Source organism: Heteronotia binoei, chromosome 21, assembly GCF_032191835.1.
Source record: "Heteronotia binoei isolate CCM8104 ecotype False Entrance Well chromosome 21, APGP_CSIRO_Hbin_v1, whole genome shotgun sequence".
NCBI lineage: Eukaryota > Metazoa > Chordata > Lepidosauria > Squamata > Gekkonidae > Heteronotia > Heteronotia binoei.
Window position 1 is genome coordinate 26,680,789 of NC_083243.1, and position 144,179 is coordinate 26,824,967.

The 144,179-nt window shown below is 47.2% G+C and overlaps 1 protein-coding gene across 1 annotated transcript; it reads right to left on the bottom strand.

Annotated features, from left to right (window-relative positions):
* Positions 1–48,416: 48,416 nt before the first annotated feature.
* EXOC3L4 (exocyst complex component 3 like 4) lies at positions 48,417–117,539 on the bottom strand. Its single transcript, XM_060262837.1, has 13 exons — positions 117,330–117,539; positions 103,471–103,875; positions 99,546–99,893; positions 96,571–97,216; positions 91,101–91,218; positions 89,788–89,913; positions 86,621–86,721; positions 80,229–80,324; positions 65,696–65,810; positions 54,109–54,243; positions 52,022–52,174; positions 50,842–50,963; positions 48,417–48,676 (listed from the first exon to the last, which is right to left on the bottom strand). The coding sequence occupies exons 2-13, from the start codon at positions 103,844–103,846 to the stop codon at positions 48,514–48,516; spliced, it is 2,499 nt and encodes an 832-aa protein (XP_060118820.1). The 5' UTR covers positions 103,847–103,875; positions 117,330–117,539; the 3' UTR covers positions 48,417–48,513.
* Between the last annotated feature and the right edge of the window lie 26,640 nt (positions 117,540–144,179).

Consider the following 144,179-nt stretch of genomic DNA (forward strand, 5'->3'; position numbering starts at 1 on the left):
ACGTTGGTCCACCGCCCAGGGAAAGCAATGGGGCACGCCGATGCCCTCAGCCGCCTGCCGCTGCCCGCCACAGACCCAGATCCCGCCCCGGCCCACGGGGTGATGCTTATAGAGTCCCTCCCCGAGCGCCCACTACACGCCGAAGAGGTGGCTCGAGCTACGGGCAGAGACCGCATCCTAGCGCGGGTCAGGGACTGGGTGGGAAGGGGGTGGCCAGCGGGCAAGGTGGAAGATGCATTCAGGCCATTCACGTCCAGGAAGGACGAGCTATCGACCCACAAGGGGTGCATACTCTGGGGGAGCCGGGTGGTGGTTCCCCCCCCCTTGCGCAGACAGGTGTTGGAAGATCTCCACGAGACCCACCCGGGCATCGTGAGGATGAAAGCCCTGGCCCGGAGTTACGTGTGGTGGCCAGGCATGGACGAGGAAATAGAGGGGTGGGTTAGGAGGTGCCAACCCTGCCAGGAGTCCAGGCCCAATCCGCCGTCCGCCCCGGTCCACAGGTGGGAGTCAAACGGGCGGCCGTGGTCCCGCCTCCATTTAGACTTCGCGGGGCCGCATCAGGGGCAACTCTTCTTTATACTGGTAGATGCTCACACAAAATGGTTGGAGGTGATCCCGGTCACCTCGACCTCCACCGCAGCAGCCGTCCGGGCGCTCAGAAGGGTTCTCTGCACACACGGGATCCCTGACACCCTAGTGACGGACAACGGCACGGCCTTCACCTCCCGGGAATTCCGAGAGTTCACCGAGAGGTACCTGATAAGGCACATAAGGTCCGCTCCCTTCCATCCAGCCACCAACGGCCAGGCGGAGCGGATGGTGCGGACCACCAAGGAAGCCCTAGGGCGCATTGTCCAGGGGGATTGGGACCACCGCCTCTCCGCGTTCCTGTTCCACAACAGGATCACCCCAAACCCCACAACTGGTTTCAGCCCCGCCGAGCTGCTCATGGGGAGGAAACTGACCACCCGGTTAGATAGGCTCCACCCGGACAGGGCGCCGGAGGTCCGCGGGTCCCCCGAGGTTCGCGAGGCAGTAAGGGGATTCTTTCCGGGCGACCCGGTGTACGCGAAAAACTTCGCAAGCGGCCCGGAGTGGGTAGCCGGGAGGGTCCTGAGAGTAACCGGCTCCCGATCCTACGAAGTGACCACAGCAGGGGGCCAAGTACTGCGGCGACACATCGATCAGCTGCGCCGCCGCACCCTGCCCGAAGAGCCGGAGGCAGCCGGGATCAGGGAACTGCCGGAAACGGAGTCCCCAGAAGGGGCCCCGCCGACTCAAGAACAGCCCATATACGAGGTCCCCGGGGCCGCGGAACCCGTACCAGAGCCGCTACCCGACCCGGACCATCCACCGCCAGAAACGGAGCCACCCGCAGCGGGGTCGGGCTCCACACCAATAGCAACCCCGAGGAGATCAACCCGGGAACGCAGGGCACCAACGTACCTACAGGATTATGTAGTTTAAACTAGGAGGGGAGGAGTGTAGAGTATTGGAATCAGCACAGCGCCGCGCAACCCGAGCCGCCCGCGGGTCGCCTTGCGCAGCGCGGGAAAGCCACCCCAATCAGCTCCAAGGGCGGGAAGTTCAACTGGCCAGGATTGGGCTGGCCAGCAAAGGGGATGTTCCGGGATGCTTGTATATATTAGCGGACCCGACCGCGTGTTAACCAGTTCGGTAGTGTGCTAGCTATTAAATACTTATGCCTTCACCACGACTCGTCTCTCAGTACACTACAATGGTGATCATATCACCTCTCACCAGCTGCCTCTCCAGGCCAAACATGCCCCACTCCTTCAACCTTTCCTCATAGGACTTGGTCTCCAGACCCCTCACCATCTTCGTCGCCCTCCTCTGGACCCGTTCCAGCTTGTCTATATCCTTCTTAAAATGTGGTGCCCAAAACTGAACACAATACTCCAGGTGAGGTCTTACCAGAGCAGAGTAAAGCGATACCATCACATCACGTGATCTGGACACTATACTTCTGTTGATACAGCCCAAAATTGCATTTGCCTTTTTAGCCACCGCATCACACTGTTGACTCATGTTCAGCGTATGATCCACTAAGACACCTAGATCCTTTTTGCACATACTACTGCTAAGACAAGTCTCCCCCATCCTATAACCATGCATTGGATTTTTCCTACCTAAATGCAGAACTTTACGTTTATCCCTGTTAAAATTCTTTTTATTGATTTTAGCCCAGTTTTCCAGCCTGTCAAGGCCATCCTGTATCCTGTTTCTGTCTTTTTCTGTGTTTGCAACCCCTCCCAATTTAGTATCATCTGCAAATTTAATAAGCATTCCCTCTATTCCTTCATCCAAATCATTGATAAAGATGTTGAACAAAAGAGAACATAAGAACATAAGAGAAGCCATGTTAGATCAGGCCAATGGCCCATCCAGTCCAACACTCTGTATCACACACTGGCAAAAAATTTTTATATCTACACACACACTGTGGCTAATAGCCACTGATGGACCTCTGCTCCATATTTTTATCTAAACCCCTCTTGAAGCTGGCTATGCTTGTGGCCGCCACCACCTCCTGTGGCAGTGAATTCCACATATTAATCACCCTTTAGGTGAAGAAGTACTTCCTTTTATCCGTTTTAGCCTGTCTGCTCAGCAAAGAGATCCCAGGACAGATCCTTGAGGCACTCCACTTGTCACTTTTTCCTTCACATGCAGCAGCTGTGTGACCTTGGGTTAGTCACAGTTCTCTCAGAGCTGTTCTCTCAAGAGCAATTCTCTCAGACCTCTCTCAGCCCCGCCTACCTCACAGGATGCCTGTTGTGGGGAGAGGAAAGGAAGGAGGATATCAGCCTCTCTGAGAATCTGAGTGAAGGGCAGGGTGTACATCCAACTCTCCTCTTCCTCCTCCAGCAGCTATAATGGGGTGGCACTTTACACTCCTGAAAATTCAGGGGAAGGCTGGTAAGAGTGGTTAGAAAATAAGGTGAGGTGGGTTAGAGTGCCCGACTGGCATCTGGGAGACACAAATTTGAATCTCCAATCTGCCACAGAAGCTTGCTGGAGGGCCTTGGCCCAGTCACATGGTTATAGCCTAACCTACCTCACAGGGTTGTTGTGAGGATAAAATAGAGAAGAACGATGTAAGTCGCTTCGGCACCTCACAGGGAGAAAGGCAGTAAGTAAAGAACAACCAGCAAATTCCACAGAACAATCAGCACAGTCAACAAGCATCTTCTTTTTCTTCACACCCCTTCCAACCCTCCCAGCAATTAACACAGAACAATGGTCACATTCAACAGCCAGTTTCCTTATCACTACCCTTCCCGGAAGCCCCACCAAACAATGGGCACATCCACAAACCTATTGTCCTTTCACCACACCCCCTCCAGCCTAGAAATAGCAGCTCTCCAGCAGCCCTGGCCTCACTCAATGCACAGCAGCCAAGAAGGTCAGAGCGCCTGCTCCGGCTGCAACGCCACTGAGGATGTTCTCCGCAGCTGAGAACGAAACGTCTGGAAGAAAAACTTTCTCCAGTAGAACACGGCACTTGAGCCCGAAAGACTCTACAAACCCTAATAAATAGTTTTTACCAACAAGTCTCAGCTGACTTATGGTGACCATGTGGGTTTTTCAAGGCAAGAGACATTCAGAAGTGGTTTGCCTTTGCCTGCTGACCTTGCTATCCAAATACTGACCAGGGCTGAGACCCTACTTAGCTTCATGAGATCTGATGAGATCAGGCTAGCCTGAGGGCAGGAAAACATAATATACTGACTATACATGCCCCTTCTACTACGCTACATTTCTTTCAACAACTGAGATTCTTATTTAAAAAACAAACAAACATAAGTTTGCTGGAATATGTATTATTTATTTGTTTGGTTAACTTGATTTTTATCCCACCCTCTCCTTCAAGCAAGGCTCACTGGAGGTTACAACATAGGCTGGGTCCAGACCGGCAGCTTTGGGTGCACCGGAAGCAGGGATGGAATTCTAGCAGGAGCTCCTTTGCATATTAGGCCACACACCCCTGATGCAGCCAATCCTCCAAAAGCTTACAAGGCTCTTTTTTGTAAGCTCTCGGGGGATTGGCTACATCAGGGGTGTGTGGCCTAATATGCAAAGGAGTTCCCGCTAGAATTCCACCCCTGACCAGAAGCATCTCAAATTGGGCTGGTTCAAAATGGAGTGGGAAGAGGAGGCAATTGGCCAAACCCTGATCTGAAGCTCCCGTGTGGGGAGAGGAATGGAAGGTGATTGTAAGCCACTTAGAGGCTCCTTAAGGTAGAGAAAAATGGGGTATAAAAACAACTTCTTCTCCTCCTCCTCCTTCTACAGTGTTCCTGCTCTTCTTCCATTTGGAGAGGGCCTGTGGCTCCGTGCTAGAGCACCTGCTTTGCATGCAGAAAGTCCCCAGCATCTCCCATTCAAAGGGATCATGTCGTAGGTGATGTGAAAGACCTCTGCCCAGGACGTCGAAAGTTGCTGCTGGTCTGAATAGACAGAAATGGCCATGATGGACCGATGGTTCACATGTGTTCATTCAAATTTCGGACTGGGGTTCATCTTTGGTTCATTTAAAAAGCCACGAGAAAGACGCACACAGGTGCAGGTCATGCCTTGCTGACTCTAGAAAGCATTTCTGTTGCATGACAAGAGGTAGTGACTCCGATGACTTCCTCTGTATGCTCGTAAGTAAAAAGCAGATGTGGTCGTTTCATATTTGATGAGGAAAGGGTGTGCCCATAGAATGTGGTTCAACATAGGTCCTTTTTTCAGTTCATTGCCATTGTGGTACAAATATAAACCCCAGAGATAACAAAGTCCAGGGGTCATTTTGCAGAAAAATAGGTGGCAGAGCTTATTAGCATATGCCACCCCCCCCCCAGCCAAAAGCAGCCCAATGCAACAAAGGAGAGCCCCGAGTGAGCGAGGCCTGCTAGGCTAGCTAGAGATTCAGCCAGCCCAAGCAGGCCTCGCTCGCCTGGGGCTCTCCTTGGCTGCCCCCCCCCCAATCAAAAGGCCAGCAAGTCACCCGCTGTCTAAAATCACATAAGAAGTGGAAGGGGTGGTGCTGGCTTCTCCAGGGGCTAATGAGGACTGCTGGGGGCATGGCAAAGCTTCTGGTGGCTGGCTGGCTGCCCACTCTCCTAATCCTGGGGTGGTTATGCAGTTACACCTACTATTCAATGGACAAGGTAGGTGGGGAGGAATAAGGGGAATCTTCAGAAAGGTTCAGGAGCTGTGCTACTGTGAACTCCTGCTGAATCTGAGGTCTGAAAAAGTCTATCAGCCAAATTCATTTTTGCCATTGGATTTTAACTTTCTACCATTTTGCATTCTAAACCACTGCCCACCAGCTGTACGTGGCTCTACTCACTGTACCTCATTCCTTGTCTGAAGAAGTATGCATGCATATGAAAGCTTACATTCTGAATAAAACTTGGTTGGTTTTAAATGTGCTACTGGACTCCTACTTTGTTATATTGCTTCAGACCAACACAGCTGCCCACCTGGATCTAGGCCAATTCAGTGCAAGGATTTGTCTGCAGGGGTGGATCGGCCATTAGGGTTATCAAGAAATGTCCCAGGGTGGGGTGGGTGGGTGCCCTCCTGCCAGGACCACTCATGTGTGAGGTTAGCATGAACTGCCTCCAAGTAGTGGCCCCAGATTATTCAAGGTGGTGGGCACTATGAGCTAGGCCCCTTTTAAAAAACTGCTTTCATCTCCCAATCCACCTGTGCTCATCAGGGGCCTTTTCTCACCCTGCACTCAAAATCCATGGATTTCTCAGGCAAGTCATTTCTGCATAACGTTCTCCTCTTTCCTCTGTTTAGAGAACTTGAGTTGTTTAGAGGACTTGAGTTGTGGCCAGCCTGGAGGCTGCAAAGAGCGAGAGCTGGGGATGGAACCCCTGAAAAAGCAGTGTTGTGTGTGTTACCTTATCACTTCCAATGAAAGCTTGGAAATAAAGACCATAGAGAGTTGGGGAATTCCTAGAGTGGAGTCCTCAGTGTTGTGCCTGTGGGTGCCATGGTCCCCAATGGTATCTTTCCTGGTGCCCATTAAGTGTCTTTAGAAAGTGGGCAGGGCCAAGTGGGACTTTTCCCAGCAAAGCTTCTGATGGGACACAGGAGATTCAATAGGCTAGGCAGATTTCTTAAAATGTTGCTTTGGCAGCAGCTGCCACCATAGCCCGTGGATCTTCACTGGGTGACTGAGAGAGAGCTTCATCAGCCATTATTTATTTATTTATTACATCACATTTATATCCTGCCCTCTTCACAAATGGACTCGAGGTGGCTAATAGGGGTGTGCATGGAAAATTTTTTTGTTAAAAATTGGTTTTGGGTTGATTAAACAAAAAAAAAATAGTTATTTCCTTGGAAAGCCAAATCTCATATTAGGCAAAGGGAAAAAAACGATTAAGGTCAAATAAGAGAATCTCTTACCTAAAAAACTGTTTTTTCAGTCAACAGCAGAACCAGTGCATGTGCCCAGCAGAGGCAATCTACTATGGCATTGCCAAAAAAAACCCCCAAAACAAAACCCAACAGGACAAATTGGGTAGGAGAGATTTCCTGGGGAACCATTGTTGCCAATCTCCAGGGGAGGGCTGGTGTGCTCTCCAGATGGCAGAGATCAGTTCCCCTGGAAAAAACAGCTGCTTAAATTAGGGTTGCCAGCCTCCAGGTGGGGCCTGGAGATCTCATGCTTTTAAGATCTTATCTGGCCTATTTACAGGGGAAGTGCTAAAGCTCTATGCCAACGTTACTCCAAGAATTTCCTGTCTCAGACCCTAATTATTTTTAAAAGCCTACTAATAGCCCCAACTAAGTTGTAAAAACTCAGAAGCACCCACTGAACAACTCTCAGACCAACCAGCTTGCTCCTGAAAAACAACGTTCTGGAAGTCAAAACTATGCCCCCCAACAAAGCAATTAAACTTTTAAAAAGATGCCTAGGCAAGAGCAGCCTTCCCCCCAACCCAAAGTAGCCCTCCTCTTAACAGCCCTCCCTTTAACCCACTAGGCAAATTTAAAAAGACCTAACAGGAAAATATTTTTAAGCATTGCCAGGCAAACCAGGAGATGTCTTCTTGCTGCAGCCAGGGACAGGACAGGAGTCCTTCAGAAATATTCAAGGGATTCAGCAGCAGGGTAATGCTCTCTGGCCATGCACAGAAGATTTTCAAAATGTGAAAAATCCCCTGTGACTGATATGCACTTCTTTGGCCCTAATTGGCCAGATTGTCCATCTCTCTCTCCCCACCCCCACCCCTTCAAGCTGGCCACTAGGCCTTACAAAAGAAAGCAATTTAACTATACTGTATAATTAAAGGAAACACAAAGGCATGATAAATTAGATAAATTACATACTAGCCTTGTTTTTAGCTATTGGTTTATTTCAGAAGTCCATTCCTTTGCTAATCCATTCCTGAGTATGTGTGAAATTATAAATATTAACCATTCTAGAGCCTTTATTCTTATTTGCAGTAAAATAACTTGCTGCAACAAATCCCTCCCCTCCCTCCACTGCCCTGATTGAGTTTACACTGATAAAAAAAAGTTGTTAACTTGATGGCTGAGTGATTGAGAAGAATCTTCACCTCTTAATGGTTCTAATTGTAGAGACAAAAGAAGATGAAAGATTCCCCTGAAGAATGCAAGGAAGGCATATTCTTCTCCCTTTCCCCTCCCTCCCCCCTGCCCCCCCCCGCCATTGTCCTGATTCTTGAAGGAAAAAAGGCCGATTTTTTTTTTTTTTTGGCTTTTCTCTGGTATGCTTCATTCAGCTTCCAGGTCAGAGCAGAGAATCAGACTCAGCTTTGTGAAAGCCTAAAATTACCGAAAAGGACATTTTCCGGGTCCCCCCCCCCCCACACATTTTATCTTTACTGAATGCACACCCCTAGTGGCTAACAGACCAAATAACATCTAAAAACAGGTACAACATTATAAACAAGTTACAAAACATTGAACGTTAAAAACGTTGTGGTGCTATACTTCAGTAAATACTATATGTTTAAAGCCTTATACGACTAGGGACCAGCATACCTACAGGACCACCTCTCCCTGTATGTAGGTCTTTATGATCAGCAACCCAACAACGTCTGGTGATTCCTGGCCCCAAAGACATCCATCTGGCCTCAACAAGGGCCAGGGCCTTTTCGGCCCTGGCCCCTGCCTGGTGGAATGAGTTCCCCCTGGAGATCCAGGCCCTGTGGGATCTGCTTAAATTCCGCAGGGCCTGTAAAACAGAGCTTTTTGTTAGGCTTTTAATTGAGGCAGTGGACGTCACTTGTTATCAACTTCCCCCCTTCATTCCATCCCAGTTCTATAAAACCTGCTGGACCTGAACTATAGGCCATGTCTGTTAGGCAGAATTTGCCATTTTAGTAGCTATTGTTCTCTGTAATTTTAGATTTTATATATTTTAAATTGGGTTTTTTTTTACTGTTGATTGTTTTATGATGTAACCTGCCCTGAGCCTGTTCTACGGGAGGGGCAGGCTAAAAATTGAATAAAATAAATAAAACAGGTGGTTTTTCAAGAATTCCATTGGCATTTCACAATAACTGTCAGTGGTCCTCGGTAATGTTACTACTGTCGCTAGTAACACCAATCGGTCCAAGTGGAGCAGCAGCCCTCTCCCGACTTAGATGTTGTATGAAAGCCGAAACTGTTCGGTTTTGCAGGCCCTGCAGAATTGAGAAAGGTCCCCCAGGGCTCTGATAGCCTCCAGGAGGGTGTTCCATAAAACTGGTGCTGCCACCGAGAAGACCCTGGCCTTATATAGCTGGCTCCACCTCCCATAGCAGCCATTTTGTGGTTGGGCCTACAACAGTGTGTCAGAATTCTAAAGGTACCCACACGAACATGAAATTTCAGATTTTTTTTTTTAAAGCATTCAGCCTGGTAAAGAGTTGTGGAGAACTCTCAAGATTGCACACTGTATTGTGGTTATTTTGGTTGTTCCTAACAAAAGAAATTGCATGCATTTGCATTTTTGTTTGCTTATTTATATCCTGCTTTTCTCCCCAGCAGCTTAGAACATCATTCACCTCTCTCCATTTGCTCACAACAACATTCTGAAGTAGGTCAGGCTGAGAGTTTGTGATGAGCCCAAGGTCAACTAGTGAGCTTCCAAGTGGGGATTCAAACCCATGGCTTCCCAGGACCGTAGTGTACCACTCTGTCCACTATGCCACACTGGCATGACTTTCCTTCTCATCTTACTTTGGACCAGCACAACTACCTCCGTCCTCCATGCATATATTTGTGTGTGTGTAAGGAGCCATCCAATCGCAGCCATCTTATGATGACCCCTTAAGACAAGGGTGTCAAACATGCAGCCCAGGGACTGAATCAGGCCCCCAGAGGGCTCCTATCAGGCCCTCGAGCAACTGGCTGTAATCTGCTTCCTTCTCCATCTCTCTTGCTTCCTTCTGCACCACAGCTTGCTTTGCAAGGCTTGCTCAATCACACAGGAGCTACAGAGCAAAACCTCTATTTTCTCCATTGGCTGAGGCTCCTCCCTTGAGGAGGATTGGGGTGGGTGGGAGGCAGAGCTTGCTTTTCCAGGCTCTCTCAATTGCACAGCAGAGGTACTCAACCAAGCCTCTCTTCCTTCTGTTGACTGAAGCTCCTCTCCCTCCTGGTCCCCTGGAAAAGGAAGGAAAGAGCCCGAGCTTCCTCTGCCCAGTTTCCTGGATCCAATGGGAGAAACACAAAGAAAGCACCTTTAAGTTCAATGAGTGTTAATTTTAAGCATGTTTTAAGATTCTTTTTTTTAAAAAAACCATTAATTGTGTTTGTGTCCCTTATAAAGTTTATATCTCTGCTACCTAATCTTAAATAGGTACACACATGGTCCAGCCCAACAAGGCCCGCCCAACAAGGTCTCATTTATGTCAGATCCAGCCCTCATAACAAATGAGTTTGACACCCCTGCCCTAGGATTTTCAAGGCAACTAATGAAGCAGAAGTGGTTTGCCATTGCCTACCTCTGCAAATTCTTCCTTGGTGATCTCCCATCTAAGACCATTTCCGCAGTGGTGAGATTCCCCACATAGATGTTTTTTAAAACTTCGAATGATGTCAAACTTTCCGCAGCAGATTTTTCCTCACCAGGCACAAAACTTGAAGTTTTATCCTTACCCCACATTCTTGGAACTTGCTAAAACTGGGGATTCTGAAAACACAGGGTAAGAAGGATAAAACTTTGGGTTTGCACCTGGTGAGGAAAAATCTACCGAGAAAAATTTCACATAATGTGCAGTTTAAAAAATGTCAATGCAAGGAATTTTACTACTGTGGAAATGGTCTAAATGCCGACACTGTTTAGCTTCTGAGTTCTTTTGAAATCGGGCTATATTACACCATTCCACATTCCCACATGTATATTTAGCAAGCACTTAACTAAATTAAATTTTTTTGTATTAATTGTCCTTCACTTGCATAGCAAACACTTGACAAACTGCCCCACTGGAGAGGTTAGCATATTTTTAAAAACATCAAACCATTATCAACATGGACAAAACAGACATGAGTAACAATAGCAAGAGGAAGTCAGTCTTCATCCATCATGTGCAAGAACGGGGTCTAAGATAAGCGAGTGATCAGTGCTCACCTCTGTTCTCTCAATAGTGCCAAGAATCTGATGGCTTTGCCCTGTATCTCGTGCATAAACAATACTTGCACAAACAACAAAATTAATTTGCTCTGTACTATATCGCATCTGACGAAAGAACAAAGCCATTTGCTTTTGAGAACAGGATGACCGGCTGTTTAACCTATTTTGTGTTTCTAATGCATCTAATCAGCTTTCATCTGCATTCACTGAAAGCGCACTAGAGGGAATTCAAAAGAGATGGTGTTAAGAGCATTTTCAGCAGGAGGATTAAACACAAATACATGAAGCAGGTCTATGCTGAGTCAGATCATTGATTTTTCAAGGTCAATGATGTCTATTCTGACTACCAGCAGCTCTCCAGGGTCTCAGGCTGAAATCTTTCACATCACCTCCTGTTTGATCCTTTTAACTGGAGATGTTGGGGACTGAACCAGGGATCTACTGCATGCCAAGCAGATGCTCTACTGCTGAGTTGGAACCAGTGGCTGCGGCAAATTACAATTTTTCCTTTTCCTGGGATGGGTCGAGCCCAAACCATTTCATGCCAAATGACATTCTTGTAATTAACTTGTTGAGGATGAAACACATTTTATGTCACTCCTTGTCAGGGGCAGGTTGGGATGTCCACCAGACCACTCTGGAACAAGCTGAGTGATGTGGTGATCATAACAATGGGTGTAGGCATGCCTAAGCCTCAGTCCAGGATAGGAATGGGCATGACTGCATTTTTGTAGTTCAGTTTGTGGTTTGCAGCTAAACCATTAACACCTTGAGCCACAAACTGAACCAGTTTGCATTGGTTCATGACAGCTTTTTGCTCCCCACTGCTTTAAATTACTTGAATTTAAACGATTTAACTTGCTTTCTGTTCTTCACAAACCGCAATGAACAGTCTTAAAATTCATGGATGTTTGTGGTGGCCCCTCAGTTTGCAAACATCACTTAATGAACTACAAACCGGTCAAAATCCGAATTTTTGTTTGTGAGCCAATTCAGGTCCATCCCAGCTTCAGGGAGCCCCAACCTTTTTGAGCCTGTGGTCACTTTGGGAATTCTGGCACAGCAGAGTGGGCGCAGCCACAAAATGGCTGCCAGAGAATATCATACCCAGTCTTTCTCCTCAGTGGGGACCCAAAGCTGCACTGTTCTCCTGTCCTCCCTTTTATCCTCACGACAGCCTTGCCCTTGTGAAGTGGTTCTGGTTGAGATTGTGTGGCTGGCTCAAGGTCAGAAAACAAGCTTCTATGGCGGGTTGGGAGTCTGAATATTAGAGACACATGACAGATTGCTTAAAAGCCCTCTTATTATATGTTGTCTGTCAAGAAGATAATCTGGTTCCGGGTGTCCCAGTTCCCTTCATTGTTGACACTGTAACTTCTGCAATCCTTCCAGGGTTAGTGGCCTGTTTTCAGATACATAGGATTAATTTCTGAGTTATGCTTGCCAAAGAGACCCTTGTCTTTAGTTGCAAATAGCATGATGTGGTGGTGGTTTATCTCATCTGGGCCACGATTTTCCCAAGCTTTTCTGTTTTGGCCATGGAACACCCACAATAATCCTGACGCTGGTGGCCAAATTTGAGTTGCCTAGCTTTATTCTTTGATGAGTTAAACCTGCCAATGTGGTTTAATGGTTAAAGTGTCAAACTAGGATCTGGGAGATCCAGGTTCAAATTCCCACTCGTGCCAAGGAAGCTTGCTCTCACACTGGTTCTCATGATGGGATAGCGTGTTGGAATTTGAATTTTGTTTTAACTGGCATGATTAAGAACATAAGAAAAGCCATGTTGGATGAGCCAAGGGCCCATCCAGTCCAACACTCCATGTCACACAGTGGCAAAAAAACAACAACAGGCGCCATCAGGAGGTCCATCAGTGGGACCAGGACACTAGAAGCCCTACCACTGTAGCTCCCCAAGCATCAAGAATACAGAGCATCACTGCTTCAGACAGAGTTCCATCAATATCCTGTAGCTAATAGCCACCGATGGACGTCTGCTCCATATGTTTATCCAATTCCCTCTTGAAAATGTCAAGACAGTGTGCGATTGCCATAAAAAAGGCCAACGCCATGCTGGGAATTATTAGGAAGGAAACTGAGAATAAAACAGCCAGTATGATAATGCCCCTGTATAAATCAATGATGCGGTCTCATTTGGAATACTGTGTGCAATTCTAGTCACCGCACCTCAAAAAAGGATATTATAGCATTGGAAAAAGTCCAGAAAAGGGCAACTAGAATGATTAAAGGGTTGGAACAATTTCCCTATGAAGAAAGGTTAAAACGCTTGGGACTCTTTAGCTTGGAGAAATGTCGACTGCAGGGTGATATGATAGAGGTTTACAAGATTATGCATGGGATGGAGAAAGTAGAGAAAGAAGTCCTTTTCTCCCTTTCTCACAATACAAGAACTCGTGGGCATTCGATGAAATTGCTGAGCAGTCAGGTTAAAACAGATAAAAGGAAGTACTTCTTCACCCATAGGGTGATTAACATATGGAATTCACTGCCGCAGGAGGTGGCGGCGGCTACAAGCATAGACAGCTTCAAGAGGGGGTTAGATAAAAATATGGAGCAGAGGTCCATCAGTGGCTATTAGCCACAGTGTGTATATATATGTGTGTGTGTGTGTATGTATATATATAATTTTTTTGGCCACTGTGTGACACAGTGTTGGACTGGATGGGCCATTGGCCTGATCCAACATGGCTTCTCTTATGAGGTTGTCTAAGCTTGCAGCCACCACCACTTCCTGTGGCAGTGAATTCCATGTGTTAATCACCCTTTGGGTGAAGAATTACTTCCTTTTATCCATTTTAACCCAACTGCACAGCAATTTCATTGAGTGCCCAAGAGTTCTTATATTGTGAGAAAGGGAGAAAAGTACTTCTTTCTCTGCTTTCTCTGTCCCACGCATAATCTTGAAAACCTCTGTCATGTCACCCCTCAGTTGATATTTCTCCAAGCTAAAAAGCTTCAAGCATTTTTTTAAACAAAACTTCTTTATTTACACTTCAAATTTAGTTACATCAATAGGATATACATATCCATACTACACAATCAGGAATACAAAAATATAAACTAGCACACAGATAATTTTAGTGGTAATATCACATACAGCATATATGAGAGACGTACAGGTCCCTAATCTGGCAGGCCTGGTGAAGAAAAGGAGGGGATGGGGAGGGCCCATTCTGATGACTGCATAAGGGCTTCTGTGACCTCACTCCCAGTTGCCACTCAGCCATGGAGGCCACATTGCCTGGGTGGCTGCAAGGCAGCTTCAGAGAGAGGCAACCCCAGGGTCATTCGGGCGAGCTGGATGGGCAGGAAGAAGAGAGAGGAGGAAGAAACTGGTTCTGGTGTGTTGACTTCTTCCTTATGGCCAAACTACCCTGAGAGAGGAATTGGAGTCTCACACTGTGGAGCTCTGGGTTCATACCTTGGCTTGAGCTCTAGGCTCTGGACATTCTTTCACTCAGCTTCCAGCACCCTACCATCAAGGTTCGTAAACTGTGTTGAAAGCTCCCAGACTGCACAATGTTGTGTGGTTTGTTGTTCTGACTACTGCTCTCGAATCTAATCGACATTTTTGTGGTGATGATGTTTTGAAGTGATTTAGTTTAATGTTAACTGTGAATGTTTTTGAATTGATTGTCAGCTGCCCTGAGTCCGCTTGCAGAGAGGGTGGGATAGAAGATTAAAGTAATAAATAAATAAATAAGTTATCTTAATGTTGTAAACCACTCTGAGCCCGCTTGCGGGATAGGATGGGGTATAAATTGGAAAATTAAATTAAATTAAATTCCTGAGGGGATCCAAATGTGGGGGCAAGAAGCACAGAACCATCCCAAACTGCGTAGAAGAAGGGGGCAATGACCTTGTAACCCAAAACTCAGGAATTGATGTTTTTTTATATGCCATATATAGTATCTGAACTGGTCCAGAGAGTCAGAAGGGGAGCAGAAGGGTCACCCACCCCCAAGGGAGAGGTAAAGTGTGTGTATGGCTGGAGAGTGAATGGAATGGGCTGAATGGTTGTGTAAATGGGGGTGTTCCATTGCTGGCATGCTTACAGCGGTCAGCGGGGCGCACTGGCATGTATGTGTATGTTTGGAGAGTGAATGTGATAGGCTGAATGGTTGTGTGAATGGTTGTATGAATGGGGGTGTTCCATTGTTGGCATGCTTACAGCGGCCAGCGTGGTTCACTGGTGATGAATGATGACGGATGAGTGGGAACCGGTGGACATTCATGGATTGAAGCCTGTGGCTGTGGGCTGATAGACACTGGTTGATGTTGGCTAACTGAAGGTTGCTGAGGGCCCTCGATGAAGCCGGTGGAGGGCTTTTCAGGAGCCATCCTGCTTACACTGCTTTTTCCTTGCAGGCATGTCCCAAGGTGGTGTTTTGGTAAGGCCAGCCCGCAAGCCCTCAAGAAAGTCCTGGCAAGTAAGGCAGGTGAGCAAAGTTTCCGATTTCTTCCCCATCCTTCTTCCCCTCCTCATTGAAGAGGTTGCTGTTTTTAATTGCTCATTTCAATTTGGGAGATGAAAGCAACATACGTGCTAGGAAGATTGCAATACTCATATATCTTTCCCCCATGCTCTATGTCTCCCTATTTTGAAGTGTTGCATTCCTATGATGTATGCTTCTTTTTAATAACTTCTAGTGTAGGGGTGTAAAAGATTAGGGTGACCATAATGTCTGAAGGCCAGCCAGGGACACCTTGGGGGGGGGGGGAAGGTAGGGGTGTGCGCGCGCTGTCGGAAACAGGAAGTGACGTCACTTCCGGTGACGTCACTTCCGGTGATGTCATGCCACCGCCGGAAACAGGAAGTGACACCACTTCCTGTGACATCATTTCCCCGCGTCACCTGCCGGAAATGGGAAGTGACATCACTTCCTGTGACATCACTTCCCCCAAATGACATCATTTTCCCCAAATGCCACTGCCGGAAACAGGAAGTGACTTCACAGCACTTCCTGTGACGTCCCCAAAAATCCCCCATATATCACCGCCGGAAACAATTTTGTTCTCAAATCCTGTATATACTTCATCAGTATATGGGATAAGGCACTTTCTCAACTGTGCTGCATAATGCAGCCTATTTATTTTGTCCTGTTTGCTCTGTTGGCTCTATCTGCGCCACCTTCATCACTTTCGGGGTGTGGATCCCCCAGTGGGGTGGTCTCCCGACTCCCTCCGCCGGCTGTTTCTGATAGCCCTGTGCCCCCTCTTTCATTTGATATGTGTCCCGTGCGGGTGCCACCCTCCCACCAGGAGATGCCGCAAAATGAGCCCCCTTGAGGCTTATGGCGGCAGGGCTTGGGGGAAGCGAGCTAGACTGCTGTTCTCTTGAGGGGTTATAGAGTGTTTCGAGCCCGTCCCTGTGGCATCGGTCCCATCGTTGTGGGACCCAGGGGGTCGGCGCAGCGGCACGCCGAAGCAGCCTGTCACTAATAACACAGGTCGAGATGCAGGACAGGAACCCGGAAGTGACCGACAGGCTGCTTCAGCGTGCCGCTGCGCCGGCCCCCTGGGTCCCCGCTGGGTCTCCACTGCCGGCGCTGGCCTCTGGAGGCCTCCAGGGACCAGCGCCGGCCTCTCCGCGGGCCTCTGGAGGGCCTCCAGGGACCCACGGGGGCCTTTCCACTGCCGGCGCTGGCCTCTGGAGGCCTCCAGGGACCAGCGCCGGCCTCTCCGCGGCCTCCAGGGACCCGCGGGGGCCTCTCCGCGGCCTCCGCGGGCCTCTGGAGGCCCTCCAGGGACCCGCGGGGGCCTCTCCGCTTCCGGCGCTGGCCTCTGGAGGCCTCCAGGGACCAGCGCCGGCCTCTCCACGGCCTCCAGGGACCCGCGGGGGCCTCTCCGCGGCCTCCGCGGGCCTCTGGAGGCCCTCCAGGGACCCGCGGGGGCCTCTCCGCTTCCGGCGCTGGCCTCTGGAGGCCTCCAGGGACCAGCGCCGGCCTCTCCAGCCTCCACCACCGCTGCCGGACCCCGCGCGCGGGCAGGGAAGGCGGCGAGTGAGGCAGCTGGCTGCCTCACTCCCCGCCTTCCCAGCCCACGTGCGCGGCCCGCCGGCTCCCCGCTGGCTATACCGGGACTTTGTAATGGTCCCGGTATAGGCAGCCCGGGAGCCAGGAATTGGTGCCCAGAACCGGGAAAGTCCCGGGAGACCGGGACGGTCTGGCCACCCTATAAAAGATGCATTCCGCTGGACATTTTGGGCCCTGTGAGGTCTCCGGAGAGCCAGTTTGGTGTAGTGGTTAAGTGTGCGGACTCTTATCTGGGAGAACCGGGTTTGATTCCCCACTCCTCCACTTGCACCTGCTTTCCACTTGCCTCCCCCTTTCCACTCTATTCATGCTGTTATGATCCAGTCTTTCTCAGTAGGAAAGCAGTGTGAACTATTTAGATGAAGAATAATAAGAAGTCTGTGAGGTGGATTAGGCTGAGAGTATGTGTCCACACTGGGGATTGTTAACCTAGGCTTCGCATATAAGTAGGCCGATACTGACCATTATACATTGCTGCCTCTCTATTCTTCCACTCCCTTATAGGAATTGTAGTTATTTCTCTGGAGAAGACAGTTTTGGAGACAAACACATAGCCCTCAGTCTGTGTCATGGTGCCTTAACACGTTCTTGACCAGTACACGAAGCAATTTACATACAAAAGCTTGCAATGCCCAGCCATTTCATGTTTTCCTCTGGGTCATAGGCTCAAAGCATTGACTATGAGATTTTTTAAAGAATGTCAGTAAATCCAAAGTAGGTTTGCAACTTACAAATGCACACCTGAAGAACACTTAAACCACATACTCAAGACTACTACAGCGCAGACATTGACTCCGGTTTTTTATTAATTTCTGTAAATTTATAGTCCTCCCTTTCCAATAATGGGCTCAGGGCGGATTCCAACATGGTAAAACAATTAAAACCAGCAACAAAGCAGACAATGAAACAGTTAAAACAGTTAATCTATTAGATCAGAATTAATTTAAGGCAGCATGGATGGTGTGAACACATAAATTGAGACGTAACTGTCATAGGCAACTTGGATGTCCAAAAGATGCCAACTGCATCGTCCCGATTTTTAGCAATCAAGATGTCAGCCAGTGCTGGGAGGCCAGTTAGATGGTATAATAAAATAAGGATGCCCAGCTGCCTCAACCATAGGCCTAAATTTTGATGTAATAATTCAGACCAAAAGATGTCAGTTATCAGAGGGTTAAATAAACAAAATATTGCAGAAGTGCTAATGTTTTAAGCATTTTTCATTTTAAATTTTTAAAAATATCTTTAATTGTGTTTGTCTGTGCCCTTTATAAAGTTTATATCTCCGCTACCTGGCATTACATTCTATGACACACATGTTTCTTTTCCAGCACTAGCATATATTTGTATGTTTGGAGAGTGAATGTGATAGGCTGAATGGTTGTGTGAATCGGGGTGTTCCATTGCTGGCATGCTTACAGCGGCCACACTGCCACAGGAGGTGGTGGCGGCTACAAGCATAGACAGCTTCAAGAGGGGGTTAGATAAAAATATGGAGCAGAGGTCCATCAGTGGCTATTAGCCACAGTGTGTATATATGTGTGTGTGTGTGTATGTATATATATAATTTTTTTGTCCACTGTGTGACACAGTGTTGGACTGGATGGGCCATTGTCCTGATCCAACATGGATTCTCTTATGTTCTTATGAGGTTGTCTAAGCTTGCAGCCACCACCACCTCCTGTGGCAGTGAATTCCATGTGTTAATCACCCTTTGGGTGAAGAATTACTTCCTTTTATCCATTTTAACCCAACTGCACAGCAATTTCATTGAGTGCCCAAGAGTTCTTATATTGTGAGAAAGGGAGAAAAGTACTTCTTTCTCTGCTTTCTCTGTCCCACGCATAATCTTGAAAACCTCTGTCATGTCACCCCTCAGTTGATATTTCTCCAAGTTAAAAAGCTTCAAGCATTTTTTTAAACAAAACTTCTTTATTTACACTTCAAATTTAGTTACATCAATAGGATATACATATCCATACTACACAATCAGGAATACAAAAATATAAACTAGCACACAGATAATTTTAGTGGTAATATCACATACAGCATATATGAGAGACGTACAGGTCCCTAATCTGGCAGGCCTGGTGAAGAAAAGGAGGGGATGGGGAGGGCCCATTCTGATGACTGCATAAGGGCTTCTGTGACCTCACTCCCAGTTGCCGCTCAGCCATGGAGGCCACATTGCCTTGGTGGCTGCAAGGCAGCTTCAGAGAGAGGCAACCCCAGGGTCATTCGGGCGAGCTGGATGGGCAGGAAGAAGAGAGAGGAGGAAGAAACTGGTTCTGGTGTGTTGACTTCTTCCTTATGGCCAAACTACCCTGAGAGAGGAATTGGAGTCTCACACTGTGGAGCTCTGGGTTCATACCTTGGCTTGAGCTCTAGGCTCTGGACATTCTTTCACTCAGCTTCCAGCACCCTACCATCAAGGTTCGTAAACTGTGTTGAAAGCTTCCAGACTGCACAATGTTGTGTGGTTTGTTGTTCTGACTACTGCTCTCGAATCTAATCGACATTTTTGTGGTGATGATGTTTTGAAGTGATTTATTTTAATGTTAACTGTGAATGTTTTTGAATTGATTGTCAGCTGCCCTGAGTCCACTTGCAGAGAGAGTGGGATAGAAGATTAAAGTAATAAATAAATAAATAAGTTATCTTAATGTTGTAAACCACTCTGAGCCCGCTTGCGGGATAGGATGGGGTATAAATTGGAAAATTAAATTAAATTAAATTCCTGAGGGGATCCAAATGTGGGGGCAAGAAGCACAGAACCATCCCAAACTGCGTAGAAGAAGGGGGCAATGACCTTGTAACCCATAACTCAGGAATTGATGTTTTTTTATATGCCATATATAGTATCTGTACTGGTCCAGAGAGTCAGAAGGGGAGCAGAAGGGTCACCCACCCCCAAGGGAGAGGTAAAGTGACCCTGAGTTCTCAGACTGGCCTTTAAGTCCGACTCTGTTTTTGTCCACCAGACTGAGGCAAGAGTGCAGATGGAGGCCGACAAGAAAGGAGGAGGAGAGAGGAAAGGTGGTCTCCATGGCTGAGCAGCAACCGGGAGTGAGGTCGTATGTAGTCATCGGAGTGGGCCCTCCCCATCCCCTCCTTTTCTTCACCAAGCCTGCCAGAAGAGGGCAGTTTGTGGATGACAGAGGAACAAGCAGGCAAGTTCTTCCGCGCAAGCGGAAGGGCTTGTAATGTAAGCAGGTGGTAACTGGTGCTTTGATGCCTGGCAGAGGCCGCGGCCTGAAGCTCCTGATGATGTTCGCTGACTGAAGCTGGTAGAAGTTGGCTCACAGTAGCAGGTGGATATCTGTGGATGGAAGCTGGGGAATGTGTGTGTGTATGGCTGGGGAGTGAATGGATTGGGCTGAATGGTTGTGTGAATTGGGGTGTTCCATTGTTGGCATGCTTACAGCGGTCAGCGTGGTGCACTGGCATGTATGTGTATGTTTGGAGAGTGAATGTGATAGACTGAATGGTTGTGTGAATGGTTGTGTGAATCGGGGTGTTCCATTGCTGGCGTGCTTACAGCGGTCAGCGTGGTGCACTGGCATGTAGGTGTATGTTTGGAGAGTGATTGTGATAGGCTGAATGGTTGTGTCAATGGGGGTGCTCCATTGCTGGCGTGCTTACAGCAGCCAGCGTGGTTCACTGGTGATGAATGATGACGGATGAGTGGGAACCGGTGGACATTCATGGATTGAAGCCTGTTGCTGTGGGCTGATAGACACTGGTTGATGTTGGCCAACTGAAGGCTGCTGAGGGCCCTCGATGAAGCCGGTGGAGGGCAATTCAGGAGCCATCCTGCTTACACTGCTTTTTCCTTGCAGGCATGTCCCAAGGTGGTGTTTTGGTAAGGCCAGCCCGCAAGCCCTCAGGAAAGTCCTGGCAAGTAAGGCAGGTGAGCAAAGCTCCCGATTTCTTTCCCTCTCTTCTTCCCCTCCTCATTGAAGAGGCTGCTGTTTCTAATTGCTCATTTCAAATTGGGAGATGAAAGCAACATACGTGCTAGGAAGATTGCAATATTCATATATCTTTCCCCCATGCTCTATGTCTCCCTATTTTGAAGTGTTCCATTCCATAAGAACATAAGAACATAAGAGAAGCCATGTTGGATCAGGCCAACGGCCCATCAAGTCCAACACTCTGTGTCACACAGTGGCAAAAAATTTTATATGCACACATACACTGTTACTAATAGCCACTGATGGACCTGTAATCCATATTTTTATCTAAACCCCTCTTGAAGGTGGCTATACTTGTGGCCGCCACCACCTCCTGTGGCAGTGAATTCCACATGTTAATCACCCTTTGGGTGAAGAAGTACTTCCTTTTATCCGTTTTAACCTTTCTGCTCAGCAATTTCATCGAATGCCCACGAGTTCTTGTATTGTGAGAAAGGGAGAAAAGTACTTCTTTCTCTACTTTCTCCATCCCCTGCATTATCTTGTAAACCTCTATCATGTCACCCCGCAGTCGACGTTTCTCCAAGCTAAAGAGTCCCAAGCGTTTCAACCTTTCTTCATAGGGAAAGTGCTCCAGCCCTTTAATCATTCTAGTTGCCCTTCTCTGGACTTTCTCCAATGCTATAATATCCTTTTTGAGGTGCGGTGACCAGAACTGCACACAGTACTCCAAATGAGACCGCACCATCGATTTATACAGGGGCATTATGATACTGGCTGATTTGTTTTCAATTCCCTTCCTAATAATTCCCAGCATGGCGTTGGCCTTTTTTATTGCAGACGCACACTGTCTTGACATTTTCAGTGAGTTATCTACCACGACCCCAAGATCTCTCTCTTGGTCAGTCTCTGCCAGTTCACACCCCATCAACTTGTATTTGTAGCTGGGATTCTTGGCCCCAGTGTGCATTACTTTGCACTTGGCCACATTGAACCACATCTGCCACGTTGACGCCCACTCACCCAGCCTCAACAGATCCCTTTGGAGTTCCTCACAATCCTCTCTGGTTCTCACCACCCTGAACAATTTAGTGTCATCTGCAAACTTGGCCACTTCACTGCTCACTCCCAACTCTAAATCATTTATGAACAAGTTAAAGAGCATGGGACCCAGTACCGAGCCCTGCGGCACCCCACTGCTTACCGTCCTCCACTGCGAAGACTGCCCATTTATACTGACTCTCTGCTTCCTATTACTAAGCCAGTTTTTGATCCACAAGAGGACCTGTCCTTTTACTCCATGACTCTCAAGTTTTCTAAGGAGCCTTTGATGAGGAACTTTATCAAAAGCTTTCTGGAAGTCAAGGTAAACAACATCTATCGTGTCGCCGTTTTCCACATGTTTGTTCACCCCCTCAAAGAAATGTAACAGGTTAATGAGGCAAGATCTTCCCTTGCAGAACCCATGCTGAGTCTTCTTCAATAACCCGTGTTCATCAATGTGCCTACTCATTCTGTCCTTGATAATGGTTTCTACCAACTTTCCCGGTATTGAAGTCAGACTGACTGGCCTGTAATTTCCCGGATCTCCTCTGGAACCCTTTTTAAAGATGGGGGTGACATTTGCTACCTTCCAGTCCTCAGGAACAGAGGCAGATTTCAATGAAATATTACAGATTTTTGTTAGAAGCTCCACAAGTTCAACTTTGAGTTCTTTCAGAACTCTCGGATGTATGCCATCCGGACCCGGTGACTTATTAGTTTTTAATTTGTCTATCAGTTGTAGGACCTCCTCTTTTGTCACCTCAATCTGACTCAGGTCTTTCAACACCCCTTCCAAAATTAGTGGTTCTGGGGCGGGCAAAAAGTTCTCGTCTTCCACAGTGAAGACGGAGGCAAAAAATGCATTCAGCTTCTCAGCCATTTCCCTATCCTCCTTCAGTAATCCTTTTACCCCATGGTCATCCAAGGCCCCCACTGCCTCCCTGGCTGGTTTCCTACTTCTAATATATTTGAAGAAATTTTTATTGTTGGTCTTTATGTTTTTTGCAATATGCTCCTCATAGTCCCTTTTTGCCTGCCTGATCACAGTCTTGCATTTGATTTGCCACAGCCTGTGTTCCCTTTTACTAATCTCACTTGGACTGGTTTTCCACCGCTTAAAGGAGTCCTTCTTACCTTTTACAGCTTCCATTACTTTGTTTGTTAACCACGCAGGCCTTTTCTTATGCCTGTTTGTGCCTTTCCTAACTTGTGGTATGTTCCCATCATATTCCTATGATGTATGCTTCTTTTTAATAACTTCTAGTGTAGGGGTGTAAAAGATGCATTCCGCTGGACATTTTGGGCCCTGTGAGGTCTCCGGAGAGCCAGTTTGGTGTAGTGGTTAAGTGTGCGGACTCTTATCTGGGAGAACCGGGTTTGATTCCCCACTCCTCCACTTGCACCTGCTAGCATGGTCTTGGGTCAGCCATAGCTCTGGCAGAGGTTGTCCTTGAAAGGGCAGCTGCTGTGAGAGTCCTCTCCAGCCCCACCCACCTCACAGGGTGTTTGTCGTGGGGGAGGAAGGTAAAGGAGATTGTGAGCCGCTCTGAGACTCTTCGGAGTGGAGGGCGGGGTATAAATCCAATATCTTCATCTTCTTCTTTTTCTTCCTATCGGGCCCTGAAGCAACTGGCTGTCATCTGCTTCCTTCTCCCTCTTTCTTGCTTCCTTCTGCATCACAACTTGCTTTGCCAGGCTTGCTCGAACGCACAGGAGCTACAGAGAAAGACTCTATTTTCTCCATTGGCTGAGGCTCCTCCCTTGGGGAGAACGGAGGGGAGAGGGAGAGATGGCTTTGCCAGGCTCTCTCAATTGCACAGCAGAGCTACTTAGCCAAGCCTCTCTTCCTTCTATTGGCTGAAGCTCATCCCCTTCCTCATCTCCCAGGGAAGGAGGGAAAGAGGGAGATCTTTCTTTGCCCAGTTCCCTCAGTTGCACAGGAGAAATATAAAGAAAGCACCTTTAAGACCAAGAAAGTTCAATTCAAGGTATGAGCTTTTTGCCTTGTGACACAGATAGAGCGAGAGTGAGTGTCCTGTGTGTTTTACTGGCTTGTGGGTACAACTGGGTTTGCCTCCCCCTTTCCACTGTATTCATGCTGTCATGATCCAGTCTTTCTCAGCAGGAAAGCAGTGTGAACTATTTAGATGAAGAATAATAAGAAGTCTGTGAGGTGGATTTGGCTGAGAGTATGTGTCCACACTGGGGATTGTTAACCTAGGCTTCCCAGATAAGTAGGCCGATACTGACCATTATACATTGCTGCCTCTCTATTCTTGCACTCCCTTATAGGAATTATAGTTATTTCTCTGGAGAAGACAGTTTTGGAGACAAACACATAGCCTTCAGTCTGTGTCATGGTGCCTTCACATGTTCTTGACCAGTACATGAAGCAATTTACATACAAAAGCTTGCAATGCCCAGCCATTTCATGTTTTCCTCTGGGTCATAGGCTCAAAGCATTGACTATGAGATTTTTTAAAGAATGTCAGTAAATCCAAAGTAGGTTTGCAACTTAGAAATGCACACCTGAAGAACACTTAAACAGCATACTCAAGACTACTACAGCGCAGTGAGCCGCTCTGAGACTCTTCGGAGTGGAGGGCGGGGTATAAATCCAATATCTTCATCTTCTTCTTTTTCTTCCTATCGGGCCCCGAAGCAACTGGCTGTCATCTGCTTCCTTCTCCCTCTTTCTTGCTTCCTTCTGCATTTTTGTGGTGATGATGTTTTGAAGTGATTTATTTTAATGTTAACTGTGAATGTTTTTGAATTGATTGTCAGCTGCCCCGAGTCCACTTGCAAAGAGGGTGGGATAGAAGATTAAAGTAATAAATAAATAAATAAGTTATCTTAATGTTGTAAACCACTCTGAGCCCGCTTGCGGGATAGGATGGGGTATAAATTGGAAAATTAAATTAAATTAAATTCCTGAGGGGATCCAAATGTGGGGGCAAGAAGCACAGAACCATCCCAAACTGCGTAGAAGAAGGGGGCAATGACCTTGTAACCCATAACTCAGGAATTGATGTTTTTTTATATGCCATATATAGTATCTGTACTGGTCCAGAGAGTCAGAAGGGGAGCAGAAGGGTCACCCACCCCCAAGGGAGAGGTAAAGTGACCCTGAGTTCTCAGACTGGCCTTTAAGTCCGACTCTGTTTTTGTCCACCAGACTGAGGCAAGAGTGCAGATGGAGGCCGACAAGAAAGGAGGAGGAGAGAGGAAAGGTGGTCTCCATGGCTGAGCAGCAACCGGGAGTGAGGTCGTATGTAGTCATCGGAGTGGGCCCTCCCCATCCCCTCCTTTTCTTCACCAAGCCTGCCAGAAGAGGGCAGTTTGTGGATGACAGAGGAACAAGCAGGCAAGTTCTTCCACGCAAGCGGAAGGGCTTGTAATGTAAGCAGGTGGTAACTGGTGCTTTGATGCCTGGCAGAGGCCGCGGCCTGAAGCTCCTGATGATGTTCGCTGACTGAAGCTGGTAGAAGTTGGCTCACAGTAGCAGGTGGATATCTGTGGATGGAAGCTGGGGAATGTGTGTGTGTATGGCTGGGGAGTGAATGGATTGGGCTGAATGGTTGTGTGAATTGGGGTGTTCCATTGTTGGCATGCTTACAGCGGTCAGCGTGGTGCACTGGCATGTATGTGTATGTTTGGAGAGTGAATGTGATAGGCTGAATGGTTGTGTGAATGGTTGTGTGAATCGGGGTGTTCCATTGTTGGCGTGCTTACAGCGGTCAGCGTGGTGCACTGGCATGTATGTGTATGTTTGGAGAGTGAATGTGATAGGCTGAATGGTTGTGTGAATGGTTGTGTGAATCGGGGTGTTCCATTGCTGGCGTGCTTACAGCGGTCAGCGTGGTGCACTGGCATGTATGTGTATGTTTGGAGAGTGAATGTGATAGGCTGAATGGTTGTGTGAATGGTTGTGTCAATGGGGGTGCTCCATTGCTGGCGTGCTTACAGCGGCCAGCGTGGTTCACTGGTGATGAATGATGACGGATGAGTGGGAACCGGTGGACATTCATGGATTGAAGCCTGTTGCTGTGGGCTGATAGACACTGGTTGATGTTGGCCAACTGAAGGCTGCTGAGGGCCCTCGATGAAGCCGGTGGAGGGCAATTCAGGAACCATCCTGCTTACACTGCTTTTTCCTTGCAGGCATGTCCCAAGGTGGTGTTTTGGTAAGGCCAGCCCGCAAGCCCTCAGGAAAGTCCTGGCAAGTAAGGCAGGTGAGCAAAGCTCCCGATTTCTTTCCCTCTCTTCTTCCCCTCCTCATTGAAGAGGCTGCTGTTTCTAATTGCTCATTTCAAATTGGGAGATGAAAGCAACATACGTGCTAGGAAGATTGCAATATTCATATATCTTTCCCCCATGCTCTATGTCTCCCTATTTTGAAGTGTTCCATTCCTATGATGTATGCTTCTTTTTAATAACTTCTAGTGTAGGGGTGTAAAAGATGCATTCCGCTGGACATTTTGGGCCCTGTGAGGTCTCCGGAGAGCCAGTTTGGTGTAGTGGTTAAGTGTGCGGACTCTTATCTGGGAGAACCGGGTTTGATTCCCCACTCCTCCACTTGCACCTGCTAGCATGGTCTTGGGTCAGCCATAGCTCTGGCAGAGGTTGTCCTTGAAAGGGCAGCTGCTGTGAGAGTCCTCTCCAGCCCCACCCACCTCACAGGGTGTTTGTCGTGGGGGAGGAAGGTAAAGGAGATTGTGAGCCGCTCTGAGACTCTTCGGAGTGGAGGGCGGGGTATAAATCCAATATCTTCATCTTCTTCTTTTTCTTCCTATCGGGCCCCGAAGCAACTGGCTGTCATCTGCTTCCTTTTCCCTCTTTCTTGCTTCCTTCTGCATCACAACTTGCTTTGCCAGGCTTGCTCGAACGCACAGGAGCTACAGAGAAAGACTCTATTTTCTCCATTGGCTGAGGCTCCTCCCTTGGGGAGAAAGGAGGGGAGAGGGAGAGATGGCTTTGCCAGGCTCTCTCAATTGCACAGCAGAGCTACTTAGCCAAGCCTCTCTTCCTTCTATTGGCTGAAGCTCATCCCCTTCCTCATCTCCCAGGGAAGGAAGGAAAGAGGGAGATCTTTCTTTGCCCAGTTCCCTCAGTTGCACAGGAGAAATATAAAGAAAGCACCTTTAAGACCAAGAAAGTTCAATTCAAGGTATGAGCTTTTTGCCTTGTGACACAGATAGAGCGAGAGTGAGTGTCCTGTGTGTTTTACTGGCTTGTGGGTACAACTGGGTTTGCCTCCCCCTTTCCACTGTATTCATGCTGTCATGATCCAGTCTTTCTCAGCAGGAAAGCAGTGTGAACTATTTAGATGAAGAATAATAAGAAGTCTGTGAGGTGGATTTGGCTGAGAGTATGTGTCCACACTGGGGATTGTTAACCTAGGCTTCCCAGATAAGTAGGCCGATACTGACCATTATACATTGCTGCCTCTCTATTCTTGCACTCCCTCATAGGAATTATAGTTATTTCTCTGGAGAAGACAGTTTTGGAGACAAACACATAGCCCTCAGTCTGTGTCATGGTGCCTTCACATGTTCTTGACCAGTACACGAAGCAATTTACATACAAAAGCTTGCAATGCCCAGCCATTTCATGTTTTCCTCTGGGTCATAGGCTCAAAGCATTGACTATGAGATTTTTTAAAGAATGTCAGTAAATCCAAAGTAGGTTTGCAACTTAGAAATGCACACCTGAAGAACACTTAAACAGCATACTCAAGACTACTACAGCGCAGTGAACCGCTCTGAGACTCTTTGGAGTGGAGGGCGGGGTATAAATCCAATATCTTCATCTTCTTCTTTTTCTTCCTATCGGGCCCCGAAGCAACTGGCTGTCATCTGCTTCCTTCTCCCTCTTTCTTGCTTCCTTCTGCATTTTTGTGGTGATGATGTTTTGAAGTGATTTATTTTAATGTTAACTGTGAATGTTTTTGAATTGATTGTCAGCTGCCCCGAGTCCACTTGCAAAGAGGGTGGGATAGAAGATTAAAGTAATAAATAAATAAATAAGTTATCTTAATGTTGTAAACCACTCTGAGCCCGCTTGCGGGATAGGATGGGGTATAAATTGGAAAATTAAATTAAATTAAATTCCTGAGGGGATCCAAATGTGGGGGCAAGAAGCACAGAACCATCCCAAACTGCGTAGAATAAGGGGGCAATGACCTTGTAACCCATAACTCAGGAATTGATGTTTTTTTATATGCCATATATAGTATCTGTACTGGTCCAGAGAGTCAGAAGGGGAGCAGAAGGGTCACCCACCCCCAAGGGAGAGGTAAAGTGACCCTGAGTTCTCAGACTGGCCTTTAAGTCCGACTCTGTTTTTGTCCACCAGACTGAGGCAAGAGTGCAGATGGAGGCCGACAAGAAAGGAGGAGGAGAGAGGAAAGGTGGTCTCCATGGCTGAGCAGCAACCGGGAGTGAGGTCGTATGTAGTCATCGGAGTGGGCCCTCCCCATCCCCTCCTTTTCTTCACCAAGCCTGCCAGAAGAGGGCAGTTTGTGGATGACAGAGGAACAAGCAGGCAAGTTCTTCCGCGCAAGCGGAAGGGCTTGTAATGTAAGCAGGTCGTAACTGGTGCTTTGATGCCTGGCAGAGGCCGCGGCCTGAAGCTCCTGATGATGTTCGCTGACTGAAGCTGGTAGAAGTTGGCTCACAGTAGCAGGTGGATATCTGTGGATGGAAGCTGGGGAATGTGTGTGTGTATGGCTGGAGAGTGAATGGATTGGGCTGAATGGTTGTGTGAATTGGGGTGTTCCATTGTTGGCATGCTTACAGCGGTCAGCGTGGTGCACTGGCATGTATGTGTATGTTTGGAGAGTGAATGTGATAGGCTGAATGGTTGTGTGAATGGTTGTGTGAATCGGGGTGTTCCATTGTTGGCGTGCTTACAGCGGTCAGCGTGGTGCACTGGCATGTATGTGTATGTTTGGAGAGTGAATGTGATAGACTGAATGGTTGTGTGAATGGTTGTGTGAATCGGGGTGTTCCATTGCTGGCGTGCTTACAGCGGTCAGCGTGGTTCACTGGTGATGAATGATGACGGATGAGTGGGAACCGGTGGACATTCATGGATTGAAGCCTGTTGCTGTGGGCTGATAGACACTGGTTGATGTTGGCCAACTGAAGGCTGCTGAGGGCCCTCGATGAAGCCGGTGGAGGGCAATTCAGGAGCCATCCTGCTTACACTGCTTTTTCCTTGCAGGCATGTCCCAAGGTGGTGTTTTGGTAAGGCCAGCCCGCAAGCCCTCAGGAAAGTCCTGGCAAGTAAGGCAGGTGAGCAAAGCTTCCGATTTCTTTCCCTCTCTTCTTCCCCTCCTCATTGAAGAGGCTGCTGTTTCTAATTGCTCATTTCAAATTGGGAGATGAAAGCAACATACGTGCTAGGAAGATTGCAATATTCATATATCTTTCCCCCATGCTCTATGTCTCCCTATTTTGAAGTGTTCCATTCCTATGATGTATGCTTCTTTTTAATAACTTCTAGTGTAGGGGTGTAAAAGATGCATTCCGCTGGACATTTTGGGCCCTGTGAGGTCTCCGGAGAGCCAGTTTGGTGTAGTGGTTAAGTGTGCGGACTCTTATCTGGGAGAACCACTTGCACCTGCTAGTATGGTCTTGGGTCAGCCATAGCTCTGGCAGAGGTTGTCCTTGAAAGGGCAGCTGCTGTGATAGCCCTCTCCAGCCCCACCCACCTCACAGGGTGTTTGTCGTGGGGGGAGGAAGGTAAAGGAGATTGTGAGCCGCTCTGAGACTCTTCGGAGTGGAGGGCGGGGTATAAATCCAATATCTTCATCTTCTTCTTTTTCTTCCTATCGGGCCCCGAAGCAACTGGCTGTCATCTGCTTCCTTCTCCCTCTTTCTTGCTTCCTTCTGCATCACAACTTGCTTTGCCAGGCTTGCTCGAACGCACAGGAGCTACAGAGGAAAGACTCTATTTTCTCCATTGGCTGAGGCTCCTCCCTTGGGGAGAAAGGAGGGGAGAGGGAGAGATGGCTTTGCCAGGCTCTCTCAATTGCACAGCAGAGCTACTTAGCCAAGCCTCTCTTCCTTCTATTGGCTGAAGCTCATCCCCTTCCTCATCTCCCAGGGAAGGAAGGAAAGAGGGAGATCTTTCTTTGCCCAGTTCCCTCAGTTGCACAGGAGAAATATAAAGAAAACACCTTTAAGACCAAGAAAGTTCAATTCAAGGTATGAGCTTTTTGCCTTGTGACGCAGATAGAGCGAGAGTGAGTGTCCTGTGTGTTTTACTGGCTTGTGGGTACAACTGGGTTTGCCTCCCCCTTTCCACTGTATTCATGCTGTCATGATCCAGTCTTTCTCAGCAGGAAAGCAGTGTGAACTATTTAGATGAAGAATAATAAGAAGTCTGTGAGGTGGATTTGGCTGAGAGTATGTGTCCACACTGGGGATTGTTAACCTAGGCTTCCCAGATAAGTAGGCCGATACTGACCATTATACATTGCTGCCTCTCTATTCTTGCACTCCCTTATAGGAATTATAGTTATTTCTCTGGAGAAGACAGTTTTGGAGACAAACACATAGCCCTCAGTCTGTGTCATGGTGCCTTCACATGTTCTTGACCAGTACATGAAGCAATTTACATACAAAAGCTTGCAATGCCCAGCCATTTCATGTTTTCCTCTGGGTCATAGGCTCAAAGCATTGACTATGAGATTTTTTAAAGAATGTCAGTAAATCCAAAGTAGGTTTGCAACTTAGAAATGCACACCTGAAGAACACTTAAACAGCATACTCAAGACTACTACAGCGCAGTGAGCCGCTCTGAGACTCTTCGGAGTGGAGGGCGGGGTATAAATCCAATATCTTCATCTTCTTCTTTTTCTTCCTATCGGGCCCCGAAGCAACTGGCTGTCATCTGCTTCCTTCTCCCTCTTTCTTGCTTCCTTCTGCATTTTTGTGGTGATGATGTTTTGAAGTGATTTATTTTAATGTTAACTGTGAATGTTTTTGAATTGATTGTCAGCTGCCCCGAGTCCACTTGCAAAGAGGGTGGGATAGAAGATTAAAGTAATAAATAAATAAATAAGTTATCTTAATGTTGTAAACCACTCTGAGCCCGCTTGCGGGATAGGATGGGGTATAAATTGGAAAATTAAATTAAATTAAATTCCTGAGGGGATCCAAATGTGGGGGCAAGAAGCACAGAACCATCCCAAACTGCGTAGAATAAGGGGGCAATGACCTTGTAACCCATAACTCAGGAATTGATGTTTTTTTATATGCCATATATAGTATCTGTACTGGTCCAGAGAGTCAGAAGGGGAGCAGAAGAGTCACCCACCCCCAAGGGAGAGGTAAAGTGACCCTGAGTTCTCAGACTGGCCTTTAAGTCCGACTCTGTTTTTGTCCACCAGACTGAGGCAAGAGTGCAGATGGAGGCCGACAAGAAAGGAGGAGGAGAGAGGAAAGGTGGTCTCCATGCAGCGGCGTCACTAGGGCGGGGCCAAGGGGGCCATCGGCCCTCCCCCAGAGCATTCTCATTGGCCCCAGGCACTGACCCATGACCCCCCCCAACAGGAAGGGGCTGGCCCTGGGATTAGAACGCTGCTGCTGTGTGTGGGCTGGCCGGGATTCTGAAACCGGGGCCGCGCTGCCGCCGGCTCAGCTAAAAGCGTGTGGGTGAGTGGGGGGAACTTAAATGCTGCAAAACTGGTATCTTGGATTACGGGGGCTGGTCATGTGACCAGAGGGTGGATGAGGGAGGGGCCATGTGAAGTGGGCGGGGTTGTGTGTGGAGGGGGTGACGCAGCCCTCCAAAAGGGGTGATGCCCAATGGGGGGGGGTGACTTGAATCAGTTACACCCCAGGGTGCAACCCACCCTAGTGACGCCTCTGTCTCCATGGCTGAGCAGCAACCGGGAGTGAAGTCGTATGTAGTCATCGGAGTGGGCCCTCCCCCTCCCCTCCTTTTCTTCACCAAGCCTGCCAGAAGAGGGCAGTTTGTGGATGACAGAGGAACAAGCAGGCAAGTTCTTCCGCGCAAGCGGAAGGGCTTGTAATGTAAGCAGGTCGTAACTGGTGCTTTGATGCCTGGCAGAGGCCGCGGCCTGAAGCTCCTGATGATGTTCGCTGACTGAAGCTGGTAGAAGTTGGCTCACAGTAGCAGGTGGATATCTGTGGATGGAAGCTGGGGAATGTGTGTGTGTATGGCTGGAGAGTGAATGGATTGGGCTGAATGGTTGTGTGAATTTGGGTGTTCCATTGTTGGCATGCTTACAGCGGTCAGCGTGGTGCACTGGCATGTATGTGTATGTTTGGAGAGTGAATGTGATAGGCTGAATGGTTGTGTGAATGGTTGTGTGAATCGGGGTGTTCCATTGTTGGCGTGCTTACAGCGGTCAGCGTGGTGCACTGGCATGTATGTGTATGTTTGGAGAGTGAATGTGATAGGCTGAATGGTTGTGTGAATCGGGGTGTTCCATTGCTGGCGTGCTTACAGCGGTCAGCGTGGTGCACTGGCATGTATGTGTATGTTTGGAGAGTGAATGTGATAGGCTGAATGGTTGTGTGAATGGTTGTGTCAATGGGGGTGCTCCATTGCTGGCGTGCTTACAGCGGCCAGCGTGGTTCACTGGTGATGAATGATGACGGATGAGTGGGAACCGGTGGACATTCATGGATTGAAGCCTGTTGCTGTGGGCTGATAGACACTGGTTGATGTTGGCCAACTGAAGGCTGCTGAGGGCCCTCGATGAAGCCGGTGGAGGGCAATTCAGGAGCCATCCTGCTTACACTGCTTTTTCCTTGCAGGCATGTCCCAAGGTGGTGTTTTGGTAAGGCCAGCCCGCAAGCCCTCAGGAAAGTCCTGGCAAGTAAGGCAGGTGAGCAAAGCTCCCGATTTCTTTCCCTCTCTTCTTCCCCTCCTCATTGAAGAGGCTGCTGTTTCTAATTGCTCATTTCAAATTGGGAGATGAAAGCAACATACGTGCTAGGAAGATTGCAATATTCATATATCTTTCCCCCATGCTCTATGTCTCCCTATTTTGAAGTGTTCCATTCCTATGATGTATGCTTCTTTTTAATAACTTCTAGTGTAGGGGTGTAAAAGATGCATTCCGCTGGACATTTTGGGCCCTGTGAGGTCTCCGGAGAGCCAGTTTGGTGTAGTGGTTAAGTGTGCGGACTCTTATCTGGCAGAACCACTTGCACCTGCTAGTATGGTCTTGGGTCAGCCATAGCTCTGGCAGAGGTTGTCCTTGAAAGGGCAGCTGCTGTGATAGCCCTCTCCAGCCCCACCCACCTCACAGGGTGTTTGTCGTGGGGGGAGGAAGGTAAAGGAGATTGTGAGCCGCTCTGAGACTCTTCGGAGTGGAGGGCGGGGTATAAATCCAATATCTTCATCTTCTTCTTTTTCTTCCTATCGGGCCCCGAAGCAACTGGCTGTCATCTGCTTCCTTCTCCCTCTTTCTTGCTTCCTTCTGCATCACAACTGGCTTTGTCAGGCTTGCTCGATCGCACAGCAGCTACACAGCAAAGACTCTTTTTTCTCCATTGGCTGAGGCTTCTCCCTTGGGGAGAAGGTAGGGGAGAGGGAGAGATGGCTTTGCCAGGCTCTCTCAATTGCACAGCAGAGCTACTTAGCCAAGCCTTTCTTCCTTCTATTGGCAGAAGCTCATCCCCTTCCTCATCTCCCAGGGAAGGAGGGAAAGAGGAAGATCTTTCTTTGCCCAGTTCCCTCAGTTGCACAGGAGAAATACAAAGAAAGCACCTTTAAGACCAAGAAAGTTCAATTCAAGGTATGAGCTTTTTGCCTTGTGACACAGATAGAGCGAGAGTGAGTTTCCTGTGTGTTTTACTGGCTTGTGGGTACAACTGGGTTTGCCTCCCCCTTTCCACTGTATTCATGCTGTCATGATCCAGTCTTTCTCAGTAGGAAAGCAGTGTGAACTATTTAGATGAAGAATAATAAGAAGTCTGTGAGGTGGATTAGGCTGAGAGTATGTGTCCACACTGGGGATTGTTAACCTAGGCTTCGCGTATAGTAGGCCGATACTGACCGTTATACATTGCTGCCTCTGTATTCTTCCACTCCCTTATAGGAATTGTTGTTATTTCTCTGGGGAGGACAGTTTTGGAGACAAACACATAGCCCTCAGTCTGTGTCATGGTGCCTTCAGATGTTCTTGACCAGTACATGAAGTAATTTACATACAAAAGCTAGCAATGCCCAGCCATTTCATGTTTTCCTCTGGGTCATAGGCTCAAAGCATTGACTATGAGATTTTTGTAAAGAATGTCAGTAAATCCAGTAAATCCAAAGTAGGTTTGCAACTTACAAATGCACACCTGAAGAACACTTAAACAGCATACTCAATACTACAGTGCAGACATTGACTCTGTTTTTTTATTAATTTCTGTACATTTATAGTCCTCCCTTTCCCATAATGGGCTCAGGGCGGATTCCAACATGGTAAAACAATTAAAACCAGCAACAAAACAGACAATCAAACGGTTAAAACCATTAAACTGGTAGATTAGAATTAATTTAAGGCAGCATGGATGGTGTGAACACATAAATTGAGACGTAACTGTCATAGGCAACTTGGATGTCCAAAAGATGCCAACTGCATCCGCCCGATTATTAGCAATCAAGATGGCAGCCAGTGCTGGGAGGCCAGTTAGATGGTATAATAAAATAAGGATGCCCAGCTGCCTCAACCATAGGCCTAATTTTTGATGTAATAATTCAGACCAAAAGATGTCAGTTATCAGAGGATTAAATAAACAAAATATTGCAGAAGTACTAATGTTTTAAGCATTTTTCATTTTAAATTTTTTTAAAAAAATCTTTAATTGTGTTTGTCTGTGCCCTTTATAAAGTTTATATCTCTGCTTCCTGGAATTACATTCTATGACACACATGTTTCTTTTCCAGCTATTGAAACAAATTTTGGCTCCAGTGGCGGGAGGAGCCGGCATTATCTTGACTCGATATGCTACTATCAATATTTTCAAGAATGACATCTGGTGCATGACCCCAATCTGAAGCCCAATGAAGCGATTTGTGAAATGGCTGTCCCAGGTAGCAGCCCCATTGCTGAGGAGTGGGGGGCACATCCAGGGTTTTTTTTGAGTAGGAATGCACAGGAATGCAGTTCTGGCTTGCTGGTGTCAGGTGGCCTAATATGCAAATGAGGTCCTGCTGGGCTTTTTCTACAAAAAAAGTGCTATGCAAATCAATCGTGATGTCAGAGGGTGTGGCCTAATATGTAAATGAGTAACTACTGGGCTTTTTCTGCAAAAAAAAAGCCCGGGCACATATATGGTTCATATGAGCACTGAAGAAGGGAGCAGGTCTCCACATGAAGTGTTAAAAATATTTTTGAGGTGCCAACGTATGACACTTTTGTGTAGCAACAGCCTTGTATCTGCAACTCAGAGCATTTGCGGCTTTTTTGGGTCAGGGATAGAAAGACTTTAACTCTATTAGCGTGTATGCTTATTTGGAAATTTTTGTATTATTGGATTTTTATTTGAATATTTGATATATTTTTCACAATGTTGTTCTAAGTAGGGCTTTTTTGGCAGAAAAAGCCCAGTAGGAACTCATTTGCATATTAGGCCACACCCCTGGCACCAAGCCAGCTGGAACTGCATTCCTGTACATTCCTACTCAAAAAAGGTCCTGGTTCGAAGAATACAATCACTTTTGTATAATAATTTCAGCTGTGAGCTTTTTTGCTTTGTTGTGTACCTTTTGCATGCCTTCCTCTGTTTTGGTTTGGCACAGTTTCTGAGCTGCAGCATCATAACAGAACCAAGGGAGCCTACTGTGGAGATTGCTCTATGGCACGGCAATCCGGCAACATACCTGCAGAATTTCCATTTTGCTTGATTCATGACTACACTGCCAAAGAAGTTCCAGCTGCCCTGAGCCTGCTTTGGTGGGGAGGTCGGGATATAAATGTGAAAAATAAAAAAGAAAGAAAAGAAAGAAAAGAAAGAAAGAAAGAAAGAAAGAAAAGAAAGGAAAGAAAGAAAGAAAGAAAGAAAGAGAAAGAGAAAGAAAGAGAGAAAGAAAGAGAAAGAAAGAAAGAAAGAAAGAAAGAAAGAAAGAAAGAAAGAAAGAAAGAAAGAAAGAAAGAAAGAAAGAAAGAAAGAAAGAAAGAAAGAAAGAAAGAAAGAAAGAAAGAAAGAAAGCTCCTGTTCAATGTTCCCTCTAAGCCATGGAGTCTTGTTTGATGAGAGCCAGTTTGGTGTAGTGGTTAAGTGTGCGGACTCTTATCTGGGAGAACCGGGTTTGATTCCCCACTCCTCCACTTGCACCTGCTGAAATGGCCTTGGGTCAGCCATAGCTCTGGCAGAGGTTGTCCTTGAAAGGGCAGCTGCTGTGAGAGCCCTCTCCAGCCCCACCCACCTCACAGGGTGTCTGTTGTGGGGGAGGAAGGTAAAGGAGATTGTGAGCCACTCTGAGACTCTTCGGAGTGGTGGGTGGGATATAAATCCAATATCTTCATCTTCATCTTCTTGTGAGCAAAAATTCTACTTTGTGAGCTACTGGCATTCAAGTTGTGAGCTGCTGCATAAATTATTGTGCTCTAGGGCCATCCTTCCTGAGCTAAGGCAAAAAGGTGTGAGCCAGAGGCTAAAAATCTGTGAGCTAGCTCATGCTAACTCAGTTTACAGGGAACACTGCTCCAGTTATGTTTAAGAGTTATGTAAGAGATGAATGTTGGTTCGTGCAGAGCTGAGCAAAGCTGCACTTCTGCTGCAATCCCTCTCCGAAAATTCAGATTAAGACCTGTCCTCTCTTGCATCCAGTAACCATAGTAACCTGAAGTTTTCCTCCTGAAACTCTTGGAAATCCTTCTTTGTTAATAAATGTCTCTTAGCACCATGGCGGGTCTCTTTCCTTTTAATATGGTTCTTCAGAAAAAAAGGTAGTTCCATTTATTACGACAGACTGGAGAGAATTCCCTGGTGGGTGTGTGAATCCACAAAGTTTTTCAGCACAAATTTGGAAACAGTATGAGGACATCAAGGAAAAATTGCTTCTCTCTTTTCCTTTTTCCTAAAGCAAAATGACAAGCCACAGGGAAAGCAGTTTAGCAAGATAAGACTTACTACTGAAAGGGCAGGATTGTGACTCAGGCATTTTCCTGATTGCCGTAATATTCCATTTTCATTCCTTAATGTTACCTTTTCCTCCCTGGCATCCCAACAACGTCGTTAACATCCCCATGCTGTCCTGGTTTTTCCTTGTCCCCCTTGCCTGTTCCATCCTAAACTAGGTTTCTTGTACTTTCCCCCCCCCTATTGAGGAATGAATTCACAAGATAGCCTTTTGCCCAGAAAGAGTGAGTTTGGATGGCAAATTAGATAGACGGACAGGCGGATGGACGGATGCCTTGAATTCAGCAGGAGCTCACAGGAGCATAGCTCCTGAACTTTTCTGAGGGTTCCCCCTCCTCCTCCCCGTGTTCCTACCTTGTCCACTGAATAATAGGTGCAGCTGCAGAACAATCCCTGGATTAGGAGAGCGGGCAGCCAGCCAGCCACCAGGGGCTTTGCCACACCCACAGCAGCCCTCATTAACCCCTGGAGAAGCCCGCGCCACCCTTTCTCCACTTCTTATGTGATTTTGGGTGGCGGGTGACTTGCTGGTCTTTTGACTGTGAGGAGGACGGCCAAGGAGAGCTCCAGGCGAGCGAAGCCTGCTTGGGCAGGCTGGATGTCTGCATTCCTGCTAAAAAAAAAAAAAAGCCCTGCAAGGGGGATGTTAAAAATTATCCACTCTAGGTGTCAAATATGCTAGGTACACCACTGGAGCTGTGTATCAGATGCAAGTCAGGTAAAGGAATTCAAAATTTTCAAGGGGAGCCAATCAAAGAGACTGCTCAAACATGGGAAAAGAGGCAGCCAATAAGGGGCGAGACGCATATACCAGGAACAGCCTTCAGTTGTAGTGTGATGGGTGGAGAATGTGCTTTAATGGGGGATTGCACAGCCTCTTTGAGGCTGCAAAAGTGCTGCAATTTTTCAGTGCATGCACAATGCCAACCCCCACCCCTGGAAAAAAGCAGAAAACCAGTCCTCAGCCTGAATGTAAACAGACAGAACCGTGATGGTGGTTCCAGATTACAGTTTTGATGCTCCTGCTACATGTATTGGGAAAATATACCCATTACTATATTCACACAAAATGGCACCTGTGTGCAGGGCTTTTTTTTTTTTTTAAGCAGGAACTCATTTGCATATTAGACCACTCCTCCCTGATGTAGCCAATCCTCCAAGAGCTTACAGTAGACCCTGTAATAACAGCAGGAACTCCTTTGCATATTAGGCCACTCACTCTCTGATGTAGCCAATCTTCCTAGAGCTTACCGTAGGCCCTGTACTAAGAGCCCTGTAAGCTCTGAGAGGACTGGCTACATTGGGTGTGTGTGTGTGACCTAATATGCAAGGGGTGTGTGTGTGTGTGTGTGTGTTTGTGAGAGAGACCTAATATGCAAAGGAGTTCCTGCTACAAAAAAAGCCCTGGTAAAGATGTTTCTGAATTGGAGCACCTTATAGTACAGATGGGAGATTGCTACAAAGAGTCCCTGCAAATATTAAACCAGCCTGAGTTCTAGCTTTGTTTCTCTCAGTCATATTCATTTGCTGCATGTAAATTGTTAGGTTTTCTGTGGGGAAAATTACATCATATGACTGATTCACCTGTAATGTTGAAATGGGGCAGAACAGGAATGATCTTGTCGGCTGCTTTTAAAATCACATGTTTTCCTGAAAACGCTAAAGGAACAGAGGTTCTGTCTAAAAACAAATATGCAAAACAAAACCAAAGGTCACATAATACCTTCTATTGTGTGTGTGTGTGTGTCAAGTCTTGTCATGTTGCAACAGACTTATGGAATAGGGCTGCTAAATCCCCTGTGGTCTCCAGTGGGGGACTTCTTTCACGCAACACATGCATGGCACGATGATGTCACCCGGAAGTGACATCACACTGGCGACGCTGCACGCCAGCTGCTCTAGGTGTTTCTTGGAAAACTCTATGGTTTTCTCAGATGCTCTAGCAATTTGAGAGAGAAAAACTCTATGGTACCTATTGTGCCATAGAGTTTTTCCTCCCAAATTGCTAGAGCATCCAGGAAAACCATAGCGTTTCCCCAAAAACACCTAGAGCGGCTGGTGCACAGTGTCGCCATTGTGATGACATCATTTCCAGGTGATGTCATTGTGCTGGCAATGTCGGGGGAGGTTCCCCCCACCAATTCAATGGACGGCCGGCCTGACTGCGTCCCAGAGAATTTAGACCAGGCCCTGCAGGATATGGCAACTTGGTTGAGGAGGAGCAGGCTGAAATTGTATCCAGCGAAGACAGAAGTCCTTTGTCTAGGTCGGGGCGCTCGGGGAGGGGAAATACCTCTCCCAGTCTTCGACGGGGCCGGGTCAGGAGCCTGGGAGTCTTACTGGAGCCTTCACTATCAATGGAGGCCCAGATTGCTGCCACTGCCAAGTCAGCCTTTTTCCATCTAAGACAGGCAAAGCATCTGGCTCCCTTCCTAGAGCGCCAAGATCTGGCAACGGTGATTCATGCAACGGTCACCTCGAGACTGGACTACTGTAATGCCCTCTACATGGGGCTGCCTCTGTACCGAACCTGGAAGCTGCAGCTGGTGCAGAATGCGGCGGCTAGACTGCTGTTGGGGCTTCCCAAGTGGGAGCACATACAGCCTGGGCTGCGCGAGCTGCACTGGCTGCCAGATGTATACCGGGTTCGTTACAAAGTGCTGGTCATTACCTTTAAAGCCCTATATGGTTGAGGACCTGTCTATAGGGTTGCCAAGTCCAATTCAAGAAATATCTGGGGACTTTGGGGGTGGAGCCAGGAGATATTGGGGCGGAGCCAGGAGCAAGGGTGTGACAAGCAGAATTGAACTCCAAGGGAGTTCTGGCCATCACATTTAAAGGGACAGCACACCTTTTAAAATGCCTTCCTTCCATAGAAAATAATGAAGGATAGGGTCACCTCCTTTTGGGGCTCGTAGAATTGGACCCCTTGGTCCAATCGTTTTGAAACTTGGGGGGTATTTTGGGGAGAGGCTATACTGAAAATTTGGCATCTCTACCTCAAAAAACAGCCCCCCCAGAGCCCCCAATACCCGCGGATCAATTCCCCATCATTCCTTATGGGAATTGTTCATGGAGGTGCATAATGGCTGTGGGGGTGGGGCTTCCCCTGCCGGCCAGCTGGCTGGGAGAGGGGGGAAGCCTGTAAAACCGGAGGATCCCCCGCTGGGACCTGGGGATTGGGAAGCCTACCTGTCTACCTTAGGGACCGTCTCTCCCCATATGAACCCCAGAGAGCACTGAGGTCAGCCGGGAAAAACTTGTTGACTATTCCCGGACCGAGAGAGGTGAAGATGCAAAGCACCCGTAACCGGGCCTTCTCCTCTATAGCTCCGAGCCTATGAAACCAACTTCCAGAGGAAATGCGGGCCCTGCGGGACCTTGAACAGTTCCGCAGGGCCTGCAAGACCATCCTCTTCCGATTGGCTTTCGCTGAAGAAGGAAATTGTTAAGAAAAACTGCCATCATAAAAGCAAATATAGCATTAGCACTTTTATTAATTAACTTTTAAAATTTAATCTGAATTTTAATTAAACTGCTTAAATGTAATTTTATTTATTTCTGTATGATTGATACTTGAATTGTGCTGTTAGCCGCCCTGAGCCTGCTCTGGCGGGGAGGGCGGGATACAAATAAAATTTTGTTGTTGTTGTTGTTCAATGTGGGCCGGTGGGTTGGGAGCCTCCAGGGTGGGAGAACCCCCACCCAGCCCGGGGGCTTGGGAGCCCTATTATGGAGACTCCAGCAAGGGCTTTCAAGGCACATGAGGCAGAGGTGGTTTGGCAAGGCCTTCCTTTGCAGAGTCTTCCTTGGTGGTCTCCCTTCCAAGTACCAACCCTGCTTAGCTTCCAAGATTTGACAAGATCAGCCTACATTATGCTGCCTTCCTCCCAGTATCTTTTATTTGGACAAACACAACACAGTGTGCAGGCATTCAGGTTCTCTGTAATAGTCACAGAATGGTTTAAAAAAAAAAAAAGGTGAGAAGAAAAATTAGATTTCAGACCACAGCGTTAAAGCCTTGGACTTGCATCTTGGGCAAGATGTGTTGCGACAGGTACAGAAGTGGCTAGAAGCAAACAGAATAGGCTGCGTGGGGCAGAGCTGGGTCACATTGCACCTAAGCCTTCTGGGAAGAAGAAGGGGAGGCATTCTTCATTTGACGTGAAAGCCAGAGCTTAATCAGACCTTTCCACCTGCTTCGCTTTGCTTGCAGCAGAATGAAATACTCAGGACCTTTAAAAGGCTGCGAGTGCAGGGAAAAACAAGGTCGTCGTGACATTAACAGAACTGGTAATTAATTTAGAACATGCAATAGGTAAAGTGTTAATGGAAGCCAAGTTGAAGAATATTTCCTTGCAGCTAGAAGTCAAGAAACCACCATAAGTGAAGCCAACAGTTGGCAACGCCAGGCTAGGAAATTCCTGGAGATCACTGCAGTGGGAGAAAATAGGGTGGAGGAATTGCCGCTGAATCTGTAAGCAATGGACGGGCTTTTTTTGTAGCAGGAACTCCTTTGCATATTAGGCTACACCCCCCTGATGTAGCCAGTCCTCCAAGAGCTTACAGGGCTTCTTAGTACAGGGCGGTGTAGCCTAATATGCAAAGGAGTTCCTGCTACAAAGAAAGCCCTGTCTACGGTCTTTACTTTAGAGGATGCCCAAGAGCATTGACCAGTAATCTCTTCCAGGGGAGCCTGGGGAGGCCAGGATTTGGAGAGGGGAGGGACCTCAGTGGAGTATAATACCATACACCAGGGCTGGCCAAACTTGCTTAATGCAAGAGCCACATAGACTAAATGTCAGATGTTTGAGATCTGCAAAACATGAATGTCAGGGAGGGAAGGAAGGGAGGGAGGGGAAAAGAGATTGCAGAGGAAGAGGTGGAAAGAAAGCAACTTTAACTTTAAATGTATTCTCCAAGCTGGCCAATGGGGTGGTTAGGGCTTTGAGAGCCACACAATATGTATGAAAGAGCCACATGTGGCTCCTAAGCCAGAGTTTGGCCATTCCTGCCATATACCCTCCAAAGCAGCCATTTTCTCCAGGAGAACTGATCTCTAGCCTGGAGATCAGTTGTAAATCTAGGAAATCTCCAGGTCCTGCCTGCAGACTGGCAACCCATGCAAAGACCCATTTCAGATCATTATCCTCCAGTCGAATACTTCTCTGCCATGGCTATATGTGGTATTCCTCTAACAGCTTACACATTGTTTTGTGATACCTTAATGGGGACCAGCATAGAACCCAGTCCTGATAGCTCTGGTTCATACTCATCCTCTTTAAATTCTGACAGTACTCAGAGGGCCTAAACAATGGGTTATGTTTTCCCCAGGTCTATGCAGGGTTTCTAGGGATGATGATAAGTACAGCAGAAGAAGGAAGGGGCGATTGCATGTGAACCTTGAAGAGATGTTTGGTCGATGCTCAAGGAATCCCCCAAATTAAAGATTATAGAGATGGAGGGGATTCCTAGAATATTGCCCATCACTTCTGGGTTCAGAGGCAATTCCCCAACCCCACCTTCTCCCACTGCAATTATCAGCATTGGTGAATAAGTGAGTGGATTAGAAGGCAAACGTCCACCTTCTAATCCACTTCAGGCAAATGTCAACCCTAGGTCTATGTGATAAAACATGTACTGTGAATTCTGGGCTGGGAACTTAATCCCAGAAATGTTGAGGGAATCAGTTTGGAATCATGGTTGGTGGGGAGATACCTTCAGCCTCCCCCCCTTGGTATTTTCCCACCCCAAAAGAGCTCCAGGGGCGCACTGTTTGCCCTGTTGGGAAACATAGGTGTACTCCCCATCAGTGCATATTTAATCTTGAATAGGGCAAGTGGCAATTTTAGATTAGGAAAATGGAGGTGAGGAGCTATAGCCACCTCTTTAATCTGAAATAGGCCCAGATGTGTCTGGGATTAATTTCCCAGTATAGAACATGTTTCATTGCTTGAATCTAGGAAAGTCTTGGAGGGGGGAAGAAACATAATATGTAGTTAGATCCAAAGGTCTTCTCAGTAGGCTTGCCAGTCGCCCATTGAGGCAGATAATTTTTTTTTTAAATAACAAGTGGTATCATGTATGCAATTTTATCCCTTCCAGTGAAAACCCAGTAACAGCAGGTAGCATTTAGGAATTTAGAGATTCCTAGAGCTGCTCTGTTTCACTTTCAGGATTTCACCAGAAATAATGCAATGGTGCACATGACATCACATACACCCCGTGCCATAATATGCCTTAATAAAATGAATTATTCTTTAAAGTGCCACTGGATAGTTACAACACCTGCAAAATTATTCTCATCCAAATCCATTCACTTCAATAGGCTTAAATGGCATTAAGCTGAATGTAGGATTGCACTGTTACACAACTGAAACCCCTATGGAATTTGGCAGCTGTTGCAATTCTATTGCAAATGCCACTGAAGCTCATTCAAAAGGTTTGCGTCTCCGAGTGACATGCACTAGAGCAGTCTGTTACAGCAAAAACTGCAGAGTCTTGTGGTATCCTAACGGGTGGATTTTGGCAAAAACTTATGTGAACTACAGCACATTTCATCGGGCACAAATATTGTGGCTGACCTCTGTGTCATCCAGATAAGAATTTTCAGTCTGCAAAAAGGAAGGAAAAGAAAACAATTTCCCGAATTGCAATTATCTTGTTCCTGAATTTTGAACCACAACTTTCTAATGCCAAACAGCCTTTTAGCTTTTCAGGACTTATCATAACTTCTCAGATGATTTTTGAGTTGAGGAACATCAGACCTAGAATTTAAGATTTTTAGCTTTCAAATATTATAAACAGATGTAAATTTCTACACAGAGAGAGAGAGGGATGGGCTCAAACTGGCTTCATGATGAATTTCTGGTTCGTGTTTCATAAAATCAAGTTCCTGGAAGAGTGACTGGCACTAACTTTCCACAAAGTTTCAAGCTGTTTGTGGAAGTTCATGCTGGTTTGCAAGCGAAAAAATTTCCAGTCTCCACTCAATTACAATGTTTACAAAACTTCAATGCAACTACTTGGAGGGCATGTAGAGGAGCATCTGGGGAAAGTCTGCTGAAACTTTAAAGTCTCTAGCTTGGACAACCTCTGCTCTATACACTCCTGAACCTCCTGAACCTGCACCTGTCAAAATGACCATTTCCCCAGAAAGCACTTTTCTGTGGGCACCTTCCCTGTAAATGCAATCCTCATCAAACTTCAAGGGCAGATAGAGGAGATTCAGCTAGGTCATTTTCGCACTCACCTTAATCAGCAGCGACGACCCTCTTCACCACGCAGGATCTGCGCGGATTTTGCACTAATTGCCGCGGAGCACCCAGAAGAGCCAGAAAGTCCCAGCGCTTTTGCGGTGCAAACGGAAACTGGTGTTTGGCGGTTTCCGTTTGCGCCGCAAAAGCGCCGGGACTTTCCGGCTCTTCTGGGTGCTCCGCGGCAATTAGTGCAAAATCCGCGCAGATCCTGCGCGGTGAAGAGGGTCGTCGCTGCTGATTAAGGTGAGTGCGAAAACGACCCTAGAGATTCCTTGAGAGTCTGGTGTCTTTAGCATGCTGGGGAGGCATTCTGGGTGGGGTGTCTGTTGTGAAGAGAGGAAGGAAAGGTGATTGTAAGCTGCTACAAGATTTCTTTTAGCTTTTCAGCTAAAATTGCTGAGCAGTCGGGTTAGAACTGATTAAAGGAAGTTCTTCTTCACCCAAAGGGTGGTTAACACATGGAATTCACTGCCACAGGAGGTGGTGGCATCTACAAGCACAGACAGCTTCAAGAGGGGATTTGATAAACATATGAAGCAGAGGTTCATCAGTGGCTATTAGCCACAGAGTATTGATGGAACTCTCTGTCTGGGGCAATTATGCTCTGTATTCTTGGTGCTTGGGGGGGGGGGCAACAGTGGGAGAGCTTCTGGTGTCGTGCCCCACTGTGTCAAGTCTGCTGTAATGCTTAGTTAGTTTAGTCACAAACTCTGGTTCAGGAAAAGGATCCTGGGTAAAAACCATTCTGTATTCAGATGCTGCTAGCTTAAACTCTCCTCCCCCCTCCCTTCCTTTGTTATGTAGCAATGCTTGGAAATGGGAATATGGGAACAAGATTGTGGTGCCTTCTCAGAGATAGCCGGTGCTAAGGAAGCACCCAAGGCCAGCCAAAGCTTGAGAACGATAAAGCAACAATAATGTGTGAATGTGCCCTGCATAGAGTGCCCCCCCAAGGAATCCTTTTGATGTATACCTTAAATGTTTGCTCTTTGTGTATGTTCGCCAGTCTCTCAATCTGCTTCTACAGTCTTGCAACATGTTACAATAAACTAGAAACTTTTTATCAAGAAGGTCTCGTTATTGAAACATCAGACTTGACACACTGATGGACCTCCTGATGGCACCTGGGGTTTTTGGCCACTGTGTGACACAGAGTGTTGGACTGGATGTGCCATTGGCCTGATCTGACATGGCTTCTCTTATGTTCTTATGTTCCTTTGGGTAGTGATGGGCAGGGTATAAAACCAATTCTTCTTTTTCTTTACTCATTGAGGAACTAAATTGACAGTGGTTGCAGTGATGGTCCCTAGCTAGAGAGATTTAAAAGGGATTAGACAGATCTGTAAAGGAGAGGTCCAACAACAGCTTCTAGCCATGATGGTACTAGCCAATCACAAAATGATGCTTTGGCTAGTGTTAGATAGTAACAGTTAGTACAAAGGCTCCTAGCTCCCAAACATGGCTGGCGTGTGGAATAGGCAAGGTAGGTGGTGGTGGCCTGGGGTGCTAGCCCCCTCCCCATGCCCCACTGCTCTCTGCCTCCCTGGTCACAGAACCAGGAAGCTGAGAGCAGCTGGACAGTGTATTGGTGGTGCTCTCCTCTGAGCCCAGCTTCCCTTGCAAGGGAAGCCAGGCTTGGAGGAGAACGCACCCCGCCCGGCTGCTCTTGCCTTGAAAGCCTTGAAGAGTCCTTCTTCTCCTGGTAGCTTGGCTTCCCTTACAAGGCGAGAGCAGCAAGGCAGGGCGCATTCTCCTCTGAGCCCAGTTTCCCTTGTAAGGGAAGCTGGGCTTGGAGGAGAATTCCTGCAAGTACACTCTCAGAGGCACTCTAAGAAAGTCAGTCTCGAAGTGCCTCCGAGAGTACAGGCATGGCTTGCCCAGAGCCTGACCTGCCCTCCCTTTCCATGCTGCAAGGTGTTTCCTGCCCTGGAGCTGGAAACCTTGGTCTGGAGGGTGCCCTCTATGGCACTGTAGGTCCCTCCCCTCCCCGAGCCCCAACCTCCCCAGGCTTCACCCCCAAAATATCCAAGTATTTCCCAGTCCAGAGCTGGCAGTGGCAACCCTATGCATTAGTCTTTATAATGTTCCAGGTTTGCTCCCAGATATCTCCCATTAAAGGGATCAGGGACTAGATGCAACAGGAAACTCACTTGTAATTAGATGCAATGTGTATAAACATATTTTTCAAAATCGTCACAGTCTCAGGACAAACAAGCAGAACCAATGTTGCAATAAATAAAGCTTTTAAAGGATTAAGGCAGCAATCTGAAGAACACTTTCCTGGGAGTAACATCTATTGAATAAAATTCAGAGTTACTTCTGAGTAGGCCTCCTTAAATTTGCATTGATAGAAGAGAATCATAACTTAGTGGCAGAAATGTCCCAGGTATCTCAATAGAAAGAGATCTAAACTGGAGATGAGAAGGTCTGTTCTTTTAACAAATATCAGGGCTTTTTTTTAGCAGTTCTGGCTGGCTTGGTGTCAGGAGGTGTGGCTTCATATGCAGATGTGTTCCGGTGGAGCTTTTTCTGCAAAAAAGCCCTGTGTGAAGAAGAATTGCAGACTTATACCCCGCCCTTCTCTCTGAATCAGAAACTCAGAGTGGCTTACAATCTCCTATATCTTCTCTCCCCACAGCAGACACTCTGTGAGGTGGGTGGGGCTGAGAGGGCTCTCACAGCAGCTTTCCTTTCAAGGACAACCTCTGCCAGAGCTATGGCTGACCCGAGGCCATTCCAGCAGGTGCAAGTGGAGGAGTGGGGAATCAAACCCGGTTCTCCCAGATAAGAGTCCACGCACTTAACCACTACACCAAACTGGCTCACAGTGAAACAATGGTGATGTCAGGTGATGTGGCTTAAGATGCAAATAAGTTCCTGCTGGGGTTTTTTTCTACACAAAAAGCCCTGACAAAAATGATACGTAAGAGTAAGGAGAATTGCTGTCTTGCCTCATCTCACTGTGCTCCATTGTTTTTGATGTTTTCCTACCAGACTGGAAGAAAAATGCTGAAAACAACATAATTCAAAAAGGCAATGGATTGGCAACAACAACATTTAGCTCCCCTTGCCTGCCTGCTTGTCATTAAAAATTGACCCACCCACTTTAGCTGTGAATGAACAATTATAGAAGGATACCCCCATGTGAAGAAATGCATTTTGGGGCAGAGATCTGACCTGAGAAAAACCTTTAAAAATTTTCCTCTCTGGAAGTCTGCTCAATGGCTTTCCAGCCTCACCTCAGCGACTAGCTAGAGACAATTGGATGTTCCAGTCTCCCCCCTCCCCAGCAGGGAGCAGAGATTTGGAGTTATTAAATACTAGAAGGACTTCAGGAAGAAGCTTCTGGAGACTTCAGGAAAAAACTTATTTGACCCATTTTGACCTGGTCAGTGGGTGAGGAAAATTATCAACTCTCTTTTCCTCCTGGGAGTGAGGAGGAGGGCCTCTTTTGTGCTGAGTCCATCAGAGCAGACAGAACTCTTAACTGAGGTCTGGAAGAGGTGGCCATTGCCATCTGATATCAGGGACAACTGAAGGAAGCTGTAAGGTAATTGTAACTCTTTAGAGATCTGTAACTTCCTAAGCTAAGGTGCTATATTTTAACATCTAATAGGGCATGTATAGAGAAAGGAACAGAGGAACTACATTTTACTCCTTTCTTTTAAATCCCTTGCTCTGTCCGTTGCTGTGTTACAAGTATGCTTGTGAACATTTTCTTTTTAATTAATACTTTATAACTTTTGATGCTGCTAGTGGTTCTCTGTACTACACAGACCTCCAACTGTCTCAAACACACTATTTTAAATGGAATGCCAGGGGGAAGGCAGTCAGTTGGCAAGTGGCTATTCCTCTAGGGGCACGCAAGACAGTAAGTTGTCTCCATGGTAACCAGGCACTGGGCAGCAGGAGACATAGAGGCAAGGCCTCAGAACTTGGGAGGGAAGCTGGGAGTCCTGAATGTCCTAGTGGGCAATTCCTACAGAGGTCAAGTGGTGGTGGTGGGTTACAGGAGAGAGAGAGAAAAGCTTCTCCAGGCATTGGGAAGACTTTAGAACATAAGAACGGAAGAGAAGCCATGTTAGATCAGGCCATGTATTTGGAGGGCAGGGTGGAACAGGGTCTGTAAGCTGGAGCAAGATTGTTCCACTCAGGGGTCATTTTGTAGAAAAATAGGTGGTGGAGCTCATCCAGGGATTGTTAGGCAGCTGTACCTACTATTCAATGGGCAAGGTAGGTAGATAGGGAGGAGGAGGGGGAACCCTCAGAAAGGTTCAGGAACTGCACTCCTGTGAGCTCCTGCTGAATTCAAAGCCTGGTTCCACCACACCCCATAAAAGTCTAGCTTAGCCCTTAGACGGTATGGTTAAGAGGGTTATAAATTGATCAGAAAGAAGCTGATATTTGGCTAGATGATATATGGGCCGGCAAAGGAAGCTTCTTGTAATATTCATAAACCCATGGAAACATCGAACATCCAAATACACTTCATTTCTTGCTGATTTTTCAAAAGCACTGGCTGGTGTCGGGAAGTTCAATTTCAGCAAAGAGCGTCTGGCTGGATCCAGTTTCTAAACTTTCTGATAGGCCATCAATCTGATCAGCCATTGATTGTCTGGTGTTTCGCCACCACCCTTGGAAGGAAAGAAGAGCCAGGATGTGCTCCCTCCTGTAAGACAAAAAGAAAGTGAATTCTTCGTGAATACGAAAAAACCAAATACATGATCAAAGTGAGCTGGAAACAACCCACCCTGTGCAAGCATAACAACAGGCCTACTGCCAAGCCAACGTGCCTTGGCAAACATCCCTCCCCAAATTGTTATGGGCCAAAAATCAGCAGGACTGGAAACTCCAAGTGCAGGAAAGACTGTAGGTCAATAGTCCGTAATGTGGGCAGTTGTATATAAACAATAATTTGCAACTGCAACAGCTGTAAACCCTCCCCCCCTTATCGAGGCAGAATCCAGCCAACTCTGCCTGTCTTCCCTGTATCTTCAGCCCTCCTTAGATTAGAGATTTAATAAGTATAGTCAATCGTATATCTTGAATCTTATTTATCAAGGCTTTTTTTTGTAGAAAAAGCCCAGCAGGGATCATTTGCATATTAGGCCACACCCCTGATGCCAAGCCAGTCAGAATTGCGTTCCTGTGCATTCCTGTTCAAAAAAAGCTCTGTTATTTATTATGTTATTTCATTCTATTTTTATCCTGCCACCAATGTTCCCTCTAAGCTGCAGAGTCTTGTGAGCAAAAATTCTACTTTGTGAGCTACTGCATAAATTATTGTGCTCCAGGGTCATCCTTCCTGAGCTGAGACAAAAATCTGTGAGCTGAAGGCTAAAAATCTGTGAGCTAGCTCACGCTAACTCAGCTTAGTGGGAATACTGCGTGCCACTTCCCTGGCAGTTGGGGTTTGGGGCGGTTAACAACATAGATATACAAATATCTATAAAACAAATATTCTATAAAACAATTTAATTCCACAGGGCCTGTAAAATTGAATTGTTTTGACAGGCCTTTAACATCTCAATGGGAGAGGACTGCCACTCTACACTGCTGAGCAACATCATTTATGAAGAATTATGATCACCGTAGGATCACTGTGAAAAGAAAGAAAATTATGACCCCGCCTATACTGGAATTTTGAGTAGCGCCATGAAATGTATTTTAATTGTTAATTTTACTGTCTTTAAATTGTAACCTTAAATTGTGTTTTGGTTGATTGTTAGCTGCCCTGAGTCCGCTTGTGAAGAGGGTGGAATAGAAAACTAAAGTAATAGATAAATAATAAAAATAAATAATACACATCACCCTGGCATGATGATCAGAGAAGCCGATAGCGGGCTCAGTAAGACTGTCTCAATGGAATCTCAGAGAGGATTGTGAGGAACTCCAAAGGGATCTGTTGAGGCTGGGTGAGTGGGCGTCAACGTGGCAGATGCGGTTCAATGCGGCCAAGTGCAAAGTAATGCACATTGGGGCCAAGAATCCCAGCTACAAATACAAGTTGATGGGGTGTGAACTGGCAGAGACTGACCAAGTGAGAGATCTTGGGGTTGTGGTAGATAACTCACTGAAAATGTCAAGACAGTGTGCGTTTGCAATAAAAAAGGCCAACGCCATGCTGGGAATTATTAGGAAAGGAATTGAAAACAAATCAGCCAGTATCATAATGCCCCTGTATAAATTGATGGTGCGGTCTCATTTGGAGTACTGTGTGCAGTTCTGGTCGCCGCACCTCAAAAAGGATATTATAGCATTGGAGAAAGTCCAGAGAAGGGCAACTAGAATGATTAAAGGGCTGGAGCACTTTCCCTATGAGGAAAGGTTGAAACGCTTGGGACTCTTTAGCTTGGAGAAACGTCGACTGCGGGGTGACATGATAGAGGTTTACAAGATAATGCATTGGATGGAGAAAGTAGAGAAAGAAGTACTTTTCTCCCTTTCTCACAATACAAGAACTCGTGGGCATTCGATGAAATTGCTGAGCAGACAGGTTAAAACAGATAAAAGGAAGTACTTCTTCACCCAAAGGGTGATTAACATGTGGAATTCACTGCCACAGGAGGTGGTGGCGGCCACAAGTATAGCCACCTTCAAGAAGGGTTTAGATAAAAATATGGAGCACAGGTCCATCAGTGGCTATTAGCCACAGTGTATGTGTGTATATAAAATTTTTTGCCACTGTGTGACACAGAGTGTTGGACTTGATGGGCCGTTGGCCTGATCCAACATGGCTTCTCTTATGTTCTTATGTTCTTATGAATGCCTGGAGGAATAATTCTGTCATACAGGCCTGATTACTGCGATTTGTTACAGGTAAGAATAGCATACCTAATATCTGGATAGTCCTGAGACAAGTTTTGAAGGCAGTCTTTGATTTTTTGTTTCTTCTTCTCACCAATTATGTCTGCAATGTGTAGAATGGCAGGGAAGAGCCAATCAGAACTGGAACCCTAGAGACAAGTCGAAAGATGGGGATTTTTTTTAAAAAAACTGCACACATGAAGCTACCTCCTACTTAATCAGACCCTTGGTCCATCAAAGTCAGTACAGTCTACTCTGATTGGTGACCCTCCAAGGTCTTACATCCTGGGGCATCTGGATGGGAAAGGTTAGTGGATTAGACCCCTGGATTTGATCTAGTATGCCTCTCCTTAGATTAAATTTCCCAGCAGGCTGCATATATAATATCAAAGCCAGAAGGTCAGAAGGAAAGCAAAGCTGTCCAGCAACAGAACCCCCACTGATGTGGGTATGACAGTTTACTACCAAGCTTAATTTAGGAAGTAAATTTATTTATTTCCTAAGTGAGGCTTATTGACCTTAGGGAGATTTGACTCAATACAAGCAGGGCTTTTTTTTGTAGCAGGAACTCCTTTGCATATTAGGCCACACCCCCTGATGTAGCCAGTCCTCCAAGAGCTTACAAGGCTTTTACTGCAAGCTCCAGGAGGATTGGCTATATCAGGGGTGTGTGGCCTAATATGCAGAGCGGTTCTTGTTAAAAAAATCCCCGATTACAAGAATCTCCAGTACAAACTTCACAGGACGTTTTAGAATGGGACCAATAGGGACCCACATCACAGTATGACTGGTGAAATATAACTTTGGAGACCTGCTAGATTCAAATCCAGTAGCATCTTAGAGATCAATAAAATTTTGAGGATATGAACTTTCAAGCGTCAAAGCTCCCTTTGTCAGAGAAACCATAATTGGGAAACCTGAGTTCAAACCCCCATTCCACCATTAAATATCACTTTTGAGAAGCTCCTCTCATTTTTAAAGTCTAAGTTACTTCACAGAGGATAAAATGGAAGAGAGGAGAACAATGTCCTCCCAGAGTTCCTTGGGGGAAGGGCAACATTTTTTTTAAAGTGAGAGATAGACAAGTTTAATGAGCAGAAATCTTGGAAGTGTGTCCTCTGCTGCATTTGTGATATTGAAACAGCTATGGACAGTTTCACATCACTCTACATCTGCACCTGTGACACAAACAGTAACATTTACCCACCAGGCGTTTCATGCTATTATTTATAATTAGGGCGTCTTGTTTCATCAGCTTGCTGACTTCTTCCCCTTTTCTTCTCCCCCTTTTGTTCTTTGACCGCAGGGTTTGCGTAATATATTCTTTAACCATTTGCTTGTGAATTTCATGGAGAAAATTCTGTCAAAAAGACACAAGAGGCGGAACAGGTTGTTAATTGCCACTCGAACTGCAGAAGGTTCAAAGAGCCCCTGGAGATTTTGGAGGGGCTGGAAAACTGCTTGGAAACTTTTACATTTGGAGGGCTTAGTGTGGCCTAGGCTAGTCTGATCTCATCAGATCTTGGAAGCTAAGCAGGGTTGGCTTTGGTTAATTCTTGGATGGGAAACCACCAAGGAAGTTGAGGGTTGTCAGGGCTTTTTTTGAGCAGGAACGCACAGGAATGCAGCTCCAGCTGACTTGGTGTCAGGTGGTGTGGCCTAATATGCAAATGAGTTCCTGCTGGACTGTTTCTACTAAAAAGCCCTGAGTGAAACAATGGTGATGCCAGGGGATATGGCCTAATATGCAAATGAGTTCCTGCTGGGGTTTTTACTACAAAAAAGCCCTGAGGGTCACTATGAAGTGACAGGCAATGGCAAACCACTTCAGAATGTCTCTTGCCTTGAAGAGCCTACAGGGTCGCCATAACTTGGCTGTGACTTGATGGCAGTTTCCACCATTCATGGTACAGCACCGATTTTACATGCAGAAGGTCCCATGTTCAATCTCTGGCATCTGCAGTTAAAAGGATCAGGTAGCAGATCATGCGAATGACCCTGGCAAGCTGCTGCCAGACAAAGTAGAGGGTAGTGACCCTGTCAGACCAATAGTATTGCTGTTAAATAATAAAAGTGTGCCACCAAGTTTCAGCTGACTCATGGTGACAACCCCATTCATGAGGTTTTCAAGGTGAGAGATGAGCAGAGGTCGTTTGCCATTGCCTTCCTCCGCATAGCAATTAAGGCTGCCAAGTCCCTGGTCCGGGTGGGGGTTCTCCTGCCCTGGAGGTTCCCAACCCGCTGGCCCATATTGGGCCGGCGGGGGAACCTCTCCCAGCGTTGCTGGCATGATGGTGTCACTTGTGGGTGACGTTATCACACTGGCGACATCGCATGCCAGCCGCTCTTGGCATTTCCGGGAAAACTCTATGGTTTTCCTGGATGCTCTAGCAATTTGGGAGGGAAATCTCTACGGCACAATAGGTACCATAGAGTTTTCCCCTCCCAAATCGCTACAGCGTCTGGGAAAACCATAGAGTTTTCTTGAAAAAACTTAGAGCGGCTGGTGCATGGCATCGCCGGCACGGTGATGTCACTTGTGGGGGATGTCATCATGTCGCACGCACAAAGCATACTCCCAAAAAGTCCCCATCCAGAGAACGCGGGGGACTTGACAGCCCTAATAGCAATCCCATTCTTTGTTGGTGGGTTCCTGTCCGAATGCTTACCACTGCCTATCCTGCTTTATCAAAGATTTCAGGTTTTCACGGCTGGTAACATCATTAGGGTTTGTAGAATCTTTCGGGCTCAAGTGCCGTGTTCTACTGGAGAAAGTTTTCCTTCCAGACGTTTTGTTCTCAGCTGCAGAGAACATCCTCAGTGGCGTTGCAGCTGGAGCAGGCGCTCTGACCTTCTTGGCTGCAGTGCATTGAGTGAGGCCAGGGCTGCTGGAGAGCTGCTATTTCTAGGCTGGAGGGGGTGTGATGAAAGGGCAATAGGTTTGTGGATGTGCCCATTGTTTGGTGGGGCTTCCTGGAAGGGTAGTGATAAGGAAACTGGCTGTTGAATGTGACCATTGTTCTGTGTTAATTGCTGGGAGGGTTGGAAGGGGTGTGAAGATAAGGAAGATGGTTGTTGACTGTGCTGATTGTTCTGTGGAATGTGCTGGTTGTTCTGTGACATTCTGCAATTTATAGTCTGTAGGGTGTTTTGCAGAGCTGGGTACCAAGATTGGTGGATGAAAATGCCTTCTTCCTTTCTGTTAAAATATCCTGCTTTAGCTTCCAAGCTCTGACAAGATCAGACTAGTTAGGGCTGTTCAGACTCTATATCTACTATTATAATTAATATTACCTTGTAAATGGGATCCTTCAGATGAACTAGAGGTTTAGAAAATTCTTCAGTGGCTGACACTGCTTTCTGGATGAACGAGTCAGGAGTTCCACTATATAAAATCCACTTTTTGCTCAGGATTTTCTTGAACATTGGCTGAAAAAAAACCCAGAGACACAAATACACAATTGTACTGCTAAAACACCCTTTTAAAAAATGATAATCTGTAATCTAGTCGATTCACAGCCCCGTGTAAAAGCTTGACACCACCACTTCACTGACATTGGTGCGGGGCCCTAGTTGGTATCCTGTCCCTTGCTGTGCAGATAATAATAATATGATGATGATATTGGGTTTATATCCAACCCTATACTCTGAATCAGAGTCTTAGAACGGTCATAATCTCCTTTACCTTCTCCCCCTACCCACAACAGACACCCTGTGAGATAGGTGGGGCTGAGAGAGTGTTTACTTGAAAGGGCAGGTACTGTAAGAGTTCTCTGAGCCCCACCTACCTCACAGGGTGTCTATTGTGGGTGGGGGGAGGTAAAGGAGATTGTGACCACTCTGAGACTCTGAGATTCAGAGTACAGGGCGGGATATATATCCAATATTTTCTTCTTCTAACAGTAGCTGCCCTTTCAAGGACAACTCCTACGAGAGCTATGGCTGACCCAAGGCCATTCTAGTAGCTGCAAGTGGAGGAGTGGGGAATCAAACCCGGTTCTCCCATAGAAGAGTCCGCGCACTTAACCACTACACCAAACTGGCTGTCATATAAGCAACAAATGACAGAAACATAAGTGAAGAGAGCATAGCTACTGTATCAGTCCACTGAAAATGAGCCACAGTTCACCAATCAAAGTGGTTGTTACTGTTGCCACCAATAGCAGAGAGATGGAGATCATATATATGGCTCACAGCACTAAGACAAAATTAGTAGAACACAAATGCCGTGAATTTAGGTCTCCCTTGTACTGATTTATAATAAAATATATTTTTCAAATCTTGTTGTTGCCGTAATTATGTGCACATATAATTCTGTAATATTCACATTTCTACAACATATACAATCTAAATGTATCATGTACACTTCAAATGTATAGTTTTCAATATCACCATGTAGCTTGCAACCAAGGGTTATAATAGACCCTAATGGAGCCAGGAGACTACAATTATTCCACACAGCAGAAACAGTCTGATGCGTCCTTTGCACAACCCCCCCCTTTCCTGCCTCCTCCCTCAGAGTACTGAGGTAAAATTAATCTCAAATATTAAACCATTATGGCCCTTCCTGACAGCCATCAGGAGCACATTCTCACCTTTTGTTTTAAACTGGGAATCTATTCAGAATACCCAGGACAGCCCATCAACTGTCATTAACTCGACCATATTCCACAAGGAGGGAACACCCCGCTCCAAACAGTATATAACATGAGTGCAAACTTGGCTCCTATGTGCAACCTGTGTGCACCAGGATAGGTTGCATCCCTGTTACTCTAAGTCAGGGGTGGACAAACTGTGCCTCAGGAGTCACATGTTGCGTTTTCAGACCTATTGTGTGGCTCTTAAAGCCCCCACCACCCCATTGGCTGGATTGGAGATGAGATTTCTCTTTAAATCAGTTCTCCAAACCAAGCCAGCCAGTGGCTTGGAGAATGCAGTTAAAGTTGCTTTCTTTCCACCTCTCTCATTTATTTTCCTTCCTTCCTTCCTTCGGCTCTCAAATATCTGATATTTATTCTGTGGCTCTTACATTAAGCAAGTTTAGCCACCCCTGCTCTAAGTAATGGGCCTCTTTGATGTGTCATACTGGCTGTGCATGTCCTCATCTTCAATTTTTACATGGAATTCTGCACATCTGGACCGGTAATACAATCTCTGTAACCAGGGGTTGCTTTGTAGAAAAATAGGTGGTGGGGCTCATCCAGGGATTCTTTTGCAGCTGCACCTACTATTAAATGGACAAGGTGGGGAGGAGGAGGGGGAACCCTCAGAAAGGTTCAGGAGCTGTGCTCCTGTGAGCTCCAGCTGAATCCAAGGCCTGTCTGTAACAATCCCTAATCTCTACTCCTCACTCCAAGTTTCCTAGCCTCTTGATTGTGTGCATGAGAGAACCCTGCTCCAAAATAGCTCTACCTCTGATCTGCTTTTGCTAATTCCCCCCAAAAGAGGAGACCCCAGCAATTGCAGTAACAATTTCCTGGTGATTCCTAGAGCAACCATCATCACTTCTAGATTTCCCACAGAAGTGATATCATCATGCTCAGAACACTGGTGAGGTTTTGTAGATGTTGTTGGTTTGGCAGTTCAACTCCAAACTTACAGGTGGTCCTAAGCAGGCCTGTAGCAACGGAGGGTCCAGGGCACAGCCCCCCAACCCCCATTGGACCTTTATGCCCCTTCTTTCCCCAGCTCCCGCTCTCTCTGCTGCCACTTTTCTGGCAGCCCTGATCTCTGCGCCACTCTGGTGGCCCCCACCCCACTCCATGGGCACCTCCCCCTCCCTCCCAACTGTCACGGGCTGGGGCCAGGCCAGGCAAAGTCCAGGGGCAGTCCAAGGTCTGTAGCTGGGTAGCAAGGAGGGTCCAAAGCGCCAAAACCGAATCACAGTCCAGGTATCGTAGGTCAGAGGTTCAGAAGCCAAAGTCAGGGGGTCCAGAAGTCAATGCCAGAGTCAGGGGGTCCAGAAGCCGAAGTGGATGCTAGAACGTCAGGTAAGTGACTAGTTGCTTCCACAAAGCCTTCTCTCAAAGCCCACAGCTATATAGCCCTCTGCTGTCTGTTGCCCATTTGGGCTAATTGCTGACTCAGAGGGCAGCCAGGATCCTGCTGAGACTCAAGCACCCTCACTCCTAGAAGGGCCAGAATCCTTTCAACACTCAGGGCTCAGGGAGCGTCTTGCTCGTGAGCGTGCCGCCCTCCTCTGACCCCTGAGGTCCTGACGAAGGCGGTCACGCACATGAGCCACCCGAGAGGGCGAGGCAGGGGGGCTTGGATCTTCTCCAGCAGGAGGCAGGGGCACTGGTGCAGGTGGCAGAGGCACAGTTTCTTCTGCAGGCTCAGCTTCTTCTGCAGGGCCCCCAGCACCCATGACACCAACTCACTCACCAGCCTGGCAAAACAGTGAAGAGCGAGCTCCTGAAGCTCTTTCAAGGCTCCCCCTCCGAGCACGTGATTGGCAGGAAAAGCTGCGCTGAGGCCGGCAGTTCCTATGCCAGCTTTCCAGTGCACTCAGGACGTTCAGTGCTGGGCCGGCCATCACTGAACTTACTGAGCTCACTGGAAAGCCGGTGTAGGAACCACCAGCATCAGAGCGGCTTTTTCCACTGATCACGTGGTCAGCGGGGGTGGGGGGCACCTTGAAAGAGCCCCAGAAGCCTGCTCTTCACTGTTTTGCCAGGTTGGTGAGTAGGAAGGGAGGGAGGGGGAGGTGCTGCACTGAGGGGGGTGGGGCCGCCAAAGCTGCACGGAGATCAGGGCTGCTGGAAAAGTGGTGGCAGAGAGAGCAGGGGCCCCTCCACCCAAAATTTTGTTCTGTGGGCCCCCCAACTGGAATTTTCTGGCTACGGGCCTGGTCCTAAGTGCTGAAAAGCCAGATGTTGAGGTCCTGAAGTTATATGTGAACACATGTAATAGCTGGTACTTTGAAACCACGCCCCCCCCCCCCAAAAAAAGCAGCTTTGGAGGTTAAATTTGTGGAACAGAGAAATAGAGTAGGAGAGTGTCATTTTCCTGCCTGTAGTCCCTCCACTCCAAATCAGGCCACCATTCCCCTATGGGTTTGGCCTCAGAAACCCTTTGGTTTAGAATTCTGCAGGAAATTGTAGTGGGTGAATTTGGGCTGTGAGATTCGCATTGCAGTTCAAGGCAGAGTCACAGCCTTCCACATTGACTGACCAGAGCTGGAAACGTGTTATCCTGTGGATGGCAGAGTGGAGAAATGGTCAGGAGAGAAAGGGTCAACCACCCACTTCCTGCATCAGTCTTCTCACTCTAAATCACAATCATCTGAAGCTGCTTGTCTTTAAAAGTTCTGTTGGGTGCAATATGCTTGCAATTAGTCATTAGGTCCTGTGTTATTCAGGGGTGGGTCTGGGGGCTGCCAAGGCAGCATTGCAAATTTAAAGCATACAAGGAACGCACAGTCATGGATAAGACCTGGGGTGCCGGAGGAGAAAGGTTAGGCTTCCGTAGGGAGCGCTGGAAAGATCTCTGTTAATTGTCAAAGATGGCATGCCCAGATTTGCAGCACATGCTTCACTTAATTAAGGGATTATGCACGGGTGGGTTGTCTTCCTGTATTCTGGCTCTTTCTAATCCCTAAACTGTATTTCCCAAGATAAATATAAGCCCCCAGCAGCATCTGGCAAAGGTATTAAGGAGGAAGAAACAAATTAAAATGTAAATCAAGGGGAAACCAAGTGGAATAGGAGAGCGGGTCAACGAATTGAAACCAATCCCTTGGAGATGTCGAGCGTTCTCGATGCTCCGTCCAAGAGCATCAGGTTCTGCACATTAGCAGAAGGGCGCTCGGGGGTGATGCCAATTAATAGTGACCAGGCTTCACTTGGCCCATGGTTCTGGAACTCAACAGTGAAGCAAAACATATCACAGAGGTGCAACCAGCCTGCATGATCCACATGGCAGACCAATGCCAATTTCTATGGTGAACTGGAAGGAGTGTTGGTACGAGGAGGTAAGATGCTGACCAGCCATCCTCTTGTCACTGATAAGAAGAAGAGGAGGAGGAAGAGACTGGATTTATACCCTGCCAGTTTGGTGCAGTGGTTAAGTGTGCAGACTCTGATCTGGGAGAACCGGGTTTGATTCCCCACTCCTCCACTTGCACCTGTTGGAATTGCCTTGGGTTGGCCATAGCTTTTGTGGGAGTTGTCCTTGAAAGGGCAGCTGCTGCGAGAGCCCTCTCAGCCCCACCCACCTCACAGAATGTCTGCTGTGGGGGGAGAAGATATAGGAGATTGTAAGCCACTCTGTGTCTCTGATCCAGAGAGAAGGGCAGGGTATAAATCTACAATTCTTCTTCTTCTTCTTCACTCAGAGCAGCTTACAATCTATTTCCCTTCCTCTCCCCACAACAGACACCTGTGAGGTAGGTAGGGCTGAGAGAGCTCTGAGAGAACTTCTCTTGAGAGACTACAGCTCTCAGAGAACCTGTGACTGACCTAAGGTCACCCAGCTGGCTATATGTGGAGGAGGAATGGGGAATCAAACCCGGTTCTCCCAGATTAGAATCCACTGCTCTTCACCACTATACCAAACTAGGCCAATGTCTGCTTAAAAAATTGTATAATGCCATATCTACTTCCAGTAAGAAAAGGCAGTGCATGATATGTCATAGTATACGTTGACCACATCATTTCCCCATTTGCAGGACTCGGTTAAGAGCAGCATGCTGATATAGCAGGATGGGCTGTAAACATCCTTATCTGGAGAAGCCACACTGTAGAAGAAAACCCGTCAATCCAGTCATTTATCTCCTGATCTGAAACTCAGTAGGTTTCCAGATTTCCCCCTTGTGGTCATGTTACATTTCTTAGAGGTTTTGTTAAAGCATCCTGTCTTACTTTAATGGTTGGAACGATGTAGGTGTGGGAGACCACTAAAATGATGTTAATTATTCTTTGGGAGAAGAAGTACTTCCTTTTATCTGTTTTAAGCTTACTGCTCATCAATTTCATGGAGTGCCTGTGAGTTCTTGTATTGTGAGAAAGGGGAAAAAGTTCTTCTTTCTCTGCCTTGGAGAAATGGCAGCTCTGGAGGGTGGATTCTATGTCATAACCAGGACTTTTTTTTTGAGCTGGAACGAAGTTCCGGCTGGCTTGGCATCGGGGTGTGGTCTAATACACAAATAAGCTTCTGCTGGGCTTTTTCTACACAAAAGCCCTCTGTGAAGCAATGGTGATGTCAGGGGGCGTGGTCTAATATGCAAATGAGTTTCTGCTGGGCTTTTTCTACAAAGAAATCCCTGGTTATAACACTCCTCCTGAACTCCTCATTTCCCAAACTCTGCCCAGCCTCAAATCTCCAGGAAGTCCCCAAACCCAGAGTTGGCAACCCTCCTTTTGAACATATAATGAATGCATTCACTCCACAAGACTAGCGTGTTTCATTCCCCCATCTCGGAATTGTCCTCTCCCATTGCTAAGAAAAATTCTCTCATCTTTGTCAAGAGCACTCAACCCCTTTCACTGCCCTTGAATCCCTTTCCATTGTGACTCTGAAATCCCCAGGGAGGAGAAGGGCCTCAGTGCCAGGAACTTGGAGGTGGGATTTCCTGGCTGAGCTGCAGCCCAAACAAGACAAGGGCTGCCAAGTCCAATTCAAGAAATATCTGGGGACTTTGGGGGTGGAGTCAGGAGACTTTGGGGGTGGAGTCAGGAGACTTTGGGGGTGGAGCCAGGAGCAAGATTATGAGAAGCATAAGTGAACTCCAAATGGCGTTCTGGTCATCACATTTAAAGGGACTGCACGCCTTTTGAATGCTTTCCCTTGATTGGAAATAATGGATAGGGGCAACTTCTTTGGGGGCTCACAGGATTGGACCCCCTGGGCCAATCCTTTTGAAACTTGGGGGGTATTTTGGGGAGAGGCACTGGATGCTATGCTGAAGATTTGGCACCTCTACCTAAAAAAACAGCCTCCCCAGATCTCCAGATATCCGCAGATCAATTCTCCATTATAAACTATGGGAATTGATCTCCATATGGAATAATGGAGTGCCTAGCAGGCATTTCCACCCCCAGTTTCTGATGACCCTGAAGTGGGGGGAGGGCCTCCAAAGCAAGGGATCCCCTGTCCTTACCTGGGGATTGGCAACCCTAAACAAGACCCAGAGGTTTGATCACCTTTCTGCATTCACGGTCTGCTTTGGTCTAAGTGTAGTTCTGTTCTACCCCCTCCCCTCCTGCTGTCTAGAATAAGCACGCCAGGCTGTGTTGTATACGTATCAAACAGGATTTCATTCCAGAAAGGAAGTTCAGAGGAAGCTGTGGAAATTAGCACAGGAGGTTTACCTTTGCTTGCAAAATACTTCTTGGGAGATTTATTTACTGCACTCAGTATCATGCTTCTATGACTGGACAAAACTCTGCTATAATAATCAAATATCTCAGTAAGTCCAGCCCTGCTGTGGGTGATGAAAATTTGCCCCCTCCCCTCGGGTTGTGATTGTTTTTGCAATAGGGCTGCCAGTCCTTGGTGGGGGCAGGGGATCCCCTGGTCTGGAGACCCTCCCCCCGCTTCAGGGTCATCAGAAAGGGGGGGAAGGGAAATGTCTGCTGGACACTCCATTATTCCCTATGAAGACCGATTCCCATAGGGTATAATGAAGAATTGATCCGTGGGCATCTGGGGCTCTGGGGAGGGGCTGTTTTTTTTGAGGTAAAGGCACCATGTTTTCAACATAGCACCAGTGCCTCTCCTCAAACACCTCCCAGGTTTCAAAAATATTGGACCAGAGGGTCCAATTTTATGTGCCCCAAAAAGAAAGTGCTCCAATCCTTCATTAATTCCAGGAGGAGGCAAGGCATTTAAAAGGATTTCCTGAATGACACATCTGCCCTTGACCTGTTTCAGTCTGGTATCAGGCCTGGGTTTGGTACTGAGATGGCTTAAATTCCGCTTTATTTAAAATTGGGCCGGGGGGGGGGGGTTCTGGTGGTACTGTTGGACTTCTTCAGGGCTTTTTTTTTGTAGCAAGAACTCCTTTGCATATTAGGCCACACACCCCTGATGTAGCCAATCCTCCAAGAGCTTACAGGACTCTTAGTACAGTGCCTACTGTAAGCTCCAGGAGGATTGGCTACATCAAGGGGGTGTGGCCTAATATGCAAAGGAGTTTCTGCTACAAAAAAGCCCTGTTGATACAGTTGATCACTCCATTCTTATCCAATCACGCTGAATATGGATTTGGTATTAAGGACATAGCCTTTCAGTGGTTTCAGTCTTTTCGGTCTGACTGGACATAAAAAGTCTCTGCTGGAGGTGCAGAACCAACTGGGTGGAATTTATCTTGTGTGGTGCCACAGGAAGAAGAAGAGTTGGTTTTAAACCCCACTTTTCTCTTCCTTAAGGAGTCTCCAACTGGCTTGCAATCATCTTCCCTTCCTCTCCCCTTGTGAGGCAGGTAGGGCTGAGAAAATTCTAAGAAAACGGTGACTGAACTAAGGTCACCCAGTTGGCTGCATGTGGAGGAGGAGCGGGGAATCAAAGCTGGTTTTCCACATCTGAGTCTGCCAGTCTTAACCACTCTACCAAGAGATGAGGGGTTCCTCTTTCATTACAATAGGAATGTTTTAATAAATAAATAAAATAAATACAAATCTAGTTATAGAACCCTTTGGTGGCATGTACTGCATTTCTTAGCTTGTCCCACTGAGTGCTGATTGTGGAAAGGGGAAGGCCTACGTGATTAGTAACCAGTGTTCCCTCTAAGCTGAGTTAATGTGAGCTAGCTCACAGTTTTTGGGCTCACACATCTTTCTCTCAGCTCAGTAAGGATGGTCCCAGAGCAAACTAATTTATGCAGTAGCCAAATTGCCCACTCACAGCTTTAACACCAGTCGCTCACAAAGTAGAATTTTTGATCACATGACTCCACAACTTAGAGGGAGTATTGTTAGCAACTGCGACCACTGAATATTAAGTAGATTGCCTCCTTCAGCAGGTTGGTCTCATGGATGATGTGATGTTGTCCACAGCAGGCATTCCCACCCGTTTATGTTCTTTACAACTTCACAATTCTTGTCTTGGCCTTGCTGGAAATCAGGGTCAGCAATGAGGCCATGCATGCTCAGAAATGAACACCAAGTCACTGTTTGTAAGCCGTTTCCCCAGAAGACCTTGTGGGTTTGAGCGCTATTCCTCTACTCAAGATCTCACAGCAGCTTCTGCAGCCCAGTTGGTTGAACTATGATTGAAAGTGAGAGGTCACATCTGCCCGCAGAAGGGATCTAGTACAAACTTGTGATTGAGAATGTAGGCATGAATGGAGGGATAATTTGCACGATCCGGCTAAAGTAAAAACGTTTTACTTTTCGCAGTTTAAATCTGTTTACGGTTACGGATGCAGCTGTGAAGCAGTCTCACTGTCAAAATTAATTGTGTTAACTTGGGCCGTCAGGAGTCAGACTCACAATGTGTATTCTAAGTGCTTGAACTGGCCTATAAAACAAGATTGTGAATGGAATAGAGAAGATGGAGATATAAGTACTTTTCTTCCTTTCTCACTATACAAGAACTCATGGATACTCAATGAAATTGCTGAGCAGTCAGGTTAGAATGGATAAAAGGAAGTACTTCTTCACCCAAGGGGTGATCAGCACATGGAATTCACTGCCACAGAAGATGGTGGTGGTGGCTTCAAGCATAGACAGCTTCAAGAGGGGATTGGATCACCATATGGAGCAGAGGTCCATCAGTGGCTATTAGCCATAGGGTTTTGATGGAACTCTCTGTCTGGGGCAGTGCTTCTAGTGTCCTGGCCCCACTGATGGACCTCCTGATGGCACCTGGGGGTTTTTTGGCCACTGTGTGGCACAGATGGACCATTGGCCTGATCCAACAGGCTTCTCTTATGTTCTTATGATTGGGATATTTCTTTCCATCAGTCACATTTTATCGCAGCCTTTCTCTAAGGAACTTGAGGAAGCATACATGGTTTCTTCTCCTCCACAGAGAAGGGAAAAAGAGAACTTTCTCTCTCTCTCCCAATATAACAGAACCCAGGGGCACCCAATGAAGTTGACAGGCAGCAGATTCAGGATAGGCAAAAGGAAATACTTATTTTCTCGTTGTGTAATAAAAATGTGGAATTTGTTGCTAGAGGAGGTAGCGATGACCAGTCATAGATGGCTTGAAAGAAAGGGATTGGACAGATCCACAGAGGACAGGTCTATCAGTGGCTTCTGGCTATGTGACTAAAGGGAGATGGCACATTCAGAGGCAGTTAACCTCTGATAACCAGTGCCAAATGGCAATATAAGGGGAAGACTCAGCCTCTATGCCCTGCTGCTGGCCCTCCAGAGGGACTGGCCACTATGTGAGACAGGATGCTGAACTAGATGAACCACTGGTCTGACTCAGCAAGGCCCTTTTTATATTATCCTCACAACAGCACTGAGAGATAGGTTAGGATGAGAAGAAGGGACAGGCCTAAAGGCAGCCAATGAGTTTTATGGCAGACTGGGAATTTGAGACCAGGTCTTCTAATGCTCTAGCTACTATACCATACTTTCCACCACCACCACCCCCCCGGGCACAACTAGCACCTTTGGAATGTTCAAATATCTTATTTTTTTAAAAGGGTTGTGCGACCTTTTCAACGTGCCTATCCTCAACCTCAAATATCTGTAACCTGGAAACTATGGGTAATTTTGGTCCATTCCAGAGTGATAATCTTTTAATTCTGTTGGAAGATCTTTTGATATATTAGAATCATAGAATTGGAAGGGGCCATACAGGACATCTAGTCCAACCTCCCGCTCAATGCAGGATCAGCCAAAAGCATCCCTGACAAGCATTTGTCCAGCTGCTGCTTGAAGACTGCCAGTGAGTGGGAGATCACCACCTCCCTAGGCAGCTGATTCCACTGCTGAACTACTCTTATTATTAAAAAACCCCCACCTTTCCCTTGATATACAGCCAATACCTTTCCACCCATAATTTAAACCCATTATTGTGAGTACTATTGTCCGTTGCCAACAAGAACAGTTCCCTGCCCTCCTCTAAGTGACAACCTTTCAAATATGTCAGAGAGCAATTGAGTCCCCCCTCAACCTCCTCTTCTTCAGATTGAACATTCCCAAGTCCCTCGGCCTTTTCTCATAAGGTTTGGTCTCCTGTAAAGTTAATTGTTACTAGCTAGTTGAGGGTACAACACTGAAAGGAATGTTTTAACCACAGATTAATGGAGGTTCAGTATTAAAAATCTTTTAAGGCCATGTACTTTACAGAGAGGAATTTTTGCCATAATATAAATGAGAATCAATCACTGAGTCTGTCATATGGAGCTTCGACTCTGAAAAGCTCATGCCCTGAAAATATTGCTGGTCTCTAAGGTGCAACCACACTCAAATCCAACTAATTTTCATTGCTCTCCAGTGTTTTGCCTGTTTTGTTGGAAGCCCTGGTTAAGTGGTTAAAGGATGGAACCAATCGAGTGTTCCAAGTCACTTTTCCCTATACAAACTCACAGGTGGATCCAGGTGGGCCAGCTGTGTTGGTCTGAAGCAGTAGAACAAAGCAGGAGTCAAGTATCACCTTTAAGACCAACAAACTTTTATTCAGAATGTAAGCTTTTGTGTGCATGCACACGAAATATTCAAAGGTGCTGCAGGGTTAGTGTGAAAACCTCCTGGATACCCTTAAGCAACCTGTGCTTGTTTGGTGTGTCGGTGGAGGCAAGCCTGCAGAAATTGCATAGCAGAAACAAGGTCCTTTTCACCAGACATAGATCAACAGAGAAAGTCCCTCCCACCTTCTCCCTCTCAGAGTGACGGCCCCATAACTGAGAAATCAGCACAAATCGCTGCTGTTGAATCTCAGCTGCTGAATTCTGCCCCAAACCCACAAATGCTCCTCTTACCTGGGTTTTCTGTCCTAGTTTATGTAAAAAATATTTCTGGTAATTCCACATCACATCTTGGAGGGTCTTTTCAAGTTCTTCGCAGCTGATGCTAAAAGTTCTTTCTAAGCCTGCCCTGTAGTGAAGAATACTGATTCAGTTTGAAATGATAATGGAGAGATTTAGAGAACAAACATCCCAATGGAATCTTCTGGGTTTGTCCCACTATTATGTCTAGTTCATAGTGATGCATTCCTCTGAAGGGAGGAGACTTTGTCTAAATTGGGGGGGGGAGGCATCTTGTGTTGGAGGGAGATCCAGTAAGAACATAAGAGAAGCCATGTTGGATCAGGCCAATGGCCCATCCAGTCCAATACTCTAATGGCCACTGATGGACCTCTGCGCCATATTTTTATCTAACCCCCTCTTGAAGCTGTCTAGGCTTGTAGCTGCCACCACCTCCTGTGGCAGTAAGAACTGAACTGAGCAGTAGGATATGACCCTCTATTAAATAACATTCCCATTTCCTGAGCTTTTATCTGTCATAAAATGTTGTTGTTTAATACTAAGGATGTTTGGTCTAGGAGGCCAACTGAATAATTTTATTTACTTAGATATTTATACCCTGCTTATCTTCCCGGTGAAACCCAAAGCAGCTTACAACACTGTTCTCTCCTCTTCTAATTTGTTCTCACGACAACCTACCCTGGTGAGATCGGTTAGGCTGAGAGTGACTGGTACAAGTTCACCCAATGAGCTCCCAAGGCAAAGTGCAGATCTGAAACTGTGTTTCCCAGATCTCAGTCTAATGCTCTAACCACGGCACCAAGCTTCCTGTCTAATGTTTTTTAAAAAATGACTTGCTGATCTATAACAAAAACTCACATTATAAAGACGACAACATTGGATTTATATTCAGCCCTCCACTCTGAACCTCAGAGTCTCAGAGGGGTCACAAGCTCTTTTATTGTCCTCCCTCACAACAGGCACCCTGTGAGGTGGGTAGGGCTGAGAGGGCTCTCACAGCAGCTGCCCTTTCAAGGACAACTCCTACGAGAGCTATGGCTGACCCAAGGCCATTACAGCAGCTGCAAGTGGAGGAGTGGGGAATCAAACCCAGTTCTCCCAGATAAGAGTCCGCGCACTTAACCACTACACCAAACAAGTTTAGGTTTTCTTATGGGTCAGTTGTCTGCAACATGGTTTTTTCACTGGTTATTGCATTTTTTTTCTGATCTAATGCTCCACTTTTTTTTTTTTAGCAAGACCTTCTAGATAGGTGACAGCCCCACAATACCTGAATTGTTCCTGCCACCTGTGTCAGGTTGGCAGCCTATGATGAGCGGGAGTGCAATAAAAAACTTTAAATTAAATTGTATTATCTTGGATGCTGGGAGCTTGCCAGACTGATTACAGCATGTCAGTAACAATTAGCACAAAGAAAAGGACACACATATGTCTCTAACCTTTCAGCAAGGGATGAGGAGATACATTAAAAGGAGACTAATTAAAGACTTTCCTACTTCATTAATCACTCGACTTGCAATTCATCAACCAATTAATTTATTCTGAACAAATCTACATATTCCCCAAACTTCAATTTAGGATAAGATATTTTAAGATATTGAAGGGATTTACAATGTTATAATCAAAAGGTAACACAGTGCAAGGGGAGAACCACTTAACTTACTCCCCTTTCTATTCTTGATTACAGTGAGAAGCCGAATTATCTGGCTTGAGAGACACAGAAAGGCTTCCAGTCCTTGTCTCTTCCCCTTTCCACTGTCTAATGCGTAGTTTGGCACAACTAGGGCCTTTTTTGTAGAAAAAGCCCATCAGGGACTCATTTGCATATTAGGCCACACCCACTGATGCCAAGCCAGCCCAGAACTGTGTTCCTGTGTGTTCCTGCTTAAAAAAAAAAGCCCTGGGCACAACATTGGACTGAGAGTTATTACGCTATACCCTGCTCCTCCCTTGTCACCAACTGCCAATGGCATGAGTTGGAAGGCAGGATAATACACATCATGGTGATCTAACACACCATGCTGGGATGGATTGGGAAATCAAAGCAGCCAAGGACGAAACTACGTTATAGGGCCCCTGTCTCCTTAATAACCCCACTCATATCTCAGACCTGATACTATAGGATGAGGTGATGGGCTGGGCCCAAGCCAGCACTGGCCAGGTCTGAATGAAGTACAGAGTGCCACAGGGGCTGCTCAGTTCAGACTAAGGCACCAGCAGTGAGAAACCCCAGGGCTTTTTTTTTTTGGTAGAAAAAGCCCAGTAGGAACACATTTGCATATTAGGCCACACCCCCTGACATCACCATTGTTTCACACAGGGCTTTTTTGTAGAAAAGGCCCAGCAAGAACTCACTTGCATATTAGGCCACACCCCCTAGCACCAAGCCAGCCGATCTGCGTTCCTGTGCGTTCCTGCTCAAAAAAAGCCCTGAGAAATCCCAAACCTTTCAGTGCCACTAGCTATATCTAAGGAGCGCAGCATTTGCCAGCACAGCTGGAATTCAGATTAACCTCTCCTTGTCCACCAGCATCCCAATAGGGTCCATTGTGATATTTCCCAGAAAGTTGAAGGGTCAAATCCACTCCTGACATTGTGATCAAGTGCATGTTACAAGGAACAGGGAGGGGGGAGAATGTAGTTCCTTGTCTCTTGTAATGTCTAGAGAGACCCAAACAGAGCAGAACCAAAGTAGCCCCACAATGTAATTAAGTGTGCCCTTAGCTCTGAACCCAATAGTTTAAAACCTTTTCACATTCATTAATCATACAAGCTTCAAGCTATCATTCATTAATTTCCAGATTCATAAATCATACTAGCTATCAGATTAATGTACCAATTAAAGGTTAATTTTAAGCAGCCACAGAGACAACAGGTCAAAGGAAGAGCGTACGGCATACAGCTGATAGCTTTTTTTAAAAAAAACCTGATTTGTTGCTGGAGATTTATGTAGGATGCTACCAGATTCCTGGTTTGTCAAGTGAATGGTGCTTACATGACACCCAAAAGTCCTAATTAGGGTTACCAATCATGATCTGGCAACTCGTGGAAGACAGGGGGGGGGGCATGGGGGATTTCTCTGATCACAGGGAGTGATTAAAATGTGGAATTCACTGCCAGAGAATGTAGTAATGGCCACAGAAATAAAGAGCTTCAAAAGGGGGGGGGGGTTCAGGAAAAAGGTGCAGGAGGGATCTGACCCTCCCATCCTCATTGCCACAGCCATAGCCCTGCCACCATCGCCGCAGCTGCTTTTAAAGGATAAATCACATGTCGGGAGAGATCCAATCACAGAAGTGCAAAGTACTGCATATTCTGTTCCTAAGGAAAAAGAGGAAGCAGCACTGTCTTTGTGGCAGTGTCTAGAAAAGGTAAGAGCCTCGTGGCGCAGAGTGTTAAAGCTGCAGTACTGCAGTCCAAGCTCTGCTCACAACCTGAGTTCGATCCCCAGTGGAAGCTGGGTTTTCAGGTAGCCGACTTGAGGTTGACTCAGCCTTCCAGCCTTCCGAGGTCAGTAAAATGAGTACCCAGCTTGCTGGGGGGAAAGTGTAGATGACTGCGGAAAGCAATGGCAAATTACCGCGTAAAAAGTCTGCCGTGAAAACGTTGTGAAAGCAACGTCACCCCAGAGCTGGAAACAACATGATGGCATCATGTTGACTTTTTGTTTAATGAAAATGTCAAAGATCAGCACAGCGTGGGGGGCAGAATTCTAGCAGGGGCTCCTTTGCATATTAGGCCACACACCTCTGATATAGCCAATCCTCCAAGAGCTTACAAAAAAGAGCCTTTTAAGTTCTTGGAGGATTGGCTACATCAGGGGTATATGGCCTAATAAGCAAGGCAGCTTGATGATATTGATGATGATGATATTGGATTTATATCCCGCCCTCCACTCCGAAGAGTCTCAGAGCGGCTCACAATCTCCTTTACCTTCCTCCCCCACAACAGACACCCTGTGAGGTGGGTGGGGCTGGAGAGGGCTCTCACAGCAGCTGCCCTTTTAAGGACAACCTCTGCCAGAGCTATGGCTGACCCAAGGCCATGCTAGCAGGTGCAAGTGGAGGAGTGGGGAATCAAACCCGGTTCTCCCAGATAAGAGTCCGCACACTTAACCACTACACCAAACTGGCTTCTGCTAGAATTCCACCCTGGGTTTAGTAAATGAACGAAAAATGTCATTAGTCCTTCTTTACAAATCTATTCTCCCAAACCAACAACTTGACTTAGAGTTTCTTTAAGCTATCAGCAGGATCAGCTGGTGAAACTGTGCTCTGAACTGCACACGCTAGCGTGCAGGTAAAAGTTGAGATGTTCAAACACTTGCACTCTCTTGCTCCCTCCACCCTTCTCTGATACACACATGCCAGCATGTAGACAAGAGCCTTGGGGAATCACACCAATGGCCCATCAAGTCTAGCATCCTGCTTCCCACCACTGGCCAACCAAATGCCACCATAAGACCTATAATCAGTGTGCAGAGGTTAAATCTTCACCCTTTGATTGGCTTCTCAGTAACTGACATTTAGAGACATACTATGAATATGGAAGTCCGTCCACCACACCATTACTGATTGCATCGGTCAGATGCCCATAATTATAAAGTGGATTACGCTCCCTGAGGTTTCTTCCCAGAATCTGGTACTGAGGAACTATTTGGGTTCTATTTAGGATCTGAATATTTTTGGCAGCTATCAAAAATGACTGGAGTACACCTAGGCCCTCCACCCCAGCTTGTATCCTGAAACCACAGCATTCCACATTTCCTCAGCCACACCACTGTTTCCTATATGGGACGCTGGGAAATCACAACACATGACAATGAAGTTGCCTTATGCTTTCAGAAGGTAGGCATGTAGATCTGTAGTAAAACAGCTAGATTAGAGTCCAATGGCACTTTAGCAAGCAGATTTTTGGGGTTTAAGCTTTAGTGAGTCAAAGCTCTCTTTGGTATTTGACAAAGGGAACGTTGACTCTCAATAGCCTATATCCCCAAAATCGTGTTGGTCTCTAAATTGCCAGTTTCTACTGGATTCCTCTAGCTGTTCTGCCTTAGGCTATCAAAGTTAGTATTGTCTAGTCAAACTGGGAGCTATTCTCCAAAGTCTCAGGACTTGCCAGGTTTGTGTTGGAAAATGCCTGATGTTGAGGGTGGAGCCAGGAGAGGGGGGGTTTGGGGAGGGGAGGGGAGGGGCCTCAGTAGGGTTGCCAAGTCCAATTCAAGAAATATCTGGGGACTTTGGGGGTGCAGCCAGGAAACATTGGGGGTGGAGCCATAAGCAACGTTGTGACAAGCATAATTGAACTCCAAAGGGAGTTCTGGCCATCACATTTAAAGGGACCGCACAACTTTTTAAATGCCTTCCCTACATTAGAAATAATGAAAGATAGGAGCATCTTATTTTGGGGCTCATAGAATTGGGCCCCTGGTCCAATCTTTTTGAAACTTGGAGAGCATTTTGAGGAGAGTCATCAGATGCTATGCTGAAAATTTGATGCCTCAAAGAACAGCCCCTCCAGAGCCCCAGATAACCCCAGATCAATTCTCCATATACCCTATGAGAATTGATCTCCACAGGGAATAATGAACTTTGCATATCAGGCCACACACCCCTGATGTAGCCAATCCTCCAAGAGCTTACAGGACTGTTCTTATAGGGCCTACTGTAAGCTGTTGGAGGATTGGCTACATCAGGGCTGTATGGCCTAATATGCAAATGAGTTCCGGCTACAAAAGACAAGCATACAACTTCAAGCTGTACATAATTTGATCTTTAGCTGTCATGGTTAATATCTGCTTGCAGACCAATTCCTTGATATTATTTATAAAAATTATCTAAGATTATGGCTATCACTGCATTGTGTGGCACTGAATTCCATAAATCCTGTAATGTACTGGACTCGTAGATGATTAGAACACAACATACTTTATTGGCGAGTACATCACAAGAGGAAGACGGTGGGTCCGGGTCCCCTCTTATATACATTATCCGGAACAACCCTCTTTCTGGCCAAGTCCAATCCCGACCAGTTAAACTTCCCGCCACTGATCTTCATAGGCAGCTGCGTTCGTCCCTTCTGGTTGCCACCCGCAGGTGCGCTGTGCTATACTTTCCAGGGACGGAACGCAAGACACAACAAATCAATTATGCTTTGCATACATTTTGTCACTTAGCACCATCAGCAATAATCTGTAATTGGCTCAGTTCTGGAACTTCAGCTTTCTTTCTGCATTGTTTGTAATTTTCAATGTGAGGATAGTTATAATTGTGTGGGTGTGTTTGTGTATATACGTTTTTCCTAGAACAAATTTTCTGTGCCTGCTGCTTCAGGCTGTATGGCTATAGTTAGAATTTCCTGATTCTATAAGCACAGACTAATACATAAAAAAATACATAAAGCAATCAAGAGCAGTGAGAAACAATTTGGTAATGAACATGGAAGTATAATGGAGAATGAGATTTGTGGTATGTATCTTGTCTAAATGGTAAATCTGGGAATTTTGATCTACATTTCTAACTATCAGGGGAGAAAAAGGAAGAAGATTGAGGAAATGGGTATATAAATTCTTCTGAGGTTAAGTAAACTATCCCAATCTTATATAAAAGAGGTTCTGGTAAAGTTTCCCCTTATTTCACAATTGCAGCACTGTATAATAGTCATTCTGAAAGCTGGTGATGTAATACTGAGGGCCAAACAAGTTACACTTGTCTGTGTGTGGGCTGGGGTTCCTCAGATTCAAGTTTCTTTCCCTGTGCAGAAGCTGTGGAGAAGGGCATTTTAAAAGTTCACTTTTAAAGCATTTGGATCTGCAGTGTGGGTGAACACAGGCTCCTGCCTTCTCTTCCATGCAGTTTTCCAGAGTGAAATGGCCCCAAGCAGGAAGTTATTCCCATAACTGCACATGCTGGGAAGAGTCCCTGTGGAGCGCCAAAGTTATGCAGGTAATTATCTGAAATTAACAAAAAAGGCAAAGAAGGGAAGGCAGGGGCCCCTTCTACTCCCACACCACAGTTCCGAGCAGAATCAGGCTCCTGGGGACTCTAAAAATGCCTTTCTCACGGCTGCCGTGTGACTGCAGGAAAGGTGAGTCAAGTCTGGGGAAACCTCAAAACCATGTTGTTTTGCCCTGCCCCTCAGAGCTAGGCTGTGACCTATTCTGCATCCTAAAGAAAACTCAAGGTCTGTTTGCTTGAACCAACACAGGAAGTGTAGCAAGCGGAAGGCGCTGCTTGGTTGAGCTACCTTCTGAAACTTGCACCTGTTCTTGGAACCTTTGTGATTTAAGTGGGTTAAATTGCTCCCAAATATAGCAGTGGACACAGCGAGAAGTAGCTCCCTCCATTTTTGACAGTTTTCTTGCCAGATTTATTTTAGGAAGCAAGCAGCAAGGTGTATGATATAGAATGTGGCCAGACCCCATCATGCTTGATCTAAAGGTGAAGACTGCAGATTTATACCCTGCCCTTCTCTCTGAATCAGAGACTCAGAGCGGCTTACAATCTCCTATATCTTCTCCCCCCACAACAGACACCCTGTGAGGTGGGTGGGGCAGAGAGGGCTCTCAAAGCAGCTGCCCTTTCAAGGACAACTCCTGCGATAGCTATGGCCAACCCAAGACCATTTCAGCAGCTGTAAGTGGAGGAGTGGGGAATCAAACCCGGTTCTCTCAGATAAGAGTCCACGCACTTAACTACTACACCAAACTGGCTCTCAAATGCTTGATAATGATAAACCACCTGATCATTTTAGTTGAAGAATGTAGCCTTCTGCAGACAACAACAGAGGTTCTACCAAATCATTTCTAAAGTTGCTGAACAAAACAGGCTCCGGGACAGATCCTTGAGGCACTCCACTTGTCAATCCTTTCCAAGAGGATGAGGAACAATTCACAAGCATTCTCTGGTTGCGATCTTATAATATAGTGGGTTCCATGCAATGAAGAGGTGAGGTGGTCGTGATCATAGCTCTTTTATTAGACACAGCATAGTATAGGCCTGCACTAAAAGGCTGGCTAACTGAGCACACAGGGCCAACTATATACCACTCAGGGTTCCTGCGCAAGCACGTTACTGGACCATTCAAACCAGCAAGGGGCCCATGATTGGAGCAGGGCTGCATGGATTTAGATCCTGCTGCCCATTGTTTCCGACTCCCCAAGCTTAGTCCTTCTGGCTCCAATGAGCCCGGCAGAACACCCTTATCAGTCTTCGCTTTGGTCCGCATACATAACAGATCTGTCAACCAGCTACAGATCCACATAACAGTAACAGGATCCAAACCACATTTTACCAACTTGTCAACAAGGGCAGCAGAGGCTTGCACTCAGTCAAAGTTATTGTCCCCCCCCCCAGTTGTGTTACCTTACCACCAGTGTTCTCTCTAAAATGAGTTAGTGTGAGCTAGCTCACAGTTTTTAACCTCCAGCTCAAACATTTTTGTCTTATCTCAGGACAAATGGCCGCAGAGCAAACTAATTTATGCAGTAGCTCACAACTTTAATATCAGTAGCTCACGAAATAGCATTTTTTGCTCACAGACTCCAGAGCTTAGAGGGTATATTAGTTACCACTTGTGCAAGATCTTGTGCAACCAACTTCTGGACACAATAGAGGAAAGAGGAAAGTGGGAGGAGAGAACTTGAACAAATGGAACTCCACTAAGTTCGTTTATGTTTCCACTTGTGCATCACTGGATCCAAGCCGTGGTGCCTAAATAGATACCGATTTCGCACTAGAGCTTGTTCTGGGTGAAGAGCCCTTTTGCCCCCAGCGCTTCTCTCCGTTTTTGCACAAGCTGCCACGGAGCTGCGAGTTGGTGTGTCGTTCTCCCACGGCAAGCTGTGAGTTGGTGTGACGTTCTCCCACTTGTAAGAGGATCTTGCTTGCTGCGGAAAAGCAGCACGCCAACTCGCAGCTCCACGGCAGCTTATGCGAAAATGGAGAAGCGGCGGGGACAAAAGAGCTCTCCACATGGAACAAGCCTAGTGCGGAATAGGTCTTGGTCTAGTGCAGGGGTGGCCAACGGTAGCTCTCCAGATGTTTTTTGCCAACAACTCCCATCAGCCCCAGTCATTGGCCATGCTGGCCGGGGCTGATGGGAGATGTAGGCAAAAAACATCTGGAGAGCTACCGTAGGCCACCCCTGGTCTAGTGAATCAGATTTTATTGCAGACCATTGACTGGAAGATCTGGTTTTGATTCTATATGAAGTAACTTCGCATTTTCAAGAGGGGGTTAGATAAAAATATGGAGCAGAGGTCCATCAGTGGCTATTAGCCACAGTGTGTGTGTGTGTGTGTGTGTGTGTGTGTATATATATTTGGCCGCTGTGTGACACAGAATGTTGGACTGGATGGGCCATTGGCCTGATCTAACATGGCTTCTCTTATGTTCTTATTTTATTATTATATGAAACAGAAGGCTCTATGTCTATGGCTTTGCACGGAACTGGAGAATATTTACTTAGCATTAACTTTCTGTTTTCTGGAAACCCTTCTCCCAAAGATTGCCTGTTGCATCAGACTTAGAGGCCACATGGTTCTTCCACTTCTGCTGGGACTTGTTTGCACTGATTGTTTGACCAAGAACACACCCAATGGTCTTCTGCATCTATGCATTGTAGAGAAGATGCTTAGCACTGGGGAAGATGCCTTTTGCAGAAGTTTGTCCATTACTCCCCTTCTCATTGAGGAACACTGATACGATTCCAACAATTTCCCGTTTAGAGGGGGAAGCAGACAAAGACTTCTCATTGGGCCTGAGCTAAAAATACTTCTTGTGAATATCCCCCCACTTTGGCAATTTAGCCAGTGCAGGGGCATTGTCAGAGTGCTGCTCTAGGACCTAAGAGGCCAGGTTCATATCCCAACTTTGCCATTGAAGATTCCTGGGTGACCTTAGGCCAGTCAAACACTCCCAGCCTAACCTACCTTGTGAGGATAAAATGATGGAGAAGAGTCTGAAGGAAGCGTGAATTAATAAATTTTCACTGATTGCTTCCAAACTGTTTGCCTCAGACTGAATTGTTCATTTGGCCCCAACAGCATGTACCAATGTGGATGAACTATATAGGGTCATAATGACATTCAGGGCTTTTTTTGTAGCAGAAACGTCTTTGCATATTAGGCCACACCCCCTAGATGTAGCCAATCCTCCAAGAGCTTACAGGCCTCTTAGTACAGAGCTTATTGTAAGCTCCAGGAGGGTTGGCTACATCGGGGGTGGGTTGTTGGGTGGGGCCTAATATGCAAAGAAGTTCCTGCTTCAAAAAAGGCCCTAATGACATTCATTTCACTACAAGATCTATGATTTGTTGAGATCACATACATGACTTTGTTGTTGTTCATTCGCACAGAGGAGTCCGATTCTTTGCAACCCCATGGACAAATTGGGTGCCCCCCACATGACTTGCAGAGGCCTTCCCCACTCTTGCGCCCACTTTCCCAGCCCTGACAATTGTTAGTCTTTAAGGTGCTGCTATAGACAGACTTAGAGCCCCGTGGTGCAGAGTGGTAAAGCTGCAGTACTGCAGTCGGAGCCCTCTGCTCACGACCTGAGTTTGATCCCAGCGGAAGCTGGTTCAGGTAGCTGGCTTGAGGTTGACTCAGCCTTCCATCCTTCCAAGGTCGGTAAAATGAGGACCCAGCTTGCTGGGAGGAAAGTGTAGATGACTGGGGAAGGCAATAGCAAACCATCTGGTAAAAAGTCTGCCGTGAAAACGTTGTGAAAGCAACTTCACCCCAGAGTCGGAAATGACTGGTGCTTGCATTGGGGACTACTTTTACCTTTACCTTTTTATAGACAGACTAACACAGCTACTTATCTTGACCCTATGACTGATCGAGGAAGCAGTGCCCATATTCTAATGTGGTTTTGTTTGACTTCCAAGCCAAACTGGACTGAATATCCATGTTGCAACATCACTCTGATAGCTGTTTTGATCTCTGATTGGCTGGAATTGCCTATTGAGCCACGGTGTGGTCGAGTGGTTAGAGTCAATGTTCCCTCTCATTTGTCCCACCTACTGAGAGGAGCAGTTCATATCCTGAGCAGAATGTAACTGCTGCAATCTTAAAATGCTAACCCAAACAACTGTGCTAGAAATACCATACCCTTGATTCAAAGTAGAAAAATATCACATTGTATCAAGCTGGCGATCACGTGAAGGTGAATTTTCCTTTGAAGCCGATACCTGTGGATGGACTCCATTCTGCAAATAATTTGGGAGTGATCATAACCCTTTGAAGACTGAAAATTTCTTCGTAGTCACCCAGTGAACTTGACATACTCTTTATGGGACTTTCTATTTTTAATTGTCTTTGGAACTGTTGGAAGAATTTTGGATGCGTATGCACTTATATACAATGTGATATTTTTCCTACTTTGAATCAAGTGTTTGGTATTTTTGGCACAGTTGTTTGGGTTAGTATTCTGTACTGTGCCGCCACTGTTTTTCTCCGCAATCTTAAAATGGGCAATGGACAGTGCAAGATCCTGTATGGCTCCAAACTGGGCCTCCCGTATTAATGAGTAGCCACTCAGGCACACAGCTTAGAGGGAACACTGGTTAGGGTGTCAGGCAAGGATCTGGGAAACTCCAGTTCAAACCCCAACTCTGCCATGGAAGCTTTCTGGGTGCCCTTGGAAGAGTCACACGCTCTCAGCCTAGCCTACCTCACAGGACGAAATGGAGTACAGGACAATGACACAAACCATTTTGGGTCCCCACTCGAGGTATAATTGAATAAAAATGTCATCCAGCGAGGAAAGCAACAATTTGGGGGATGGGGGAGGGACTTAAAGCAGCAGACAGCCAAAACTGTGGCAGCAAACATGGTAGGGAAAAGGATGGAAATTGTCACAATTAAGGGAGGAAATATTTCTGCCACCTCAAAGGATTCTTTTTGAAGGGAAAATCAACACGAAAAAATATTTGGCAGAGCCACAACATAAATCACTTTAAAAGCCTGTCTTACAAGCGACTGCCAATGCCCAAAGACATCGTTAAAGACAGCTGCAAAATAACGAGCAAAGCTACAAGAATTGACGGCTTGGGTTTACTTTTCAGAGTTACTGTGTTAGCAAGGGAGTTGGATTTCCCCCTTTGACCATCCCACTAATTACTGGAGGTACGATGCCATCTAGGGGAGTTATAATGTTAGTGTTCTTCTGGATCCGGAAAAATGCACCAGAAGAGCACATCTACAAACCAGAGCTATCACAGAAGAGAGTTTACTACATCAGACCCTGTGGGATGGATATGTGTGTGTATTTGGCATGTATGCTAAAAATACTGCGGGCTCAACTAGACAATGGCTTGTCACCCAACACAATGGGAGTTCGATGTGACAACAGGAAGCTAATGTTCTAGAATGATTAAATGCTCTATGATTAAAGGGTTGGAACACTTTTTAGCTTGGAGAAATGTTGACTGAGGTGACATGATAGAGGCTTACAAGATTATGCATGGATAGAGAACGTAGAGAAAGAAGTACTTTTCTCCCTTTCTCACAATATGAGAACTCATGGACACTCAATGAAATTGCTGAACAGTGAGGTTAGAACGGATAAAAGGAAGCACTTCATCACTCAAAAGGTGATTAACACATGGAATTCACTGCCACAGAAAGTGGTGGTGGCTACAAGCATAGACACCTTCAAGAGGGGATTTGATAAACATATGGAGCAGAGGTTCATCAGTGCCTATTAGCTACAGGGTATTGATGGAGCTCTCTGTCTGGGGCAATGATGCACTGCATTCTTGGTGCTTGGGGGGGCAACAGTGGGAGGGCTTCTGGTGTCCTGGCCCCACTGGTGGCTCTCCTGATGGCACCTGGGTTTTTTTTTGCTACTGTGTGACAGAGTGTTGTACTGGATTGAACACTGGCCTGATCCAACATGTTCCCTGCAGGCTGATTTGGCTCATGAGCACAAAGGGTGCGGTCACACTCACCATTAAATCCATCTGCAACGTGCCTCTATTATAATCCGCACAACCAATTTTCCGATCAGACAACAGCCAGGCTCCCGTTCTATCCCATGTGGGTCCCGTCGCTGGTCGATCAGAGTGCTCTACCAGACCTCGTTTCACGAGATGTCAATCTGCATTAGTGCAGGCACAGTGATGCCCGCTATCTGCAGCGCGTCGCTTTTAAATGGGTCGGATCACTAACAGTTTTGCTAGTCCATTGGCAATACTTTTCCAGCACGAGCACTACACGTGCAGAAAAAGCCCCAGGAATTCAAATCAGTTCACATCTAGTTTCAAAAGTGAGTTTTGTTTCCAGACATAGGGGCGGGTAAACGATTTATCGAGCCAACATTCGCTCGCTCATTCACTGGCGCAGTGATATCACTTGGAGGGGGCTTTGGGAGGGAAGCGGTGGTGCACTTCCGACAAGTCGCCAACGATGGAGCGTTCAAACAGAGAAATTCCGCTCAGGAACCGTCAGAAGAATTTTGTTCCGGATTTAAAGCAGTATCAAATTAGTCCACGCCCCAGTCATCTCAACGCGGGACTCAAACGTGCTAACCACCATTCGCAGATGCTGACGTTTGGACAACCGCTTAAAATCCAACATGCTTTCGGACTCCACTCATGCCCGTAGTGGGATTTTCTGAACGTCTGACCTCACCCAAAGTGAGGCAGGAGAAACAGCTCCAGCCTTCCCTTCCATGATGTTTTCTAGAGTTGAAAGAGCTGTGGGGGAAGTGTGTTTGCCCTGCTGTGGGCCTCCGTGAGTACTGACTTCTAACCTGACTCACATTATACAGATCACTGAATGTAGGGAGAAAATGTGGACTCTCGTTTGCTTGAACAAGAAGAGGCCCTTAGGAACCAGGATGGTTATTTGTTTAAAAAGCAGAACAAAAAACAAGCTTTGGCCTCCTGGTGCTGATATGGTGTTAGGGAATCTCTTCACCATGTCACTGATAGGATTAACCCTGGGTCTCTCCCTCCTCTTGAGAGCCAATGTGGTGTAGTGGAAAAGAGCTTCTTATCCAGAGAACCAGGTTTGATTCCCCCCTCCTACACATGAAGCCTGCTGGGTGACCTTGGGCCAGTCAACATTCTCTCACAACTCTCTCAGCCCTACCTGCCTCATAAGGTGCCTGTTTTATTATTTCCTTAAAAAAAACAAAAAAGCAAGGTGCCTGTTGTGGGGAGAGGAAGGGAAAGCTGCTCTGAGACTCCTTAAGGTAGAGAAAAGCGAGGTATAAAAACCTGCTCTTCTTCTATTATTGCTGTTCATTTGATCTCCTGGACATGGGAATGGAAATCCTCTTTGGCCAGATGCTTCTTATCTATTCCTGTCTCTTCTCTTTTTATTTAGTACATTCAGGGTAAAACTCACTGTAAATTATCATAAATCTGTCCCATACATCCTCTTTAAAAACAGGATTTAAAAAGCAGAGTTATTACTGTATTTTGAATAGTCATGTCCTGCAGTGTCAGTACATCAGTTCCTGAGACAGCAACAAATATACATAAAATAATTGGGTTTTTTTTTAAAAAAAAAACTTACAACAATTCTTGGAAGTCATTAATGCAGGTCACCATAAGTTCCACAAACTGAGGATGGTCGTTCTCTTTGTCCCATTCCAGAAATGCTTTCTCAAACCTGTAACATAATTATATATATATATATATATATATATATATATATATATATATATATATATATATATATATATATATATATATAAATTGCTTGCAACTAGGCATAAACAACAGCAACTACAACCCGCAAACAACACAGGCACTGATGCTTTGGGAAAACAGTTGCCCATTCCAAGAATCAAAGAGCAGGCAAGACACAATTGATCAGCTGTGGGACTGGAACAGATTTGTATAGTTAGTTTCTGAAAAACACATTATTTTACAGAGTGTATAAAAGGACTTGATAACTAATGCAGGACAGCTCTATCACTGGCTGCTAGGCACTGCTGCTAAAATAGGACATTGTTTCTAAATGCCATTCTGAACCTGACCCCTGTACGGCTCAAGAAACCCAGAGAATGAGGGCAGTGCCAGATATGAAGGATTTTACAGATGAGGAGGACTTTTTTGCGCAAAAAGCCCATCAGGAACTCATTTGCATATTAGGCCACACCTCCTGATGCTAAGCCAGCCGGAACTACGTTCTTGTGCGTTCCTGCTAAAAAAAAAAAAAAGCCCTGATGAGGTGGTTTGCAGAAAATACAAAAAAAATTAAAGTTTTTCAGGGGTGGTGATCTTGAGATGCTATGCCACAAGATCTCTGTTAAATAGGGAGTCCAGCCAGCTCTCATCTTGGGGGCTGTTTTTGTAGCAGAAACTGCTTTGTATATTAGGCCACACACCCCTGATGTAGCCAACCCTCCAAGAGCTTTCAGTAGGCCCTGTACTAAGAGCCCTGTAAGCTCTTGCAGAATTGGCTACATCAGGGGTGAGTGGCCTAATATGCAAAGGAGTTCCTACTTCAAAAAAAAGCCCTGCTCATCTCAACACAACTCATTTATTAGCACGAATAGTCATAGCAAACACAGGCAACACAGCAAACTAGTATATACAGTTTGGAAGGTTTTTAACACACACTCCTAGCAGGCCCCAACCAATCCCATTTTGCTCTCCAGGATCCTTCATTTGCATTTCCTGGAGAAATGCCTCATGTCCCAATTGGCTGGTTCCGAGAGAACAGCCAATCAGAATGTAGGCATCAGGATCCTGAAGAGTAATGGGTGCCTACCTGAAACTCAGACAACAACCAACTCCATAAACACTCAATACGTAACAATCTCAGTCCCCATTTTGAGGGAGGGAGACAGGAGAATGGAAGAGAAAAAGGAATGAAAGCGGCTCATGATGTGTCAACTAGGCAGATGAAGGTAACCATGCAGCAAGCAAGAAGCAGGGTTTTTTGAAAGAGTTTTTAGAGTTCTTTTAGACTTCTTTGAGGTGGTGAACAAACATGTGGATGAGGGTGACTTAGTAGGTGTTTTTCAGCTAGACTTCCAGAAAGCTTTTGATAAAGTTCCTCATCAAAGGCTTCTAAGTCAACTCAGCACTCATGTGATAAGAAGACAAGTCCTCTTGTGGATTAAGAACTAGTGAATTAACAGGAAACAGAGAGTGGGCAGTTTTCACAGTAGAAGGTGATAAGCAGTGAGTTACTGCAGGGCTCAGTTCCAGGTCCGGTGCTTTTTATCTTACTCATTAATGGGAGTAAGCAGTGAAGTGGCCAAGTCTGTGGATGACACTAAGTTGTTCAGGGTAGTAAGAGCCTAGGCACTCTAGAGGGATCTCTTGAGGCTGGACGAGTGGGCATCAACATGGCAAATGAGGTTCAACATAGGCAAGTGCTAAGTATTGCACATTGGAGCCCAAAATCCTAACTATAAATATTAGCCACAAAGTATAGATAGAATACTGTGTCTGGAGCAGTGATGCTCTGTATTCTTGGTGCTTGGGGGGCAACAGTTCTGGCCCCACTGGTGAACCTCCTGATGGTACATGGGTTTTGGCCACTGTGTGACACAGAGTGTTGGACTGGATGGGTCATTGGCCTAATCCAACATGGCTTCCCTTATTTCTTAAAGTGCCATGAAGTTACAGCTGACTTATGGTGACCCTAGCAAGCAGCTTGCACTCGCTGGAGAAGATCCTGATGCTGGGAAAGACAGAAGGCAAAAGAAGAAGGGGATGGCAAAAGATGTGATGGCTGGACAGCATTACTGATGTAACTAACACAAATTTGAGCAGACTTCGGAGGATGGTGGAAGACTGGAGGGCCTGGCATGTCTTGGTCCATGGGTTCGCAAAGAGTCAGACTTGACTGTGTAACTGAACAACAAAGAAAGCAGCTTTCAGGGCAAGTGAGGTGGTTTGCCATTGCCTTCTGCAGAATCTTCCTTGGAGGTCTCCCTTCCAAGTACCAACCCTGCTTAGCGTTTGAGATCTGATGAGATCAGGCTATGCAATGCTGTTTTCCCATATATGAGCTACAGGCCTCAATTTCTTCCCAGGGCTACCATGTTGCTTGTAGAAGTGGTCCAAAATACATTTCTTCCATCTCACAACAGTTAAATCATCTCTATGGGTCCAATATTATATTGGGATTGAGTGCAGAGCATGGAGAACTATACAATTCCAAAACTATGGTCTCTCAACAAATTTCAAAAGGAAATATTTTGCACAAGAGCTCAGGTTTTTATTATATGTCAACATATGCCTAATAATGTAGATTCTGAGTCTTACTTAACGCATTAGGGGTTAATCATATCCACGATCCAAATGAAAAGTAAAACTCAAGACCTATAAACTCAATGTGATCCATTAAGTTAATTACACGTTTGTACTCCCAGTAACATTTCAGAAGCGCTGTGAGTTCACCATCGAGAGCAAGTCATTTTCCTTCCATGCTGCCATATTTGATTGTGTGTGGAGCATTTAATAGCAAATAACCCACTCGGCTCAGCTCTTAGCAGTGTGAAAATTTCAAAGGTTAATGCGAAATTATTTTTAGGCTTCTCATTTGGAGCCGATTTAGATGGAAAGCTCCTTCTTTGCTTTTATGCTTTTCGGAGCACACGGGTGTGTGAGATTTAGTTCCATTTCGAAAAGCACCATGATATGGAATTGGAAGAAGTAAATATCCATCACAGCATAAGGACATGCTCTCTGCCTCCTAACTATGACTGGGTGGGCCCAGGGGAATCTGACTGAAGCCCTCCACCAAGGAGGTTTTACAGTTCCCTCAGAACTCAAACAGGAGGATCAGAACATCAACTATTTCTATTTCACATCCTCTGTGCCCTCAACCTCTTTTGGATGTTGCTTATCAGCAGGAACTTCGAAGAAGAAGAAGAAGAACTGCAGATTTATACCCCACCCTTCTCTCTGAATCAGAGACTCAGAGCAGTTTACAATCTCCCATATCTTCTCCCCCTACAACAGACACCCCCTACAAGGACAACTCCTGAGATGGCTCACCCAAGGCCATTCCAGCAGGTGTAAGTGGAGGAGTGGGGAATCAAACCCAGTTCTCCCAGATTAGAGTCTGCACGTTTAACCACTACACCAAACTGGCTCTTTTTGAATATTAGGCCACACACCCCTGATATAGCCAATCCCCCAAGAGCTTACAATAGGCCCTGTAAGAAGAGCCCTGTAAGCTCTTGTAGGATTGGCTACATCCAGAGTGGAATTCTAGCAGGAGCTCCTTTACATATTAGGCCACACACCCCTGATGTAGCCAATCCTCCAAGAGCTTACAAAAAAGAGCCTTGTAAGCTCTTGGAGGATTGGCAACATCAGAGGTGTGTGACCTAATATACAAAAGAGCTCCTGCTAGAATTCCACCCCTAGCTACCTCAGGGGGGTGCAGCCTAATATGCAAAGGAGTTCCTGCCACAAAAAAGCCCTGCTCATCGGGAAGGGGAGAGTTGGAAGAAGCCTGTTAGTTGGCTGCCTAGGGGCCTGCTCTCACTCTTTCCTCCAAGCCAACCCACACAAAGCTGCCAGTTTGGTTCACGTCTTCTCTGCCAATCCTGAACAGGAAGCGGATGTTCTGACAGACTGTTCATCTGTTCTTCAAGTTGCTTCAACTCTTTGTTCCTAACTGTACAGAACAGACGAACAGAATTTTCGCACATGGCCCGAGTGAGTTCTGCTCCCTCTCTCGCTGTGTTGCAGCTCCGCTCAGCCAGCAATTGCTTAAACAGAGAGTTAAATCAGTCACGAAGCGTATGAATTAGTCATGAATAAATTGTATGCTTTAAAAAAAATTATCACATTTGCTGCACATGGAACGAGTACTTTTGTGTGTGTGAAGTGCTATCTGGTTTATGGTGACCCCATGAATTAATGTCCTCCAAAATGTTTTACTGTTAACAGCCTTGCTGTGGTCTTGCAAATGGAGGGTCTTGGCTTCCTTGATTGAGTCCTTCCATCTCATATTGGGTCTTTCCCCTCTTTTCCTGCTGCCTTCAGTTTTCCTAGCATGATTGTCTTTTCCAGTCACTCTCGACTGATTCCGCACCAGCATTTGCTCCGTCCTCGCTTTTCTCCCTGTGCCGGCTCAAGGGACGGATTTCCCACTAGTTGCTCCGCGGGCGCCTCTTACGTCGCGGCTTCTTCCTGTTACCATCACAACAACAGGATGCTGGGGTTTTTTGGAGCTCTAGTTGCCACAACAGGAATGGAAAGGAGCCCTGAAGCAAGAGGTGCTGCGGAGCGACTGGTGGGGAATCGATAGCTTGTGCTGATGCAAGGAGAAGCGTGGGCGTAGAGCAAATGTCAGTGAGGAATCAGTCCTTGTCTTCTCATGATGGGACCAAAGTACAATAGTCTCAGCTCAGTCATCTTAGCTTCTAGGTTGAGTGCAGGTTTGATCTCATTTAAATCCCACAGGGCTTTTTTTGTAGCAGGAACTCCTTTGCATATTAGGCCACACACCCCTAGTGTAGCTGATCCTCCAAGAGCTTACAGTAGGCCGTATAATAAGAGCCTTGTAAACTCTTGGAGGAATTGGCTACATCAGGAGTGTGTGGCCTAATATGCAAAGGAGTTCCTGCTATGAAAAAGTCCTGAAAACCCATATCTGCCCTTTTGGTGGTCTGTGATATCTGTTAAACTGTCCTCCGACACCACATTTCAAATGACTCAGTTGTCTCCCTTCCATCACCTCATTCCAGATTATTCCACGGTCAGCCATGACTGGGAAGAAGCATTCTACCAAATCTCGTCTTACCTCTTTGGACCAGCAACTGAAGTGTACACTAACCCTGGACACAATATCTAGTTAGAGACTGACACTGGTAGATTTGTAACCCAGTTGGATCTCTCCACGCTGTTAAAGATTCCTATTGCTCTTTTGCCAGGGAGGAGATGGCGTTTCTTGTCCTTTCTCGGGATTTAACAGTGGATTTAATCCATGCACAGAAACTGAAGCAATTGGATCCCAATATAATATGGTTCACCAGGTGATTTCCTTGGGACATCAGGGAATGAGAGATGCTCAGATATATTGCTCTCATAAAACGTTAGACCCTCCTTTCCCATCATTCGTGTCAAATTCACACAAAGCCATGAAAGAGGTGGTTCACGTTGGTTGCTTCCCACATCTAGTCCATATCTCCTCCAGAAGTTCCCTAATTCCTGAGTGTGAACATCTTTCCCAAGGTGTGAATTCTTTTTATCTGGGCAAGAATTAAGTGGCAAGGAATAAGAAGTGTTTCATTTTAGCATTGTAGATTTTAAAACATGAACTGCCTTATACTGAATCAGACCCTTGGACCATCAAAGTCAGTATTACTGTATCTACTTTGACTGCAGTGGCACTCCAGGGTCCCAGGTAGAGAAATCCTTCGCATCACCTACTGCCAGATCTTTGACTGGAGATGCCGGGGACTGAACCTTCAGCATGCCAAGCAGATGCTCTGCCACTGAGCCATGGCCCTTCCCCTGTGTGTTTTTGTATTATCATTTTAAAATTCTACATTAATATTCCCCCCTAGCCGACATAGAGGGAAGGCAGTAAATGCATTTTGTTTCTGTCCGACCTGATTCCTACAGGATTGCGCCGAAGATGGGCAGGACCAGGGGTGGAATTCTAGCAGGAGCTCCTTTGCATATTAGGTCACACACCCCTGATGTAGCCAATCCTCCAAGAGCTTACAAAAAAGAACCTTGTAAACTCTTGGAGGACTGGCTGCATCACGGGTGTGTGGCCTAAAATACGCAAAGGAGCTCCTGCTAGAATTCCACCCCAGGGCAGGACTGGGCAAAGTGAAGGCGGAGACCAGGACAGTAGCCAAGGTTTGCATCCCTCTGCTTCCCCTAGTTGCAAACAGCACAAATCAGAACTTGCCACATGATTTGTTCTGACCTATTAATCTTTAATTAGCGTTTTGACCTATGAAAAGAAGCAGAAGTTACCGTGTCATGAATTCCATTACTTCTTTTAAACTGACATCGAGCACTGCAGCTTCCAAGCTGTCACAAATGTGGCCAGATGCCTTCACATGTTGTCCAACCATCTAGACAAAAAAGGAAAGGAGCTGAGCAAATAAATAAACAACGGCTCTGTTCAATGGGTTGCCATAGCACCGGTTGACTAGACAGAGTACAGTGGGCAGCTTAACAAATTTTGAGTCCAGTGGCACCTTTAAGACCAACAAAAGGCATGAGCTTTCGTGTGCGCGCACAGTTCTTCAGATACGTAGAAATGGAAGCTAATATTTCACATATATAGGCAGATGTTTCCATAGCAAATTAGCTTACAAGTTAATGAAGATGTTTTGACAAATGCAAAGACTAAATAGTAATAACAGGCTAAGTTTTAGGTCACAATATGTCAGGATTTAATTACAGGGGGAGAAAAAACCAGTGGTGCAATAAATATGTCAAAGAATGTGCAAAAGTGTCTTTCTTAATCTATCTTAATGAGCAGCTTAATCCTTTTTTTTCTGGATGGGGCTTTTAAGGCACAAGCTGAGACTCCCATTCAGTGGCAGTGCCAGGGTTTTCGGCACCCATGCGAGGCAACCCCACACGCACCTGTCCCGTCACCCCTGCTCAGCCCCTTCTTTCTCCTCCTCCCTGCCCCTGCTGCTGCTGCCCGCTGCTGCCCACCTACCCGCAGAACTCCAGGCACTTGCCTCATGAGTCAAGTCATGCTCTTCTCCAACTCATTCCTCAGCCCCTGGTGCTGCTGCTGGGCTTTAAGGTCAGCTGCAGCTTCCTGCTCCACTGGGCTTCTTCCGGGCTGGCGCTTCTTCCCAACCTGCAGGCGTCTACCCCGTTTGGCACTCCCCTATGTGGGATTCCTCTATAGGCAGCCACCTACATTGCCAATCCTCTAAGAGCTTACAAAAAAGAACCTTGTAAGCTCTTGGAGCATCCCCACTCCCATTTCAAGGGCTATAGCAACAAACAATATGGCCAAGCTCCTCTTCTTGCCTCACATGTATGTAGGGTTGCCAAGTCCAATTGAAGAAATATCTGGGGACTTTGGGGGTGGGGCCAGGAGACTTTGGGGGTGGAGCCAGGAGCAAGTTGTGACAAGCATGATTGAACTCCAAAGGGAGTTCTGGCCATCACATTTAGAGGGACCGCACACCTTTCAAATGCCTTCCCTCCACTGGAAATAATGAAGGATAGGGGCACCTTCTTGGGGGGCTCACAGAACTGAATCCCCTGGTCCATTCTTTTTGAAACTTGGGAGGTATTTTGGAGAGAGGCACTGGATGCTAGGCTGAACATTTGGTGCCTATACCTCAAAAAATGGCCCCTCTGGAGCCCCAGGTACCCGCGGATTAATTTTCCATTATACCCTATGGGAATCGGTCCCCATATGGAATAATGGAGTGCCCAGCAGACATTTCCCTCCCCACCCCGCTCCCTGATAACCCTGAAGTGGGGGGAGGGCCTCCGAACCGGGGGATCCCCTGCCCCTACCTGGGGCAACCCAACATGTATGCAGGGGAGGGGAGAGCAATTATTGATCCATACCATAAGTATGTTGTAGAGAAAATTGCTCTCCCTCATAAAGTTCAGGGCATTTGCTCCAAATGTCCTACGTTTGAGCCACAGCCTAAGGTGCCCTCTGCTGTGATGACTTTACCTCTGTCTTTGGATTTGCTATTTAGGATTACTGGATTTTGGATTGGTAAATTTACCTACAGTCTTGACCTGGACAGCCCAAGCTAACCCGATCTCATAAGATCTCGGGAGCGAAGAAGGGTTGGCCCTGGTTAGCGATTGGATGGGAGGCCACCAAGGGTCACTATGCAGAGGCAGGCAATGGCAAACCACCTCTGTTCGTCTCTTACCTTGAAAACTCTACAGGGTCACCATTGGTCAGCTGCAACTTGACAGCACTTTCTGCCACCATCAAACTTGCCTACGTAGCAGACCCCGGAGGATACGACACACACAGTAACAAGAGTTTCCCTGGACACACTTTCCAACTAGCGTGCACCTATAACACTGTCATGGCCGCACTCTGCACCTAAGTGGGGACACTGCTGTGATCTTCATGCTCTCACATGTTACCGCTGCTCACGTAAGCTGACCATTCCCACAAGTATGTAAAGGAGCAGATAATGATGTGCATGGCCAGCCCTAGACAGTCTGGCACCCTAGACAAAATTAACCTCTGGTGCCTCCTCCCACTGGTATCATTGAGTCACATGGGGGTGCCCAATTTGGCTCCCCTAGAAGGCTGGCGCCCTAGGCAATTGCCTAGTTTGCCTAGTGGCAAGGCCAGCCCTGATGACGTGTGGAACTGTTTGAATACTGTTCAGAATCAGTTCTTGCTTTGTTTCCTCCCTCCCACCCCTTTTTTGGACATTTTGCTTCTTCCTTCCTTCTCCATTTCACCATTGTTTTTTGGCTCCAGAAATTGTCATACATACTCTTGATGAATCACCCTGTACAATTTCCACCGCACCTCTTATTCCAATTCATATTTGACTTCCCGATTGAAAATATATAATAATTTTACAGGGGGGAGGGAATTACTCATGAAAGCAGGACAAAGCCCCCCCCCCCCACACACACACATCCTACATTAATTTTCTCTCTCTTTTCCCCCTCCGGTTTCTTTGGGGGTATTATTTAATTGAAACGACTCAGCTAATTAACAATTGTGAAAATGAAACTCCTGGTTTCATTATTTTGCATTCCATGAAGGTAATGGGAACTTCTGTTTCTTGCTTACCGTTTAAATGTGAGTGGGTGTCATTCTGGCTGCGGAGTCTCTCTCTCTCTCTCTGGCTACTATAGGCCTGGAAGCAAACCGCCCCCCCCCCCATTAAGTAGCTTTTCTAATTAACCTGTTCTCCCCCCCCATTTCGAAAGAACTCTAAAAATCAGTTGCCTATTATGTCCGTGACACAATTGACAGCAGGCTTAATTTGTAGCTAGGAAGCAAATGGTGGCAGTGTTAAAAATTGTAATAAACTACCTTTGCTAATACGTTCTACGAGGACGTGACTAACATAAATTAGCGCAGTAGGCAACACCTACATACCAGAAGGTAATGCTTCAGTTTCCTTGGAATCAAAGAAAAGGCTTGTACTATGCACAAGCTAAGCAAATACCATTTGAATATCAAGGGAGAGCGTCGAACACTGCTGGCTTTCTAGAGCTTCTGGCTTTTCTTCCAAATCCCACTTTTTCTTGGTTTGCAGCACCAGAATGTTGTCCAAGTATATCTTTGTTTTCTCCTGTAAACAGATAAAGACAGTCGACCATAGATCAGCTAGTTCAGGGGTGTCACGGTGTCAGACATATGACCTGTGGGATGGAACTGGCCCACCAAGGGCTCTTTTCTGTCCTGTGAGCAACTGGTACTGTTCTCAGGGGCTTTTTAAAATAAATGTTGCTTTGGCAGCAGCTGCAACCTTAGCACAATAGGGTTGCCAAGTCTTACCTTGGCTTCAACAGGGGGGTGGGGTGGGTGGGATAATTCTCACACATGCAGAGCATGTGCGGCATGATGATGTCACCCAGAAGTGACATCATCACGCTGGGCGTGTTCCACCAGGGACGCACTAGGATTTGGGTAAAAACTTGACGGTACCATAGAGTTTTTACCTGAAGATTAGAGTGTCCCTAGCACAATGTGCCCAGCACAACGATGTCATTTCTAGGTGACATCATCATGCTGGGCATGTTGTGGGACAACAGAGCTCTTGGGGGCAGGGATCCCCCTGGCAGCCGCCTCCATGCCAGGGGGTTAGGAGCCAGTGGGAGCTGGGCAGCCCTACAGCACAAGGATCTTTACTATATAATTCTCCTGGAAGGGGCCAGCTGGGGTCAAGATGTGTAAGTAAATATGTAATATTTGAGGAAATCTGTTTCAATGGATCTGAAGGAGTGTGTATGTCACACGTGCTAAGTCTCTCAGTTCCCACTTATACCCAGAATTGAACTTTGTTGGGCTTGAAAGTGCCACGGAACTCATACTTCATTCCCACATTTGTTTGTTAACACTTGTATTTGTATGCTAATCTATTGGCATTCACAGATCTTACCAACCACCTTAATCCATTGGCAGCTATAATCACCCAGTACTTTTGCATCTTGACTCGAAGTGGCCCTTCCTGGCAACTAACTCCCCCCCCCCTTCCTATATGTAATAGCTGAGAAAATTCTGTCTCACTGTATCTGAAGAAGTGTGATTGCAACATGAAAGCTCATAACTTGAATAAAACCTTTTTGGTCTTAAAGGATCCACAGGTCTCAAACTTTGTATTTCCTTTGGGGATCTCAATTTCAAAGGGATTTATTTGAGGACGTTCCCACAGCTCACCGGCTGTAGAACGGAAACCATTAGTGTTCCCCTTCAGTGTTAGAACTATTGGTGCTCTCTCTTGATACTTGGCTGAAAACTGGGAAACAGAAATATTACCTTTACAGAATTAATGTAATCGTTCTTCAGTTTAGCCAGAGCTTCTGGAGTTAACAAGCTGGGTAGGTCTTTAGTTTCTATTTCTGGTTTGAGATCCAAATGTCCTAAGAACTCTTCACTGAAAATAAATCAACACATTATTTTCCTGGAGGTATGAAAATCAGGGTTTGGTCACTGGCAACCTTTTATTTTTTTGCCCTGGCTGAGCCAGTGAAGCAGCATCAGCCAGAGCTGGGAGAGCTGAGCAGGGCACAGGGCGCTGCAGCAGCAAAAGCAGCAGGCAGAGAGGAGGGAGGTGGAGGAGCAGCAGGCTGATGAAGCCACATGGAATGGACCGGGGAGGGAGGTGGATGGAGCTGCTGGCTGCAAAGTTGCTGAGATGGAGGTGGAAGGAACCCGCCCCCCCCCCCCGCTTGCATGCAAGGTGCACTCCCTTCTTGACTCCAAAGTTTTAGGGTTGGCTGCCTCGAATTGGCCACTTTCAGAGCCTCCAACTTTTGCCCCTACCCAGAAAAGTGAAACCAAAAGAGAGCAACGCGGATAACGGAGCAGAATTAAAGGTATAAACCTCCGCGAATACTAGTCTCCAAAATATATACAAAATATTTGTATTAAAGTTATTATCAGCGGAAAGCCCTCCTAACAGTCAATGTCAAATTGTACATAAATAGCCATCAAATGTACATAAATAGCCATCAAATGTACATAAACAGCGAAACGTGGGATCAAGTATGACCGCGTAGCAAATCAATTTTTGCCTTGCTGTACAAGAAAGTTTGCGTGCAGCTTCGGTCTCCGTTGTCAATTGCACCGATGGAATTTTTACCCGTACCCTCCGTGTGAAAACTGGATATTAATTTGTTATTTACTGACTTTGGTCGGGTTGTTCCTTTGATGTCTATTTATGTACAATTTGACATTGACTGTTAGGAGCTGGGGGAGCTGATGATAACTTTAGTAATTTTTCACTGATAATAACTTTAGTAAAAATATTTTGTACATATTTTGGAGGCTGGTTTTCGCGGAAGTTTATACCTTTAATTCTGCTCCTACCCAAAGAAGTGGCAAGCCTTGCAGTGGATGGGAAAGGGTGCCCCCGACTTTGTAAAAAGTCCCGCCCCCAACTTTTAAACTCCTGGCTATAGCCTTGCCTGGATTTGACATCTCTGCATTGGTCCTAGAAATTCCCCGAATCTGTATGGAGACTGGAGGAATTCCTAGATAGTCATTTGACGCAATGATGTCACTTCCGGGTCTTTACCTACATGTCACTTGACATTGCTTCCCCCATTTTCACCCTGGATCCACTTAGCGAGGGCAGGAAGTCTGGGTGGTAGTTCCTGCACCCACTGTAGGCAGATGGGAACCCTACCTCTCTCAGTGTGATGAGTTGCATATTGTGATGGCTGGATTATTCCAAAGGCTTGTAGCAGACATCACACCAACACTACAGTTTATTTTAACTGCAGTTAGCCTGTGAAACTAGGATTCAGCTCGCATATGATCACTCAGATCTCTATTTGCCTCTACATATGCTAGCTTCAATGCTGTTTCTCTGTAACCTGGGGGGATGTCAGGAAAAGCCAGGACTCAGCTGGTGAAACCAGGATGTCTGCGTCCATACATTACATGAAATCAAAGCTAAGATTGTGGCTAAGAAACTAGCTTCAGAACCTAACTGTAGAATCTGGTTTAACTAACCACAGTTAGTATTGTGGCCAGCCTTCAGTCAATCACACAGTTGAATTAAATCAAGGTTTCACAGGATGTCTGAACTGAGACAAAATATGGGTTCTTCTTCACACAGAAATGTATGGTATCAGATTTTTCCCCCCATATGTAGACTGTTGTGTATTGGTTGTTTTGACTGCTGGTTTGTTATGTCTTGTTAGTTGACCTTGAAGCATATTTCATTGCCCTACAGGACTTGATGCCTACATTCTGATTGGCTGTTCTTTTAGAATCAGCCAATCAGGACACGAGGCATTTCTCTCAGGAAATGAAAATGAAGGATCCTGGAGAGACCAATTGGGTGGATTGCTGCCCACATAACAAGGCGTGTTTAACTCAGGCCAAATGGATATAAGGAGTGGTGTTGCCTGATTGTGTATGGACGCTTTTTGCTTACCTCAAGTTGGTTGGACTCACTATATAATATAGACAATGACACCACACATACAACTGACATGAAATAGTGAAGACTTGAAGAGACTAATGATGAAGGTTAAAGTAGAAAGTGCCAAGCAGGATTGCAACTGATCAAGAAGACAAAATAATGACTATTAGGGAATTACACAGCTTCAAGGCTGATGCTGAAGAAATTGAAATGGTTAAAGATTTTCTGTTTTCTGGCTCTATCCTCAACCCAAAGGCATCCAATAAATCAGAAGGCAACTGAGACTGGGAACAGCAGCCGCTGAGAAGCAAGAAAAGTTCCTTAAGTGTAAGAATGTGTCACTGGCGACCAACATCAAAATTCATGCCAAAGTAATTCACGGCCATTACTATGTATGGGTGTGAAAGTTGGACAATGAAGAAAGCCGTCAGGAAGAAATCAGATTCACTTGAAATGTAGTGTTGGAGGAGAGTGATTCAGATACCGTGGATTGCCAAAAAAGACAAATAAGTGGGTTCTAGATAAAATCAAGCCTAGAAGCTAAAATGAGGCTTTTGTATTTTGGCCAGATGAGAAGTGAAGGCAAACTGTAAAAGACAAATAATGATAAGCAGGACATTTTTGCTGGAAAAAGAGGTGCCAGAACACTCAAGCAGAAGAAACACGCAGCTGCCCCTCGTGAACTTTTAAACATTTTTTTGAAAATTTTGTTTCCACAAAGAGGCTCCAGAACTCCATTCTACCGCGTTCTCCCATGGAAAAAAAAGGCCTGATAGGAAAGGCTGAAAGAAGCAGGAAAAGAGAAAGAACCAACAGGAGGTGGATGGACTCAGTCAAGGAAGCCCTGGCCTTCAGACTTGAGCAAGGCTGTTTACGAGAGGGTGTTTTAAGGGTCTTTAATTCATAGTGGAGCCCCATGGCTCAGAGTGGTAAAGCTGCAGTACTACAGTCCTAAGCTCTGTTCACGACCTGAGTTTGATCCCAGCGGAAGCTGGGTTCAGGTAGCCGGCTCGAGATTGACTCAGCCTTCCATCCTTCCGAGGTCGGCAAAATGAGTACCCACCTCGCTAGGGGGAAAGTGTAGATGACTGGGGAAGGCAATGGCAAACCACCCCGTAAAAAGTCTGTCGTGAAAACGTTGAGAAAGCAACGTCACCTCAGAGTCAGAAACGACTGGTGCTTGCACAGGGGACTACCTTTACCTTTTTCATTCATAGGGTCATTGTAAGTTGGAAGTGTCTTGGAGGCACTTAACACAAACACACATAGACAACAGATCTTTTCAATGGGCAAGATGGGGAAGCAATGAAGCGTGGAGTTCTCTTTCACTCTCCCAACAAGGTACGTCCAGAAATGTTTGCTTGTCAAACAGGCCTATGAGTTTCATTTATTTCAGAAAGCATGCACCCAGCTTTTTCATTTTAAAAAATGCATCATATCTATGAATTTTTTCCCCCAGAGTGCTTCTGTTTCTTGCTCATTGCCAGTCCCTGCTGCTTCGGCGATACCTGACTGAGATGAGTGGCAGGATGGCCATCGTTCCAACACGCACGGCAACTCGGTAACAAAACTGGAACGAAACATGAGGCTTCTAATCCGGCTTGCCAAGATTTCCTCGTGGATGCTGCACTTTGCAAAATGTCTCTGTGTCATGTGTGTGTGTGTGTCAGGGAAAGTTGGGAAATAAAGCTTGGTTGGCAATGAAGTATTTAACAGCACGTCAGCCCAGGAATTTAATGAGAAAAAGGAGGAAATGGGAGATTGACTTGGCAGCTGAATCATATGGCACTATCAATGGCCTTCTCATCTGCAGGGGGTCTCCACCCCCCACTCCCTTTCTAAAAAGGATGCTGAAAGTGTGGGGGTATCGCTTGCCTAATTTCACATAGGAAACCAAAGAGAAAACTGAATACAAAACTTCCTGCTTGCAGCTCACCAACACCAAATAATTCCTTGGAAAGATTTCAGTTCTTTGAAAGAACAAGCCCAAAGATATCTGCACCAGGGCAAGCCAAATTTTCCAACAATTCCTCTAATTTCTTCTGCGCTGTTTTGTTGTATGCAGCTGACAGTCACAAGGATGGGCTAAAAAGCCAGAAATAGCAATATGAAGACCAGGCCTTTTTTTCTTAAAATAGTAGGAACTCCTTTGCATATTTGGGGAGGGACAGTGGCTCAGTGGTAGAGCATCTGCTTGGTAAGCAGAAGGTCCCAGATTCAATCCCCGGCCTCTCCAACTAAAAGGAGTCCAGGCCAATAGGCGTGAAAAACCTCAGCTTGAGACCCTGGAGAGGCGCTGCCAGTCTGAGTAGACAAAATTGACTTTGGCCGTTTTCCCACTCACGTTTTACTGGCGCCACGACCATCCTGACGCCGGCGAATCTGCCTGGATTTCGCATCAGAAGCTCCGGCGCTCCCAGAAGCGCCGGCTACTTCCGTCGCTAAGCCAGCGCAAACGGAAATCGCAAAGATGCAGGAAAACGTTTGCGCTGGCTTAGCGACGGAAAGCGCTGGCGCTTCTGGGAGCGCCGGCGCTTCTGTTGCGAAATCCAGGCAGATTCGCCGGCGTCAGGATGGTCGTGGCGCCAGTAAAACGTGAGTGGGAAAACGGCCTTTGATGGACCAAAGATCTGATTCAGTATAAGGCAGCTTCATATGTTCATATATGTTCACATTAGACCACACACTCTTGATGTAGCCAATTCTCCAAGAGCTTACAGTAGGCCCTGCAAGAAGAACCTTGTAAGCTCTTGGAGGATTGGCTACATCAGGGAGGAGAGTCACCTAGGAGTTCCTGTTATAAAAAAAAGCCCTGATGAAGACCTAACTTCTGAATATTAAGCATGATTCTTTGGGTTTCTGAGCTTTCATCAGCATATTTTTCAAACATATCTATAGGAGCTAGAAACGTCTGGGATTTTGGGGTGGTGGTGGTGGAGTGAGAGCAGAGTTTCCCAGGAAGCTACATTTTGTGGCCAGTGCTTCATTCTAAAGTTTCATCGTACTTCCACAGAATAACATCATTTGCACCTTTGCTATGATTAGCCAGCTAAGCCTGGCAACTGGTGCAAAGACTGGGGCAGGGACATGGGTGGATGGGTGTGACATCGTTGACATCACTACTTCTCATCTGGTACAAACCAGAAGTGACAAAAGATAACTCTAGGAATCGTAATGGTAAAACCATAGTGTTTCTGGTGATTCCTAGAGCTACCCGATGTCTCTTCTGGGTTTCACCCAGAAGTGATGTAGTAGCCCGTGACATCACTTTTTAAAACTGAGCAGCGGGTAATGAGGTTGCCAGCACAGAGAAAAGACTGGCAAGCCTACACCTTTCTGATAACAGAACCTTACCTGTGATATATGTTAGTGATCCAACTGAGTAAGGCGTAGAATTCACTGAGCGTCAGGCTGTTCTTGCCTAGGATGTCATCTAAATGCACAGAGAGGGCCTTATGGAAAGCCCCCAGATATGTATCACATACATTATAATCCTGCGGATAGCATTTCTGTACGTGAAGCTTAACTTTTAACAAATCTTCTTTTACAGCCATTGTGAGGAACCCTAAGTGCTTAGCAAGCCACGACTGGTCATCGTCCTTCAAGGGCACTGGCACTTTACAGACCCTTTCCTTTGCACTTTGATTGACAGCTTCTTTCCAGAGCTCTCTCCAGTTTCTGGCTAAACCCAGTTCTGCTGGCCCAGAGGAGATGGTAGCTTTTGAGGCCTCGGGGTGAGCTTTCTCTTCATCTTCAATTAAAGTTACCAGAGAAGTCAACGCCTTTTCGTCAATGCAGGGGAGATCCAGCGTTTCTTGTACAATTTGCCAGATGACCTTCGAAATGTGATCATACAACAAGTCAACATCCTTCGCCTTCACAGTGTATCCCTTGGGGTTATCCTCATGTTTCGAGGCCAGAAGCTCCATTTCCAAACTCTTGATGTTTTCAAAGGCCTCCAGCAGTTCCCTTGTCTGAATAAGTTTATTTATTTCCATTACTAAAGGGAGGAAGAAAAGGGGAGGGGGGAAGAAATGGAGAGTGAAAAGGAGTCATGACAAGTTTCCGTTTCCCCTCTCTCTTCAGGGTGGTTTGGAATAGGTTTTCGGGGGGGGGGGGAGAGGGGGGGGGCTGGAGCACTATCGGTAGCAAATATTACATAGGAACGAAAAGTTCAAACTTTCCTAGGACTGCCAATCCTCAGATGGGTAAAAAATATGGAGGAAACACTGTGAATACTTATACACATAAATAATTTCTTATGCACTTTTTTGTTTTTCACTTATGCATTTCATTGGAACTCACACATATCTCAAAACAATATTCATATAATTCAGAGCAAGTTTAAAATTCAGAAACGATTTGATTGGTTCCATTTAAGTCCATGCATAGTCCTATATTCATAGGGTATGTCTTCCTGCTGTCCTGAGGTCCCGTTTTCTGGAAGGCGCAGGTATACCTTGCTATGCAGATGTAGAGGTAGCAGTCCTTTGCTGTGTCCTCTGAGAACCAATCGTGTAATCAAGAAAATCGTGTAATCAAGAAAAACAAATTGAGTGAGCTGTTGAGGAAACTGAAGCAGGGGTTCCAAATTAGAATACAGGCAGCCAGTGGAAGTGGCAAATGAAACACGAATCAAACCTGGGACCTGTGTAGCTACACCTGTTGAATAGAGGACTGCTACCTCTACATCTGCATAGCAAGATCGGTCTCGAATTTACCCTTTTTGGGTAAAATTATTGAGAGGACAGTAGCGCTACAGTTACAGAGATTTCTGGATGACACTTCCATCCTAGGCCCTCACCAGTCCGGCTTCCGCCCAAGTCATGGGATGGAGACAGTGCTGGTCGCCCTGGTGGATGACCTCCAGTGGCATCTGGATCAAGGCGGTTCGGCGGTACTGATGTTCTTGGACCTATTGGCAGTGTTCAATACGGTCGACCATCAGTTGCTGACCCGCCATCTCGCCGACGCAGGGATTCAGGGGTTGACCTTGCAATGACTTTCCTCCTTCCTTGATGGTCGGGGACAAAGGGTGGCGATTGTGGGTGAACTGTCCTGGAGGCATGCACTTGACTGCGGGGTGCCTCAGGGGGCGGTGCTCTCCCCGATGTTGTTCAACATCTACATGCACCCCCTTGCCTAGATTGCCCGGAGGTACGGGTTGGGTTGTCACCAGTATGCTGATGACACCCAGCTCTATCTACTGATGGCCAGCCTGACTGTGTCCCAGAAAATTTGGACTTGGCACTACAAGCTGTGGCTGGATGGTTTAGGCTGAGTAGATTGAAGCTCAATCCAGTGAAGACAGAGGTCCTTTGCTTGAGTCGTGGCGGTCTGGGAAGGGAAATTCCCCTACCGGTGTTTGACGATGCACCACTGGCAATGGCACACAAGGTCAAGAGCTTGGGGGTGCTACTGGAGCCTGCCTTGACAATGGAGACCCAGATAGCAGCCACTGCTAAATCTGCGTTTTTCCATCTAAGGCAGGCAAGGCAGTTGGTCCCCTTTCTGGAGTGCGGCGACCTGGCAATAGTGATCCATGCAATGGTCACCTTGAGGCTGGACTACTATAATGCCCTCTACATGGGGCTGCCCTTGTGCCAAACCTGGAAGCTGCAGCTAGTGCAGAATGTGGCTGCCCAGCTGTTATTGGGGCTCTCCAGGTGGGAGCACATTCAGCTGGGACTGCGGGAACTGCACTGGCTGCCAATAGTATACCGGATTCGTTATAAGGTGCTGGTTATTACTTTTAAAGCCTTATATGGCCTTAGGGACTGTCTCTTCCCACATGTTCCCCAGAGAGTACTTAGATCGGGATCACAAACTCTATTAGTAATCCCCCCGCCAAAGGAGGCCCGATTGAAATCAACCAGAGACAGGGTCTTCTCAATTGTAGCCCCCTGCTGGTGGAACCAACTGCCAGATGAAGTGAGGGCCTTGCAGAACCTTGTGCAGTTTCGCAGAGCCTGCAAGACTGTCCTCTTCTGGCTGGCATTCAATTGACTCAGCAACGGTATTTAAGAGAAGTGAAAGAAGGCCGTTGCCACCAGAATAGCACCAACTCAATATTCTGTTGTAACTGTTTTAATCATTGCATATCTATTTTATTACTGAATGTGTAATTTTAATACTTATTCATTTAATTGTTTGTGGGATTTTATGTTGTGAGCCGCCCTGAGCCTGCTTCGGCGGGGAGGGCGGGATATAAATCAAATCAATTCAAATCAATAAATAAATAAGGAATTGCATAACCATTTCCTAAGTACCCAGTTTTGCATAGTCAAGAAAATCAGCACCAACCCAGCAAAACAGCATTCAGTTCTTACCAGACAATGGTTCTTTTTTAATACACTTGTCTTCCGGTTTCCCACTTTCCTCTGAAGTACTTCTGCTTTCTTTATGTGTATGGACAACATGACCTTCTATCCATTTGAAACTTCTGTTTGCAAACTCTTTGCTGGATCTGAGGATTCCAGGCTCCTTCACTGATGTCATTCTGAAGGATTTCGACAGCTCTCTGCTGAAGCTCAGCACTGTCGCAAGAGGCTTGCTTGGGCTTGTGGTCTCCTTTTCCCTTTGATTATTCAAAGGTGGTGAATTTAACTGGGCTTCACGGTGGCTGTCTTCACTCTCTGTGCATTTCTCTGGAGATCCCGAAATGCCCTTTTGATGCTCTTAGGACAGAAAGGTTTATTAAAGTATGAGTGGAATGGAAAGAGACTGGATAGAGATATTTTGCCCCCTCCTAATGAAAGAGTCATCCAAGGAAATGGACCAGCTGGCCATAGGTATGAAATGGACAGAAGTTAGTATTAATTCACATACATAATTCTTTTGTAGAATTCCCTGATACTGAATGTAGTGATACCTACAAGGTTTGTAGCTAGTTCAGGCAAGACACTGGGAGTTCCTTGTATAGCATTCCCTAAAACTGGCTGTTGAAAGTAGCAGCCGTATGGGACCGCCATTCAGTTCTGGGATTTGGAACAAGGCAATGAGGGACTGGTGTGCTTGCCCCATGGTCAAATATTAGTTTCAATGGGGGACTTCGGGTCAGAAAAATGGAACTGGGGAAAAGGTCTTACACCACAGTTTCAATCCAGATTGGCATCCCATATGTTTGCTTGCTTGCTTACAAGTCTGTGAGATGTATGAATGGAACTTCCAGAGTGTTCTCTGGCTTTGCCCTTAGCTATCTTTTTTAAAAGGCAGGCTTTTTTGTAGCAGGAACTCCTTTGCATATTAGGCCATACACCCCTGATGTAGCTAATCTTCCTGGATCTTACAGTACGCCCTGTACTAAGAGCCCTGTAAGCTTGTGGAGGACTGGCTACATCAGAGGGGTGTGGCCTAATATGCAAAGGAGTTCCTGCTACAAAAAAAAGCTCTGAAAAAAGGGATTGAGAGCTGGTTACAGATGGGCGGTTTAAGCCACCCAGGAGACAGCAGGCAAGCAGATTTAAAAAGCGTGTCCAAATGCGCACATCTGCCTGCCATCCCTGTCCTGTATTCACCCCGTCTTGGTCTGGATGGGAGCAGCCTCAGAAAGATACCACTTCCAAAGTGGATGGCCAGAAAGTGCCCAGGGAGTGTCCAGGGAGTGGCTGACAGGTGCATAAGCACTCTGAATGCTCCTCCAGGACGCCCGCAGCCCATTCCTGTTCAGGGAGCACTCCTTTTCCAGATGGCTCACTTCCGGGTCAGCTTGATGCCACCCTGAGCCAGCGGTCTGTATGCAGCCTAGAATGGGTTAATCAACCACTATCAACTATGCAACTTTCAGAAACAATATTCCTCTGATTTGCAGATGCTAAATATACCAGTCTGTATCCTACCCAGGGCTTTTTTTTGAGCAGCACAGTTCTGCCTGGCTTGGCATCAGGGGATGCGACCTAATATGCAAATGAGTTCCTGCTGGGCTTTTTCTACAAAAAGAGCCCTGATTCTACTACTTCAGAGAGCCAGTTTGGTGTAGTGGTTAAGTGTGCAGACTCTTATCTGGGAGAATCGGTTTGATTCCCCACACCTCCACTTGCAGCTGCTGGAATGGCCTTGGGTCAGCCATAGCTCTCGTAGGAGTTGTCCTTGAAAGGGCAGCTGCTGTGAGAGCTCTCTCAGCCCCACCCACCTCACAGGGTGTCCAGGCCTGTAGCTACAGTGGGGCCCCAGGGGGTCCAGGCCCCACCAATCAAACCCCTGTGAAACCTTTCTGGCCCCACTAATCAGTCCCCCATTGCTCAATGTCGCTCTGTTCAAGAGGCTTCAATCGCTTTCTTCTCCCCCACCCCCTTACCATCCAGCCTGAGCAAAAATGTAGGGGAGTGAACGTTCTTGCATAATTTTATAATAATAAAAGGGATAATGTGGCATTTGCTTTTAAAGGGGCATTCATAGGATATTTTGAGAGTTGACACTGAGAGCCTGGACACCCTAAACAAAAAAATCCTTCCTGTGGCCCCACCAAATTTAAAATCCAGGCTATGGCCCTGAGGGTGTCTGTTGTGGGGGCGGGGAGATTGTGACTGCTCTGAGATTCAGAGTATAGAGCAGGATATAAATTCAATATCAATATCTTCACTCAGCAAAGAACATAAGAGCCCCACTGGATCAGACCAGTGGTCCATCTAGTCCAGCATCCTGTCTCACAGAGTGACCTGCCAGTTCCTGTGGACATCCAACAACAGGACTACAGAGGCCAAGATCCTCCCGATGTTGCCTCTTGGGGAATGTGGAGGCTCCCCTCAGTCACCATGGCTACTAGCTCCGACCTAAGGAACCTCCCTTCGACTTAAGTGGCTGTCCTCTCCGAAAAAGAGCCACTTAAGCTGGTGGGACTTTCCTTTGGCTGGAGGAAGACTCCAAACTTCATTGAGTCAAAGTGATAGCAGACCATTCAACGTAGAAGGGCTGTTGCCTTCATGGAATGATTGTTGGTTTGAACCAGATAGGTCCAGTACATTTCCACTGTGGCCCTCATGTTCACAAAGTTTGTTTGTTTGCTTGCTTTAGGGATGCCAGCCTTCAGGTGGGACCAGGGGATCTCTCAGAATTACAGCTCATCTCCAGACTGCGGAGATCTGGTCCCCTGCAGAAAACGGATGCTTTGGTTGGTGGACTCTCTGACCTTGTACTCCACTGATGTCCCTGTCCTCCCCAGGCTCCATCCTCAAATCTCCAGGAGTTTCGCGACATGGATATGGCAACCCTCCCCCCATCCCCTGTCAGTGGCCAGAAGGAGGGACTTGGCAATCCTATTTATACCCCACTTTCCCCATCATCAGATATCTCTGTATGCTTGAGCACAGCCTGTGGGCTCTCCCTTTTCCTGTATCCCTTAATTTTCTTATGGGGAAGTAAAGGAAAGATAATATTAAATTTCTCCTTAAAGTGGACAACCTCAATCTTCCAGCTCTTTGGGGTTTTTTGCACAGCGCAAACGAGCAGATAAAGTGAGACTAACACAAAGCTGAGCGCAAACAAAACAGAAACCTGAGATATTTCTGTCGTGAAGCAGCATGTCTTCTTATTGTAGATCATGACAAGGCATAACTGTATGGTTTTCTAATCATGAGCTCCCTACATGGGGCTTTTCTTAGAAGATAACATGGGATTTGGGATTGTAACCAAACTGGCTCTTGGAAAAAAAATGAGATGGGTGTGCGTAAATTTGGTACAGGCCCCCAAATGATGTGTGCTTGCTTGAGGCTCAGGAATAGGTAGAACAGCTTTACACACCTATGTTGACAATCTCCAGGTAGGGTCTGGAGAACTCCAGGAATTACACCTGATCTCCAGACTACAGAGATCAGTTCTCCTGGGGTTGTTGTGAAGCTGCCTTGAGAGAAAAAGCTTTGCAAGAACTTGTGACCGATCCAGGTGCATGTGGAGGAGTGGGGAATCACAACAGCAAGTGCATGTGAAGGAGTGGGGAATCAAACCCGGTTCTCCCAGGTTAGATAGAGTCTGCACACTTAACCACTATACCAAACTGGATCCAGCTTACAGAAAACAGTTCCCCCAGAGAAAATGAAGGCTGGATTCTATGACATTATCCACCACCGAGATCCTTTCCAAATCTCACCCTCAGCAGGCCCCACCCCCAAAATCTCCAGGAATTTCCCCGACTGTAGCTGGCACCCATACCTATGCTGAGATCTGGCCACCAGTGGGACAATTTGCCTACTCATTTCCAGGCCTAGGTAAAGCCAAGAAGACGAACAGCAACCCAGTAACAACATCTTAGATTCTTACCTGAGGATGGTTCTTTTTTCACACTATCATCTTTAATCTCCACACTTTCCTCTGGAACACTGCTGTTTCCTTCATGGTCTTCTATCAGTTTAGAGCTTCGCTTTGAAAACCGTTTGCTGGATCTAAGGATTCCAGGCTCTGTTGTCGATATCTCTTTGAAGGCTTTTGGGATTCCTCTGCTGAAGCTCAACACTCTAACAAAAGCCTTCTTGGTGCTTTTGGTCTCCTGGTCTCCTTCACTATTCAAAGGTGGAGAATTTAACTGGGCCACACAAGAGCTGCCTTCACTTTCCATGCATTTCTCTGGAGACCCTGATTCTAATAGAGATTCTGCTTTGATATTGGCCTCTTGCATTCCTGTTTTATTGTCACCCATGTTAGCTTTGTAGAAGGTGACTGGGACTACTGAAAAACAAAAGCAAAGGGTTTGCTGAGAGACAGCAGCTGGTCGAAGCCTGACTGTTGACTCCCATAGTTAAGCATGTATCTGATACATACTGATGTTACACTGGCCCTGACAGAGCAGACAGCTTCCAGGTGGAACCTGGAGATTTGCCGCATATACAACCCATCTCCAGTTGGCAGAGATCAGCTCCCCTGGAGAAAATGGCTACTTTGGACCCTTTGGCATTGTACCCTACTGAGGCCCCTCCCCTGCCCAAACCCCGCCCTCTCCCAGATTCACCCCCCAAAGTCTCCAGGTATTTCCCAATACAAACCTGGCAACCCTAAGCCTGTGTTGGGAAATACCTGGGGACTTTTACTTTTAGGAATTTTACTTTTAGGACCTAAGCTAGAAGATATATATTGGCAATATTACTATTTCCAGTATATGTAATTGCTGCTGACCTAAGGCCAGATACATTTGTGGCCTCTCCCCCCCATTTTTTTGGGGGGCAGGTCATTCATTTCCAGATTGGAACATTACATTTTGGGTCCTATACACTTAATATACACACACTTAACACAGTGCCACAGGGACTTTGTTGTAAGTTGTACTCTTTGACCTCTAAAGAAGGCCTCGACAGGCCAAAATGTATCAGGTCATTCTTGTGCATTTGTCATTTTGATAATTTTATGAGGCTTCATTTGGGCCCCTACCATATTTTTATGTTTCTGTAATAAATATGTGCACTTTTGTCTTTAACTATTGCTGTTTAACTTTTGGTTCCTTGTGAATATTCTGAACTTCCTTTGGAAGTTTTTGCTTGTTTGGTTTAGTTTCTTTTCCCTTCTCTTTTTGGTTGCCATCCTTTGCTCCCAGATATCCAGGAAGCCTCATCTTCATATGAAGCTGGCCAATTATGCCAATTACATAATAAGCAATGGGGACCCAAAGTACTTTACAACACCCCTTCCTTCCATTTTAACCTCACAACAGTCCTGTAAGGTAGGTAAGGCTGAGAGTGTCTGGTTGGCCCAAGTCCGCCTAGCGAGCATCCATGGTAGAGTGGGGATTTGAAACTGGGGTATCCTAGCTCCTAGTCCGTGGCCAAACTTGCTTATCATAAGAGGCACATAGAATAAATGCCAGATGTCTGAGAGCCGCAAGACATGAACATCAGATATTTGAAAGGAGGGAGGGAGGGAGGAAGGAAGGAAGACAAATAAATGGGGAGGGAGAGGAGGAAAGAAAGCAGTTAACTTTGAATGCATTCTCCAAGCCGTCAGTTGGCTTGGAAAAGTGCTTTGAAGAGACAAATGCCCTCTCCAAGCTGGCTGATGTGGTGGGGATTTTGAGAGCCACACAATATGTGTTAAAGAGCCACATGTGGCTCCCAAGCTGCAGTTTGGCCACCCCTGTCCTAGTCCAACACTCTAAACATTACACCCCACCACCAGCAGCTCTTATATCATGCGAGGACAACTACATATTTGTCAAGTTCTTACTTCCTAATGTTGCCGCAGAGCCGATTCAGTGATTCGTTCCAGCTTCCCCCACCCCTGACTGCTGTCTTGATAGGCACTCAGAATAGAGAAATTCCTTCTTCTGCTGTTAATCTGCGGTTTTCTAACCTTCTGCTCAGCTCTGCTCCTCTGGGACAGAGGCAGTCCTGGGTTAAACATATTCATTGCAACGGCCAAGCATCTCCCTGAAAAAATGAAGAAATTCGCTCCTGGAGCTGTGAGATGTGGATGGCAACTTCATCTCTCAAAGTGTTGAATGGTGTTTGCGATAGAAAAATCTTCAAGGGTATCAAGAGGGTCATGGCAAATCCTGGGCTGATTCCTTTCTTCTGCACAGCTTATTCACCCTAATATCTACAATGGGTCGTTCCCGGTGCCTGACCCACCATGTGAACCCATTGTCTGCGTGCTCTGCCTTGGCTACCGGAGGTCCACAGGGGTCACTCAATTGCTGAAATTTCTGAAAATCAGAAATGCTTGGATTGCCATGGTTACCATTCCGCAGACACAAAATGTACTACATTGCCACAAACGCTCATAAAAGCAATCATTTACAAGACTGACCCAGATGCAGAGGAGGAGAGGGTTCCCAGACCTTAACAGTTGTATAGAAGATACAGATTTCATATGCCATTCATCAGGGAAACATACAGAAATTTCCATTACAAAACCCTTTCCTGTTTTGTGTCACTATGGCTGGGAGGTGGCTGAAAGTGGGACAGCTCAAAAGGAGCCGTCTCAGAGCCTCCACGCAAGGTGGCCCAATCCATGCGAGGTGGCCAGGCGCTTCCAGATGGGGAGGTGCCTCAGAAGCTGCTGCTCTGTTTTTTTTTCTTAATGGGTTGAGCGTTCATGGGCACAAGCACTCTGACTGGCCTGTTAAGAGAAAAATGCCAGAAACAGCTTGGGGCGGCTTGGCACTTCCACACTGCCAAGTCACCTCGTGTGTGCCCTTCCCCTTCCGGAAGTCAAGGAGGCGACTGGTGGCTGGTTCAAACATTTGCTACCTCTTCAGAAGTTGTAGCTTTTTGGGCTGGGTGGATCGGCCTGGAGGACAGGGTGAGTACAGGACATGGATGGGTGCCAGATGTCTGGTGTCTGGAGGGTTTCTGGGGAGGGATTTCAGAGGCGCCTCTGAGTGCCGGTCTGTAATCAGCCATCTCCCAAGTGTGTGTTACATGTTTTTACATCATTATTGTAAAAGGGAAATACTGTCCCCCTAATCTGCCCCATGTTGTGTTGGGGGAAAGCCGACAGGAAATGAAATGTCTCTGGTTCGGGAGGACTCATCTCAAAGAGATGAAGGATTAGTTGTTACTTTTCTACCGGGTAATGAATCAGAGTTGTCCACTGAGATGGTGACAATCAGTATGGAGTGTCTGCCAAAGTCTTGAGGCAGCAGGAGGAAGGTTGCAGGCCTAACTAGCCTGGGAAATTATAGATGTTTGTATACAAATGCTAGAAGTGTTCGAAGTAAAATTGGTGAGTTGGAATGTTTAGTGTTGGGAGAAAACATAGACATTGTGGGAATTTCAGAAACTTGGTGGAATGAGGAGAATCAGTGGGACACGGTGATTCCTGGATATAAGTTATATTGGAAGGATAGGGAGAGAAGGGTTGGAGGTGGAGTGACTCTGTATGTCAGAGAGGGTATACAGTCCAGTAAGACTGAGGTCAAAGAATTAGATTCTCTTCCAGAAATGCTTTGCGTCGAAATAGAGGGCCCAAAAGGAAATTTAACTATGGGAGTTTGTTATCGCCCACCAAATCAAAAGATAGAGGATGATTATAATATGGTGGAAGGGTTAAAGATAGCGGCTAAACGTAAAAACTGTGTCATAATAGGTGATTTTAACTACCCGCAGATTGATTGGGTCAATATGTGTTCAGGTCGAGAGAAAGAGATTGAGTTTCTAGATGCTCTCAATGACTGTGCTATGGAGCAGATGGTCACAGAACCTACCAGGGGTGGGGTGATCCTGGATTTGGTCCTAAGTAATGCCCAAGACTTGGTAAGAGATGTAAAAGTGATCGCACCGCTTGGGAGCAATGACCATAACGTTTTTGATTTCACAATTTGTATAAATAGGGAGTTGCCCCAAAAGACCAGCACAACCATGTTTAACTTTAAAAGGGGTAAATTCTCAGAGATGAGGAGACCTATGAAGAGGAAACTGAAAGGAAAGGTAAATACAATCAAAACCCTTGAGGAAGCTTGGAGGCTATTTAAAACTACAATCCTAGAAGCTCAGATAAAATATATACCACAAGTTAGGAAAGGCACAAACAGGTATAAGAAAAGACCTGCATGGTTAACAAACAAAGTAATGGAAGCTGTAAAAGGTAAGAAGGACTCCTTTAAGTGGTGGAAAGCTAGTCCAAGTGAGATTAATAAAAGGGAACACAGGCTGTGGCAAAACAAATGCAAGATTGTGATCAGGCAGGTGAAAAGGGACTGTGAGGAGCATATTGCAAAAAACATAAAGATCAACAATAAACATTTCTTCAAATATATTAGAAGCAGGAAACCAACCAGGGAGGCAGTGGGGCCCTTGGATGACCAAGGGGTAAAAGGATTACTGAAGGAGGATAGGGAAATGGCTGAGAAGCTGAATGCATTTTTTGCCTCAGTCTTCACTGTGGAAGATGAGGTTTGCCCACTCCAGAACCACTAATTTTGGAAGGGGTGTTGAAAGACCTGAGTCAGATTGAGGTGACAAGAGAAGAGGTCCTACAACTGATTGACGAATTAAAAACTAATAAGTCACCAGGTCGAGATGACAAAGTTGAACTTATGGATCTCCTGACAAAAATATGTAATCTTTCATTGAAATCTGCCTCCGTTCCTGAGGACTGGAAGGTAGCAAATGTCACCCCTGTCTTTAAAAAGGGTTCCAGAGGAGATCCGGGAAATTACAGGCCAGTCAGTCTGACTTCAATACCGGGAAAATTGGTAGAAAGCATTATCAAGGACAGATTGAGTAGGCACATTGATGAACACAAGTTATTGAGGAATACTCAGCATGGGTTCTCTGTAAGGGAAGATCTTGCCTCACTAACCTGTTACATTTCTTTGAGGGGATGAACAAACATGTGGACAAAGGGGACCCAATAGATGTTGTTTACCTTGACTTCCAGAAAGCTTTTGATAAAGTTCCTCATCAAAGGCTCTTTAGTAAGCTTGAGAGTCATGGAGCGTTTTCGCACTGACCTTACTCGGGAGCCACGTCCCTCTTCACCGTGCAGCGTCTGCGCGGATTTCGCACTAATTGCTCCGCAGAACCCGGAAGAGCCGCAAAGTCCCACGGCTTTTGCGTCACAAATGTAAACTGAGTAAGGTCAGTGAGAAAATGCCCATGGAGTAAAAGGACAAGTCCTCTTGTGGAACAAAAAATGGCTAATTAATAGGAAGCAGAGAGTGAGTATAAATGGGCAGTCTTTGCAGTGGAGGACGGTAAGCAGTGGGATGCCGCAGGGCTCAATACTGGGTCCCATGCTCTTTAACTTGTTCATTAATGATCTGGAGTTGGGAGTAAGCAGTGAAGTGGCCAAGTTTGCAGATGACACTAAATTGTTCAGGGTGGTGTGAACCAGAGAGGATTATGAGGCTGGGTGAGTGGGCGTCAACGTGGCAGATGAGGTTCAATGTGGCCAAGTGCAAAGTAATGTACATTGCGGCCAATAATCCCAGCTACAAATACAAGTTGATGGGTTGTGAACTGACTGACCAAGAGAGAGATCTTGGGGTCGTGGTAGATAACTCACTGAAAATGTCAAGACAGTGTGCGAATGCAATAGGGTGACCATAATGTCTGAAGGCCAGCCAGGGACACATTGGGGGGGGGGGAGGTAGGGGTGTGCGCGCGCCGCCGGAAACAGGAAGTGACGTCACTTCCGGTGACGGCATGCCACCACAGGAAACAGGAAGTGACATCACTTCCTGTGACATCATTTCCCCGCGTCACCTGCCGGAAATGGGAAGTGACATCACTTCCTGTGACATCATTTCCCCCAAATGACATCATTTCCCCCAAATGCCACTGCCGGAAACAGGAAGTGACTTCACAGCACTTCCTGTGACATCCCCAAAAATCCCCCAAATATCACCGCCAGAAACAATTTTGTTCTGAAATCCTGTATATACTTCATCAGTATATGGGATAAGGCACTTTCTCAACTGTGCTGCATAATGCAGCCTATTTATTTTGTCCTGTTTGCTCTGTTGGCTCTATCTGCGCCACCTTCATCACTTTCGGGGTGTGGATCCCCCAGTGGGGTGCTCTCCCGACTCCCTCCGCTGACTGTTTCTGATAGCCCTGCGCCCCCTCTTTCATTTGATATGTGTCCCGTGCGGGTGCCACCCTCCCGCCGGGAGATGCCGCAAAATGAGCCCCCTTGAGGCTTATGGCGGCAGGGCTCGGGGGAAGCGAGCTAGACTGCTGTTCTTTTGAGGGGTTATAGAGTGTTTCGAGCCCGTCCCTGTGGCATCGGTCCCATCGTTGTGGGGCCCAGGGGGCCGGCGCAGCGGCACGCCGAAGCAGCCTGTCACTAATAACACAGGTCGAGATGCAGGACAGGAACCCGGAAGTGACCGACAGGCTGCTTCAGCGTGCCGCTGCGCCGGCCCCCTGGGCCCCACAACGATGGGACCAATGCCACAGGGACGGGCTCAAAACACTCTATAACCCCTCAAAAGAACAGCAGTCTAGCTCGCTTCCCCCGAGCCCTGCCGCCATAAGCCTCAAGGGGGCTCATTTTGCGGCATCTCCCGGGGGGAGGGTGGCACCCGCACGGGACACATATCAAATGAAAGAGGGGGCGCAGGGCTATCAGAAACAGCCGGCGGAGGGAGTCACGAGACCACCCCACTGGGGGATCCACACCCCGAAAGTGATGAAGGTGGCGCAGACAGAGCCAACAGAGCCAACAGGACAAAATAAATAGGCTGCATTATGCAGCACAGTTGAGAAAGTGCCTTATCCCATATACTGATGAAGTAAATACAGGATCTGAGAACAAAATTGCACCAGAAGACACAAACACAAAGCTCCCTTACACTGAATCAGTGCTTGGGTCCACCAAAGTCAGTATTATCTACTCCAGTCACAAACACAAAGCTCCCTTACACTGAATCAGTGCTTGGGTCCACCAAAGTCAGTATTGTCACATAAGAACATAAGAGAAGCCCTGTTGGATCAGGCCAGTGGCCCATCCAATCCAACACTCTGCGTCACATAAGAACATAAGAGAAGCCCTGTTGCATCAGGCCAGTGGCCCCTCCAGTCCAACACTCTGTGTAACATAAGAATATAAGAGAAGCCCTGTTGCATCAGGCCAGTGGCCCCTCCAGTCCAACACTCTGTGCCACATAAAAATATAAGAGAAGCCCTGTTGCATCAGACCAATGGCCCCTCCAGTCCAACACTCTGTGCCACATAAAGATATAAGAGAAGCCCTGTTGCATCAGACCAATGGCTCATCCACTCCACCACTCTGGTCACATAAGAACATAAGAGAAGCCCTGTTAGATCAGGCCAGTGGCCCCTCCAGTCCAACACTCTGTGTCACATAAGAACATAAGAGAAGCCCTGTTGGATCAGGCCAGTGGCCCCTCCAGTCCAACACTCTGTGCCACATAAAAATATAAGAGAAGCCCTGTTGCATCAGACCAATGGCTCATCCACTCCACCACTCTGGTCACATAAGAACATAAGAGAAGCCCTGTTAGATCAGGCCAGTGGCCCCTCCAGTCCAACACTCTGTGTCACATAAGAACATAAGAGAAGCCCTGTTGGATCAGGCCAGTGGCCCCTCCAGTCCAACACTCTGTGTCACATAAAAATATAAGAGAAGCCCTGTTGCATCAGGCCAGTGGCCCCTCCAGTCCAACACTCTGTGTCACATAAGAACATAAGGAGGGAAGGGAAGGGAAGGGAAGGGAAGGGAAGGGAAGGGAAGGGAAGGGAAGGGAAGGGAAGGGAAGGGAAGGGAAGGGAGGGAGGAAGGAAGGAAGGAAGGAAGGAAGGAAGGAAGGAAGGAAGGAAGGAAGGAAGGAAGGAAGGAAGGAAGGAAGGGGGAGGGAGGGAAGGAAGGAAGGAAGGAAGAAAGGAAGGAAGGGAGGAGGGAGGGAGGGAAGGAAGGAAAAGAAGGGAGTGAGGGAAGGAAGGGAGGGAAGGAAGAAAGGAAGGAAGGGAGGAGGGAGGGAGGGAAGGAAGGGAGGGAGGGAAGGAAGGAAGGAAGGGAGGGAGGGAGGGAGGGAGGAGGGAGGGAAGAAAGGAAGGCCGCCCCCCGCCCCCCCCCGCTTTCGGCCCCCTTACCTGATTCCAGGGCGGCATCCAGCGGCGGCGGCGGGGAGTCCTGCGGCGGCGGCCTCGCGGCGAGAGAGGGAGGGAGCTGCCGGCGCTGGCCTCTGGAGGCCTCCAGGGACCAGCGCCGGGCCTCTCCACTACCGGCGCTGGCCTCTGGAGGCCTCCAGGGACCAGCGCCGGCTGCTCCGCGGCTTCCCCGCGGCCTCCGCTGGTCCCTGGAGGCCCTCCAGGGACCAGCGGAGGCCGCGGGGAGGCCTTCGCTGGCCGGCGCTGGTCCCGGAAGGCCTTCCAGAGGCTCTGGAAGGCCTTCCGGGACCAGCGCCGGGTGCCCCGCGGCCTCCGCTGGTCCCTGGAGGCCCTCCAGAGACTCTGGAGGGCCTCCAGGGACCAGCGGAGGCCGCGGGGAAGCCTTCGCTGGCCGGCGCTGGTCCCGGAAGGCCTTCCAGAGGCTCTGGAAGGCCTTCCGGGACCAGCGCCGGGTGCCCCGCGGCCTCCCCGCGCCCTCCGCTGGTCCCTGGAGGCCCTCCAGAGACTCTTATTTTATTTTTTAAAAAATATTTAATTTTGTTTGTCTGTGTCCTTTATAAAGTTTATATCTCTGCTACCTAAAGGCAATGGCAAACCACCCCATAAGAAGTCTGCAAGAAAATGTTGTGATGTGACATCACCCCATGGGTTGGTAACGACTCAGAGGCTCTGGAAGGCCTTCCGGGACCAGCGCCGGGTGCCCCGCGGCCTCCCCGCGGCCTCCGCTGGTCCCTGGAGGCCCTCCAGAGACTCTGGAGGGCCTCCAGGGACCAGCGGAGGCCGCGGGGAAGCCTTCGCTGGCCGGCGCTGCTCCCGGAAGGCCTTCCAGAGGCTCTGGAAGGCCTTCCGGGACCAGCGCCGGGTGCCCCGCGGCCTCCCCGCGGCCTCCGCTGGTCCCTGGAGGCCCTCCAGAGTCTCTGGAGGGCTTCCAGCGACCAGCGGAGGCCACGGAGAGGCCTCCACCACTGCCGCCGGGCCCCGTGCGCGGGCGGGGAAGGCGGCGAGTGAGGAAGGGAGCGTCCCTGCGCCTGCGCAGGGACGCTCCCTCCCTCACTCGCCGCCTTCCCCGCCGGCGCCCGCGGCCCACCGGCTCCGGGGCTGCCTAAACCGGGACCTTTAATGGTCCCGGTATAGGCAGCCCGGGAGCCGGGATTGGGTGGCCAGAACCGGGAATGTCCCGGGAGACCGGGACGGTCTGGCCACCCTAGAATGCAATAAAAAAAGGCCAACGCCATGCTGGGAATTATTAGGAAGGGAATTGAAAACAAATCAGCTAGTATCATAATGCCCCTGTATAGATCAATGGTACGGTCTCATTTGGAATACTATGTACAATTCTGGTCACTGCACCTCAAAAAGGATATTATAGCATTGGAAAACGTGCAGAAAAGGGCAACTAGAATGATTAAAGGGTTGGAACACTTTCCCTATGAAGAAAGGTTAAAACGCTTGGAGCTCTTTAGCTTGGAGAAACGTCGACTACGGGGTGACATGATAGAGGTTTACAAGATAATGCATGGGATGGAGAAAGTAGAGAAAGAAGTCCTTTTCTCCCTTTCTCACAATACAAGAAGTCGCGGGCATTCAATGAAATTGCTGAGCAGTCAGGTTAAAACGGATAAAAGGAAGTATATATATATATATATATATGTGTGTGTGTGTGTGTGTGTGTGTGTGTATACATACATACACATACACACATATTGGCCACTGTGTGACACAGAGTGTTGGACTGGATGAGCCACTGGCCAGATCCAGCATGGCTTCTCTTATGTTCTTATGTTACAACTGGTGTCCCAACTAGGTTTTTCTTACAGTCTTCTTGCACAACAGCTGTCTGAAAAGCAAATATTCAACAGGTAGAGCTCCCCAACATCACTTAGCAGGGGTGTCAAATTAGTTTGTTATGAAGGTCGGATCTGACATAAATGAGACCTTGGCAGGACCATGTGGGTACCTATTTAAGATTAGGTAAAAAGGTAAAGGTAGTCCTCTGTGCAAACACTGAGTCGTTACCAACCCATGGGGTGATGTCACATCACAACATTTTCTTCTTATGGGGTGGTTTGCCATTGCCTTTAGGTAGCAGAGATATAAACTTTATAAAGGACACAGACAAACAAAATTAAATATTTTTTAAAAAATAAAATAAAATAAAACATTTGTATTTCTCCCATGGGATCCAGGGAACTGGGCAAAAAAAGCTCTTGTTCTTTTCTTCCTTCCCCAGGGGACCAGGAGTGGGAGGAGCCTCAGGCAATAGAAGGAAGAGAGGCTTGGCTCAGTAGTCTGCTGTGTGATCGAGAGAGCCTGACAAAGCCAGCTCTGCCTTCCCCCCTCCTTCCTAAGGGAGGACCCTCAGCCAATGGAGATGATAGAGGTTTTGCTCTGTAGCTCCCGTGTGATTGAGCAAGCCTTGCAAAGCAAGCTGTTATGCAGAAGGAAGCAAGAGAGAGGGAGAAGGAAGCAGATGACAGCCAGTTGCTCAGGGGCCTGATAGGAGCTCTCTGGGGGCCTGATTTGGCCCCTGGGCTGCATGTTTGACACCCCTGACTTATAGACTTCTGCTGGTCAGATTCCTGACAATAACACAGGATTCCAGTTTAAAAAAATTGACAAAGATATATCCACTGTGTGAGTAGTGACTAAAACATCTTGGACTGACAGCAGCATTTTTTGAGCTTTTAGTTCTCCTGACTGCAAGATATGTTAGGAGGGAAAGAAATCAGTTCGTCACTATACCTGATAGTAAAATGATTGCCCACCCCCATCATAATACAAGAGGAAGCCTCAAAGACAAGGTTGGGGTCTTTATATATTCACAAGACTTCCTAGGCCTGCAGAAAGGTATGCAGGTGGGCAGCATGGATTTGCTGCTTCTATTATGCTATCTGGTAATAATTAGGGTTGCCAAGCCCCCAGTCCACATTGGGCCAGCAGAGGGAACTTCCGCCGATGTCACCGGCATGATGACGTCACCTGGAAGTGACGTCATCACGCCGGCGACATCACGCAGCAGCCACTCTAGGCATTTCCAGGAAAACTCTATGGTTTTCCCAGACACTGTAGCCATTTGGGAGGGAAAACTCTATGGTACAATAGGCTGCAAGGGACTTGGCAACCTTAGTAATAATAGTAACAATCAGATGGCATTGTGTGTGGTATAGCCAGGAGATTCGAAGATTGTCTGGCAGCCTTCAGTTCTAACTCATTAAGTGTTATGCACCACTAGGTGATGAGCTAGACTTGTTAGGGGGTGGAGCTGAGATCCTGAGATCACTGTGACTGACTCATGGTCACCCATCTGGCTTCACGTGGAGGAATGGGGACTCGAACACAGTTCTCCAGATTAGAGTCCACCACTTGTAGCCGCCAAACCATGCTGACTCTCCTATTATCTTGTATGTAAGATAAAGACATATCTGCTTTTTCTGAAGGGTGTCCGCTTGTGCTACCCTGATAAATTTCTATAGTTACTCTCAAGTATAACCCATCCCCCTACAAAACTCTCCTAAACTGTAAAGGGCACATTTTAATTTTGAATAACAAGAGGAGGAAGTATAACTATAAATAGAGCATATCTATCCACTGCAGCCGAGAAAAAAAAAATACACTGGGGAACGACTTTGCTGAGTTGGAATTCATATGCAGATTTGATACTTTGGAACTTGGACTCAGGAGGCACCTGGTTGGCTTCCTACAAAAAGGAATTGTTCTTCCTTACAGGCAGAAGGATTCTTACTACTCAGTTTCACCTTACTTTAGAAGCTCTACTGGTGGCTTTAGTAGGGTTCCCAATCCCCAGGTGGGGGCAGGAGATCCCCCGGTTTGGAGGCCCTCCCCCTGCTTCAGGGTCGTCAGAAAGCGGGGGGAGGGGAGGGAAATGTCTGCTGGGAACTCTATTATTCCCTATGGAGATTTATTCCCATAGAAAATCATGGAGAATTGATCTGCGGGTATCTGGGGCTCCGGGGGGGCTGTTTTTGGGGGTAGCGGCAACAAATTTTCAGTATAGCATCTAGTGCCTCTCCCCAAAATACCCCCCAAGTTTCAAAAAGATTGGACCAGGGGGTCCAATTCAATGAGCCCCAAAAGAAGATGCCCCTATCTTTCATTTATTTCCTATGGAAGGAAGGAATTGAAAAGGTGTGCCGTCCCTTTAAATGTGAGGGCCAGAACTACCTTTGGAGTTCAATTCTGCTTGTCACAGCCTTGATCTTGGCTCCACCCCTAATGTCTCCTGGCTCCACCCCCAAAGTCTCCTGGCTCCACCCCCAAAGTCCCCAGATATTTCTTGAATTGCACTTGGCAACCCTAGGCTTTAGCAGTCTCATAGGTTTTTCTTTGTTTTGTTTTGCAAACCGAAAACTGAGTTACTTTGTAGAGCTTAGGGGGCAATTTTGAATACAGGGCAAAAGCGGGGTTTTTTTGTTTTTTTAACCCTGGGATTATGAATAGGATGTCCTTGGCAATCTCCGGCTTTTACAACTGATCTCCAGCTGACAGAGATCAGCTCCCCTGTAGAAAATGGCTGCTTTGAAGGGTGGACTCTCTGGCATTGTCCCATGGTGCGGTCTCATTGTCGATGGTGCGGTCTCATTTGGAATACTGTGTGCAATTCTGGTCACCGCACCTCAAAAAGGATATTATAGCATTGGAAAACGTGCAGAAAAGGGCAGCTAGAATGATTAAAGGTTTGGAACCCTTTCCCTATGAAGAAAGGTTAAAACGCTCAGGGCTCTTTAGCTTGGAGAAACGTCGACTACGGGGTGACATGATAGAGGTTTACAAGATTATGCATGGGATGGAGAAAGTAGAGAAAGAAGGCCTTTTCTCCCTTTCTCACAATAGAAGAACTCGTGGGCATTCAATGAAATTGCTGAGCAGTCAGGTTAAAACGGATAAAAGGAAGTAATTTTTCACCCAAAGGGTGATTAACATGTGGAATTCACTGCCACAGGAGGTGGCGGCAGCTACAAGCATAGCCAGCTTCAAGAGGGGGTTAGATAAAAATATGGAGCAGAGGTCCATCAGTGGCTATTTGGCCACTGTGTGACACAGAGTGTTGGACTGGATGGGCCATTGGCCTGATCCAACATGGCTTCTCTTATGTTCTTATGTTCATGCTGAGGCCCCTCCCCTCCCCAAACCCCACCCTCTCCTGGATCCACTCCCAAAGTCTCCAGGTATTTTCCAACACAGACCTGGGAACCCTGTTGCCAGCTGGAGATCAGTTGTAAAAGTGGGTGATCTCCAGGCCTCACCTGGAGGCTGGCAGCCCCAGTTCTTCCTCAGAAACAGTAGATTTAGTTGTATTCATCTCCTAAAGTGCCCTAAGACCAATGTTCCCTCTAAGCAAAAATTCTACTTTGTGAGCTACTGACATTAGGTTGTGAGCTGCTGGCATTAAAATTGTGAGCTACTGCATGTGTGAGCCGGAGGCTCAAAATCTGTGAGCTAGCTCATGCTAACTCAGCTTAGAGGGAACACTGCCTAAGACACTTGTTATTTTGACTGCAACAAACAATCCCACTACAAACACGCACACATTTGTTCCATCGGAACCTGGCAAAAACTGGGAAAGGTCCTGCCACAGTGGTTCCAGAAGACACTCACCTGGACAGAGTTGGCTGTTCCTCTAACTCTTCTTCCAGAAACAGATGTCAAGAGGTTTCCTCCACAGAGGTAGGACGAGATGTCATCTTCTTTGGCTTTACTTCGTGAAGAAAGGCACCGTGTACTGAACTCCCAAAGAAGGTCCTTTTGTGTTTGGAGGGGATCTACGTCTGTGCTTACACGGAAGGAAGGGAAGGGAAATGTTCCAACTTCACTTTCACTTTCTTCTAACATTAAAAAACATTGAGTGCTGGAAAGGAGGGACAAGGCCCTGGGGAAATTCCCTATATAGGGGCTTAATGATTTACAAGGCATTTGAGAAGAGCAAGGACATCCTTTGCATAAATTATTACACAAGCACAAGGGATTTTTTTTAACAAGATCTATAAGCAGAATTGTTAGCTAACCAGAGATGAGAGAATACTCTTCCTACAGTCCTGCTATTCTTCACTTGTTCATGGATTTGAACATACAAAAAAAAATCATTCATACCTCGGTAATATCTAGATTAGACTACAGCAATGTGCTCTGCCTGGGGCTGCCCTTGAAGAATGTCCAGAAGCTTCCATTAACAAGCTTTTTTGTAGCAAGAACTCCTTTGCATATTAGGCCACACACCCCTGATGTAAACAATCCTCCTGGAGCTTACGGTAGGCACTGTAAGAACAGCTCTATAAACTTTTGGAGTATTGGCTACATCAGGGGTGTGTGGCCTAATATGCTAAGGAGTTCCTGCTTTAAAAAATAAAAAGCCATGATCATTAGAATGCTGCAGCCAGAATACTGATGGGAATGGGTCATAGGGCCAATATCACTCCAGTATTGTGCTTGTCTCCACCCTAAATGTCTCCTGGCTCCACCCCCAAAGTCTCCTGGCTCCACCCCCAAAGTCCCCAGATATTTCTTAAGTTGGACTTGGCAACCCTAGGTCCTGCCCAAGATCTAGAGGTACATGGTAGCTGAGGGGGAGGGGCGTCCCCCACCATCCAGCTAGCAGGGGGCGGGGGGAAGCCTGCAAAACTGGGGAATCCCTCGCTGGGACTGGGGGTTGGGAAGCCTAAGTATGACTGATCGCTAGATAATAGAGATCAGGTTCCCTGGAGAAAATGGCTGCTTTGGAGGGTAAACAACATATATATACCCTGCTGAGGTCCCTCCCCTCCCCAAACCCTGCCCTCCCCAGGCTCCAGCCCCCCTCAAATCTCCAGGTGTTTCCCAACCCATAGGTGTCAATGCTTCCTCTACGGCATGAACAAAAATTCTGTTTTGTGAGCTACTGGCATCAAAGTTGTGAGCTGCTGTATCAATTACTTTGCTCTGGGAGCCATTTTTCCTGAGGTAAGACAAAAATGTGTGAGCTGGAGGCTAAAAAAACCTGTGAGCTGGCTCATGCTACCTCAGCTTAGAGGGAACACTGCCAATACACTAGTTAAAAGACTTCCTACCCCCCCATAGAATCAACCCAACCATTTTCAGAGGGTCATTTTCAGAAGCCCTGGTTTGGGTACCCCTGTCATCACAGGCAAGACGAGTGGCACCCCAAGAAATAGCCATCTTAGTACTTAGTACTAGTACCCTTGGGGAAGCTTGGAGACTATTTAAAACTATAATCCTAGAAGCTCAGATAAAATACATACCACAAGTTAGGAAAGGCACAAACAGGTATAAGAAGAGGCCAGCATGGTTAACAAACAAAGTAATGGAAGCTGTAAAAGGTAAGAAGGACTCCTTTAAGCGGTGGAAAACCAGTCCAAGTGAGATTAATAAAAGGGAACACAGGCAGTGGCAAATCAAATGCAAGACTGTGATCAGGCAGGCAAAAGGGGACTATGAGGAGCATATTGCAAAAAACATAAAGACCAACAATAAAAATTTCTTCAAATATATTAGAAGTAGGAAACCAGCCAGGGAAGCAGTGGGGCCCTTGGATGACCATGGGGTAAAAGGATTACTGAAGGAGGATGGGGAAATGGCTGAGAAGCTGAATGCATTTTTTGCCTCCGTCTTCACCGTGGAAGATGAGAAGTGTTTGCCCGCCCCAGAACCACTAATATTGGAAGGGGTGTTGAAAGACCTGAGTCAGATTGAGGTAGACAAATTAAACAACTGATAGACAAATTAAACAACTGATAGACAAATTAAAAACTAATAAGTCACCGGGTCCGGATGGCATACATCCGAGAGTTCTGAAAGAACTCAAAGTTGAACTTGTGGATCTTCTAACAAAAATCTGTAATCTTTCATTGAAATCTGCCTCCGTTCCTGAGGACTGGAAGGTAGCAAATGTCACCCCCATCTTTAAAAAGGGTTCCAGGGGAGATCCGGGAAATTACAGGCCAGTCAGTCTGACTTCAATACCGGGAAAGTTGGTAGAAACCATTATCAAGGACAGAATGAGTAGGCACATTGATGAACACGGGTTATTGAGGAAGACTCAGCATGGGTTCTGCAAGGGAAGATCTTGCCTCACTAACCTGTTACATTTCTTTGAGGGGGTGAACAAACATGTGGACAAAGGAGACCCGATAGATGTTGTTTACCTTGACTTCCAGAAAGCTTTTGATAAAGTTCCTCATCAAAGGCTCCTTAGAAAGCTTGAGAGTCATGGAGTAAAAGGACAGGTCCTCTTGTGGATCAAAAACTGGCTGAGTAATAGGAAGCAGAGAGTGAGTATAAATGGGCAGTCTTCGCAGTGGAGGACGGTAAGCAGTGGGGTGCCGCAGGGCTCGGTACTGGGTCCCATCCTCTTTAACTTGTTCATAAATGATTTAGAGTTGGGAGTGGGCAGTGAAGTGGCCAAATTTGCGGATGATACTAAATTGTTCAGGGTGGTGAGAACCAGAGAGGATTGTGAGGAACTCCAAAGGGATCTGTTGAGGCTGGGTGAGTGGGCGTCAACGTGGCAGATGCGGTTCAATGTGGCCAAGTGCAAAGTAATGCACATTGGGGCCAAGAATCCCAGCTACAAATACAAGTTGATGGGGTGTGAACTGGCAGAGACAGACCAAGAGAGAGATCTTGGGGTCATGGTAGATAATTCACTGAAAATGTCAAGACAGTGTGCGTTTGCAATAAAAAAGGCCAACGCCATGCTGGGAATTATTAGGAAGGGAATTGAAAACAAATCAGCCAGTATCATAATGCCCCTGTATAAATCGATGGTGCGGTCTCATTTGGAGTACTGTGTGCAGTTCTGGTCGCCGCACCTCAAAAAGGATATTATAGCATTGGAGAAAGTTCAGAAAAGGGCAACTAAAATGATTAAAGGGCTGGAACACCTTCCCTATGAAGAAAGGTTGAAACGCTTAGGGCTCTTTAGCTTGGAGAAACGTCGACTGAGGGGTGACATGATAGAAGTTTACAAGATAATGCATGGGATGGAGAAAGTAGAGAAAGAAGTACTTTTCTCCCTTTCTCACAATACAAGAACTCGTGGGTATTCGATGAAATTGCTGAGCAGACAGGTTAAAACGGATAAAAGGAAGTACTTCTTCACCCAAAGGGTGATTAACATGTGGAATTCACTGCCACAGGAGGTGGTGGCGTCCACAAGCATAGCCACCTTCAAGAAGAGGTTAGATAAAAATATGGAGCAGAGGTCCATCAGTGGCTATTAGCCACAGTGTGTGTGTGTGTGTGTGTGTGTGTGTGTATATATATATATATTTGGCCGCTGTGTGACACAGAATGTTGGACTGGATGGGCCATTGGCCTGATCTAACATGGCTTCTCTTATGTTCTTATGTTCTTATGGTGCAAAAATTCTGGAACCCCCTTCCAAGGGAGATTCACCCCCCCCCCCCAATCCCTTTATTATTGTCTTCCACCAGTTGGTTAAAACTTTTATATTTAGTTTGCTATTGAACTCATGGAGCTGCCTTATACTGAATTAGACCATTCGTCAATTGAGGTCAATATTGTCTACTCAGATTGGCAGCAGCTCCCCAGGAGCTCAGGTAGAGGTCTTTCATCTACTGCCTGATCCTTTTAACTGGAGGTCCCAGGGAAGATTGAACCTAGGACTGAGGGAAATGATTTTGATGTTTGAGCTGAAGTGAAACCCAATGTGTAAGGGTTAACTTTAGCCAACAGAGAAGCAGGAGTGAAACTTAGAGATGCTGCGTATTTTAGTGAAGTCTCTGTGTTAGACAGAGTTTGATACATCTCAAGGCCATCTCGGCAGCAAGAAATGGAAGTTATGGAAGCGGGTCTACGGGTGGATATTGAGCATGCTTAATAGCTTCATAAATATTCACTGACGCGCCCAGCATAGGTAATTGTTTCATTTACATAGTCATACAATGGATGTTAGAGGGTGGGGGTCATATCAAGGAGCTAATGGGTATTGTTCTGAAATAGGAGGTCGAGAAGACTGGAAACCCTCAGTACATGAGCCAATCAAGGAACAGGGATAGGTTCTTTCGGCCGTGGGAGGTATAATTTTTTTTTTATTCTGTACTTTGAGCTTGCCTATTGTAGTGCTCCTACTCATATCAGTAAAAACTTTGGAATGGATCTACCTGACTGACTTCATTTTTCTTTTGGAGGTTCAGGGGGAACCCATTTATCACAGGTAGGGTTGCCAAGTCCACTTCAAGAAATATCTGGGGACTTTGGGGGTGGAGCCAGGAGACTTTGGGGATGGAGCCAGGAGCAAGGTTGTGACAAGCATAACTGAACTCCAAAGAGAATTCTGACCATTACATTAAAGGGACTACGCACCTTTTAAATGCTTTTCTTCCATTGGAAATAACGAAGGATAGGGGCGCCTTCTTTGGGGGCTCATAGAATTGGACCCCTCAGCCCAATCGTTTTGAAACTTGGAGGGTGTTTTGAGGAGAGGCGGCAGATGCTATGCTGCAAATTTAGTGCGTCTACCTCAAAAACAGCCTTTTCAGAGCCCCGGATACAAACAGTTCAATTCTCCACTATACCCAATGGCAGGGATGGCCAACGGTAGCTCTCCAAATGTTTTTTTGCCTACAACTCCCATCAGCCCCAGCCAGCATGGCTAATGGCTGATGGGAGTTGTAGGCAAAAAACCATCTGGAGAGGCACCCTTGGCCACCCCTGCCCTATGGGAATCGGCTAGGGTTGCCAAATCCAACCCCAGAAATATCTGGGGACTTTGGGGGTGGAGACAGGAGACTTTGGGGTGGAGCCAGGAGACTTTGGGGGTGGAGCCAGGAGACACTGGGGTGGAGCTAGGGGGGAGGGTGGAAACAGCGCCGGGGAGCGTGGTGAGCCGCCCCGCAGCTGCCGCCTCTTCTCCGCTCGCCGTGGCTGCTGAGATGGGCTCAGCCTGAGCCCATCTTGGAGGAGCAGCCACGGCGAGCAGAGAAGAGGCCGCCGCGCCGCTGTCGCCTCGCCCGCTCCGCCTCTGGGGTGGAAGCGGAGGGGGGGTGGAGGCGGGCCGGGAGCGTGGCGAGCCGCAAGTCCGGGTCCTAGAAGGGCCCGGATTCGTGGCTCGCCATGCTCCTGGCCTGCCTCGCCCTCCCCTGCGCTGCTGCCGCCTCTTGGCTGCTCCTCCGAGATGGGCTCAGCCTGGGCCCATCTCGGAGGAGAAACTGCGGTGGGCGGGGAGGGGGCGGCAGCGGCGGCCTCGCTGGCTCCAGGATCTGGCAGCTCGGCGCCATTTCCCCCCTCTCCCCCCGCTTCCATTTTTTGGGGGAGCGGGGGAAGAGGGTGGAAATCCTGGGGTCCCCCGCCAGGGCGGGAGGGTTGGGAAGCCTAGAATCAGCCTCCGTAGTGCCCAGCAGACATTTCCCTCCCCCACCCCGCTTTCTGAGGACCCTGAAGCAGGGGGAGAGGCTCCAAACCGGGGGATCCCCTGCCCCCACCTGGGGATTGGCAACCCTAATCACAGGACCTTCTGCATGCCAAGCAAAGGCTCTTCCACTGAGCCATGGCCTCGCCCACAATTCCCTCGCAAACTCCCATTAGCCCTCCTCCCTCTTTGTGTACCTCTGTGTTTAAGTGTTTAGATATTTTATTTAATGGCTTGAAATGTTTTGAATATATATATTTGTATTTTAAATATGTATTTTAAGCACTGTTTTGATTGTTTACCGCCTTTCACCCTGATTTTGGTGGAAAGCAATGTACTAATGTTCTATCTAAACACAGGCCTTTTTTTGTAGCAGAAACTCATTTGCATATTAGACCACACACCCCTGAGGTAGCCAATCCTTCAAGAGCTTACAGGGCTTTTAGTACAGGGCCTACTGTAAGCTCCAGGAGGATTGGCTACATCAGGGAGGTGTAGCTTTATATGTAAAGGAGTTTCTGCTACAAAAACAGCCCCATATAATAAACAAATTTCTCCTCAGTGGGTACCCACAGCAGATTACATCCGTCTCCCCTCATCCATTTTATCCTCACAACAACCTTGTGAAGTAGGTTAGGGTTGAGTGTCACCCAGCGAGATCACCCAGCGAGATTCCATGGCTGAGTGAGGATTCTAGCTCAGGGGTGGACAAACTTGTTTAATGTAAGTGCCACACAGAATAAATGTCAGATGTTTGGAAGCTGGAAGGAAGGAAGGAAGGAAGGAAGGAAGGAAGGAAGGAAGGAAGGAAGGAAGGAAGGAAGGAAGGAAGGAAGGAAGGAAGGAAGGAAGGAAGGAAGGAAGAAAAACAAATATATTGGGGATGGAGAGATGGAAAGAAAGCAACTTTAACCTTAAATGCATTCTCCAAGCTGCCAGCCGGGTGGTGGGGGCTTCGAGAGCTGCACAATATGTGTGAAAGAGCCATGTGTGGCTCCCAAGCCACAGTTTGGCCACCCCCGTTCTAGCTCAACACCCTACCCCCTGCACAACAGTGTCTAAATATAAGCTTTGTGAGTGAACTTCCCTAAAGGCTAATCAGGAATCAGAAAAGCAATATAAGTTCCAATTTAAAACTGTCTTAATTGCCCTGGTTTCCCTTTAGAAAACTTGTGGCTTTCTTGAAAGCACTGGGACTTTCTTATTGGCGATCCAGAGCTTTTCTTATGCAGGGCTGCTGGTTTGAGAAGAGCAATAGGTCCGAAGCTCAGCAATCAAACTTGTGTTTGTTAGAGAACATTTCACCATTCAGGAGGAAGACAATTCCCATAGGTTGGGAGATGTGAGAATTGCAGCATTAGAAGTGATTTGAACTTGCAGCATAAATGAAACCTTGAGGAGACAACCGACATCGCTGTTTGTAACAAGATTAAAGAGCAGAAAACCCTCCCCGGATCAACTTCTCTGTTGAAGACATAAACACATGAAGCTGCCTAATAGTGAATCCTGGGTAATTTCTGCAACATTTTTTTTATTATATGCTGCAGAATGGGAGGGGTGGAATTTGCATGATGGATAGCAACAGAACAGAAGGCGGAAAAGAGTAAACAGCTCCATGGACTGCAATCTGTGGGGCCAGCTCCAAGTTTCAGAGCAGGGGTGTCAAACTCATTTGTTATGAGGGCTGGATCTGACATAAATGAGACCTTGTCAGGCCGGGCCACATGTGTCATAAAATGTAATGCCAGGTAGTAGATATGTAAACCTTATAAAGCAGGGGTGGCCAACGGTAGCTCTCTAGATGCTTTTTGACCATTGGCCATGCTGGCTGGGGCTGATGGGAGTTGTAGGCAAAAAACGGGAGGGATGGTGGCTCAGTGGTAGAGCATCTGCTTGGGAAGCAGAAGGTCCCAGGTTCAATCCCTGGCATCTCCAAAAAGGGTCCAGGCAAATAGGTGTGAAAAACCTCAGCTTGAGACCCTGGAGAGCCGCTGCCAGTCTGAGAAGACAATACTGACTTTGATGGACCGAGGGTCTGATTCAGTATAAGGCAGCTCCATATGTTCATATGTTCAACATCTGGAGCACTACTGTCGGCCACCCCTGTTATAAAGGACACAAGCAAACACAACTAGGCTGATTACAGACCAGTACTTTGGGTCAACTCAGAGACGCCTCTGAAGTCAACCAAAAAAATCTGTACAGACGGCAACATCTGCCGGCCGTCCTCCTCCCGTCCTCCAGGCGCCTGAGACTGGCTCAAAAAGCCACCGCTTCCAAAGTGGTAGCAAATCTTTGAGCCAGCTGTCAGTGGCTCCCTCAGCTCTTGTGCTCTCTTTCCTTGCTCTAGGTCTCCGGGTGACCTCTGTGGTGGAGGAGCAGAGCTTGCAAGCCTGCCTATTTTCCCCTCCTTCCCCGCTTCACACACAGTGGAAATAGCTGCCTACCTACGGGTCAGCACTCAGAGGTTGATTTGAGAGTAAGCCTGCATTAAGTTCATCCTTGACTTCCGAGAGCCACACAATATGTGTGAAAGAGATGCACGTGGCTCTCGAGCCACAGTTTGGCCACCCGTACTCCAAAGCATCCAGTTTCTCCAGGGGAATTGATCTCTGTGTTCTGGAAATGAGCTGCCATTCTGGGGGATCCCCAGGTCCTACCTAGAGACTGGCATCCCTAATTCATACACATGATGTGGGATTAGCCGGCCATTTGTGATAAGGAAAGTACTCTTTAGATTAGGCTTCTCTCTCTCTTTACGACTGCAACCTGAATGTAAAGAGAGCCAGTTTGGTGTAGTGGTTAAGTGTGCGGACTCTTATCTGAGAGAACCGGGTTTGATTTCCCACTCCTCCACTTGCACCTGCTGGAATGGCCTTGGGTCAGCCATAGCTATCACAGAGTTGTCCTTGAAAGTGCAGCTTCTGGGAGAGTTCTCTCAGCCCCACCTACCTCACAGGGTGTCTATTGTGGGGGAAGAAGATAAAGGAGAATGTAAGCCACTCTGAGACTCTGAGATTCAGAATATAGGGCGGGATATAAATCCAATATCTTCTTCATCTTCTTCTATCTAAACTGAACATACTGGAATAAATGTAAGTTTTTACTTTTTGTAACTGGTCATTAACTTTTACTGCCAGGTAACCCAGGCTGTGCATTTTGTTCCTGTGTACTGTCCCAGTGCTAACGTGTAACGGGCCGCTGAAGTGGGAGGGCTGGCATCAGAGAAATACTCTAAGGAACTACTGAAAGAGTGTTAATGCTTAAAACAAGTTTGTATTTTGTGTAAAACAATAATATCATTAAGTGGGTTTGCCTGTGTCCTTTATAAAGTTTATATCTCCTGTAGTTGGCATTATATTTGATGGAACACATGTCCTGGCCTGGCAAAGTGACATTGATGTCAGATCCATCCCTCGTACCAGGGCCGGATTAAACCCTGTGGAAGTCCCTAGGCAAACCCTGTGGAGGCCCCCTCACAAATTATCGCAGGCACCTTCTCAAAAGCCCCTTTGACAAAGCTGTGGGGGAGAGAGAGGCGGAGGCAAACTTGGCACCGATGCCAGCAGCAGCCACACCAGGCAAGTCGGGCAAAGAGCAGCTCAGTTTCTGGCTGTGCGTGCAAGCTGGGAGGGCTGCAAGCAGGGGGGGAACTGGGGAGGGGGAAGCCAGCCCAGGGCCCCTAAAGGCATAGCGGCCCATAGGCCAGTGCCTACTTGGCCTAATCGTTAATCCAGCCCTGCCTCATACCAAATGAGTTCCATACCTCTAGGGTCTTGGATAGAGAAAGGAGTTTCCCCAGTGCTTGTTTATGAAGGGTCTTTTAGCTGGAGATGGGCTGTACTCATGAGGCATGCATGCAAGATATGTGATCTATGAGTCAGCACAGCACCCTTCCTTCTCTTCCTAAGTGCCACAAAGAAATACTCTGCATTACATGTACAGCAACCCAGTCAGTGTGGCCTTCTTGATCACAAGAGGCTGACAATAATTTTTGCACTGATAGGTTGGGACATGGTGCCATTTCTTGCTGATTAAAGTACCCCCGTCATACACTTGAGGTGTGAGAAATAGAGGGTGCTGTTGGCTCCGGTGAGATGGGACCATGGATGCTGTGGGAGGCGAAAGACGACAGACTCCATGTGCTGCTAGAAAAGCGAGAGGATGCCCTTTACCCACAAGTCCCTTTTCGTCTGCTCTTATGTAGGTGGAAGCTTGGCAAAGGATAAAGGGCGTTGCTGAGCTTGCAGCGATGATGGCATGCATATCCTATTTCCTTGTCTTCTGGGTGGGTTAATAGGCCATTGTTCTTCCATTTTGTGTTTCTGAACAGGTCCTTCATCCATCCATCCTTCCGCTGCTGACAAGAAGCTCATCTCTCATCTAGAAAGAAGCCACTCTGCAGAAATGGCCTTGTGGGTTTCCATAGCGACGACGCCTGAATCCAGATCAAATACATTCGCTTTTATAGCGATTTCTTATAATAAACTTTCTAGGTACAGATTCACCTTTTAAAGATACAATTAAATATAAATTTCATATAAAAATAACTGTAATCAACCATACCATATTATAAACTATCATAACAACCCTCTCTATCAATTCAGTATACAAAAATATTTCCTCATCATTTCCACCAAGTTTCAATAATACATTGCTAAATAACACGCCTGTATGATATAGTCTCTAGTAGTCACATCTGTCTCTAGTACGTATCACACTTAAATATCCAGCTATAGTAAATATCCGTGACTCTACGGATGGCTGCTTTTCTATCCATTTCCAAACAAGTTTATATATATTATAGAGGGTTGTTATAATAGTTTACAGGGCTGTCTTTGAGGAGGAACTCAAAGGAACACAGTTCCAGCTCGCTTGGTGTTAGGGGGTGTGGCCTATTATGCAAATGAGTTCCTGCTTGGCTTTTTCTGCATTAAAAACCCTGATAGTTTATAATACTGTATGGTTGTTTACAGCAATGGTCCCCAACCTTTTTGGCCCCAGGGACCGGCTCCAGGGCCAGCCCACTGACCACGGCCCCAGAGCCAGCAGAGTGGGGGGGACCCAATTCGGCCTGCCCGCCCCCGCAGTGCCTCCTCCCTCCTGTTTTCCTCCCCCATTTTCCTCCTCCCTCCGCCCCCCCCCCGCGCAGCCCTGCCGCTTCCTCCCCCCATTTTCCTCCTCTCTCCTTCTCCCCCTGTGCAGCCTCACCACCTCTTAAAGGTGAAACTTGACTTCTACTTTGTTCTACTGCTTCAGACTAACACGGCTGCCCACCTGGATCTATCCTCCTCCCCCCGTTTTCCTCCTTCACCCCACCCATGCAGCCTCAACACCTCCCCCCCCCATTTTCACCATTTTAAGGCTGGGGAAGGGGTGCTGAAGTCATCCCAGGCCACCCCCCACCAAACAGCTGCGGGGATGGGGACCGCTGCAGCCAGCGGCAGCCAAGAGCACGTGGCGCCCCAGGCAGACACCCCCTGCAGTGCTTCAACCCCCCCCTCCCCTGGTCCTGTGGCGACCCCCTCCTTCCCTTTCTGTCCCATTCCACTGCCTCCCCCCCCCCCAAATGCAATCACAGCGTGCCGCTGGCAGGGCCCAGGGGGGGAGGTGACAGGACAGGAAGGAAAGAGAAGGAGGTGATGGAGGAGGAGTCCGGCACGCCACAGCTGCAGAACCCTGGTGCAGGGGGGTGGAAGACAAAGGAATGGGAAGGGAAAGGAAAGGCAGGTGGCGGCCAGCAGCAGCGTTGTGCGACGCTGCTGCAGCAGTTTTCCCGGCCAATCAGCTGATCAGGGGGAGAAGGTGGGGAGGCTGCCCAGGACCCGAAGGAGGGAGGAGGGAATGGGGCAGAGGCGCCATGGGGGGGGCGGCGAGGCCCATTGAAAACAGGTCGTGGCCCAGTACCGGTCCCCGACCCAGGGGTTGGGGACCCCTGGTTTACAGAGTTATTGTTATATGAAATTTCTATTTAATTGTAATTAGAAAATACCACACCATTGTTTTTTCACATTTATTTACATACCTAGTTCCACCGTGGTCCTTTTATTGTTTAGCAGATTCACCCTTGGCAAGAAGACTTCTTTCTAGCTCATGATACCAACTCTGCAGGATGGGTTTCCCATTATCCCTTCCCAATACTAATGGCTCGCCATTATGTTCTCGGTTGTCCATCAGTAGGACCAGAAGGGCTTCTGTAGGTAGAACATCCACTGAAATGTAGTTGCAAGAAGAAGATGATGATATTGGATTTATATCCCGCCCTCCACTCTGAAGAGTCTCAGAGCGGCTCACAATCTCCTTTACCTTCCTCCTCCACAACAGGCACCCTGTGAGGTGGGTGAGGCTGGAGAGGGCTCTCTCAGCAGCTGCTCTTTCAAGGACAACCTCTGCAAGGGCTATGGCTGACCCAAGGCCATTCCAGCAGGTGCAAGTGGAGGAGTGGGGAATCAAACCCAGTTCTCTCAGATAAGAGTCCGCACACTTAACCACTACACCAAACTGGCTCAACTGGCAAGAGTGTTTTAGAATGTAGTGTTGATGTGGCACCACTGCCCAAATAAACCCCATTACAGAGGAAGGCAAGTATCCAGACTCTAAGAGAGATATGACTTATCAGGCTGAATCCAGTGCAAAATTTTAATCTATGGATCTCAAGTGCAACATGACGCCCCTTTCTGCATCCATAGCCAATGCCTACTTTCAAACCAGTCTGTTCGTACATACATAAATTCCATCAAATTAAAACATTATGGTGACCCCAGCAAGAGGTCTTTCAAAGCAAGTGAGAAGCAGAGGTAGTTTGCCATTGCCTTCCTCTGTAGAGTCTTCCTTTGAGGTCTCCCATCCAAGCCATAGAATTTCTAACTGCTATCCCTGTTGATAGCAAAATGGTTCAGATTACCTGCCTGGCAGAAAGAGAGTCCTTTCTTGACACTCTGCCCCATCAGTACTGTTTCGTCCGCTGCCAGCATTCTTTTCATTGTGCCACATAGACTCTGAGGGGAACAAAGAGAATAAATTGTGGTTCCTGAACTCTAATTATAAGTACATATGGCTTTGATTTGTCTTTTTGTAACTTCTCAGACCTGAAGGTCTTTCTTTGAAGAGCGGCCAGTATCTAACACCTTTTTATCTGTGCGTGGGGATCTCAGCTTTCAGTGTCTGTAAGCGTTGACAAGCGATTACCAGTCGAGTACCCCACAGACCTCTCACACATCCATTTAGGGAGGACAAAGTGTTGACCAGTCCCAAGAAATCAACCCTGCTAAGTGGCCAATCCATTTTGCAGAAGCAGTTTGTGGTGATGTACTATTTTCTTGGATTTTTTTGAAGCTGTAGTCACAGAGACAGGGAGGGAAAAAATAACGATTTCTTTTAACCCTCAGGGCATCTATAATCTGAAGAGATAAATCCTGCCCAGCCTTCAGGAAATTCCACTCTAAAAATGTGGCTTAAGAAACTTATATAACAACTAAAGTGCCCTGTTTTATCCTCTGACGACTTTAATAATATACTTCTTGAGAATACAAAGCTGTTCTGGCAAAACCCTTTTTGTTAAAAGATGTTTGTAAGTTCCACAGGTTTCCTCTCGGTTGTGTGGTAAAGAAAGGTTTGTCATAATGTAACCCATGCCATTTTCACTGTAACATATGATTTTTTTATCTATTAAGAGCTTTAGGATTTTGGGCCTTGGGAGCAAAAGGTCACAGAGCGTGGTGGGCAGTCAGTAAAGTTGCTCCCATATTACTGACTGCCAGAGCCACGTCCCCTCAGCCAGGCAATAGGGTTGCCAATCCCTAGGTGGAGCAACGGGGAACTGTTCGTGCATACTGATAAGATATGACTGTGAGCTGTTGCCTAAGCATGGTTTCCGGAGTGTAAAAATAGCGGCCAGAGGAAGTGTAAAGGAAACATGAACTTGAACCTATGACTCGTGTTGCTGCTAGTACACCTGTTGAATTACTCTTCAAAGAGGAACAGCCGGGCTATCTGCGTCTCTCAACAGAAAGACAAGAAGACAGCAGAGATTCATACCTGGCAACATTTAAAGTTTGATTTTCTACTAAGGACTGTTTACTTGCTTTGAAGGACACTTAAGAATTACAGTGATAAAGTGGCTGAGTAAAAGAGTGTTTTGCACTTATATTGCAACATTTGGTGCGCGGTGTTTTTCTTGCTTTGCCTAAACTCCACACCGCAAGCTGCCTTATTTATTGAATCCCCAGGTGGATGCAGGAGATCCCTTGGTTTGGAGGCCCTCCTTCCCTCTTCCCCCGCTTCAGGGTAATCAGAAAGGCGTGAGGGGGTGGGAAATGTCCGCTGGGCACTCCATTATTCCCTATGGAGTATATGGGTATAATGGAAAATTGATCCGTGGGTATCTGGGGCTCAAGGGGAGGGGCTGTTTTTTGAGGTAGAGGCCCCAATATTTTCAGCATATCGTCTGGTGCCTTCCTCAAAAAAATCCCCCAAGTTTCAAAAAGATTGGACTGATGGGTCCAGTTCTATGAGACTCAAAAGAAGGTGCCCCTATCCTTTTAAAAGAAGCATGATCCCTTTGAATGCGATGGCCAGAACTCCCTTCGGAGTTCAATTGTGCTTGTCACACCCTTGCTCCTGGCTCCACCCCCAAAGTCTCCTGGCTCCACCCCCAAAGTCTCCTGGCTCCACCCCCAAAGTCCACAGATATTTCTTGAGTCAAACCTTGAGACAGAGAGAGACAGAGAGAGAGCAGGCCCAGAGCCAGATGGAGGGGTACTGCTGGTTTCTTTGCAGGTGTGTGATGTGCCCAACTACCAGGGAGAAACTGCATATTAGTTTTTCCCCTTTAGGAGATATTATTGTTAAAAGCGTTTGTCAAGCTGTTAGTTAGAGTTGTAGTCATGGCTTAAAACTCTTTCCTCTGAGTCTGGCCTGCAGCAAGAGAGAGAAGGCCCAAAGAGGTTGACTGAGGGAATGGCTGAATGCAGGCCCCAGCCAAAGAAATCAAACATCAAAAGCAGCAGCCGGAGTCTTTGAAGAGCACAGAGGGGAAGCAGCAGCCCTGCACTTCTTTAAGATAATGTTTTGGACTTGCTGTTGTCTTTGTGGTACCTGATGCCACTTGTTAGCCTTCGTACAGAGCACTTTTTTCCTGAAGGACATTGAAGGTCTTGTCTCTGAAAATGCGATGTTCATAGCCATTACAATTCAGTTTTCTAGGCATACCAGCCTCCAGGTGAAACCTGGAGATCCCCTGGAATGACAGCTCATTTCCAGACTACAGAGATCAGTTCGCCTGGAGAAAATTGATGATTTGGAGGATGGACTCTACGGTCTTGTACCCCACTGAGCTCTCCGAATCCTGGGCTTACCAACCTCCAGGTGGGGCCTGGCAATCTCCCAGAATTACAGCTGATCGCCTGACTACAGGGATCAGTTCCCCTGGAAAAAATGGCAGCCTTAGACGGTGTTCTCTGTGACATTATACCCAGACAAGGTCCCTCTCTTCTCCAAACTCCACCCCTCCCAAGCTCCACTGCCAAAGGTGAGCCAGTTTGGTGTAGTGGCTAAGTGCGCGGTCTCTTATCTGGGAGAATCAGGTTTGATTCCCCACTCCTCCACTTGCAGCTACTGGAATGGCCTTGGGTCAGCCATAGCTCTTGTAGGAGTTGTCCTTGAAAGGGCAGCTGCTGTAAGGCCTCTCTCAGCCTTACCTACCCCACAGGGTGTCTGTTGTGGGGGGAGAAGGTAAAGGAGATTGTGACCACTCTGAGACTCTGAAATCCAATATCTCTTCTTCTTCTTCTCTATAGGAATTTCCCAAACTGAGGTTGGCAACCCTACACTCCCAAATATCCAGGAGTTTCCCAACCTGGATCTGGCAACTCTACCCCCATATCTTCCACGGGTGGTTATGGAGACCGGGCAGCCGTACCTATAGTTGCAAAGTTGTTGGGTTTGTAATAAACGTAACTTTGAAAGCCATGACACCTTGAATGTTTTCCTTTTGAAGCAATCTCACAAATTGTTTGCCAAGAAACAAGGGCTCTAACCTTTATTGTCTTGAATCCTCCTCCCCCCAAACTCTCCAACTGGAAAAGTTACGTAATTTAGGAGAGGGATCTGTGTAGCTAGGGTTCTGCTGGGTTATAATTTGCTTAAATTATTATATTTTTGTGCCATTGTTTCCTTCCCCCACAGGCTCTTAGGGCTTCATGCAGAAGAGTATAGCCCACCATGACAGCCCCATGAGCACGTTCCCGAGATGGAAAGAGACCTTGGGGTCATAGTGGACAGCTCAATGAAAATGTTGATCCAGTGTACCACAGCTGTCAAAATGGCAAACTCTATCCTGTGGATTATTAGGAAAGGGGCTGACAATAAAACAGCACAATGTTATAATGCCCCTTTACAGATGTATTGTGCAGCCTCGTTTGGAATATTGTGAGTAGTACTAGTAATTGTATCTTTAAAAGGACAGAAGAGAGCAGCCAACATGATTTAAGGGTTGAAATACCTTCCAATGAGGAAAAGATGAAGAATCTTAAGATTATTCAGTTTAATTTTAACTATAGTGGCTACATCCAGATTGACAAATGGAAATTATATTGAGATTTGACCATGACATGCGTGCACTGCTTAGTAGCTGTCCTCACATAATTGAAGTGTTTTGTGCATATCTAGTCTGGAATATTCTTGTTGGTTTATTTTATGCTGTACCCTTGAATTTTCTTTTTCTTTTTATTAAAAAACTGCCCTGACCTAAAAATAAAAAGCTTTAGACGAAATCATTGAGGACAGATGTGTGGGTGTAATTGTTAAAAGTGTTTGAGTAGAGTTTGAGAGACCTGGCTTCAACTCCTCCCTCTTGCTGAGAGACCTTGGGAGAGTTACTCTTTCTCTCAGTCTAACTTATCTCACCCGGTTGTTGTGAGGCCAAAATGGGGAAGGGGAAACCAAGTATATATGCCGCTCCTTGAGGGAAGGGTAGGATGAAAATATTCTAGATTAGTTAAGATGTGATCCAGAACAGTGAAACAGAACCTCCATGTTCAAATGCAGTCCCTTGTATTGGTGATGAGAGGTCACCTGGCAACCCTATGAATTGGCTTGATCCTACAGGCAAATTCTGACCATTTTGTTCTTGAGTAAGGTTGTCAATCCCCAGTTGGGAACGGGGGATTCCCTGGTTTGCAGGCCCTCCCCCTGCTTCAGGGTTATCAGAAAGCAGCTGGGTAGCAGGGGATGTCTGGGTAGCAGCTGGGGGGGATGTCTGTTGAGCAATCCATTATACTCTATGGAGACCGATTCCCATGGGGTATAATGGAGAATTGATCCTTGGGTATCTGGGGCTTGGGGGGGGGCTGCGTTTTGAGGTAAAGGAGCCAAATTTTCAGCATAGCATTTGGTGCCTCTCCTCAAAAAAAAAACCCGGTTTCAAAAAGATTGGACCAGGGGATCCAATTCTACAAGCCCCAGAAGAAGGCGCCCTCATCCGCCATTCTTTCCATCGGAGGGAAGGCATATAAAAGGATCAAGGTCTCTTTAAATGTGATGGGCAGAACTCCCTTCAGAGTTCAATCATGCTTGTTACAATCTTGCTCCTGGCTCCACACCAAAAGTCTTCTGGATCCATTCCACACCAAAAGTCCCCAGATATTTCTTGAGTCAGGCAGGGCCGGCATGTGGGAGTCAGTGAGATAGGCGGCAGCCTGGGTCACCACCTCACTGCAGGGGCAGGTGCCCCCTCCCCATCCCCGCTGACACTAACCCTGCAAAGCCAGAGAGAGCTGGGCAAGGGGCGACTCAAGCCACGCATTCTCGAAAGAATGCGCAGCTTGGGTCGCCCATTGCCTGGCCCTCTTCAGCTTCAGAGGCAGCCGGGAAGAAGCTGCCTCCTTTCTTGCAACGAAAGGAGGAGGTGGCCTCTTCCCAGCTGCCTCTGAAGCCGGAAAAGGCCAGGCCGAGTATTCCTGTGAAGAGCATGCAAGAAAACTCCTGGGGGGCAGGGTTCGACCTGGGGCACCAGAACCCCTAGCAGAGGGCCTGGAGTCAGGTCCGGCAACCCTATTCTCAAAGCAGCTTTCTATTGCTTTGTTTCTCGATTTTATATATTGTGTTGTGTGCTTATAGGACATAAGAAAGAAAGAAACCTTACCTGCCATCTTAAATGTTTGGGGTTTTTTACTCCTGGCCTCAAGAGCTTTTGGATTTTTGTTTTCAGTACAAATAACACACACTTTGCCTGATATGTGGACCTGCTTAAAATCAATACAGAGTTTTTTAAGGCTTCTTGTTCTCTGGGTGCATGTTTCAAAGCCGTTTGCTCTTGCCGAACGTGACAGATGGAAGAGGCAGGTGGTATCGGCAAAGATGTCAGGACCCTGTTAAAGCATTGAGCATCCAACTTAACACCTGCTCAGCCTCTCACACAATTAATCTCAGGATTCGATTGCAGGTGTTTTTTTCTTAAGTTGGTTGGAAAAGAGGTGGCAAGCTGGGGAATATTAAAATGCTTTGTAATGCAGTAGATGGTTTCCCATCCGGAAAGGGAAAGCTGAGACGCAGCACATTTTCAAAAGTCCACTTTAAACAGTATCTCAGCAGAAGTTACAGGTTGTCCGTCCTCTAACTAAAATTGGCTTTTTTTGAGCAGGAACGCAGTTCTGGCCAGCAAGGCCTGGGTCAAGGCATCTCTTGCCTCAGGGCTTTTTTTTTGTAGCAGGAACTGATTTGCATATTAGGCCACACACCCCTGATGTAGCCAATCCTCCAAGAGCTTACAGGGCTCTTATTACAGTGCCTACTGTAAGCTCCAGGTGGACTGGCTACCTCAGGGGGTGTGTGGCCTAATATGCAAAGGAGTTCCTGCTACAAAAAAAAGCCCTGTCTTGCCTTGAAAGCCCTATGATGTTGCCACAAGTCAGCTATGACTTGACAATGACTCTGAACTGGAGAAGTGTTAGTAATCCCACATCATCAGCTGGGAAACTGGCAGGGCTTTTTTTTTAGCAGGAACGCAGTTCTGGCTGGCTTGGTGTCAGAGGGTGCGGCCTACTATGCAAATGAATTCCTGCTGGGCTTTTTCAACAAAAAAGCCCTATATGAAACAATGGTGACATCAGGGGGTGTGGCCTAATATGCAAATGAGTTCCTGCTGGGCTTTTTCTATAAAAAAGCCCTGGAAACTGGGGGAGTTTGGGTTCATGTTCCTGTCTTGGACATTAACACTACGTGGCCTTGAGAAAACTGGTGTTCCTTAGCTCAAGCTACCCACTTGTTGTAATGATAAAACAAGATAATCTCATGTCTACTGCTGTGACGCCTTGAAGCAAGTGGTGTGTGGTCCAAATATGATAGATAAATACATCAGAAGCTCTATTATCTCTGGCTCAGCCCAGTTTATTGGCAGTGTGTAAACAAAACACACTATCCTTTTGTGATGGAAAACAGAGATAGTAAAGTATCTACTATAACTCGCATCCTAGAATTTTTGATTTATTGCTCTGTGTTTTTTCCCAATGTGTACAAAGGGTACAGTATATTTCAAAGCTCGTCTGATATCCAATATGAGCTGTCAGAGTTATTTAGGCTAGATACTGGAGAGAAACAAAACCCTCAGCTGTTGGCGGAATGGCTTGCTAAAGTACGGGCGTGTGATTTTATGACAGAGCTCGCACACTATAGACATGTATAGGACAAAATGTGAATTATTTTGTTGAGAAGTGCGTGTCATTTTACTGCACTGCGTTGTGGTACTATTTTTGTGCTAGTCTGTAGTACCAGTCTGCCATTCTGTAGTACCATCTTGCTATATTATTCTGTTATATCATCCTGCTGGACCATCCCGTTGCACTTTACTAAATGTTGAAATTGGTTTTATTATGAAGTTATTGTAATTTTATTGTGATTGTGTTACTATTTTGATATACTCTGCTCTGAGCCCCCAAATGGGGGAATGGGCAGAATATAAAATAATAACAATGCTTTGGTTATTTCCCCCTTTTTTGTGAGGAAAAATATTAGAAAGTTTGTCAAATCTTCATCAAAACAATGCTGGGACCACGGAGGTTCAACAATAAAAAAATGACAGAAAAAATACTCTCCGTGTTACAAAACAATATCAAAATATAATTGCAATACTTTTCATTACAACATTGTGTTACAATATAAATTCCAGTGACAAATACCATCCAAAGCACACAACGCCACTACTGTCCATAAGATGATATCAGGTTCTTTGGATGGTATTTGTCATTTCCTGAAATCTTAGAGTTCAGCAAAATTCTCACGGGAGGGGGGGGGGGAGTTTGAACAATGGATCCAGAAGCAAGTATTTAAGAAAGAAAGCACAATAAAATTTAGAGGTTTCAGAGCTCCACTCCTGTGAGCTGCTGCCCAAAATGAGGGCCCTCTCACCGCTTCAGGGTCATCAGAAAGCAGTGGAGGAGGGAAATGTCTGCTGGGCACTCCATTATTCCCAATGGAGACCAATTCCCATAGGGCAGGGGTGGGGAACCTTTTTTCTGCCAAGGGTCATATGGATATTTAAAACATCATTCGCAGGCCATAAAAAATTATCAACTTAAAAAACAGTGTTCCGCCGAGGGAGAATGATTCAGTCCAGCAAAATTAATGCAAATGATTGTTTTTTTCTATTTGGAGTCATGTGGGGAGAGTCTAATCTGACACACACCTGGCCAGCCGCCCTAGGCAAATGCATTGGTCCAGGGTTTTTTTGTAGCAGAAGCCCAGCAGGAACTCAGTAGCATATTAAATCACATCCCCTAATACTAGCATATTAGGTCACACACTCATTAGCATATTAGGCCACACCATCTGGGATAATCAAGTGCAAACTGAACTGTGACAGTAACACTTCCAGGCCCTGCAGCAATTCTAGACGGCCAGCCAGGCTCCAGGGAGGCTACCGCACAGCACATCTGGACCCTGTGATCCCTGCCTGGCCCTGGGGAGGCTGCTGCACAGCTCAGCTGGTCCCCACAATCCTCGCTGGCCAGCCAGGCCCCAGAGAGGCTGCCACATGGCTCGGTTCGGCCCAGCAATCCCTGAGGGCCACACCAAGTGACCTTGAGGGCCATATACGGCCCTCAGGACAGAGGTTCCCCACCCCTACCATAGGATATAATGGAGAATTGATCTGTGGATATCTGGGGCTCTGGGAGGGGGCTGTTTTTTGAGGTAGATGCACCAAATTTTCAGCATAGCATCCAATGCCTCTCCTCAAAACACCACCCAAGTTTAAAAAATATTGGACCAGGGCATCCAATTCTATGAGCTCCAAAAGAATGTGACCCTCCCCCTCCCTCCTCCACCCACCTTCCTTCCTTCCTTCCTTCCTTCCTTCCTTCCTTCCTTCCTTCCTTCCTTCCTTCCTTCCTTCCTTCCTTCCTTCCTTCCTTCCTTCCTTCCTTCCTTCCTTCCTTCCTTGTAGCTTTCAAACAAGAAGGGTATAGACAAGCTGGAATGGGTCCAGAGGAGGGCAATGAAGATGGTGAGGGGTCTGGAGACCAAGTCCTATGAGGAAAGGTTGAAGGAGCTGGAGATGTTTAGCCTGGAGAGGAGGTGGCTGAGAGGTGATAGGAACACCATCTTCAAGTACTTGAAGGGCTGTCATCTAGAGGATGGTGTGGAATTGTTTTCTGTGGCCCCGGAAGGTAGGACCAGAACCAATGGGTTGAAATTAAATTAAAAGAGTTTCCGGCTCAACATTAGGAAGAACTTCCTGACCATTAGAGTGATTCCTCAGTGGAACGGGCTTCCTCGGGAGGTGGTGGGTTCTCCTTCCTCTGAGGTTTTTAAACAGAGGCTAGATGGCCATCTGACAGCAATGAAGATCCTGTGAATTTAGGGGAGGTATTTGTGAGTTTCCTGCATTGTGCAGGGGGTTGGACTAGATGATCCTAGAGGTCCCTTCCAACTCTACGATTCTATGATTCTATTATTCTATCTGATGTTCATGTCTTGTAGCTCTCAGACATCTGACATGTATTCTATGTGGCTCTTACATTAAGCAAGTTTGGCCACTCCTGGTGCAAACGAAGACACCAAATCAGCCATCTTCCTTGTTGCATGGGACAGCTCTTGCACTAGGCGAAGCTGGGCTGCCCACGTTAAAATTACTTCTGGTTCCCATTTGCTACCCAGTCGGCCAAGTGATTTGTGAATCTGCCCTGACTCCCAGTGATGTATTTTCCTTCCGGCAACCCAAGGGCACCGATCTCTTCCTAAGAAGTTTGTAACAACCTTCCTCTTGAAAAGGCTGGCTGAGGTGTATGAATGTGTAGTGTATCAGTAACAATATGCGACCAGGCGCGGGGGCAACTGGGCTGTCCCAGACGCCCCAGCGCCGGGCGCGGAATCCCCCGCCAATCAACAGCTGTGGCGGGAAGTTCAACCGGTCAGGATTGGCCTGACTGGCCCAGTAGGCTGTACCGGGAATTGTATATAAGTGGGACCCGGCCCGCGTGTTCGCTCTCTTGCAACGTGCTCCTAATAAACTATGTTGCCCTACTCTCGTCTCCGCATCGAGTACGTTACACTGGCGACGAAGGTGGGATTCTAGCCTCATCGGCTACGAAGGAGACCAAGGGCACCACCCGGCCACGACCGCCGCCGCAGCCACCATGGCCAGCCAGGGCGGAAACACCGGTCACGTCGAGCCGTTCGACCCCGCGAATCCAGAGGCCTGGGAATCCTACCTGGAATGGGTCGAATGCTACCTGAGGGCCAACAAGGTCATGGAGGACAGCATGAAGAGGGACGTTCTCCTGAGCGTCTGCGGGGCGGCCATGTTCGAGATCGCCAAGGGTCTCTCGGCCCCCGCCCGCCTCACGGAGAAGTCCTTTGCCGAGGTCAGCAGACTCCTCACCGGCCACTTCTTACCTCAGCCTTCACGGGTGGCCCGCCGGTTCCTGTTCCACAGAAGGGACCAGGCGGCCGGAGAATCAGCCGCCGACTACTTGGCAGCCCTCCGCAGGATCGCCGGGAACTGCAACTTCCCCCAGTTGGAAGACACCCTGGCTGATCGCTTCACGTGGGGCCTCCGCGACGAGAGGCTCCAGCAGAAGCTCTTCGCCAAAGAAGAGCTCACCCTCCAGAGCGCCTTCAACGAAGCAGTGGCGTTCGAGAGGACCGCGAGGACCTTCCCCAAGGCGCGGGCAGACACCGTCCACCGCGAGGAGCTGGACCACGACCGCCCAGAGGAGGAAGAAGCCTACCAGCTGCGCCGCCCAGCCGGGCCACACAGCCGAGCAGCCCAACGCTCCCAAGCGCCCGAACGACCCCCAGCGACGGAGAGGGTCCCCGCCACCAAGTGCGCCAGCTGCGGCGACCCCCACGACAGGAGGGACTGCCAGTACCGGATCTGGGACTGCCGGAGCTGCGGGAAGACCGGCCACATCGCCCGGGCCTGCCGGGCCAAGCCCAACCGGCGGAAGCCGACCACGCATCACGAGTCGGCGGAGTTCCACTCCACAGACTCCACGTCCCTTCAGGTACTGAACTTGCCCCTCGCCACCCCCAACAAAATTAAAATGGCGGTCCTCATAGAAGGGAACCCCTGCCAAATGGAGGTGGACTCGGGTTCCTCCATCTCCATCATAGCGGAGGAAACCCTGAGGAAACTGTGCCCCCGCCAACGGCTGCAACTAAGGCCGGCGGACTTCATACTCCGGGACTTCCAGAAGAATCCGGTGCAAATCGTGGGGTGGGCGCGGGTGCAAGTCGAGCGAGGGCCCTTCTACGGTCCGCTGGACATCCTGGTGGTAAAGCGCCAGCTTACCACCCTGCTAGGACTGTCGTGGTTCAAACCCTTGGGGATCCGCTTGGAGGGGGTGGGGCAAACCCTAACGCCCAGAGGGTTCAGGGAAATATGCCAAGAGTTCCCGGACGTGTTCGATGGGTCCCTAGGGAGCTACAAGGGGCCAGCCATTTCCCTACCACTAGACCCCACAGTCAGGCCGATTAGGCTCAAGGCGAGGAGGGTCCCGTTCGCCTTGAAGCCTAAAATAGAGGCAGAGCTAGACCGCCTCACGGCCCAAGGCGTCCTCGAGCCGGTGGACTACGCCACCTGGGAAACCCCCATCGTAACCCCCATCAAGCCAAACGGGGAGGTGCGGATCTGTGCCGATTATAAATGCACCATTAATAAGGCACTACAGGACAACCCCTATCCAGTGCTGGTGGTGAGCCACGTCCTGGCCGCCCTAGCGGGATCTAAGATATTTGGGAAGCTAGACCTGGCACAGGCCTACCAGCAGCTCCCAGTAGACAACAAGACGGCGGAGGCCCAAACGATCGTGACGCACAGGGGGGCCTTCCGGGTGAAGAGGCTACAGTTTGGGGTTAGCGTCGCTCCGGGGATCTTCCAGAGCATAATGGACGCTCTCCTTAAAGGGATCCCAGGAGTCCAGCCATTCTTCGATGACGTTTTAGTCGCCGCCCCGGACCCCGAAGAATTCGGCAACCGCCTTCGAGAGGTGCTCCGCCGGTTCCAGGCAGCGGGGCTCAAGGTTAAGAGGGAGAAATGCTTGCTGGGGGTCCCACGGGTGGAGTTCCTGGAGTTCGCCGTAGACACGGCAGGAATCCACCCCACAGAAGAAAAGACCCGAGCCATCGTGCAAGCCCCGGCCCCCACGTGTAAAGCGGAGCTACAAAGCTTCTTGGGGGTGCTCAACTTTTACCATTCATTCCTCCCCCACAAGGCAGCCCTGGCAGAGCCCCTTCACCGGCTGCTGGACAAAAAAGCCCCTTGGGTTTGGGGCAAATGACAGGCCGCCGCGTTTCAGGCGGTCAAGGACGTCCTGGTGTCCAGTGCGGTGCTCCACCATTTTGACGAGGCCCTCCCCGTCATCCTGGCCTGCAATGCGTCGCCGTATGGGGTGGGAGCAGTCCTGGGGCACCAGCTTCCGGACGGGAGGGAGGTACCGGTCGCTTACTACTCCCGCACACTCACTCCAGCCGAGCGCAACTACGCGCAGATAGATAAGGAGGCCCTGGCAATCGTGGCGGGGGTCCGCAATTTCCATGAGTATCTATACGGGAGAAGGTTCACCATTGCCACGGACCACAAGCCCCTCTTAGGTCTACTGGCCCCAGACCGACAAACCCCCCAAATACTCTCACAGCGCGTGTTGAGGTGGAACCAATTCCTCAACTCATACACGTACACACTGGTTCACCGGGCCGGCAAGGCTATGGGTCACGCGGATGCGCTCAGCCGCTTGCCGCTTCCTGAAACGGGTCCAGACCCCGCCCCCGCACACCAGGTCATGCTGATGGAAAGCCTCCCGGAGCAGCCCCTCCATGCAGCGGAGGTAGCCAAGGCCACACAGAAACACAAGACACTGGCACGGGTGCTCGACTGGGTGGTGAGGGGCTGGCCAGAAGGGAACATGGGGGAAGAATTCAAGCCATATAAGACCAGGCGGGAGGAACTAGCAGCCCACAAAGGGTGCCTATTATGGGGAAGTAGGGTGGTGGTCCCGCCCCCGCTGCAGAAGCGGGTCCTGGAATCCCTACACGAGACCCATCCCGGCATAGTCCGAATGAAGGCGTTAGCCAGGAGCTACGTCTGGTGGCCGGGGATGGACGGGGAGATTGAGACCTGGGTTCGGAGGTGCCAGACATGTCAGGAAACGCGGCCCGAGCCTCCCAGTGCCCCCGTGACACGGTGGGAGTCCACCAGGAAGCCATGGTCGAGGCTCCACCTCGACTTCGTGGGGCCATTCCAGGGGCAGATCTTCATGATAATCGTGGACGCCTATACCAAATGGCTGGAGGTCATTCCCGTAGGGTCCACCTCGTCAGCCGCCGCAATCAAGGAGCTGCGCAGGGTCTTATGCACACACGGTATCCCGGACACCATAGTTTCCGATAACAGGACCGCGTTCACCTCAGCCGACTTCCAGGCGTTCCTCCAGCGATATCTGATTAGGCACATAAGGTCGGCCCCCTTCCACCCAGCCACCAACGGCCAGGCAGAGCGGATGGTCCGCACGACAAAGGAAGCCCTGAGCCGAATTGTACAGGGCGACTGGGACCACAGGTTGGCCGCGTTCCTCTTCGATAATCGGATCACACCCAACCCGGTCACAGGGGTTAGTCCGGCAGAGCTCCTCATGGGGCGCAAGCTCATAACCCGACTGGACAGACTACATCCCGACCGGGCTTCAGACACCCGCGAGAGCCCCGAGGTCCGGGACGCAGTTAGGGGTTTCTTTGCGGGCGACCCGGTTTACGCCCGGAACTACGCAAAGGGGCCCAATTGAGTGGCGGGCCGAGTGCTACGGGTGACCGGGTCCCGCCACTACGATATATCAACCGAGGGGGGCCAGGTACTATGACGGCACATAGACCAGTTGCGGCGCCGCACGCTACCGGAGGAGCCGGCGGACACAGAAGAGGCAAGATCCGGGGAGGAGCCAACCAGGGGCCGACCTGAGGACGCGGCCCCAACACCCATAACGCCTGAAGGATCCGCAGAACCAGTCCCGCCGCCTCCGTCCGCACCAGGGCCCACCGAAGCACCAGCCACGGGAGCCGCGCCTCCCCCACAGGACCTCCCTAGACGGTCCACCCGGGAGCGCCGTCCTCCCGCGTATCTGCAAGACTATGTTCATTAACCAGGGGGGGAGGGGTGTAGTGTATCAGTAACAACATGCGACCAGGCGCGGGGGCAACTGGGCTGTCCCAGACCTGACCGGCCCAGTAGGCTGTACCGGGAATTGTATATAAGTGGGACCCGGCCCGCGTGTTCGCTCTCTTGCAACGTGCTCCTAATAAACTATGTTGCCCTACTCTCGTCTCCGCATCGAGTACGTTACAGAATGAAAAGCCATAAATGCAGGAAAACAAAACAAAACCCTGAAACCCCGCTGTTGCATCATTACAGCACAGCAAAATACCACGGGCTCTTTTTTTCCTGTGATGTGATAGAAGCAGACGGAGATAGACCAAGGGGATATTATTGACTGGAGGGAATGGCTGGTGAAATCGAGTGTCAGCTTGCAGGTGTTTGTCTGTATGTAGAAAAGCATCGCGGGAGGTCCAGTCAATTAGAGGAGCTTAAGCCTGAG

Coding starts and splice junctions, on each gene's coding strand:
- EXOC3L4 (XM_060262837.1), bottom strand. CDS start 103,846: ATGGGTGACAATAAAACAGGAATGCAAGAGGCCAATATCAAAGCAGAA. Junction 86,722..89,787: donor TCTCCCTTGATATTCAAATG/GTATTTGCTTAG, acceptor TTTTTTGTCTAG/ATGGTTGGACAACATGTGAA. Junction 48,677..50,841: donor CAGGACTATCCAGATATTAG/GTATGCTATTCT, acceptor TTTGTCTTACAG/GAGGGAGCACATCCTGGCTC.